General features: G+C 41.5%; 5 protein-coding genes across 13 annotated transcripts; 4 read left to right on the forward strand and 1 right to left on the reverse strand.

The window, feature by feature from the left end:
• Positions 1 to 403: 403 nt before the first annotated feature.
• Positions 404 to 9,900, forward strand: LOC134528814 (parkin coregulated gene protein homolog). Its single transcript, XM_063362482.1, has 4 exons — positions 404 to 679; positions 4,260 to 4,431; positions 5,138 to 5,287; positions 9,255 to 9,900. The coding sequence occupies exons 1-4, from the start codon at positions 404 to 406 to the stop codon at positions 9,413 to 9,415; spliced, it is 759 nt and encodes a 252-aa protein (XP_063218552.1). The 3' UTR covers positions 9,416 to 9,900.
• LOC134528502 (dynein light chain Tctex-type protein 2B-like) lies at positions 9,898 to 22,566 on the reverse strand. The gene is made up of 5 exons (XM_063362168.1): positions 22,460 to 22,566; positions 19,636 to 19,835; positions 16,903 to 17,036; positions 16,025 to 16,158; positions 9,898 to 10,267 (listed from the first exon to the last, which is right to left on the reverse strand). The coding sequence occupies exons 2-5, from the start codon at positions 19,752 to 19,754 to the stop codon at positions 10,220 to 10,222; spliced, it is 435 nt and encodes a 144-aa protein (XP_063218238.1). The 5' UTR covers positions 19,755 to 19,835; positions 22,460 to 22,566; the 3' UTR covers positions 9,898 to 10,219.
• Positions 22,567 to 38,150: 15,584 nt separating this feature from the next.
• LOC134528503 (protein asteroid) lies at positions 38,151 to 43,075 on the forward strand. 2 transcript variants are annotated; one of them, XM_063362169.1, is made up of 2 exons: positions 38,151 to 39,091; positions 40,981 to 43,075. In XM_063362169.1, exons 1-2 carry the CDS (start codon positions 38,267 to 38,269, stop codon positions 42,511 to 42,513), a joined length of 2,358 nt encoding a protein of 785 aa, XP_063218239.1. In that variant the 5' UTR covers positions 38,151 to 38,266; the 3' UTR covers positions 42,514 to 43,075. The 2 variants fall into 2 exon arrangements, with proteins under 2 accessions (XP_063218239.1, XP_063218240.1); XM_063362170.1 differs by lacking the exon at positions 40,981 to 43,075 and having other exon boundaries at positions 38,180 to 39,200.
• Positions 43,076 to 46,158: 3,083 nt separating this feature from the next.
• On the forward strand, positions 46,159 to 89,159 carry LOC134528504 (calcium and integrin-binding protein 1-like). 8 transcript variants are annotated; one of them, XM_063362177.1, is made up of 6 exons: positions 46,159 to 46,260; positions 59,536 to 59,624; positions 61,155 to 61,257; positions 63,784 to 63,931; positions 80,214 to 80,368; positions 86,324 to 89,159. In XM_063362177.1, exons 2-6 carry the CDS (start codon positions 59,539 to 59,541, stop codon positions 86,432 to 86,434), a joined length of 603 nt encoding a protein of 200 aa, XP_063218247.1. In that variant the 5' UTR covers positions 46,159 to 46,260; positions 59,536 to 59,538; the 3' UTR covers positions 86,435 to 89,159. The 8 variants fall into 8 exon arrangements, with proteins under 8 accessions (XP_063218247.1, XP_063218244.1, XP_063218242.1 ...); XM_063362172.1 differs by lacking the exon at positions 46,159 to 46,260 and adding an exon at positions 46,834 to 47,315 and having other exon boundaries at positions 59,536 to 59,699; positions 61,100 to 61,257; XM_063362173.1 differs by lacking the exon at positions 46,159 to 46,260 and adding an exon at positions 46,835 to 47,315 and having other exon boundaries at positions 59,536 to 59,699; positions 61,103 to 61,257.
• Positions 89,160 to 91,335: 2,176 nt separating this feature from the next.
• On the forward strand, positions 91,336 to 99,235 carry LOC134528505 (uncharacterized). The gene is made up of 3 exons (XM_063362180.1): positions 91,336 to 91,452; positions 95,979 to 96,159; positions 97,612 to 99,235. Exons 1-3 carry the CDS (start codon positions 91,401 to 91,403, stop codon positions 97,754 to 97,756), a joined length of 378 nt encoding a protein of 125 aa, XP_063218250.1. The 5' UTR covers positions 91,336 to 91,400; the 3' UTR covers positions 97,757 to 99,235.
• The last annotated feature ends 8,696 nt before the right edge of the window (positions 99,236 to 107,931 follow it).

Here is a 107,931-nt window from a genome sequence, read left to right on the forward strand (position 1 = left end):
TTTATAATGTAGCTAACCTAACCTAATTGACCATTAGTTATAACGAGTTGTATATTTATTCATTTACAATGAACAAAAAAAAAAAAAAAACGAAGATGCACGATCGGACGTTTGGCTCTCTCATCTGTTGAAAGAAGGCTTGCCAACGTGAGTATTCAGGTCTGTTCAATACAGAATGTACATCGTAGGCTTCCCTCAACCAAAACTTCAGAACAAACACTCGCACCATAGACTAATAGTTCCATGCGTGCAAAAATAATGCCTATACTCACCGCTCGGGAACTTGCTTGCTGGGAGCAGCGCCTACCTCCATGGCGGCGAGGCGACAGCTGAAGCTCGCGCGCGGCCGCCATGTTGTTGAGCGCCGCGCCGGTCGCCACGGGAGACGCGCAGCTCTGGCAACATGGTGGCGGAGTACGTGACCGGGCGGCAGTTCCGGGAGGGCCTGCGCCGGCCCATGCCGGGGGCGGCGGCCCGGGGGCTGGGGCAGCGGCCGCGGGTGGTGCCCGCCTTCACGCCGCAGTCCCGCCAGCGCGGCACCGTGGTGGCTCCGCCCAAGGCCAGCGCCCCCCAGCGGCGCGCCCCCGACAGGCCCACGGCCTTCCGCAGGTTCTACGCGCGCGGGGACTACCCGCTCGCCCTGGAGTTCGACACGTCCGGCTTCAAGATCGCCTGGAAGGTTAGGTTCGCCCAGGTTCTCGTTCAACAATGGCACGAAACAGGAGACGGCTCTCACGGAATGGCACAGACCCGTCCGGATTAGCTTGGCAGATGCTGAGCTCTTCCGTTTACGTTACTCCGTACTGGCCGTGGTGGCAGCCATGTTTGTTTACATTTTAAATACGTACGTTAAAAAAATGTTATCTAATGTTCCATCATTATTTTGTGGTTTATTTTTTTATTACAAATTAAAATCTTGATTATGTTATGTTCTAGAAGCTCTTTTTTTTTAAATTGATATATTTGATGAAAAAGTGAAATTCAGTCTAATTAGTGGCCATTTATTATTATTGTTTCGTTTCCGTCAATCGTGGAAGCGGCAGACGCGATAGTAGAATTTTCCGGGAGATCCGTCTCCATTTCTGTGTCATTGTAGAACAACAGGACTAACACGCCAGTCTCGTGTGGCGAGGGTCGTGGCTTTCATACCCATTCCATAAATAGGGACCGAAAAAATTCGCGGTTTCAATAGCCTTCAGGATAGACTGCACATTCCTTTGTACACTCGGGCAAATAACGCCAGTTCATTGGCTGCTGACTTGTGAGTCGTCTCAGCTGGTTTGTCTGTGATTCGATCCTTATTTGGTTGAGGGTTTATAATTGGTTGAGATTCGTACAGATGAACTGTAAGCCAATAGCAAAAGCATCTAAAAGGTATATGTATTTGACTTCTAGCCTATTGCCGAATGGATCCGCGAATTTTTCCGGTCTCTATTCCATAAATCATTATTCCTCCCGGGTCTAGTTAGCTTACTTCAACTTACTAAACAAAAACAAAAACTCATAGAATAACATTGATAATTAATTTTTGACCCGATAAGTACTAATAGTTTTGAAATACCTATAGCCTATTCAGCTTTCCTAATGGGAACGTCACTAATATGTAAATAGTAAATTATTAAAAAAAACACAAATAATTAATTTTATAAAATTACCATTCTTGAAAAATCATTGCGTAAATATGTAATAATATATATAATAATAAAAAAGAGATTTTGTATGTGTTTATGTATATATATTTTTAACTTTGATGTTATTTATTTTATTTTGTTTTGCGATTTTAACTTCTCACTATCACTTGCGAAATTTGAGCCAAGGTCCGAGCCTATCCCCCCCCCCCCCCCTTCACTCACTCTTAACCGTTTAGCTCCAGGCTCACCTATTGCGATCATTAGCAATTGATTTTAGCAAGCTCAATGGCAGACGAGTTCAGAGACTGTCTCTCACGTAAATGGATCAAAACTTATTCTGGATTATTACTGACTCATTTGTCAAGAGAGGAGATGTTACACAATCATGAAAATATATACTATGGATACGTTCTTTGAAGACTAGATTCCCCCGGAATGAATCTAGTGACTCTACCCATGGTTTTCCGAAAGCACTTTTGGCAAAGGCTGGAATGGTTCCTTCCCCAATCTTCCGTTAATCGTGTCAGTTGTGTGTTTAAGGCCGTCTTGCACAGTTGTGACTTGAAGAAAAGTAAAGTATTTAATCATTTGATTAACCTGCAAAGTTTTTACTTGTGTTTTACCTACCTGACTCGGCAAGCGACTTTAGGTCTCTGGTGACTTCCGCACATCGTGTCAGTTGTATGTCTTAGTCTCTGGTGACTTTGGTGTTGACGATGATGACAACCTCGTTGCACAAATACTTGGGGAGATGATGAGAGTGAAAAGGGGGGGGGGGGGCATTAGAGGGCTACAGCCAGGCTAGCAACACTTGGAGCTTTCAAAAGGTGATCAATGTTTCTAACATTAAAAAGGACTGAGCGTTAAGTTCCAATAATAAACAAAAAAAATCGATTGTTACAACACTCTCGCTGGTAGGTACTTCCTTGTTTCGTTACACATGTAGCAAAGGGGTGCCGGTATTGAGGAACCAGTCTGTTTCAAATAGTTTGGAGCCATCTATAATTATATTCGAGATCCCTTCAACTTAGGTTACTATGCTTACGGTACGACTTCACAACCAATACGTAGAGAACGGAAAAATTCGCGGATTCATTCGGCGATAGGCTAGAAGTCAAATACATATACCTTTTAGATGATTTTGCTGTTGGCTTACTGTTCAAGTTCATCTGTACGAATCTCAAACCAATTTTAAACCCTCAACCAAAGAAAGATCGAATCAAAGACAAACCAGCTGAGACGACTCACAAGTCAGCAGCCAATGAACTGGCGTTATTTGCCCAAGTGTACAGGGGAATGTGCAGTCTATCCTGAAGGCTAATGAAATCGCGAATTTTTCCGGTCCCTACCAATACGTCTACATACATTTACCTGGTTGCTCCATGAGGTTAGGCAACATGTAGTACAAGCTTGCGTTGCGGCCTGCCTATCTGTCAGGCGCTACCGAGTTCGCCACAGGGAAGACAACGTTTAGTTCCACGACCCGAGGGGGTTATGGTGTTCTAGTTATACGCACGGACGTCTCTGACGGGGGGAGGGGGTCCCCCCAATATTTTGAAGTACATCCGGTAGTCTTATTTATATTATTTTCATGTTTATAAAATACATGTATTTACAGTGATGACTAGAGACCGGAAAAATTCGCGTATTCATTGCACGATATGCTAGACTCCAAACAACTGTACCTTTATATTGCTTCAGCGATTGGCTTACAGTTTATCTGAAGGACTTTGAGCCAATGAAAAACATTCAACCAAAGATAGTATCGAATCGCAAGCGTCCCAGTTGACACGTGTCACGAGTCAGTAGCCAATGAGCAGGTGGCATTTGCCTGAGTGTGTAGGGGATTGTGGAGTCTATCCTATAGGCCATAAAAACCGCGAATTTTTGATAGTGATGACACATAGTAGTAGATCAGGTGTCAAATAAAAAAATTACATGCAAAACGTACTTTGAAAATGAACAGACATTTTGTACTTAACTCCGCGGAGGTACTAGCATTTAAATAAATAAATTTCTTTTTGTGTCCCCCCCCCCCCAAACTTGACGTGCCAGAGACGCCCAAGTGGTTATACGTCCTGGTCGCTCTACCAAGCGGCAGAGCACGATCTCCAGTGTTGGGATAGGCTCTATAGAAGGTGGTTGTCAGTTAGCGGTGCTCATCGGTGCTGGTTCGAGTACACGTCGTTTTGCCTAAAGTCATTTAGCCTAAAATGTTCTTTAGGCAAAATGACTTTAGGCGAAATGACTTTTAGGCAAAATTACTTTAGGCAAAACGACTTTAGGCAAAACGAATTTTAGGCATTACGATTTTAGGCAAAACGACTTTATAATTTTAGGCAAAATGACTTTTAGGCACAACGATTTTAGGCAAAATGGTTTAAGGCAATACGACTTTAGGCAAACTAACTTTAGGCAAAACGACTTCAGGAAAAAGGGCCTTAGACAAAATGACTTTAGGCAAAATGACTTTGAGACAAAACGATTTTAGGCAAAATGGTTTAAGGCAATACGACTTTAGGCAAACTAACTTTAGGCAAAACGACTTTAGGCAAATAGACATTAGGCCGAACGAAGGTGGGTAAACACGGTGAGGCAAGAGGACGCGCTGATGGGCGCTGGTTGCAGGTGGAGCTGGAGAAGCTGGACTACGAGCACTACCTGCCGCTGTTCTTCGACGGCCTGCGGGAGACGGAGCACCCCTTCAAGTTCCTGGCGCAGCGCGGCATCGAGGACATGCTGGCGCACGGCGGCGCGCGCATCCTGCCCGTCATCCCGCAGCTCATCATCCCCGTCAAGAGTGAGTGCCGCCCTCCACAGCTCTTTACTGGCGCACAACTGCACGCACGCTCATTGTACGCTTGCGCCGCATCTATCTCTCTTCCACTCGATTGGAACAACCGTCGAATTGACCTTTTTCGAGGCACGTCAAACTTGAAACACTCCCATTCGTTTCCTACTTTTTCCTATCATCGTCCTATCCTTAACAGAATAACACAGATTGGAAGAAGTTAAATAGCAAACATGTATGAAAGTTATAGTTAAAATAATCTCTTCGTTAAAGTAATAAACATATTTGAATTAATGAGTGCAAATAAAAGTAAAATTTATCAATTAAATTGTAGATTTAATTTCACTTCTTCTTCGTATCCATACAAAATAGTCAATAAAAAAGATTGAATTTTATTCATAAAAGTATGCAATCATTTCATCAATGTTTTGTTTCGACGTTGTCACGTTAAACTATCGTCCGTAAACCGACTTTACAGACAACCAAATTTTTTTTCCACAGGCGTAAAGACCAAGGATGGGAGATTTTTTACACTTATGTGTGGGATACAATTTGTGATAATCAATGGAAAGTAATGATAAATAAAAAAAAAGTGATTCACAGTCACGGCACCTTCGTGACTTTTAGCCCAGCCTGCACGTGCGTCAGTGCTGAGCATGAGCTCGCGAGTGAAGGAAAGTGCGCGCCGCGACAGAGGGAGGGATGGTGCTTGCAGACGCGCTCAACACGCGCAGCCCCGAGGTGATCTGCACCACGCTGAAGGTGCTGCAGAGCCTGGTGCTGAGCCACGAGGTGGTGGGCGAGCTGCTGGTGCCCTACTACCGCCAGATCCTGCCCGTGCTCAACGTCTTCAAGGACAGGAACGGTGAGGCTGTCGTGCCCGCCACGCGCCTTGTAGGTAGAGACATTCGCGGATTCATTCGGCGACAGGCTGGAAGTCAAATACATATACCTTTTAGATGATTTTGCTATTGGTAGGGACACCTGTATTTCGCGAATACATTTCGTGTCAAGGTATTTCACAAAATACTGTAGCTTTTCTCCTGTGGTTATTGGCTGAGGTCGGTGAGAGGTGTCGTCCCGCTCTTGACGGGGCCAATGAGAATGTGGTCACCGTACTGCTGCGCCCTCACAATTTGCCACGACTCTTAGACAAAGCTACAGTGTTTTGTGAAATACCTTGACGTGAAATGAAATCGCGAAATACAGGTGTCCCTACGCTATTACCTTACATTCTACTCTGAAGCCAGACGAATCTGCGAATTTTCCGGGTCTCTAGCTATTGGCTTACTGTTCATCTGTACGAATCTCAACCAATTATAAACCCTCAACCAAAGAAGGATCGAATTGCAGACTAAACCAGCTGAGACGACTCACAAGTCAGCAGCCAATGAACAGGCGTTATTTGCCCGAGTGTACAGGGGAATGTGCAGTCTATCCTGAAGGCTATTGAAACCGCCAATTTTTCCGGTCCCTACTTGTAGGACAGACAAGTACTGGAAACACGCAAGTGTGCGAGTATGAGTGAGTAACTATGCGAGTATGCACTCTGCAGGGCCCTGGACTATTTACTTCTTATGGAAACCCTCCCCTGGGAAATTAATTATTCCAAACAAAATTTTTAAGTCAACCTGGAACTTCAAATTTCTATGGTGGTTTTGCTAATTTAAAGAAATTTTATAAATTACTTCCCCGATGAATCTTCTTCGGATCAATTTTATAAATTCTTATAAAATTTTCGGTGGTATCACGTAATTATATGGCAATACAATATTTGAAATTTATTTCTAATACGACATGAATTCAAATCGGTTTTGACCAGCAATTTAATTTACATATGTACTATAAAATTTTAATTTTCTTTTTCAATTGATTTCAATATTTTTAACAGAAAACTAAACAAACAAGTATAATAGAAATGGAAATGGAAAACACCGGCATGTGGCCCTGGAGCCACCACTTTATGCACGTACGCTCCGAAAGTCTAAGTCCGCCGATTAATCTAAAAATGCTCCGGGGAGCTTTAATTAATTAAGTTAAACATGTCTGCCGCCCGGGGTAGGCCTCGAAGGTTGATAAAAAAAAAGGTTTAAAAAATAGCTACGATGGCGGATGTTAACGGATCGGTTACGAGCAAAAGTTGAAGTCGGCGAGGTGCTGAGGTGCGTCCTACCCCGCGCGGCGAACGGAAGAGACTGCCCCTGGCCCCGGGTGTCATGGCCGCAGGAAGTGCTCAACTTCCCGTTAGTGCATTAAGGGTTCCGCCTACTCGGGCACACACACACACACACACACACACACACACACGGTGCGCAGAGCTTCAGGAAAAAAAAACGCGATATGATAACTACTCAAGATATCCGAGTGGGGTCTGTTGACGAAAAGCATTTAAGAGTTCGCTGAGGGCCGAAAAGTACTTTGGATTTCGGATTAAGTTTTTAAACTGTATTTTTAGAAGAGTGAAAATGGCTAAAATGCTTGTTTTCAGAGTAATGTTTGGACGAAAAACAACCGGTACAGATTCTTGAAAGCACTTAAGGGACTTGCATTAAATCTTTATCTTCATTTCTCAGCCATATAATGTTACGGTCACCGCTCATGTGCACGACGAGAAGACTGCGCGCCAGTCCAGAGGAGACACCGCGCTAGAAGCACCAGCGAGCGTCGCGCTTATCATCCCGCCTCACTAACACACACACACCCCTGACGAGGTGGCGGGCCCCTCAATATTAAAAACAGTTAAACATAACTATTAAAACCTTTTAAAAATTGCAAGTTAATTAAGATTTAAGGATTACACATTACAGATATTTAAGAATTACATTATTTAAAAAAAAATGCAGTCTCCACTCCTCCAGTTAGGGTGGGCGCCGAAAGGGTTCGCGCAGTGCGACCGAACACACACACACGCACACACGCACTTGTTGGCGGGAGGTTTGAAACAGAGGGGTCGGCAGTGGCGTGAGGCACATCGGACTTAGGGAGGGCGTAGCCCTGGTCGACGTCAACGTGACGTGTTAACGATAACACTATACTATCTGTTCCTATTAGTGTTCAAATTGTGTTTTTGTTCAATTTTTAATTTTAAATCTTAAGTATACGATTACTTTGCAGTAAAAAAAGAGTATAAAGTATATTAATATTCTCATATAGTTATATAGTTTGAATAACGAAGAAAAGGGAGTCTTTGTAGCAATATAACCTAAAAATTAAGAACATAATTATTTATTCTTTTAATACCTACAATTACTATGCAATGTGTATTTTATAGTAATTTAGTAGTTATTTTACTAACGTGATAAAACAAATTTCTTGTGAGATAATATATTTTTTCTTAAAAATTGCAAAAAGGTCTCTGATTTTTATCAAAAAAATATTTTCTTATGCTGCACAATTATATTTTACAAAGTTATCATTTCTTACTTCAAATTATATTTATTTTTTCTTAATTCTATTATTAATATTAATAATAGTTACTTTGACTTCAAGTTTTAATTTAAGATCAAAAAATTATTTTGGATATCCGAAAATAACAACCGTTTGTTTATAGTTTTAACTTTTCACTTCTGACGGCAGTCCTCACGACTGCTTTGAAATTTTTTTTTTCCCCTCTTGAATCTTGCCTTTTATAAAATGAGCGTAACATGGCTTCAACTGAGAACAACATTCGCAGTTCAGTTCTACTTGGGGGAATGTTTCAAACAGGGCCGGATTTAGAGGTCTGATGGCCCCGGGGCAACAGAGGAGCGGAGGCCCCCTGCCCCAAATTATTTTCCAAATAAAGTGAACAATTTTTTTTCAGTCGAGTTTTCCAATAAATAATTTATTGTGAAATCAAGTAGATTCTCTTAGTATTTAAAAAACATACATAAATATAATCGGAGACAAGAATTATATGAAATTAAATTTTAGTGTTAATGAATATTTCTGTTAATATTTAACAATAATATAATCATGTATGTACAAAGTACTGTAGGTAAAGGTAAAACCGCGAAAAAATAATATCAAAGGATTTGTGGGGGCCCTCCGTTTGTGGAGGCCCCAGGGCTTTCGCCCCTATTTTCCTATTTTGCAGTACAGTTCCTGTCAGATAAATACCCTTTTTCAAAAGCTCATTTGCAAGGTCAACACCTGTATAAAATCTATCTGTATAGAGGAAGTACCCCACTTTCTGTGTAATGTTTTGAACCATTGCTATCAATTCCAAAATTATACGAGAAGTGAAAGTAAGATCGGGTCGTAATAAGGCATTGGTAGTTACAGAACCATAATATGGTATCAGGCCTAAAATGTAACCATTCAGTGAATCTGCTATTACATAAATCCGGATGCCCTCCCCTAAATCCGGCCCTGGTTTCGAACATTGGCGTGGCACGAGGGAGCCAGCAGTGTCGGCTCGCGGGGCACTGGGAGGTGCAGTCGGGACGTCAGACTGTCGGGCGCCGTGTCCTCGCTCACCTCTTCGTCTCCTGAGGCACTGGCAGTCCGTCAGCACCCTTCCTTGAACAATCGTGGACAGGGGCGCAACAACAAAGGGGGGGGGGGGGGGGGGGGGGGGGCAAGGGTATTTTGCCCCCCCCCTCCCCTCTGAAACCCTGAAGTGGGGGCAAACGGGGGCAAAGAAAGTGCTGTGGAATCAATTTTTAGATGATAAAACTGCTTAAATAGCACCATTTTCCACCTTGAAATACAAATTTTCCTGGGGGAGGACCCCCGGACCCCCCGCTTCAATAGTGGGGGATCGATGATTCTTCATGAAAAGGTATATTGCCCCCCCCTTTGGAAATGTAGTTGTTGCGCCCCTGATTGCGGGTGTCTGCTGATGGTCGCAGTGAACCTGGGCGACGGCATCGACTACAGCCAGCTGAAGCGGGAGAACGTGGGCGACCTCGTGCAGGAGACCTTGGAGCTGCTGGAGCAGCACGGCGGGCCCGAGGCCTTCATCAACATCAAGTACATGGTGCCCACGTACGAGTCCTGCGTCCGCAACTAGTCGCGATCCACTTCTCTGCACGCATTTCCAAAGTATACGCGTACTGTTACCTCTCACCGTGTCGCAACTATTATTAAACACACCAACTGTTCACCTTGTTACGTGTCTTTAGAGAATGTAATGTTTGTTGACAAATTTTTGGTTACTGTTGATATTTTGAACTGTGTGTTATGTTTGATGATACATTTTATAAGTTATTAAAAAGATTTATTATTTTGTCAATGAAGGGTGTGTTTAGTGCAACTTAATTACTAAAATAAGTTTAGTCGAGAAAATGGTGGGTCAAAGGTTATTTTTGCTATACTTACCACAAAAAAATATAAATTCACCCCTTCTTGACAATGGAAAATGAAGTATTCAGGTGAAATTAATATGTATTGTTATGCTTGTTATAGATTTGGTGCAAAAATAGGGTGCATTAATATTTGCACATAAACATATGTATTTGAAATTACATGTTACTTAAATAAATGGAACACAAGTTACTGATGACAAGTTATTTATTAAAATGCACGACAATAAAACATGAAAAAGAAATGCATATGGTAATTTTAACTCTTACTTTATCGGATGATGCATGAATTAAAATTATCTTGACAAAGCCATAATTTCTATACAAAAAAAGTGCACAAAAAATCTTTAATTACTCACAAATTAATGTTTACATGTGTCTGATGTTCACACAACAGAAAATTCCCAGCATGATTAATAATCACTACCAAGGACACATTCAGGTACACATTGTGCGTCCAATGCAGTCTGGACGGACTAGAAGTTTTGCACCGTGAAGCTGTCGTCGCCACGTCAGTAGAAGTATACCGCAAACACCACAGCCATGCAAAACATTGTATCCTGAAAAATAAATTACCAAGCTATTAAACCTACATCTGTAGAGCATATAAAATAAATTACCAATTTTTTAATTCTTTCAACATGATGCAAATACAAAATTCACACAATGCCGCGGTGAAAATCTATTCTATTAGTAATGTGTTAATAGTAGCCCTGTGCGAAAATTACATTATTGGTCTGAATGGAATTCAAATAAAAAGTATACTCGAAAACAAATATTAAATCCAAATAACAGGAGTGGGAATATTTTATGTACATTTTTATTATAGTTTTAGTCATATACCAACAAATACCACTTGTACATGGTTTGGTAAATGGCAATAGATAGTGTACATCATGATTATAAACATTATAATGCAACAGAAAAATAAGTTTGATCTCCAATTTTTAGAATTTTGTTTGCAGTGGCTAGCAAACTGCTTATTGTTTACCCTGTTACCAAATTATCAAAACATTCCAGACTGCAGACTGTCCCTCATCTTAACTTTAGCCATTTTGTGGTTCACAGCGCACATGTGGAAAAGTTAAGTATGACAAGTTGCAACAGGCTCGGTAAATGGAGTAAATGGAGTACGAACATATTTATTTACTGATACACTCTATGTTGATATGTAGTTACATGAGATTATGTGCAACTACACTTAGAATACTAGTGAATGTTCTGTATTTCTAAATGTAAGTTTTTGAATTTGAAACAAACATGAATTATAAATTATTTATTTTGAATATTTTGAATAATCACACAGGCCTATTTGATAAAATGATAGGTCTTAATACAGCACGTTTGTTTGATCAAACGTAAATATGGTTTTAGCGGGAATGCCAAAGAAGACCTTATACATAGTACAAAGGCATTTTTAAAAAAAAATTGCAATTAGCTGGTCTACTGATAGAAAAAAAATACAGTTGATGTTGGTCTTCTTAAAAATAATCATTATTTATTTATTTATATTTTTAACATGCCAATCGACAGCTTGATAATTTGTTTCGTCAGCAATAAATAAAAACACAGAAACAACAAATATACAGCAAGTACAAAGCAACACATATTTTAACAAAGGCATTGACACATACAAGACACGACATACAAAACAAAGAGGAATAGGAAATATGCAATATAATAATATTTGAACAACTAGAGACTTATGCAGAAATTAAAAAAAAAGGATGGGTAGTAAAATAATTAAAATATAAAATTTTTATCTGTTTAATTAAAATTGAAATTAATCTATTAATGAGATCATTATTGTAAAGTAATGAACAAAACATGTACTATTTTAGGCTAGTACTAAACTGGGGAACTCATACCAGTATTATCAAGTAAATATTTACAATTCAGTTTTGAACTTTAACAGTTATATAATACAAAAATAGAATCTTAGTATTCTCTACAATCAAAAAGAGTATCTAATCATGTAAATTAACCCATAGAAACCCCGCTAGAAAAAAAAAAAAAAAAAAAAGGAAACACTGTACTGATGCGGCAACAGACAGTAACATTAAACTTTGAGCACACGTAAAAGACCGACCGCGCAGTAAAGCTACATGGCTGCCAGGGTCGACGGCTGGAATCCACCCGAGAACGTCTGAACGCGAGCAATTCGACTGGTGACGGACTGCAGGGTGAGCCGAGCCAAGGAACGCCAGATTAAACACCTTTCACTCTACTGACCATGGGGGATAAAATCTAATTGCCGAGACAGAGACTTAGTTTGGGCCCACCCACTAGATGGCAGCTTTCATAACATATTACTAACACAGCTACATTGATTTTTTGAGATGTACGCAAACAAACCAGTGAAAATTAATTCACTTTATTTTGGCAGCCACATATTTTGTGGTGTGGCATACCAGAAATACTGCATCTCTTACTCATTTATACAGAGCATGCTATTTTTTCTTACAAAAAAGCATTAAGTGTTTATTTCTGTACAGCTTAAATCTCTTTTACTACGCAATTAGTCGTCGAATAGTTAAATTAACATTATAAACTTAAAACTTTGGATTTGAACTTCCTGCTCTTGCTCTTGGGATAATGTATCGCGCTGTCTTTGCAAGCGCACGCAGTTCTCCTCGCACAAACCCCCCCCCCCCCCCTTTTCAGTTTCATACTGAGTCTACAGGAACCATTGGCTCCGCCGAAGAACCTCTGAACATCCTTCCTTCCCCTCTGTAGTCTAGGCCTTTAACTGAAGCTATGCGCCATCTCTTGGCAACGTTTAGAACTATCATAGGTAACTCCTGGGTTTCCTCACCAGGCGGCGACACCTCCTGGAGTCCTGAATGCTGTGCTACTAGCTTAGAGCACCTGCCTAGTGGCGCGAGCCAGCGGCAGCTTCGCGAAGCAAGTCGCGCAGCCGCGTTTTGTTTTATTTTCTTGCAGGAACTACCCAGGCTGTACAACTGACTAATCATAAACCGTTTCTCTCTCCCGCAAGTCCTACTAGCTCCGCCTATTTTGGTTCCCTCCCCTCCCTTCTGGTCACGACACCCTGAGGGGGCATATCTTTTGGGTACTTGTGACAATTGCTATCGACGAGCCTCGGCTAAACGACTACTGATCGTCTTCTACCGCGACGAAGTTCTGCGACCCATCGACTCGGAAATATGTAGTTACCTAAAGTAAGGGTGTTATCCCAACTTACTTTCCAATCTTTAGTAGTACTGAAAGTCGTCACCATGTCGCGTGTGGTAGTGTGTTTCGGATCGGCTCCCGCGGTGCTCCGATCCCCATCCATGGAGTAAATCTTCTGGATCATACCCACTTTTGTGGTAAGTGTTCTCTCCCTCTCTATCACTAAGATTTCACTAGCCCCACTTTTGGCCTTATAATTAACCTCTGATCCTTCCAGTTTAATTATTTTTCCTTTTTCTACCACTGTGTGACCTTCTGTTTCGCAGTGGGTTCCATGTCACGAGCGGGAATCATTGTACTCCAGCCCGAGGACCAGTTTTCGGACCTACCCCTACTCTCCACCTGTGCCATCCCCGGTGCTTCCGTCGTGTACTGGCTGGCAGGATGAGTAGACAATAAATTTGAAATGTAAAATTTATTATCTCTAGACTCTTAAAAAAAAAAGCAAATAATCAACATATTGCCACAGTGCGAAGACCTTTCATAATGGACCTTTTAGGATCTTGAGAAATTATAAAAATAGACATATATATTTTTGTAATATTATACAGTAATAGGCTTTACTTAATTTAGTATCATGTAAAATTGCTTAATGTATTTTCACAACTAACGGGCCGGCCTGAGAAAAATTATTATGTAAAATTGATAAAATTATAATTCTGTTCTGTAAAAATGAATTTATTGTCGACTGTTACAAATTTAGCATCCATAAATGGTGATTGCCTAATTCTAACCATAACTAAAAGTAACCTGTTTATTTTATTTATCTGATATATCTTTGTACGCTTGATTATGGTGACAATGAAACTAGCCAGTAAATTAGAACCAGATATCCAGTGTTTTATTGACTTTGCCTTTGCCGATCCACACTTACACTCAACTTGAGCGGTGTGTATACTAAATTTATGTGCTCCTTCAGATCTCCTCCTCTGGATAAGTAACTGTTCTGCTGAGCACGTTTCCAAGCCTCTTCGATTTCGTTGCATATACGATGACTTTGTTTATATTTATAAAAGGAGATCGAAGGTATGTTACAACATGAAGAAGTACACTTTACTCACGGATCATGCTCACATCAATGTTTTCAGTTTGACAGATCAATAAACTGACCATTGTGTTAAAATTCATTAAAAAGTTTATACTATAAATAGGGACCGGAAAAATTCGCGAATTCAATGACCTACAGGATAGACTCCAAGATCCTCTATGCACTCGGACAAATTACATCTGCTCATTGGCTACTGACTCGTGACAACTATTAACTAGAATGCTTCTTTCGTTCAGGATTATTCATTGGCTCTGATTCCTTCAGACAACATGTGGTCCAATCACTGAAGCAGCAAAAGGTTAAACACATTTGGATTCTAGCCTATCGCGAAATGAAACCGCAAATTTTTCCGGTCTCTAACTATAAAGTTTCCCTTTGGCTTTGTGAACTTTGGTTTGTGCCATTTGCCCCAGATGGCTGCACCGTGGATACACATTTCCGTTCCACGTGACTTCCGTTCCATTCACGACATTACTCCAACCAAATGTCATATACTGAGAGCTAAGATGTTACGCATCAAAAATAACTACTTAAAATGTGGGAATTGGCTGATTAATTTAGTTCATAATAATGTATACAGCATAGCACTGGTTTGGTCATTCATGGCTTGGATGTAAATGGGGCTTCACCACACTTCATCATTCCTAGCATCATTGAAAACATATTATTCATAGTTTATCCATAGATAAATTATTTACATCCTGATATCTTAAGATATGAATGTTTACATAAAGTATGTTACTGGAAACAGTGTTGCATGTATGTATGTGTGTATGTGTATCTCTCTGTATGTGTGTGTGTATGTATGTGTGTGTGTGTGTATATATATATATATATATATATATATATATATATATATATATATATATATATATATATATATATATATATATATATATATATAGAGAGAGAGAGAGAGAGAGAGAGAGAGAGAGAGAGAGTTATCTCTTTGCAAGAATAAAGAGTGCTGAAAACAACTGGCAGATGTCAGCACTAGTACCAAGAACACTACCGTGTTTTCTCGCATAATCGTCACACTTTATATTCTAAAATCAAGTTTTAAAAGTAGGGGTGGGACGATTATGCGGGAAAAAATTTTTTTTAGGTAAAGTTATTCATGAAAACAAAACCCATTCATGGAAAAAACGTTTATTTAGAAAGTGAAGTTTAAAAGAGCATGCCAAACAATTTAAATTAATAATTCATATAACAAAAACCTTTTTTCAACTTTAAATACAAAAACAAAATCTGTGACGCGAACGCAAGCCACTTGAATGTGTGACATGAACCAAAGAGTATTGCCGTAGTACACAGTTACCACGAAAGAATGTGGGCTATCAAATGTAGTTAACTCGGCACTCGACAGAGAGCGCGCGTTGCATGCAATCTGCGAGATATCGATATTTAACTACGTGCGCGCGCTCTATACGGACAGCAACATAACCAAACACGAATGATGCCAACTAGCGCTGGCTACATGTTTATAAACACTTCACCGCGGCGATGCAGACGATCAGATAAAGGAAATAACGTTTAAAAACGTGTTTGTAAGAAAATTTACATCAGACAACTTCGTATTTTCATTAATTAAATAAGTAAGTGGTAATGTCAGAATAAATATTAGATTTATACTTTAAAATACATCGTTTTATACAGAAAAGATACCTACACAAAGCGCTCAGCATCTAATAGCAGGACCAAAATCATCATGCGACATTTACGCGATAAGTTTTTTTATCCAAATTTTGTCGGCCTAAAATATGGGTGCGACGATTATGCGAGTGCGACGATTATGCGATTATAGAGGGTATTTGTTTTAAAGACAACCTTGAGACAATTTATAATTTTCTTTAAATAAGCTCAGAATAAATTCTGGATAGAAATTTAGCAATTTGGTTAAAATGTTCTGTCTTGTTAAGTTTGGTGCAATACTTAATTCTAAATGAATATTTGTTTTTATTTTGATCTATATATTAGTGGTAAGAGAGTGATTCGAGGGCGCTGCTTCTTGGCGAAAAGGTAGTGACATAGTGAGGTGTTCCTCGCTCCTCGGGAGCAGGTAGCCAGCACTCACACTGAGGAAGACGTCATTGGCATAGTTGTCAGTGTCGGCGTCCCAGAGACATCGCATGCCCGTCTTCACACCGGCCCCGCGCTGCTCTCCCAGGAGCACCTGGACCATGTACTTGTACTGCCGCAGCGACAGTTCTGCCAACACCACGCACCCGTGCTTCCTTTCACATCATTGCAATCGTTAAACTGGGCACCTACATATCACCTTATTTATCACAAATTCAATGGTGTCTCCATTTATATATATATATATATATATATATATATATATATATATATATATATATATGCGCTTTCCGGGAGAGAGAGAGAGAGAAGCTTACTGCTTGCCCCCTTACACTCCTTATACTCTTGGTGCGCCGTGAGAGACAGTCAGCAGTAGTACCTCGCGCTTCTCTCTCTCTCTCTTTCTTTCCCCCGGTAAGCACAGTCCCCCCACTCTTCTTTTTTCTCTTAAGAGCGCGCTCATCATTGGTTAACTATTTTAATTAATTTCAGATCAAAAATCGGCAAATACTTCCTGTCTCAAAAATTTATTCTCTATCTGATCAAAAAAAAAAAGTGCAGTTTTTAACAGACACCTTAATTAATAAGCGTTCCATGCAGCTGAAAACAATTAATTACATTATTATTTAAGTTAATTAAAATTTTGAATTAAAAAGCATGTAATTAACATAATTAATTTAATGGAAATAATCTTAAAAAAACTCCTTAAACCCACGGGACATCATTTTAATATAACAATGTGTGGAATGACAGCTTTTGCAAATTACGAATCTGTCAAAAAAGAAAAAAAGCTCAATCATTAATGGAACAGGCTCACAAAGTGATATCCCACTGCAACCGGGCTGGTCGTAGAGGAACGCTGTCGTCGCTTGCCTTTCATCTTGTTCCTGAGGGTCTTGGCGATGTGGTCGGCCCACTTGGGCGCCTCGTCAGCGCTGTACGTCTTCCCCCTCAGCTCGTCGTTCAGCACGGTGTGGATCAGCTCCTTCACCGTCTGCGGCTTGAACCTGCCCAGCAAACACCGTCCGTGCGTCTCCCCTCGACGTTACACACTGGCAGCGACTGATCGAGAGTTCTGACCGCCCGAGGCTAATCATGAGGACACGCCCCCCGCCAGGTGTGTGTGTGTTACGGTCGGCCTAAAAAGTAATATTGTATATTAGTTTTGACTTCGTTTACTAGTGTGAACATTTTAACATGGTTTATACTACATACGACATACCTATAAAAGTTAAAATCAGGGATTCCCAAGCTTTTACAGTTCACAGCGCATTTAGTTTTTAGTGTTTTGTCTCGGTCTAGTTGAAATATGTAGGGTGGATGCAATGATGCTAGATTAATAGTGCATGCGAAGACACAATTTCAGCACGTCCCCCCCCCCCATCCTCACGCTCTAGGCTGCAGCCTAATTAGCCTAAGGGTTAATCAGGCCCTGCAGACTGGTGTTCCAAACAATATTACAACACACACAGTTACCTGTACATCATCATTACAAGTTAGTTCCAACTGAACGCTCTGCTACAGAGGCGAGCTGGCGTAGCGACGAGACGCTCAACATTAAATTTTAATTAAAATTCTTACTATTCTGTCATTCTCTCTCTCACACACACACACACACACATCCATTCTGCATTCCCTTGGTTACGTGTCTGTGAATTTAGAGGGCCAAGGTTTTTTTTAAATTACAGTTTTTTTAAATATTTATTTATTTAAAAAAATTACGGGAGAGTCTAAAGTAAGGCAAAGAGGATGTTTACATTCAAAATAAAACTGTGCAAAGTGACAAAAATGTCTACAAACACCTAATGAACAAATTTCAGTATAATTTCTGAACCTTTGAATAAAATTTTCCAACAACATATTTTAACACAGTGTCATTTTTATATGTATAAAAAAAGTAAATTAAATTAAATAATAAAACAGATGTACTATCTTTTTGGAGATAATTTCCACATGATTTAGGTGGAATTTACACATGTAAGACTATAACCTCAAGTTGTGGCTTCCAGCTCTGTCACTATTTAGTTAATGACTTTTCCATGCCTTGCATGACCAGTCATCAAGTCTCATTAATCTTGTGACTCCAGGGGCATATGCAAAGGGGAAAGATTGCTAGATATATAATCCTCTCCCCCTCAAACCATAATCGTGACAATTCTTTAAAAAAAATTGATCATTTCCACCAACAAAAGGAAAGAATTTGAAAGGAAACAGAGGGCAAAGTGGTTCTGTCATCCCCCCTTCCCTTCTCCAATCGCTGAAATGGAAACAAGCATGTGCTCATGCATGACCTGTAGACATTCTGGACAGCAAAGTAAGAACCATATGGAAAATAATCAACTATGAATTAAAATTAAATTTAAAAAAACTGGAAATAAATGCTTACATCACTCAAATCAGTGACTCAAATCTCCAGAAAATTTTGAATTTCAGAACATAGCACCAGGCAATTTGAGAAAGGTCTAAATCACAACTGGCTAGGGAGAAGGATAGAGGAAGGAGAGAAGAGAAAGAAAAGAAAGAAGATGTAGAAGAGAGAGAGGACAGAGGCATGAGAGGAGAGACACACACACACTTGCACTAGAACGCACGCGCACACGCACGTACATGGCCAATATTTAAAAACAAGTTTTATTAAAACATTCTTTCCACTCTCTGAGATAAATATTTAAACTAATAAAATATACTGATTTTAGAATGATTAAACTGACCTGATTTTTAACCTATAGTAATTATTATAGCCATTTTATAGTGTACTTAATTAACTTATTAAAAAGGTGGATAATCTTTGGTTATTCCAAGTTCATGTACTCACTGTACAGGTATACTTTAATAAATGTACTTTGCATTCTATATTTTAAGAACGCAGACATGTTTTCCTAAACTTGAATTTATATAAATATTAATGCATGAACTTGTGTATGCATTATATTATGTGATTAGCGATGTGCTCTATATCATAGTGTGTTTGACTTTGAGTGGGATCTAGAAGGAAAAAAAAATCTATGCATGTATCACAATGATAATTTGATTTTATGATGAACTAAAAAGAAGTCTTCTCACAGGTCAGCAATTTTAGATGGGTTTGTTTTAAGACTCTAAATGGAAATTGTAATCCTGCGGAATATGAAATACATGACAATATAGGATTCTATAATTTATGAAAAATTGTAAGAAGAAGGAATACTTCCATCCAGTGGCGTAGCCAGGATTTGTGTATGGGGGGTGTTAAGAAGCATGGCCCCCCCCGTATTATAGCGGGAGGTTTGGGGGGGGGGGGGGGGTCCTCCCTCGGGAAAATTTTGATTTTAAGGTGTAAAATAGTGCTATTTTAGCAGTTTTCGGTACTTAAATTTAAATATTGTAATGGTAGAATTTTTATTAATTTTAATATGAAATTTGTTTGAGTGATGAATAAGAAATTAATTAAAGATTTGGTGCTACGGGGGGGGGGGGGGGGGGTTTAACACATACACCCCCCCCCCCCCCCCGGCTACACCCCTGCTTCCATCTTAAGTGGTTTGAGTGCTAAGAGCGAAACGGCACAGAACCTAGCGTGTTTCCGTACGCAGTTCCCCAAGGTCAGCAAATGCGGTGACTGCGCACCTGTCCTTCAGCTCGGGCTTCATCAGGTACATGCTGGGCGAAGAGGGCGACTTCTGGGGGTCTCCGCCCCGGGCCGCGGCCGGCGCCGCTCCGTCCTCGCGCGCTGCTCCCTCGTCCATGGCTGGGCCGGCCGGCGGGCCGAGGCAGCTCCGAGAGGGTCGTGAACCGAGAGTCAGGCCGGGCTCCACCAGTGCCGCCTCCTGGCCACGCTCACACATCATCACCCCTCATTCTGCACCTCTGTGCACACTCACACAAGCTACGCTTCTGCAAACACGTCTTTTTTCTTCTTCTCTCATTCCAATTGAACATCACAATTATTCAAGGATATCGAACATTTTTCAAATCAAATTTCAAACAATTTTTTTTTCCCCTTCACATTTCACAGGAGTCCAAGTAAATAAACCCAAAAATACAGTAAAATAAAAACCGGAGTAATAGACATGGAAACATAACAAAGAGATGTAAAATAAAAATTTAAAAAAAGCAATGCATTTTTATTAACACCAGTAAATTTTTAAGTTCAAAAAATTTTTTGTTGATCTGCTTATGTACATAAAATAGAATATTATTAATAATTTGAAATCATTTTTATTGATCATTCATTGAATACAAGAACAATGTGTGAATAATGTTTCAGGGGAGAAATCTAATTTTCTCAATATATCATTTTAGTCAAGTGCAGGCTGCAATATGTTAAGCTAAACAAAAGAAAATTATACAATCACGTTGCTCTAATTCAGGTGGCCAGTAAGACATTTTAGTTCATGTTACATCATTGGCACAATCAATGTCAAATCAAAAATATATCACAGCTTATTTCGTCTACAGAAACTAAAAGCATAATTTACAAATTTTAAACAATGTGTTATCGTGTTTTATTTGAACAGATTCCACCGAGGAGTAGTGGGGAACGGAAACGCACAGACTGGGAGGGGGCATGCTACAGGGTCGGAGGCAGGCAGGAGGTCTGGCGAGGCTACTGGGGGCTTGTGAGAGAGGAGGGGGACTAACAGAGAGACGAGACACCAGGGGCGCACGCTCCTACGAGCCTGGACGGGCAAAGAAGCGGAACCAGTGTGAAGGAGACTTGTTAGGGGCGAAATGGGTGCGCGAGATATGTCACGTTTACATCTCGATACTGGGTGTCTCCCATGTTTATTATGTGGTGAACAAAAAAAGCACGGAAAAGGAAATGTGTCGCATCATGGAAGTTGACCAATGGAAAGCAAAATGGGGGAAGCAAACATAAAGTTTGTTACATTGGTATCAATGGAGGGCAAAATAATGATGTATGTTTGTTTTAATAATGAAATAAGTATGTTTGTCTTCTGATATTGGTAAAATAAAAAGTGTTTGCTTAAGTTGCAGTTTTCATGTAACATGTCTCGTGGGTGAATGATTTAAGTAGTTGTAACCCTGTGTTAACATTGGTGGTTAATTGAGAGATGATAATCTTGATTTTTTAAAGTGAATGATTCGAGAACAGTATGGAGAACCGACAATGTTACAAAGGTATGACATACAGAACATAAATATGTAATAATAAATATAGTATTGACAAGACAAATTAAAGTTTATATTTCATTATGTTGGAATAATTTTATGGTACGATGTAGAGATAGAATGTGTAGTTGTGACAACTGTAGTAGTAAAGAGAGAAGTAAAAGTTCAATTTTTTGCAATATTGAATGAATTTATACAACATATATCTGATATATTCATAGCATATGATTATTGCCATTAAGCCAAAAAGGCTTTCTTTTTTTAAATTTTATTTTAAAGTTTTAGTCATTGTAGTAGGGTTTTATGTGAATTTTGTTTGCTGTGTTAGTTGAGGGTGTGTTGTGTGTGTTTAATTCAAGATGTTATGGTAAATATTTGTTTTCTTACGTTAGGTGAAAAGAAAAATGAGGTAAGGTAAAAATGTAATTTTTTTCATGTTGAGGTTTGCAATTGGAAAAATGGAAACAATGCAAAAGGTTTGGAGAGGTTAGTTCAGCTACATTAAAAAATGTTTTATAAGTTGCATTACGATATGGTAACGATATTGATAAAGCTGAAAAGAAGGCGGTGCTGAAGTAATGATGACCAGCATGTTTACTGTACAAGGCATTTTGAAGAAGGAAGATTAATATGCTTGTTTAGCACAAAATACATTTCTCGAAGATATTTCATTAGGGTACCTACATATATTTTCAGTATCAATTTTTATACCAAAATAGGTTGGGCTGTAATATATAATACAAGTTAGTTTCATAAAGAAACATTTTAGTGGAAAATAAGCATGAGAAAACCCCCATATTGCCATGCTTGTAAGAATGTACGGGTGATGAAATGTCAGCTCCGCCATGGTGGTGACATCATCGATATTATTATAGTATCCCGTTGTAGAATTATCGCCGGGAGTTTATATTGAAAGATTTTTGAGGTTAAACATTATCATCCAAGGTTGGTGCCCAATGGCGAGAATACCAACATTTGTCAGGTATCTACGGCTGGCCGAAAATAGACCCCCGGGCTACAGGTTGGGCGCCACTGATATAGTAGTTGGATAACTTCACTGACTGGGTTCTGTATAGCAATACCAAATAACATTTTTATTTTTCTTAACTTTCTTTAGTTATTTTCATTTGTTTCTTTTTTAAGTTATAATCAACTATGAAAAATCACATAGCCAAGTTGGGTAGGTATAAAATATGCATAATAGAACAATAGTATATAATGCTAGGCGTACAGAAAGACGTTCAGAAAGAAGCTGTTTATATTTTTTCCTGGATAATGCAGGTAAACACTCTCTCACTTATAAAATACAGAAAATTACCTAATAAACGAGTATAAACAAACGTCTCCGATGTAATTACAATACATACGATTATTTGTTTTATTTGTTTAACAATTGCCAACATCTACGGTCGAAAGCAAGGTCAACAGTGTGTGGTCCTTGTAAGTTCATGGTAAGACATCACGAACGCGAACAAGTTAGTGGCCATCTTAGAATTGATGTACGTTGCATTTTCTGTAAAGTGTACCGAGAAGTTTTGCTCCTGTTGTTTATTAAAAATTTATGTTGCCAAGAAAATATTACATCGTGCTTTAATGATATTGACGATTCGTATCAGCCACACATAATGGTTGTCCGTTGGGCAACATGTGGCTGTTCAACTAGGTTTTAAAAAGGACACTTAAATCTAAATTTTCACAAGAATTTTTAAATAAAATTTCTTAGTATTTTTAAGTATCATCTTTGTATATATATATATATATATATATATATATATATATATATATGTATATATATATATATATATAGACGCCGTCCCCGCTACCTCCTATGATTTTTACGTGATTTTTGCTTGGGTTCGAGATCTCAGGGAGGGTTCGGCCTTGTGACTAGAGGAAGGGGTTAACGCAGTAGCCCCCCCCCCCCCACCTTAGGCTGTTATGGCCACTCGGGACGCCTGAAGAAGAACACAAAGTTTCTGGAGGATATTTGATGATTTTATTACGGCCCTATACATAGTGCTGCCCGTTCTGGCCGTAACGGTTTTCCCGACGCGACTAGTCACACGCGCAGCTCACTTCCTCAGTGGCGGCTCCTGATTTTAATGTGCGTGAGGGGCGGACTTGTACACGTGATGCGGCGGTTACAAAAACACTCTAACATGACGAATTAAAGCTTGACGAACAACCCACTTCACTATTACCTAACACTTAATATACTGGGCTAGTGGCACATAGGCCCGTGTCTCCGGCGACTCTACGTGATACCTAGATGTGTCCCAGGGACTGATTCGTTAGTACATTTGGTGGCACGATACCGTGCAGCGGTGATACCTAAACTCTAACATGACAAATTATACTTTGACGAGCAAACATTTCACTATTACATAACACTTCTTATACTGGGCTAGTGGCACGTAGGCCCGTGTCTCCGGCGACTCTACGTGATACCTAGATGTGTCCCAGGGACTGATTCGTTAGTACATTCGGTGGCACGTGTCGCCTTCTGGCTGCCCTGTGCGGGCCAAAACTGAGTAGCCGGTAAGCTAAGTTGGGGCGTGAAGCGCCGACGTAAAGTCTCGTAGACTCCCCACAATACTCACGTATTATGTAGAACACTCATCTTGGAGCACTGATTTAATTAAGTGAAATAACTCATGGTAGATTGAGGCCGACCACGGAACTGTACGTAAAAGATTAAGAAGATATTATACTATTGAAACTACATGTCGGTGAAAACAAAGGTTGATGGTCCCGCGTTGCGCGCAGGCTGCCGGCCTCTCGGAGCTCCTGAAGGACACTGCCTGTGTCGCTGCGCGCGACCCCCCTCCCCCGCCAGCCCTCCCCGGAAACGTGTGATTTCGCGGGAAACTGAACCGGCCAGGTTCGGGACAAAACGCACAGTGAAACATGATTTTGAAAGGACTGAAATATTAATTTGACATCGTACGGCCGAAGGCCACCCCAAAGCCCGACCTGCACCCGCCAGTACTCGGCTCCGCTAACGGAAAGCACCCCTAGCCATGGCCCAACTGAGTCAAGTGAGCAGACCGCAGCTCAAGGTAGAGAATAGCGAACCATTTTAATTACACATGCAATGCACTCCCCGTGCCTACAAAATTCCCCACACAATAATAAAGTAATCAAAAACAAACAAAAGCCCCTAATTAATAGAGTGCGACGTAGAAGTGCCCGGGTCACTCACGTGTAGTTTTCTACTAAAACAGCTGTGAGTGCAACCCTTGCAGCCTTCAGCCTAAATTCAGTAGTGAAACGTGTGACGTAACGCAAACCGCCCCAAATTAGCATTATCATTCGCCACTGGAGTAGTTATCAAGAAACAGACAGTCTCCAGCTTGACTCTAATATTCAAACTTATTTTAGACAAACTTATTAAATGTCAATTCTAAAACATATATAAATATTAAGTTAATCGTTAAGTTTTATTATGTGAATTTAGAGCCACTTAAATTTAGTTAATTATATAGATTTTTACGAATAACGGAACTTTAGAAACTCTGGCGCGACAGGGAGCTCACCCCTCCCCTCGCGACAGGGCTAGACGCGAGTACAGCGCGACTCGCGGACCGGGACGGACGCACGACCCACGGGGAGCCAGCATTTCTTTGTTTCACCGAACGTCCATCTGGTAATTATAGTCACAACCAAAACCTTTTTTTAAATACTCCCCGTGTGCGCCCGGTCCTTTTTCCGGTGTAGGGCCTAACCCAGCCGCGTCAATTTAACACGCCCCACACAAAGCATTACGTGGGGCCGTGCAGTATACAGTACGGGCCGTCTCCCGCCACCCCAGAACTTTAGTTAATCGCCCAGTGCACAGGCACAGGCTACATCCAAGCTTAAAACGTGTTTTTAATTTAGTAGCGAGCCGCGGTCCACACAGGTGGGCCCGCGCGTCGCAAGTTACTGATTACGAGATTAGCCGATGCTAATCGAACGCTCTCCCTCAACTGCGACTGGCGTGAGGACTTAATAAGTAATCACACGTAGAAGCACGCAGGTGTCCCTCTCAGATAACGTGTGCAGTGTAATTGTGTACGTAAAAGCACCACAGAGTGCCGTTTTGTCAAGTGTAATTGTAATAATAGTGTAATCAAAACTTCTACGTGTTCCGACGCCTCATTGGCATTCATGTACCGCCGAGTAGACCTCGCGCCCAATGTAATGAACCAGTGTAAATCGTGAACAATAAAACGTCCACCCCGCACCCCCCATGCGCGACGTGCGACCCGTAGAACAACCAGAACAGTGTATGTAAATTAACCTAAACAACCCAACCTAGTCAGGAAACAAATTCCATCACCGCCGACGGTTCTAGCGGACCACGCTGGGGCAACGAACCCACGACCATCACACGGTTAGACACCGAGCTAGCCTGGCGCCCTCCCGGAACAGAAATCTCTAAGAAAGCCAGCCACCCCGCTAGGACCTGCGCCCGACCTCGAACACGAGACCGCGGCGGATGGCAAATTGATGAAAAAAAATGTTTAATAAAAACCTGTGGAAAAATATACATAAATTAATTTGTTGTAGTGCGGCGGAGGGATATACCACACCCGGCTGGATCCTTCCGCCGGCGTAGCACTCGTTGCCTCGCGTTCGCCTCGTCGCACGAACTACACTTTGCTGCGCGCACGAGCGCGTTCGGTGCACACGCCTCTGCGAGACGTTGATGAGGCATATCTGTCTATTCGACATAGAGGAGCATTGGCGGTCGGTGTCTATATATATATATATATAGACGACGTTAGGGCCATTCCCGTGGTTCGGAGTCGCTGCCCAGCTGCTCCGGTAGAGAGGGTACGTGCCACATGGCAAGGGAACTACCCTAACTTAGGTGAAATAAAAGAGTTTTTGACATTAAGGTGTGTTTAATGCACACGTCACACACTGTACATGGGCTGTCACAGCTCCCCTCTGTGACAGTCAATCAGGGCGAGGCCCGGCTCCACGCACCTTGAGCGCGACACGACACTACCAGTGACCTGACTGGCGGTGACACAACAGTGACGCGACTGACAGTGGCGTGGATGACGGTGACGTGACTGGCAGTGACGCGAATGATGACACGAAATACTATGACGTAACTGCCGACGCGAACGACGGTGACGTGACCTTCGCGACCGTGCTCTCTCATGCCACTTAGGCGACTGACTCGACCCACGCTCCGCGACGTCTCAGCGGCCTCCCCCCTTGCCGCGCGCACATGAATCTCCCCTCTTCCCTTCGTGTGCGAGTGCGTGGAGCCACATGGTCACAGGCGGGGAGACGCGACTCAGTCGCCCGGGAAACACATCTACAGGACACAACAAGACAAATAGATATTCACACCCTCACATTATTACATAAACAAAACCTTTGTTACACTTTTGCGCACGGGCGCCGGCGCACACGCAAGCCTGAAGCAGCAACGGGCAATAATGGCCTCAGCGAGCCGGAGGAGCACTTGGGACGACGTCAAATGCTCCCCCCTCCCCGATGTCATTTTGCCCGCTGATGCTATGATCACACGCACTTCACCATTAACACTCGGGCACTCGGGCGTTCATATTGGCATCCCATGGGCGAAAGTAGGAGTAACCTGCTGGGTGAGTACCCATGGCCAATAGTCTAGCAGGTAGGAGGGAGGCCTGCGCTGACGAGTGGAATGGCGGGCTATTTCCGGAACCTGGGAATTCGGTGCAGTGTCTGGGTGCATAGGTGGGGATCTGTCCCCTTCCTTCACCTCATCAAGGAGTTCAATGATGACCCCTTCCTCGGGACCACAGGGCCCTTCAGGTGGATAACCTTTGTGGTGGTGGTACTTATCCCCGTTTAACCCTTCCATTACTTCCTCGGGGAATACTATTTTAGGGATGGTGTCAATGGTTGGTAACTCAGGGTCCTCTTCATCAGGGATTGGGGTAACGGATGTGTTAACGACGGAGTTTTGGGCATCCCTGGAGTCCAGCCTGTCAGCAAGCTCATCCAGGTGGTCCATGGTGAAACCGTTGGGCTCATACCCATATGCTTGTTGGGTGGGCGTAGCTTCTCAGGAAAATACTGGAGCTTTGGGATTTAAAGAAACCTCGCAACCTGCTGGGTTGGTATTGCCAGTGACCATTTCGTCACCGAAGTTCGTCGGCACCTGAGGTGAGTCCGATCTCCTTCCTTCCCTACTGCAGTGGTTTCTTCCAGGGTCGGTGTCTAGGGGCATCGGGTCGGAATTGGCACAACGACCTCCTCGTGGTGTCTCTGGTTGGTCCCTGGGGCTGTCCTGGTCTGTAAAACTATCCGCGGCCCCTACGGTTGACAGCTGCTGCGGCATCGGGACCGTGGCTAGCCGCAAGGCATCACAGTGTATTTTGGCCATTCGGCCATTCGGCTGCCGCACCAGGTAAGTGGTCATCCCCAAGCGAGCCACCACCTCCCTGGGCTCGGACCACTTGGGCGCGAGGCCCGCGCAAAACCCACGGCCCTTGGCTGACAGATGCTGGAGCCTTACATGCACAAACTGGCCTGGAATGATCTGCGGGGGTGGATTTAGGGACTGGGGTGTTCGATGATCCAAAAACTGGGCCTGATGCCTGCGTGCCCCAGCCCGTAGGTCCTCTACCGGGAAAGGTTCTTCTGTGTGAATGACGCCCAGTTCGTCTGGCAATGCTAAGTTGTGACCATGGAGCAGCTCAGCTGGAGAATATCCCGTGACCTCGTTCGTGCGCCGGCGGAGGCAGTACAAGAGGGTGGGGAGGTGAATGTCCCACTTAGTGTGGTCCTCATCAAGGCGGATACGGAGCTCGGTCTTAATGTCTTGGTTGCGGCGTTCAGTGGGATTTGATCTGGGATGATAGGTAGGGGTGGTGTGATGATGGACCCCCCACCGCCCACATGCCTTCCGCCAGCTGTGACCCGTAAATTGGACTCCATTATCCGTGAGCAGCACTCTCGGATACCCATACCGTGGGAACACCTCTCGGTCCAGTAGGGCGATGATTGTTCCCGCCTTGACATTGGCGACAGCAAACGCCTCGGTCCGTCGCGTAAACACATCAGTGACTACAATGATGAACCGCTTTCCCCGGGAGGTGCGTGGGTAGGGGCCCATAATGCCAAGAGCCACCTCGTGGAATGGGTGGTCAGGGCGTCGGGGAACCTGTTGCTCCACGCCATCAGGTCGACGCGCCTTACACTGTTGGCAGCGTTGGCACTCACGCACAAACTGCTTAATGTCGGCCGTGACCTCCGGCCAGTGGAACGTCCTGCGGATTTCTCGCAGGGTCTGTTCAGCCCCAGGGTGCCCCGCCAGCTCATGACTGTGGAAGAACAGTAGGATGGCTGGCCGTGCAGCAGGGGGTTCATGAATACTCCAGCGGCTTCCTCTGCGAACACCACGGGTCTGAAGCATGCCATCGAGACTACGCTGATAGGGAAATGCTTGGTCGCCACACTCGGCAAGTCGGGCTCGTGTTTGTGGGTCGTCCTGCTGGGCGTCACGCACGTGAGTCACCAGCTCTGCCATGGTGGCGAATTGGGTGGCCGGCTCTGGTGTGCTGGGCCCAGGCAGCATGTACAGTAGGGCATCGTCGGGGGCCGGGTCCGAATAGTTGGTAATCGGAACCGGGGGTAGAAGGTTGTCCCACCCCTGGTCATCGTAGACTATGGTTCTGGGGTCCGGGTGTCGGGAAAGCTCGTCAGCGAGCTCATTTTCCCGGCCGGGTACATGTTCCACCGTGAAGTGGAAGCTCTGGAGGAGAAGGGCCCACCGGGTAAACTTTGACTTGCCCTCCTGCACGGAATCCAGCCATTTGAGGCACTGGCTGTCCGTGCGGAGAATGAAGGGGCGCCCCTCGAGGTAGTGTCGGTATCTTTTTAGTGCCCACACCACAGCGAGGCATTCTTGCTCATTGACATGGTATCGTCTTTCCGCTGGGCCAAACTTGACACTCGCGTACTCGACGATACGTCTCTGGCCTTGGCCGTCCAGCTGGTACAGCACCACCCCCATGCCTTCCTGGCTGGCATCGGTCTGCACGAATAGTGGTTCGTCCGGCACCAGCCGCGACAGGGTGTGGTAGTTGCGGAGCTGTTGTTTCACCTCGCCCAGGGCCTGGTCGGCGGCCTGGGTCCACCGGAATTTGTGCTTTGGTGAAAGCAGGTCGGTCATGGGCGCTGTAATCGAGGCGAAGTGGGGAACAAATGACCTCAACCAATTCAAAAGCCCCATGAGTTTCTGGAGCTGCTTCCGTGTCTTGGGTGCCTGCTTGCCCTCAATAATGGACAGTTGTTTGGGCAGCGGGCGGCAACCCTCTGCATCCACAATATGGCCCAGAAAATCGATCTCCTCCGCCCCAATGTGGCACTTCCTCGGGGCGCACGTCAGCCCGTGCCTGGCGAGCCGCTCAAACACCAAGGCCAGATGGTGTGCGTGTTCCTCCCACGAATATGACCAGATGATCACATCGTCCAGGTAGGCTTGGGCAAACTTGCCGATGTAGCCATCCAGGACACGGACCATCATGGTCTGGAAGGTCGCAGGAGCATCCATCAGGCCAAACGGCATCGCACAGAACTGGAAGCGCCTGCCATCTGGGGCGGTAAAGGCTGTTTTGGGGTGGTCGGCGGGGCATACTGGCACTTGCCAGTACCCCGACTTGAGGTCAAGCTTTGAAAATATGGTGGCTTTCCCCAAGCCAGCGAGGGCATCCGTGATGTTGATTAATGGTGGTGGTGCCGGAATGGTGAGGTGATTTATTGCTTTGAAATTTACGCAAAATCTCAGCGTTTCATCTTTCTTGGTGGCCATTACGATACGACTATTATAAGGTGAATTACTAGGTTCTATGACACCACTCGCCAGCATCTCCTCGATTTGCGCCTGTATGGCATCCTGTTCACGGGGTCCGAACCCGAACACTTTCTGGAACGGAGGGGTATGGGGCACCAGGGGTATGCAATGCTCTGTAATTGTAGTCCTCTGTAACTGGTCCGCAGCTGCAAACACTTGCGAATGAGCCCTTCTCACCTCGTCGATGTCGACGTGGTGCTCGGCTGGAACTCCGTGGGTCAGCTCATCCAAACCTACAACTGTGCTAGGTGGGGATGGAATAGGCCGGTGGATACCGTAGACAGTCCAGCGGCCGCGGGTACCAAGGTGCAAGCGCCCGGCACGGATTTCGATTGTAGCATCGACCTGTGCCAGCCAGGGGGCTCCCAGGATGAGCTCCTCTCGTAGCTCATGCAGCACTATGGCGTCCATTTGGCTAACATGGTCCCTTATGTGGATTTTTACCTGGGCACGCCCAGACGTGGGCGCGCAAGCTCCCCTGGTGGCCAGCAGGACTGTCCCAGCCTCAGCTGTCACGTCAGCACCAGCGACGAGGTGGGCGGCAATATAGCTGTGGCTGGCGGCAGTGTCCACCAGCGCCTCCAGTTCTCGGCCGTCCACCCGGACAGGTATGCGCAGTAGACTGCTTTCCTCGGGACCCATGCGCCCGAGCCGGGACAGCGTGTCCTCTAGCCCTGCATCTACTGTCGAGGCCCCCAGCGATGAAGGGCGAGCAGCAGAGCTCACCGAAGACTCGGGGCACGGCCCATCGGGCCGGCGCGTACCGCCCCCGCCGACGTCAGGTGGTCGGGGCGGTAGCTCACTGGCGCCCGCAGCTGCTGGCGGAGACGCCGATGACGTGGGGCGAGCGGGGGAGCTCGCCGAAGACTCGGGGCACGGCCTGTCAGGCCGGCTTTGACCACCCCCGCCGACGTCAGGTGGGCGGGGCGGTAGATCACTGGCGCCCGCAGCTGCTGGCGGGGACGCCGATGACGTGGGGAGAGCGGTAGAGCTCGCCGAAGACTCGGGGCACGGCCTGTCGGGCCGGCTCGGACCGCCCCCGCCGACGTTAGGTAGGTGGGGCGGCGTGGCTGGTTGGAGTTTCGGAGAGCGGGGCCCAGCTGTCTCATCGCCCTCACCTAGGCGTTTCCCGATGGTGTTGTGTCACCTCCGTTTCCCCCTTCTCCGGTGGCCTTGACGGGGCATTCACGGTGCCAGTGGTACATTTCTGTTGGACAGTACCTGCAGCGGGGAGGCCGCTCTTCGCGGGCTGTCGGGCCTCCGCGTCGCTCCCCTCGGTCGGCCTGCCGCCAATTCAGCCGCGACTGGCCCTGTGGCTCAAGGTTGCGTCCCTGCGACCCCGGCGACTGGGCGGATCTGTCCGGCGGTGCTGGCGGGCCAGTGTACCGCACCACCGCTCCAGCATCTTCTGGTGACAGCACCGCCGGGGTGGGGTTGGGCCTCCACTGTATCGTGGTCTCTGTTGCACTCTGTATGGCCTGGATGTCTCTCTCTGTTTCTCTCGCCATGGCTAGGAAATCGTCCACGCTTCTTCCCGCGGCGTTACGCATGAAAGGTCGTAATTCCAGAGACAGTAACTCCACAATCACTGGCAGTATCTCGGCGACTGAGCCGCTTGTTGTCAGACGTCGGTGGAGGCGTAGCTTTTGATAAATAAAGCCTTCCACGCTTTCCCCAGCCCGCTGTGTTTGACAGTACAGCTGGTACTGACAGCTGACATGGGAACGCGCGTCATCAAAACGGGATTCGAACCGGGTAACGAATTCGGTCCAAGACGTCCGGTATTCGCCTGCCATCGCCCACCAGGCTTGGGCTCTGTCCCGGAGCTGTTCACTAACTCTGTCCGTGAACTCGTCCTCGGGCACCGCGTGTCTTGATAGTCTGTCCCAGCATGCTTGCAGAAATGCATGCGGATCTTCATGTGCTCACCCCGTGAATACAGGCAGTGACACCGCCACACTTGCATTTCGCGGTACAGGTTCCGGTTGTGCCTCCCCATGGCGCCGCACACCGTCAATACAGGCTGCGCATAGAAATATTCCGTCCCTGAAATTAGAGAATTCGCGTGCAGTCGTGCAAATCCGGTGTCTGACAGTGCCGCACACATAGCACCGCGCCGTTTCGCCTGGTTGCCCGGGACAGCCTACCATCGCGCACGTCACGCGCTCCCTTATCACGGCCCGCTCTGTGCCATGGTCATATATTTCCTTTTCTACAGTCTTTTCCTTAGGGGTACACGAGCACCATAGTGTAGTGCCCTCCCTTCGCAAGCTGCCCTCTCCATGTGGCTTATGACACACCTGGTAGACCCCGTCCATATTCACACGCACAGGTGTGTAGCATTCCGCAACCTGCGCGGCTGACCGGCCCGAGCGGCGGACCGGGTCGTCAGGTGACGGGGAACAGACAGGCATGGCCCGCCTCCCCCCCTCCACTGTCGGAGGTCCCGTTTCCGCATGCTCTACGTCCCGCGGAAGTTGACCTGGCGGCGCGGTGATCTTGAATGGTACGACTCGGCTGTACTCGTCGTCGCTCGGCTGGACTCGGCTCCCGCTCGACCCGAAGGGCGCAATTCACCTGCGCTCATCCAGCGCGATCCCTTTAAGGGAAAAAGGGGGAAGAGCGAACTCACTCGCGCGGCCGAATGAAACCCGATACCTGTGTGACGCGCTCTTATCTCTTGATGGCGCAATCTCACACCATTTTGGCGCGTTGGCTTCCGCTCCCGCGCCGCTCTTGTCCACGCTCGACTCCCTGCAGCATTCTCGCGGCCCCCGAAAGTTTTGAAAATCCACACTTTTCATGTCCGTTTCTATGTAATAGCTCATGGTCAGCCACACTAGTTGGGCACCATTTTGACGACGTTAGGGCCGTTCCCATGGTTCGGAGTCGCTGCCCAGCTGCTCCGGTAGAGAGGGTACGTGCCACGTGTCAAGGGAACTACCCTAACTTAGGTGAAATAAAAGAGTTTTTGATGTTAAGGTGTGTTTAATGCACACGTCACACACTGTACATGGGCTGTCACAGCTCCCCACTGTGACAGTCCATCAGGGCGAGGCCCGGCTCCACGCACCTTGAGCGCGACACGACACTACCAGTGACCTGACTGGTGGTGACACGACAGTGACGCGACTGAAAGTGGCGTGGATGATGGTGACGTGACTGGCAGTGACGCGAATGATGACACGAAATACTATGACGTAACTGCCGACGAGAACGACGGTGACGTGACCTTCGCGACCGCGCTCTCTCATGCCACTTAGGCGACTGACTCGACCCACGCTCCGCGACGTCTCAGCGGCCTCCCCCCTTTCCGCGCGCACATGAATCTCCCCTCTTCCCTTCGTGTGCGAGTGCGTGGAGCCACATGGTCACAGGCGGGGAGACGCGACTCAGTCGCCCGGGAAACACATCTACAGGAACACAACAAGACAAATAGATATTCACACCCTCACATAATTACATAAACAAAACCTTTGTTACACTTTTGCGCACGGGCGCCGGCGCACACGCAAGCCTGAAGCAGCAACGGGCAATAATGGCCTAAGCGAGCCGGAGGAGCACTTGGGACGACGTCTATATATATATATATATATATATATATATATATATATATATATATATATATATATATATATATATATATATATATATTGACGCCGTCGCCGGTGCTCCCTCTGAGAGCACAGGCCGTTATGTGTCCTCAACACCTGATCAGTGCCACGCCTCGAACGCGCCCTTGCGGGCAACGTAGTGCAGTGCCCCGAATGGCGTGACGTCAGTCACGGCCTCCTACGTGTGCAAAGCGCCCGGCCGGGTGTGGCACTGCGCAACTAAATAATTTGTTTATGCATTCGATAAAACAAACAAAAACTAATACTTGTAAAATAACTAATAATTAATGTTAATTTAATAATCATTTTGTAAACTGGGATCATTCACAAAACTGGCCGAAATCATCTTCCCGCGCTCCACAGTTTCCCGCGGAATTTTCCCCCTCCCTGGCCCCGGCGGCCAGGGAGGTTAGTCAGTCGCCATCCCGCACTCGCCCGGGCCGGCAGCCCCCGCACGGGGAGCCCTCAATTTTCGCGCCAACATCACCAGTCACTGCAATAGGTAATTATAGCCAAATCATTTTAATTCAGCTCCCCGGTCGGCCCGAATCGGCCGTTCGAGACTTCGCGCGGTCCTTTAATAAAATGTGCAGTCCGACACCGGACTTTCGTGTACTACGTAAATGATTAGATGACCCATCGTGGCACCCGCGCCTCACGCTAGTGAAATCACACATCGGGAATTAGTTCATCGCTCCCGCAGGGCGGCACTGCACCAAATGCGAATCTAAACTTTCAGACGAGTCATTAACTGGGACGTGCCACGGTCACGTGTGTGATATTAAAATTCATCGAACATATCAAATTCACGTAAAATTCAGATCAGGCAACGGGGACGGTGTCAATATATATATATATATATTGACGCCGTCCCCGTTGCCTGATCTGACTTTTACGTGAATCTAAACTGTTTAATTAATTTTGGGTCTCAAGGGCGGGGTTCCTGGCCTCGTGGCTGCAGGCAGGGACGCGGCGACAAAGGGCCCCCCGGGCTGTTATGGCCTCCCAGGACGCCTTATTAATAAAACACACACGTACTGTTTAGCTGTTTGGTTGGAGCTTCCCTCTATTGGCGGACTTGTTACGGCCACACGGTAACCCTGTGGCAAGTACGTTGAAGGGGGTTGTTCCCGGCGACTTGCGAGTGGGGTGCTCAGGTGCACGATGGACCTGTTCCGGCCTATGTGAAAGTCCGTGGACGCAACGTGAATTGCGTGGGCGATAGGTCCCACAAAATTACTTAAGGTAACACACTACACTATAATCACTGTGGTTAGTCCCGCACAGATGGGTATACAAAGGTGGCTACTCCGCGTGGTGGCTGGGGCCACATTACGCTGGGTACGGGCGCGGTGGGATCCGGCAGGATATCACACGCACGACCGTGGCACGTCCCAGTTAATGACTCGTCCTTTCACTTAGGTACGCGTTTGGCGCAGTGCCGCCCCGTGTGGGCGAAGAACTATTCCCCGAGAGGGAATTTCACTGGCGTGAGGCGCAGGTGCCACGAGGGGTCACCTAATTGATTACGTATCACACGAAAAAGCCCGATGGCGAGCTACACATTATATTAAAGGACCGTGCGAAATCGCGAACGGCCTATTCGGGCCAACCGGGGAGCTGAGTTAAACGGTTTGACTATAATTACCTATTGCAGTGACTGGTGATGTTGGCGCGAAAGTTGAGAGCTCCGTGCGTGGGCTGCCGGCCCTTGCGAGTGCTGGATGGCGACTGACTAACCTCCCTGGCCGCCGGGGCCAGGGAGGGGGGAAATTCCGCGGGAAAACTGCGGAGCGCGGGAAGATGACTTCGGCCAGTTTTGTGAATGATAACCCTTTATAAAATGATTAATAAATTAACATTAATTATTAATGGTTTTAGACTTATTAGTTTCTGTTTATCTTATGAAATTCATGAATAAATAATACCCTTGCGCAGTGCCACACCCGGCCGGGTGCTTTGCACACGTAGGGGGCCGTGACTGATGTCACGCCGTTCGGGGCACTGCACTATGTTGCGCGCGCGGGCGCGTTCGAGGCGCGGCACTGATCGGGTGTTGAGGACACATAACGGCCTGTGCTCTCAGAGGGAGCACTGACGGCGGCGTCAATATATATATACACACACACACACAGTATCTCCCACCGTATTTTTAATGCAGCTAACTTAGTTACCCGTATTAGGCTTTATTAATATTCATTAAGATAAGAAGAAATGATATTATAGCTAAAATAAACTGTCAAACTGTAAAAACCTTTGGTTTGACTGTCGGAGATGAGCTTAGGAGTGGTGTTAGTTCTGGATCGCTGAGTTTGTCTGGGAGGCTAGCTTTGACTCTAACCGATTTGTTGTCGCATGAGTCGACGATCCCAGCATGACCAAGACTCGGTGGCTAAGAACCAGACTAGCACAGAGAAATATCTGTATTCTGGTAAATGATAGCAAAAAATCTTAAAGGAAACACTGCCGTCACCCGGCCTCTGTAGCAGGCCCGGGAAGTACCTGACAAGCGCTACGGGCATCATGGTGCTGCTGTTGTCCAGGGAGCGCCAGGCTAGTGGAACACTAGGCCATTGGTGATGGGTCGTAGGTACTCTGCCCCCACGTGCCCCACCAGGTACGCACCTTGAAATCTAACCTGAACTTCCCTACTTGGTTGTGAGGCCGCTCGGCCGTGTGGAGGATGGGGTGGTGCGAAATAATCGTAAGCGACACCGGTTATGTTGATTTGCGTTTAGTTAACGGACTTCTCAGGTGGTACGCACGGGTACTCGATATTCCCTATGCATACTCTACGCGGTGGCAGAACCGCTACAAACACTATGCGAATGCACTATGCGGCATCTGAGCTGTTGTACAGTTACATTAACACACGCTGATTACAGAACAAACACGACACAAATATAACACAATGAATTTGCCGCGGCAGTCTCGCGAGGCGTGGTTACGAGTGCTCTGGAGACGGCCAGTACCGAAAGTTAACTGTCTTAGGGTGGCTCAGTGAGCGTGGCCGTAAATTACACCTTACACTTACTTGTGGTTGCAGCTGGCAGGCGTATGCGCGGCGGTCTAGCGAAAGCGCGTTGGTTGGAGTTTGCCAGTGCCGTAAATGGCGTGGTCCGTGACGCGGTGCTGAACCACTAAAGAAAACGGTCGAGATAAGCCTGGGTCCGCAAAATACACGCCGAGTCGACGTGAGCAGTGATGAAGTAAAAAAGGTTTGGATATTAAAGCGAATATGGAATGAACGATCGGTGAAACAAAATTGAAGGCTGCTCACGGACAACGTCTTGACCCGGCGTGGAGTGGTTGAAGACTGCCGAACATGGCCGCCTCGCAAGGGAGGGAAACTTTCACCTCCTTTGTGAGTCGGCGCCAAAAACTTACATTAACTTAATTTGCTCTATTATAGGCTAAAAACACATTCCAGGTGCCCAATTAAAACGTAGCACCTGGTAATGGGGTGCTTAAGGCTTAAAAATTGTTTTAGTGTATTTAATTATTGAATTGTGGCATTCAGTTGGTGACTGTAAATTTACTAACATATTATCTCCCTGTGAACTGTATTAGTGGGATTTCTCCTAATTCGACTTGATCATTGTCACGGGCACTTTAATTAAGGCCAGTGACCGTGGGAACTGTTAATGAGGTTCGTTGCTCGCTCCGTGCGTGCGGTGCTCGTGGCTACGACGTACTTGTTTAATGCCTGAGAAATTAATAATTGTGTCCTAGTGTCTTGTCCCTTAATTGTTTTATAGTTTCGAGCCCCCGGGGTTCCGTGCCCTTAAGTTTCCTCGAGTCTATTGGGGTCACGCCCGAGGTGCTCGCCTGACTCATTCCCGCTGGGCGGGGGGTGCGCTCCGAAAATGGGCGCGGGTACTAGCGGCGCGGAGCACGGGCTTAGAGGACATTGTCGGGACGACGTCAAATGAACGAGGGACGATGTCAACATGGGCACTTAATATCTACGCGGGGGCTCTCGAAACATTGACCCCAAGGTCATTTTCCTCAATGTATTATGTTACACCAGACTTCCCTGGGGCGCGTTTGTGGCACACACATGCTACAGGGCAGGTGTCAATGTGGCATAACAGACTGTGACAGAGGAGCACCGATGGTTGGCGTCAACATTACTAGTTAACACTTTACATTAACGACTTGTTGTTTTATGTATATAAGCCTTAGGGAAAGTCTTGCTGATAATAGGATGCGATTGGTGGTGGCCAATCCCTTAAGCTGCTTTTGTAACCGTAACTCGGTTGGGCTACTGGAGCCATACATCTAAGATATGTTTATTGTTTTTTTCTGAGGCTGTCAGGCATATGCGCAGATTTTAAATAAATGATGTTGCCCTGAAGTCAGCCATTCCCGTAAATTATTAGCCGCCACTAGGTCATGTAGTAAGGTGACGTTGCGGTGGTCAGGATAGGCCTTGCTCCGCAAAATCACCTAGAAGCCAATAAAAAAAAGTTTATGTTTATAATGAAATGACAGAGAAAATATAAAAAGAACACAAGCGAGTATTTTTCCTCACCCTCTTTTGTCTAATGTTGGTACTCACTCTGTGCGTTATCTGTGGACGTTTAAAAAAATATATATTTATTATTTTGTTTTTTTAGGAAATTTACATGCTTATGTAATATTAAGCCAATATCTTTTTGCAGAAGTTATGGGGATTAGAGGGCTTACAACGTATGTAGAACAACGTTCTGATCAGTTATTTGAGACATTTCAGCTGAAAGACTGTTCTCTTGTAATTGACGGGAATAGCTTAGTTGCACAACTTTATCAACGTGTTTATAAAGCGCATAGTGCTTTCGGAGGAGATTACGACGCGTACGCCGACAGCGTGAGGCATTTCTTCAACGTCCTCCGCAAATGTAACGTCATTCCGTTTATTCTACTTGATGGTGGCTACGAGGTTAAGAAGCTCAAGACCGTAAAATCTAGGTTCCAGACTAGGATATGTGATGCTAGGAAAGTCAGTCCACTCGTGCAGATGAAGCGCAGTGTCTTCCCACTGATGTTAATAGCAGTGTTTAAAGAGGTTGTGTTTGAAATGGGAATCAAGTTAGTGCAGTGTGGCTTTGAAGCAGATCATGAGATAGCTGCAGTAGCTCGTGCTATGAAGTGCCCTGTTATAAGCTATGACTCTGATTTCTACATTTATGACGTCCTCTATATTCCTTTCGACACGTTTTCCTTAGAAGCAGTCGAAATAGGAGTATCGCCTGAAGGAACCAAGTTATATGCGATAGACTGCAAAGTGTACAAAGTTGAGAATTTTCTGATGTCTTTCGGTGGTTTGGATAAAACTGTCTTACCCTTGATGGCAACAGTACTTGGAAACGACTACATTCAGAAGAATGTTTTCCAAAACTTTTTCTCCAAAATTAAGCACCCTAAGAGCCATACATCTAGTGACACACAGCGCCACATTGTAGGGTTGTTGACGTGGCTGAGAGGCAAAACTCCGGATGAAGCTGTAGCTATGGTTAGTTTGTAATAATGAAAGTTAACTATCTAGAATAGAATCTGAAAATTCAAAATATATACTTTAATTATCTAGGAGAGGGATTATCGTAAAAAAAAAAAAAAACAAATTCATGGCTTTACTTCCTGACATTGTTTTGGTAATATGCTTACAGTATGGCTTTTTCGTGAAGTAATAATACAATTCAGGGAATATATTTCCAAACACTAGAGATTCCTGTATTTATCCTAAAAACAGCATTTCTGAATTCCTACTGGTTTATGAGAAATCACTGTTCATAACTTAAATTACAATTCGTGTGCATTGATGCGACTGTTGCCATTTTTCACTTTCCTTTGTGAGTCTAAGTATGTGTGTATATGATTTTGAGATTATGAGTGAATGGTTAATTACGTTAGGTTAGCTACATTAGAAATACTTCAAAACATTTTGGACATTTGTTGGGTTAGTATTGTTACATTAAAAATACTATGAAAGAATGAATTGCGGTGGCTATGTGGAAACACAGGTATTGTAATGTAAGCTTTAAACTGTTATTTTTTTTTTACGAACCAGTAGGGAGCAATAAACCATCCCTTCAGGGTAAATTTAGGGACCTGTGTAGTGTGTGATAACCATGTTTCCAATTTTCTTTTTTCCATTCTAAGAAGCCGCGATGTCAGAGCATTACCAAGCCGCACTGTAAGAATATTGCCCACAGGGGTACATCTTATGGTAAAAGTTCCATATCATGTTTCCAAGTTTAAAACTATATCCCGTATACATTGATCGTGTGGTACATGGTGCTTGCTGTTTTAATTTAGTACATCTAAAGATCCTGGACATACAACAAATTATGATATAATAATTAATTATGATCGTAAATTGAGTTTTACGATAAAAAATTTCACAAGACCTGACATAATATGTTTGTATTGTGATACTCCAGTTTTTGTTTGGCCAAGATATTTCGATGTACTAACTTAAAACAGCAAACATCATGTACCACAAGATCAATGTTTAAAGTATCATGTCATCATGATCAAGGAATAAGCTTGGATGTACATGATAAGGAACAATTAATTACCCATCCTATAAAAGGCAAATATAAATCTGAAAATACATTTTTGTATATCTCGATATATTTTCTAATCATTCTGTAAAAGGCATTGCCATATTGTATGTGGTGTACCGGTAATTTAGAGTTTTAATGGTTGGTTAGCTTATATTAGGCCTAAAAGCTATTAAAATATGCTGGATGGTTAGTTAGTTGATTTAGCTATATTTAAATGCAAAAACAATCTCTGAATTGTTGTTTAGATTAGATTAGCTAAATTTATTGCTTATTTAATTCAATACATTATATTAGTGTAGTGGATCTAACTCAACAACTCCATATTTTTGTGGGAAAATCAGCAACACGTGCAAAAATCTAATCTCAGAAATATATGTCAATGAAATCAATCCCGGACACTACAAAATACGAAGAAACATTAAATAACTCATCTTAGTACCAATTTAAACTTCTCACGATATGCAAATATCTTGTTTCAATATTGAACATGGTGGAATACATATTCTTCTATATACATTCTAGGTTACTGGAAAATAATTCAGTCTCACGTAATGAAATTATAGAATAATAACTTTGCTGGTGTATAAAATTATTAGAAAAAACATGTTAAAGAGTAAAAAATGCTTTTTTTAAAAAATGTTTTGTTGCTTTTTTGAATGCACCCCTTTTCTAGATAGTTACCTTTATTTTTTTTCTAAATTTGATCAATTTCGTAGCAAGGAAGATCTTGAAAGTCTTAATTCGTTTTCATTTGTTATTGTGTCATCTCTGCTGGTTGAAAATATTCAGGCTATCATGATGACAATGTGTTTAAAAGTTGTTTACCTTTTTCCAGATCTTGGCATGCATCAAACAGTGCGACCGACATAGGGTGCTGGAGCAACTGAACAAGAGCATTGGGGGCTATAACCGCACCTCTGATGTCCTGCCGCTACTGTGCCCAGATCTCGCCGGTGATAAACCACCCACAAGGGGCTTGAGCCCCATCATCGGCGATGCAGCTGCAGTTCTGGCCAGTGAAGAATGTTCACGAGATGGCTCAGAAGAGTGCATGGCCAACGTGCCTTACAAACCCACTGCCCAGGAGGAAGTTTTCCAAGCCCTCCCTCATTGGTTCAAACAGAATTTTTACAAGGGGCTGCTGCCTTCCAGCGTATTGGACATGATCTCGCTCCGCATGTATTTTTGTCAGCCGCAGGTGGAAGACTATTCCCTCCCTCACTCGCACGAACTAAGTCTGGCCATTATCCCCGTGATTTTTGGCCTGCTGACATCCCACGAAACCAAGACCTCGGGCCTGACGTTCACTTTCCGCAGTAAAAACGCGGAGATGCGTAGAGTGTTTTTGGATCCCGTTAAATCAATGACCTGCCTCACCCCGTTCCCTAGTCTCCAGGACGTACCTGATGTACCTGGCGTCATCCGTGCATCCGTGATCCTCGAGTTGGTGGGCTTGGAGGCACAAAAAACTTTGCTCGAGACCGTGCCTGATGCGTGGAAGCTGTTTGTAGTTGCGATTGTGTTCTGGGCTCGACGCACCTCGCACCTTCGTTCCTCGTTGTCATCCATGATCAGTGCCCTTCTCCTCACTGCGATTTCGTTGAAAGTTGTTGATGGTGTCGTTGGATACTTCAGGACTCGCAAACATTTTCTGAGGTCTCACGGTTCCAAAGTCAAGAAAATTGAAAGGTGTGAAAAGAGTAAGCATACTTCAGATGACCAGTGCAATACTACTTCTAACAGTTCCATAAATGATCCCAAGTGTCAAGACGGCGTCTGTGATGAAAACATTCAACAGTCGTATTGTGATGAAAACTTTGCAATACCAGATGCTTTGAAAAATGTTTTAGATTCAGACTGTTTTCTATTTGTCGAGACATTCATACTGTTTCGTTATTTTGATGAAAGCCTCAAGCGTAACCCGAAACTGTACGATGTAACAGTGGTTCATGCTCTTGCACAGTTTCAGAGTTGTCTCTTACATCTCACGTGTTTGAATGCAGTTCTGGATTTTCCATTTGAACAAACTAAAGTGTCTTCTTTTTTTTCTGGGACTGCAGTGTACAATCTGTTCGCAAATTTCAGAAAACGAACCAATTTAAGTTTGTATATAACGCAACTGTTTGGACGGTCTCCTTCCATTCTCAGACTTTTCTTTAGTCTTCAGAAAATTGTTACAGCTTTCCTTCCTGATGTAGTTGCACACAGTGGAAGTAGTAGAAACAGGAAGAGGAAGAATGCTAGGAGAAAAAATTTGGAAGATGTATTAAAGTGTGCTGAAGACGAATTGACGAACGAAAATTTAGTGCTTGAAGAGGATGTGTTTGTTGATAAAAACAACAAATTTTCAGTTTTATGTAGTATGTAATGTGGGTTAAACATAGCATTATATTCAGTTTCCAACTGATTAAACGTAATTATGTTCTAGAGTCTACTCTAAAAGTAATAGCCTTGATAAAATTACATTGGGTCAGATATAAGCCATAGAAGTTTGCTCTAGAACATAAAGATGAGTATCTTTTGAAGAATAGATATTATAGTGGTCAATGCAGATTTATTATGTGCTTGATGTGGGACCTGGTAGGAGCATGTCATACACTTTTATGAAAACTGGAAGCAAAGAAATGTTAAAAACCATTCTGTCTACCTAAGAATGCATTTGTGTGATATGTTTGTATGTATAAGACATGTATGCTACGGTGTCTTTATTTACTGGCAAAAATTTTAATAGTAAGCCCAAAACTCTTTTAACCCAAAACTCTTTAAGGAACCTTTTTGTAATTCCTCAAATTTACAACCATAAAAGGATGTGCTTAAACTAAAATTTTCAACTTTATATTAGTTGTGTTCTGTGGAATGTTGTAAGTTGTGACAGAATATATATTTTTGCAACAGTAGATGTTACTACTGTGAACACTCGTATAACTCAACTTAGTCTCATTGAGTTATTACAAAAGCTTTGGTTATATTCCTCTTCACTAATCATTTTTCTCTAACTTTTTTTACTCTTGTATACAAATACTTATTGCACAGCACTTGCTTTACAATGATACATTGTATTTTTACAAAATGTGTAAAGTTGAATCTCACTTATCCAACATAAACAGGCACTAATAATTTCATATGGCCATGTGAGGTATATGGACGAGTGGGAGGGCGATGCTGAAGTATTTGGATCAGCGTGATGGCCATCGGAGGATACTGGACCAGAAAAAGGGAATTGCTGAGATCCCTGGACCAGCGAAAGAACTGTGCTGAGGTCCTTAAAACCTGCTAAAAGGTCTTTCGAGTTCACTGGAACAGTTAGATGACTATGAGGTACCCGGAACAGCGAGACGGCCATATGTTATTTGTAGAAAAGCGAGAGGATCGTCCGAGTTTCTTGGATCAGCGAAAATCTCTGAGGTTCATAAAATGCAAAACGGCCGTCTGAAATTCCTGAACCACGAAGATGTCCATCTGAAGTCCCTGGATTGGCGAGCCTTCTGTCTGTGGTCTCTTGGCCAGCGAGAGGGCTGTATTGAGGTACTTGGACCATAGACATAGTAGTGCTTGGTCCCCGTTACAGGGCGACAGCTGTCTGAGGGTCCTAGACCAGTGACTCAGCCATCTGAGGTCTCTGGACCTATGAGAGGGCCATGTGATATCCTTGACCATCAAGACGACCGAATTCCCTAAACAAGCGAAACAGCAGTCTGAAGTACCTGAACCAGTGAGAAGGCCATGCTTACGTCCAAGACAAGTAGTCGGCTGAATTTCCTGTATCAGTGAGAGAGGCATGCTGATGTCCATGGGACAGCGAGAGGGCAGTCTGTGGTCGCTGGATCAGTGAAAGTGCCTTGCTAATGTCCTTGGATCAGCGAGATTTCCATCGGAGGATACTGGACGAGTATGGTTGTACTAAGATGCTCGCACTTGCGAGAGTGTTGTGCAGAGATCCCTGGACCATGAAGAAGCCTGTCTGAGGTCCCTGAACCAGTTAGACGGTCACGTGAGATCCCTGGACCAGCGAGATAGCCATCTGAATTACCTGGACCAGAAAAACTACCGAGCTGAGGTCTGTTGGACCATCTAGGAGGCCGAGTTGAGGTCTCTAGACCATCTAGGGGGCCATGCTGTGGTCTTTAAACCAATTAGACGGCCGTGTGAGGTCCCTAGACCACTTGAGACGGCCGTGCAATGTCCCTGGACCAGCGACAACCATCTGAATTACCCGGACCAACTAAACGGCCGAGCTGAGGTCTCTGGGTCATGTAGGGATCCATGCTGTAGCCTCTAGACAAGTGAGATGGTTGTCTAAGGTCCCTGTTCCAACGAGAGGGTCGTCTGTAGTCCCTGGGCTGTAAGAGGCTTAGGCTGTTGTAACTTTCAGAGAAGCTCTTAGGGTCCTAGAGGTTAACTCTCTTAGAGGTGCTATAGATGGCTCTAGGAGGCTCTAAAGTGTCAGTGACTCAAGACAGCGCTTTAATAGGCCCTTTGAGGCACTTAAGGTGATCTTAGACTAAAGATTCTCTTAGAGACAATAAGAGGTTCTAGAGTGGCTCTTGGAGATTCTTATTTGCTCCATTTGCTCTAAGAGACTATAGAGTGGCTCTTGGAGGCTTTAGATTTTCTAATGTGGTTTTAAAGTGCATGAAAAGGATCTTGATGGAATTAGAGTGGCTCTTAGAGGTCCTGGACTAGTTATTTATTACAGTCTCTTTGTGGCTCTACAGTTACACTTGGAGGCTCATAGAGCCTCTAAAGTGGTTCTTATAGACTAGAAAGGTTTTTAGAAGCTCTGTATTGGCCCTAAAGTAGCTCTTAGGGGCTCTTAAATTGCTTAAAGTTTCTAGTGTGGCTCGTAGAGACCTAACAGTGACACTTAGATGCTCTAGAGTGTATATTAGAGGCTCTAAGAGGTTATGGAGTGGCTCTAGAAAGAAAACAGAAACGTAGGGGCTCTAGTTTGGCTTTTGGAGGCTCTAGTGTGGCTCTTTGAGGCTTTATTGGTATAGTTAGAGGATCATTAGTTGCTCTAGAGTGGATCTTAGATGCTTTAAAATGGCTGTTTGAGGCTCTAGAATGGTTCTTAGAACTAGAGTAGCTAGAGGCTCGTAGAGCCTAGGTACTTAAAAAAAAAAAAAAAAAAAAACAGGAGCCACTCAGGGTAGGTCTTGCTAGGCATCTGCCAAGGGCCCAGTGCTGACTTTTTTATTACAGACGCACTTTTAATGCACAATTTTGTCATTTAATTTGATATACTTATTTATCATATAGCAAAAAAGTAATTCAAATTTTACTAAAAAAAAATTATGATAAATAAGCCAATACCATTGTCAAAATTTAAGTTCCAGTTTGGCTTAAAACCAGGGAAGGCACGTCCATATAGGCGAACTAGGCAACCGCCTAGGGCGCCAAGTAGCTGGGGGCGGCGCAGCACGACACATAACAGCTGATATAATATGTTTAACGATTATTGAAACTAGATGAAAATTGATTTTTGTAACAGTTTGGAAAGTTTATATTGATATAAGTAATTATTTAAAGTCCACGGTGACCTGTTTATGATTTGTATTAAGTAAAAAAGTAAAAAAAAAAAAAAAACACCAGTCTGCTTGCATTTGATTGTTGACAAAATCTTAGGCTTACGTGATGTATTTTGAGGCAAGGAAAATTTTTTTTTGGGGCGTGTCCGGCGGAAGAGGGGTGGGAGGGGGCATTAAGGCCTAGGGCGCCAATTTACCTTGCACCGGCCCTGCTTAAAACGTTTGTATTAAGAGGCGATAATTTTGATTTTCTGGGGGATGGCACCCTAATCTCCTTTTTCTCGGGAATTTCCATACAACCAGCCCCTCCCCACTCCGCCCGCGGTAAGTCCCTTCTACACACCATCAGGCCCACAGCCCGGCTGGGAAGCCATTCCGCCATGATGTTTGACAGAACTGCAGGTGTGTTGGAGCTCGGAACAATGCAACGTCACAAGATAAGCTTGGCTTGGATTGCTGATAAGGTTAATCTCCCCGTGCTCTGTCGCGCGGAGATATACCGCGCGGACATTGCTTTGCTACACCGCGGCAAGAAGGACGTCTGTTGTCCAACAGAGGTGTCGGCTAGCAGTGCCGGTTAGGCGAAGGTAAGGCTTGAGTAAGGTGAGAAGGTCCGTGTCTGCGTGCAAGTACACTTACCCTTGTAGTGTGGCCTACTAGATCTTTCCGAACGGATAAAGTCCTTGGCCTAAATCAATGTTACTAGCCAGATGAACATGTAACTACTATTTAATTTTTTCAATCAATTATTTTTTTCCAAAAAAAATATGATTAAAAATAGTAAAATTTTACATTCAGTTGCTCACCAATGCAACAAATGCCAATTATGTAAGGAAAAGTGTAATTGATAGCTCAAGGTTACGATACTTTTAATAGTATATGATAAAGTTTCTTACGAAACTACTCATCAGTACAGTATCGATACTTTTCATTCGTGGTTTAGAGTCGATCTCGTGAATGGGGGTAGAGGAAAGGTTGGTTCCAGCGCCTCTCACCCTCTCCCCGCACCCACAATTTTCACAGGAAACGTAACATGAATAAACGCAAGAATAATTATCCGCTTCGCCATATAAGATCGATTTTTATTCGATTCATAACTTCCTGCGAGCTTGCCTCTCTTACAAGGGCGTTATCAAACCGGATGAGATAACAGTCTTTGTAGTTTGAATCATTCGTGTACGTTGTTGCAGACATGGCCGAGAAAAGATTGCGAAGAAGTTGGTAGAACTGAGATATGAAATAGCACGAGACTGAAGGAAGCCTATTATGTTTTTCAAGTGTTTCTAATGCAAAATCGTTACGCTTATGGTTCCGTCGCATAAACCAGTCACAATTATTGTTAAGTTTGGACAGTAATATAAAGTTGCCGCTTCCAAGACATGTTTGTCCGTTAGCGAACAGTAAACGCTGCGGTGTTGTGTGTTGACACTGCTGCCAAACGACCTCGTGAACAGTTTTAACGGACGCGGGCTATCCTGCAGTAGAACTAACGGCGCCGTGTGTTAACACGTACAGGCTGGACAACTTCACGCATCGGTCTGACGGCGAATAAATTATCTCCGATCACTTGCGTTCTCCGCAGTTGGCACACCTGCGCCTCACTACATTGTCCCGAGAAGGCTTACAAGTAGTGGATGTTGAGGTACTTGACCTGGATTTTGCTTCTTTATATTTCAAGCTTTGATGGAGTTACAAGTTTTATAAGTCTATTCAGCTAGATTTTTATATATTTTTAGGTATGTAAATTGTTTCACTGTGATACATCACTAGTGGCAGAAATGTTTACATATGCTACAAATGTATGCTAAATGCACATGTGCCCTTGCTCGTCTGAAGGCTGGACTACACTCGCAACAACACGCGCACAGCACATACGCACGGAATTCGAATGCTAACAAACAGACAGCAGCTGCCACATTGGAAAATAGCACATGCATATCAAAACAGCACTCGCACGGAAAGTTGTCGAACTAATAATGTTTCTCTGCGCAGTGCGGCGATTTCTGTTTGCGTACGCTACGTAAGCAGCATAGAATAAATTACGGTTGTTTTGATGCTTGCATTTCAAAGATAGAGTTTGGAACTAATTCGAATATGTATTGATTTGCAAGGAAATTCTTCGCAGCTTATTATTCCTAACAATAAGACCAAAACGGTGAAATTTAATGCTTGTATCTAGGTAAACAACTGCTTCTGTAAATAACAGCTGACAAAATTAAAACATTTGAAACGGGTAATTTCGACAGAAGTAGAAATCTGTTGGAATGACTCGAACCGCTGTGTTGTGTGCGAATGTAGCTTCGTCTTCTGAGCTGTGCACGCGCGACTATGCTATTTGCGTGCTGTTAGCGTACATACACTTGCGGGTAAATATGTAGTTGGGCGATATGTGTTAAAAAAAAAATTAATCCGAAAATACTTTTATTCTATGCTCTTTAACTTCCTCTTTTCATTAAACCCGGCGGAGATAAGAAATTCTAATTAATTTAGGAGATATAGAATTTTTTAATTTTTATCACAATACCTGTTCATTCATGAGGCGTTCACTTTGTTTCTTGTTTACGAGAATAAAATAATATTTTTTTTCTTGCGGCTTTCACCATTGTTTCTTGTTTTTAACATTTCAAATTTTAATGTTTTATTTTTTATTTGGATATTGTTGCGCAAATAATAAGTACAAAAAATTACGTGAGTTCATACTGTTCATCCTTTGTCCCGGTTTTTTAGGTCAGGTCAGTTACATTATAAATACTTTAAAACTAAACGACCATTAAAATTATTTCATATTATTTTTAATGTCCGCTTAGTTTGAAAGTATTTATAATGTAACTGACCTTACCTAATCGACCATTTTAATTAATTAGGCATTCACAAACACACGGCAAAATAAAAAATGCCCGTGGTCGAATGATTGCACAACTCTTGTATTGCAAAATAAGAACGGCGATATCTCTTAAAGTATTCGTAATTTCTTATCTCCGCCAGGTTTTATGAAAAGAGGAAGTTAAAAAGCTTAGAATAAAAGTATTTTCGGAATTTTTAAATTTTTTTGACGTGACAACGTCTAATAAATCGATGAAAGCCGGCTGCACGCACGAAAAAGTGTCCCGTTACGTTGTGTCCCGTTACGCTGTGTCCCGTTACGCTGTGTACCGTTACGCTGTGTCCCGGTACGCTCATTGTACGCTTGCGCCGCATCTATCTCCCTTCAACTCGATTGGAACAACCATCGATTTGACTTTTTCGAGGCACATTAAACTTGAAACACCCCCATTCGTTTCCTACTTTTCTTAACATCTTCCTATCAGGGGATTGGTGCAGGACAAAAAACAGACATTCGTCAGAATTTGTTGGAAATGAGCTTAAGTGTTTTATAAATGCTTGTTTATTACTACTGTACGGCCAGCCAGCACGTATATAAGCTAGCGGGTGAGATTTGGCAAGTTAGTGGCGAGAGAGCTCCCGTGAGGGGAGGTTGTCGAATATTGCAGCTCTGAGGCCTGCCATCTAGCGGGAATCTTTCGAAGGTCTTCCACAATATCGCCTTTCTCTCTCTCGCTCTCTCTCCAACACGGACACCCAACCAGCTCTTATCTTCGCTTCCCATCTCACCCTATCCTTCATTCTCGGATCAGGTAGCCGCCCTTCCCCGCGTAGACTTTCGTGTTACCATTGAATATATATAATGTATAGAAGTCGCGAGCCCAGGTTAAATTTTCTGTCCGGTTTCTTAGAAGAATTGTTGTAGTTCCAAGCTCCGCCGCTGCGATCGCTTTCATCGCTGGGTATCGGCTGTATACGCCCCTGGCGGTATTTGGCAGAACTAGGTTAACCAGCCCAGTCGTGACATCATCCTTCACCCCCCCCCCCCCCCCTTTTCGAAAATCCCAGACCAACGATTCAAATTACCCGGCAGGTCTTATCAACATCGTTAGGCGACCTTGAAGAGGAGCTTCCCTTACCGTCGTTTGAGAATGATGAAATCCCAAAAGAAGCTAGCCACGGAAATCACTGAATGATGGGATTCTGTACCCGAGTGAAGTGAAAATTAGCTATTAAAACTTTGTATTGGGCCAATAGTCAGTGTTACATTCAAAATATGGTTTTATTTTAAAAGTATAATACTTATTTAAACTATATTTCGCGTTTGTACAAATTTACTTTCAGATATTGGCAAGGAAAATCAACATACCTTAAACAACCTTCTCTTATTCAACGTTATCTATTAAGTAGTAAAAGGGGTAGATATTATTTAAAAAAAAAAAAAATGTAACCCACTAAATCAGTATTGGCAAGATATATATAAATTCAATATTAAAATACGCACATTAAAATTTTTTGTAATTAACTTTTTTCGGTAATAAAAATTCAGGATGATTTTGGTTTAATTGGTTTACGTATATTGCTATATTTTCTAAATCACATAGAAAAGGGAAAACAGTGCATCAGTGAAAATTCAAAAATTTAATTTAAGTAATACTAGCCATACCAAAAGATCAATATGCGAGATAAGAAATTTGGTAACTGCTCTACATTTCAAATAAAAATGCACTGGTTTCATGAATACTGAAATGTATGCGTAATAAGGCATATTATGTTATTATACTAAGCATGACTATAACTAAAAAAATTACAGTAATTTAAAACGATGGCAGTCTTAACATACAATAAGTGCGCGAGTCTTAGTTTATTTTTTAATTGGCTTCTTCGTCAGATGGAAAAGAGTTAAGATTTCATCAAGGAAAAATATATTCTCAAAGTCACTAAACCGGGAGATAGAAAATAAGGTAGGTACTTAATTTTAAATAAAAGTTAAAATAGACTTACGCTAAACCAATTAAAAATAAGTCGTAAAAATATTTTTATTTATTAAATATGTTCTATACTTGACAGTTCTTTATGTATAATTCTTCAAAAATCTTTGAAATTTAATACATATTTTCTTAAAATGGTAGAATATCAGCAATACCCGGAAATTACGTGAGCAAAGCCACGGGTTATTAGATACACTTTTATTATAAAATAAAAACAATTATGCATTTGTAGTTCACGAATGTGATATTTGGTTTATTGCTTCACAACATTCATTTGCCAGTCTCAAATTTCATTGTACCACTTGTCAGAAATGTCACCAAAAATGAGAGATAGTTTTTTTTGACGAATTTCAATTACGAGGAAACCTTTCGCAAGACTTTTTTCTTCGCAGTAGTCACTGGGACACCATTAATTTAAATCCACTAAGATAATAAAATTGTGTGTATAATGATTTGTTTTTGTATATTTATATAACTTCCCAACCAATTTTTAATGATTTTCATGTGAATAAAAACTTGTAAAGCAATTTAATTAACTGTGTCATAATACTTCTGATTAGATGGAAATACTAACTTTTCATCAGTAATATACGACGATAAAAATATTTATTATTGCAAAATAATATTCACTGTTCAAATGCAAATTTAAATAGATTATTCATACATGTTTCCTGCTAATTAATGGTTTAAAATAATAATTTTTTAATATAAAATCATTTTTCTCTTGTGTTAAAATGGGTTGCTAAAATGAGGAATTATAAATATGTCACTTACTAAGTCCGTGCACAGATTTACACAAAACAGCAATGTAAATTATCTTTTTTGGTAGTTTCTAATTTTGTGCCCTGGATAACATGAATTTGGTTTAATTCATACCAAAGTGAATTTTTTGAACAACTTAAATTGATGTCATAAATAAATATTTATTTTATATTAAAAATCCACAAACAGTTTTTAAAATATAATATTTATCACGCCAGATGGAATAATAAACAAAAAATAGCTCTTATATGTTGTCTGTGTTTAAAGAATTGTATTATATTTCATGGAAATAATATTTACCTTTCGGTTATTAAAAGAAAATATATTTGTATTCAAAATACTTGCGCATCGTTTTTACGAGCATTCGCAATAGCACGCAAACAGCACACAGATAGCACACACGCACAGAGATAGCACAGAGCTTGATGCTACATTCACGCACAACACAACACAAAATAATCCCGGAAGCATTCAAAAAAGTTTTTTAAATGTAAAACTCCCGTTCACAATTTTGGTCACTGAAGTTGGCATACGTGACGTTTGTTTAGATTCGTGTGTTGTTATTGTGGTACGGTTTTCGTTAAACCCAGAAATATTTTAAATATTTCAAAGTTTACGTACAAAACACAATGAGCATTCAAAAATATATATCACTGTTTATTTCAAATCCGGCTTCTTTAACACATTCAGACCCAGACTTCCAAGCATTTAATTTAGCTTCTTCATTTTTGTATCCTGCGGATCCCCTGTCATACAAAATATTTTTACTTTCTATTACAGCTATCAAAAAGCTATCAAATGTGCCTTCCATTTTTATGTTATCGCGTGTTTGAAAACAATAACAAACTACTCAAGTCAAGAGCACCAATACTTTCGTGACAATTTTTCTTTTATAAGCCCACTCGAGTAGTACTTAAACTGTTTGCTGATTGGCTACCACCATGGTCGCGCACAGAAAATAACCTAAAAGTTAAAAGTTAATGAACTTTCTGTGCGCCGATCCTGTGCTATTTTTCTGTGCGCGTGCTATTTGCCAATGTGGCAGCTCATATCTAATAGTGTATGTTGAACTTCTGTGCGTCTGTGCTGTTTGCTTGCTATTGCGAATGTAGCCCGGGCTTAACTTGTGGATCTAACCTCAAAGCAAGGAATATAAAGAGTGGGAACTCAATGCTATAACAAACACTCTTATTTTCTTTGGAGATCCGGGAAATGTGCGTTATTTATAAGCAACTTAACATAGTAAATCGTTAACTTTTCAGATCTATGTTGGCAAAATTGATTTTTTTTGTGGTCATTCGCTACTGGGAATATTCACCATATAACGTTTAAGATTATTTATTTTGAATAACGAAACAACCAAAACATTATGTAAAAATGCTTCATCTTATGTTAAAAAAATTATAAACTGCATAGCCACAAAGTATGACATCATACCATTAGTTTCTGTTACTAATAACAACACGTGCACGCGTTTGAACAGTCATCGCAGCCATAGTTGTTTCATAGCTACCAAAATCATTCAACGTTGTCAAGAATTATTCCAAATTATGTTTAGCCATTTTACTCAATGCGCCACTCCGTTAACACAACATTTTATAAATTCTGAACTACGAATGTCAGTGGGAATGTACACTATACTGTACATTCCAATCTGATACGCTTTAAGAAATTTCTGTAGTTTTCTTATTATTAAAACTTAATTTTTGATGTTGGCATCTTTTAACCGCACTTTTTTTTTTTTTTTTTTTTCCGGTGGCCGTACTCCTCCAATTCAGTTGCGCCCGCCGGTATCTAAGCGCTCGGATTTCAACAAAAGGCACCGCCTCTCGATAGAGTGAAACAGAGAATTACGCGCACGACCTTGAAGAAAGCGACGCTACAGCGCTCTGGCGTGGAAGCTGGTAACTACGAGTACCCTCTTGTGGAAAGAAGAGCTGTCTAGCGGCGGAGCTAACAACTACCTCAGTTTTGGATCCGAAAATTGGAATAATAAATCCTATCCCCTCGCGACTTCTATAAGTTATATATATTCAATGGTGTTACTGAAAAATTTGTGTTATCTTTAAAAGATTTGTGCAATGGGAGTGCATGACTTGATGTAAGTTTTTGGACATACGCCATTGCTAAGCAATAGCAATGGCGCAATCTTAGCAATGGCGTATGTCCAAAAACTTACATCAAGTGAAAAATTTGTCCAAAGCTGAATTTTTGTACTGTGGTAGAGTTGACTATGCTTAATAACATACCGAAAGTTTACCGCTGTAGACCTTGTGCGTTATCACCGAAAATTTGCATTTAAGTCCTCGGTGACAGCAACTTGCATCAGTCCATTAAAATGCTACCCATTTATACAGTTTTTAATTTTGACTGTCCGTAAACTTAGCAAAATAATCTAGAAACTGTAATACACCCATTAATGTTAGAAAAAATTTAAATTTTTAATATTTAAGATATGATATAAAGTAGAGCTGTAGCAAACCGTATGTATTCGTTACTGAGTAACGGGTGCGGCATCTAGTAACGAGTAACGAAACGTTACACACGAATGCATTTCGTTACTCGCATTTTTCGTATGTTTTACGCATGCGCGCGCTTATTCGTTACAAAGAACGATTTTTGTTTATTAAGAAAAGTATAATTTCGAAATTCGTCGTCCATGTTTTTTCCTGTTTATTAAAGGTATTGTGTGTGTAGACAAAGTTTGAGATTGGAACAGAAACAACGTAAGAAAGTATTTTTTACAAATTATAAATATGTATGTTTTTGTTCTTATCTTAAAAGAGATATTATAATAAAGCTGCTCTAATGAGATTTTATAATTTCTTGGTTAACAAAAGCTGTTAATTATCAAATACTTTTAATTGTTTATATTCGATTTATTATTATTTACGCGACGTCATACTGTACGCGTACGAAATACGACTCAATTCGTTGCTGTTACATAACATAGCATGTTATGCGGTATCAGAAGTAACGAGTAACGATACGAAAGTAACGAGTACTAATTGTTATAGTAACGAATGCATACGGGTACACTTTTTTTAGTTACTTTTACACCTCTAATATAAAGCGATTAATTCACGACATATATATTTTTTTTATCTTTGCCACCCAGATAAAAATACGATTTACACCGATTTGAAGAGCCCAATGCGAAAAAATGTCTAAAAAAATGTTTTTAATTATACTTTTAGCTTTAAGATAGTATATTTATAAAGAGTCTAGCATAATTAGTTGCCTCATTAAAGCTGCCCGAGCGTTGCAGTGTACTGCGGCCGTACTGATCTTTCACGGCCGGCGGGCTTTGAAACTCGCTGCGTACTGCGACACTCAATAAACTTGGTCTTATTTAGGGATTACTTAAAATATATTTAATGCATATGATAGGGTGTATTCATGTTACATCTATTGAGATATACATATTCTTTTTTCTTATATGTATGAATGATTTTTGATACAATAAAATTAACAATAAACAATTTCTGCTGGGAACTTGTAAATCAAAATTCTAGAGGACCTCTGGTTTTATATATGTGTTCGTATTTTGTTACAAAAATTTTATTATTAAAAATTATTTTAATACCAAAAAATATAATTATTTTTTATTTCTAATACATTAAGTATATTATTTTACATCAGAACTGTGCAAAATTTAATGTAGCCTATATTATAAAATATATATTTAATTGTATGAAATTAGTTTACTACATAACAATTGAAGAAAACGATACACCGTAAATGTGCTTATTGAGTTTTGTCACTTTTATAACATAATTCGTATGATAATATTATTTTTTTTCCAGAAAATAAATAAAACATAAGTTGTGTTGTAAAAGTATTGATAGAATTACATATTTAGTATTTTTTTTTCTAAGTTAATTCATTGGAGTGCTGCGCCTAGCTTACTTCGTTGAATTTCTAGTGGCAAAGAGCGGTGGTGGATGTTTTTTCAAGAGTTTGACCGTATTTTATGACCCCAGCTGTGAGAGGGTGTTCGTCCCAGAAATCTTAACGGTCAAGGAAAATAGCCTTTCTCTGTAGTCACGTACGGGTCTGCTACTCGCTTAATATCGTCAGTTTATCACAACTTTCCGGGAAGTTCTATTGTTGTTATTTATTTATAATTTAGAAATTAAAGAGTCGATCATACTAATATTTTTACCTAAGCAAATCGCATCCTGGAAGATTTTTATCTACGTTTGCAGCAAAAATCACTTGCAGTTAGAAAACTTTTATTCTTTCAGAGTAAAATTCAGTCTGGAATTACCATACATTAAAAACCTTAGTTTTCTGGAGCAAAAAACGTCCCAGCACGAGCGACTTTAACACTGCTGCAGACACACTACGCAGCTTGAAATACATCAGTGGTCAGACTATTGTACCAGACACTCAAAATATACACATTTAAACCTTACAAAAAAAATACAGACAATATTTATGAAGTGATTTTTACGCTACGCTCAACATATTTATGTAACATGTAGTCAAATTTCTATAAAAAAAATATATTTCTTACCTTTTGTGATTAAAATTACCAATTTAATAATATGACGTTTAAACTTTGAGGTGTTTATCACAGTTACCATGTAGGACATTCTTTTATATTACTTTGGTGCCATAATGAGAACCGGCTTAAAAAAGTATTAAAGTTATTAAATTTACGAAACATTTTTGTGGATCATTGTAGAAATTATCATTAAGGACTCAACTGCTCATTATTGGTGTGATCACAAGGTTTCATCGGTAAACTTTTGACGTGTTACTAAGAAATGTTCATTCTACTACTGTACAAAATTTTTGCTTTGGGATAATTTTCCATGTATTAAAAATTTTTGTTTCTTAACAGCGAAATTCGTTCCGACCCGAGCCTACTTCGACAACCTCGCAGTAGTATACACTACGCGGCTCGGATCGCTTTAGTGGTCAGACTAATTGTATGAGACACTTAAAAAATATACCAATTTAAAGATGAATAAATATGCAACAACGTTTACTCTAAGCGATTTCCACGTTGGGCTCTTTAATTTTATGTAAGATGTATTTATATTTTCTTAAAATTGAATGATAGTGAATTCGTTAACTTTAATGATTTAAAAGGTCTATTTTATAGAAACATGTTTAAACTTTGTGCTTTTTATCAGTATCCTCAGATGGGGCAATGTTTCTAGATTATTTTGGGTTCCATACTGACGGTCTACTCCATAAACTGCATTTGCAATATCCATTATTGAGGATCGTTGCAAAAAATTGTCATTTTGGACTTAACTGCTCGTTTTTGGTGTGACGCACAAGGTTTGCGGCAGTACTTAAACTTTTGTCGTGTTACTAAGAAATGTTAATTCTACTACTGTACAAATTTTCGGCTTTGGGATAATTTTCCATGTATTAAAAACCTTTGTTTCTTCACAGCGAAATTCGTCCCGACCCGAGCCTACATCGGCAACCTCGCAGTAGTATACACTACGCGGCTCGGATCACTTTAGTGGTCAAACACATTGTACCAGGCTCTCAACAAATAAACTAATTTAAAATTTAAGAACTAAATCGTGATCGTAAAATGTCCGCCATGGTGATTTGCGAATTTATGGAGAAATAAAAGCAGTTAAAATTTTATGTAGTTTCCAAGAGACATTATTACATCACCAATCATCTAAAATAACAGGTTTACAAAATTTCAACATATTCAGTAACTAGTCAGTTTTTTCAAATGTGTTAGTATTAACAATCTGGACCATATCTAGTCGGTGAGGTCTGTATTGTTACAAACTATTCTGGTATTTGGATTTTGAAGCTACTTACTGATTCGCTTTCAATGTGTATTAAAATATACCTAATGCTAATTGCAGGAATATTTCTACTCGATTTCAAAATTATAATTCCTGAAAATTTGTAGCGGACACGTTTCAATGTAACACTTTTTGATTTTCGAGTTATGTTGAAGTTTCACATGTCACTTCGTGTACACGAGATGGCCCCTGCTCTGTTAGCAATGAGTCATCACAACCGGTGCCGTCTGTACGAGCGTCTTCACAAGTTATCCTGAAATATGTTCTTAAATAATAATTCAAGTGAATTCTTAAAATCCTACACACCTTATCTTAAGTGTCGTAAATAAATCGTTATATTTTGTAAATCCATATAATATAGGAGCCAACATGGCGCGAAGCGATGGACGCGATACGAATAATATTTTTTTTTACCAACCACTACATCAGTAAATATTTGTGGTTTCCATTCGCTATGAATTCAAGCATGTAACATGTGTACTGCTTCTTCAATTCGGCCACAGTTAAATGGGAGGCTCTGAATCACTGAAAACTCCTCAACCAAATCAACGACGAATCACAGGCATTACAACAAACAGTTGTCACAAGTCAAGTAGCCAATGAGCAGGTGACATTTTTCGAGTCCGTAGAGGATTGTTGAGACTATCCTACAGGTCAATGGCAACGCGCCCTTACGCGCATGGTTAATACCCCGCATGAGTAGAGTGTAAAGGCGTAAGCCTGGGACACATATAGGTCCTCATCTAACCGCGCACACCTAGATTTAACTCAGGATAGGGTGAAAAATATTTACTAATTTTGCAGTCCTAACAGTCACCAACGAATAGCCAGCAAAATACATAAATAAGCTCGCGAATATTGTTCGTGAATGAAGGCGATTCTGATACTTTGGAAACGTTACTAGCAGATATTAAATAATGTATAACTATTATTTACGTTGCTTACTTCATAAAACTGCATTCATGTAAACTGATTTTGTGTGAGACTATGTTGAGTGTTTTCTGCTACACTTAGTTTTCTGAAAAAAGTATATTGTGGCTTAATAAACTTGTTAACATTGATGCCTGTCATAAAAAAGAATTAAACGTAATTATACGGATACATGCTGAGTATAGTTTATGAATGGTTCACGCATTGCTGGAAAAAAAACATGTTTACAATTTTACACATCTTTTTGTTGTCGCATCGTGTCCATCGCGTTGTACATACGCAACTCTGAAAAATAAATATATGGTAAAAAAAGCTATAATAAAATAATCTCTTTTTTTTATTCTTTTTTCGAAGCGCTCTAATGGCTTTCGATAGTTTTGTTATTTTGTGTACTCTGCTTGGTGGAGGTTTCTTCTGCATTTTATTCCTGAATAAATCTTACGCTTGCAACAAAAAACATCTAGCTAAATCACTGTGCTAAATAATAACAGAGAATAACCATTCAATTATACGCCGAGCTAAACCAAACACGTTCTCTTATCTACTGAAAATGAGTACGTTGACCTTCATATCAGTTTCCCGCGAAATCCCGTCTCCTCTTCGTAAACAGCAGACAGCTGTGGCAGAGTGGGAACGAGCTGCAAAAAGTTTGGAAAACTGTCGCAAGGTGTCACTACTGTCCAGTGCGCTCCATAATTCCTCGTATCCGAGCTTGCACGCGGCTCAAATTTCTACAGCTACGTTTTTACTTTAGGTCCGACTGCAATAAGCTAAAGACTAAAATAAAGTCAATCATTCAGCTGACATATATGTAGGCGTTTGAATTACAAATGAAAACGCGAATGTTATTAAATTCGCAAATGAATATCACGCAATTTCGTAGCAGCTCAGTTATTAAAATTCAAATTGTAATTACGTTAAATTAATAATGATTACAGATAAAATAATGGTCACAGTCATATCTCCCGTGTCTGAAAATTTATCTGCGAAAGTTTTACCACTGAAATCTTTATAGTTTTTTAATAAAGCTTGAATTTAAAAAATTCCCGAAAATCAGCAATAACTTAATTAAAATAAAAAAATAAAAAAATAAATTTTACACCAGAATGGTTCAAATCTTCTCTAGCAGCTGAATCATTAACAAATATATTGTTTTTTTTAATACGATGCTGGTGCACCAATCCCCTTAACAGAATAACACAGATTGGAAGAAGTTAAATAGCAAACATGTATAAAAGTTATAGTTAAAATAATCTGTTCGTTAAAGTAATAAACATATTTGAATTAATGAGTGCAAATAAAAGTAAATTTATCAATAAAATTGTAGATTTCATTTCACTCCATCTTTGTATCCATACAAAATAGTGATAATTCAATAAAAATGATTCAATTTTATTCATAAAAGTATGCAATAATTTCATAAATGTTTTGTTATGACGTTGTCACGTTAAACTATCGTCCGTAAACCGACTTTACAGACAACCAATTTTTTTGTTTGTTTAACAAATATCGCCCAACTACATATAGAACGCGGCGCGGACTTGACGTGGTGTGGTTCGTGTCGCAGGCGATGGGGGCGCACTCCTCGGCTCTCTCGGAGGAACTGCTGGACGAGTACTCTCAGCTCACCTACCTGCACCGGGTCGAGATACTGCTGTGAGTCTGGCGACCCGCCCTACGTCAGTCACGTCCTTTGGAACTGTTCCAGTTCTTTCCCCGGCTGGACTCAGGGTAAACTCTCGATCACACATAAATAAAACAATTTATTAAATAAAATTAAAAAAAAAATGTCCGCATTAAACTTGGCTGCCAGAGGTTCACTTAATGACTAATAAATAGGGACCGGAAAAATTCGCGGTTTCCATAGCCTTCATAATAGACTGCACATTCCCCTGTACACTTGGGCAAATAACGCCAGTTCATTGGCTGCTGACTTGTAAGTCGTCTCAGCTGGTTTGTCTGTGATTCGATCTTTCTTTGGTTGGAGGTTTATAATTGGTTGAGATTCGTACAGAAGAACAGTAAGCCAATAGCAAAATCATCTAAAAGGTGTAGCCTATGTATTTGACTTCTAGCCTATCGCCGAACGAATCCGCGAATTTTTCCGATCTCTACTTATTGAAAATAACAATTGTTAATTTCCTGTTACGATTATGGCGAAAATAACGGACGGAGTTCTGAAACCTTCTCGTACCCTCCACAGGCAGAGAGAGGGACAAGTCACTGGGGTCAGCGGTCTCGCTCTGGCCCAGAACTACACAAGGCCGGACGCGTCAGTTTGCCTTCGAGGCAGTGTTTGTTCAGACTCTTGTTCTACTCCGCGCCTTGCCCCTCGAGGACTCTCCCGCTCCACCAACCAGCACTCGTCAGACAAACCCAAGCCCCGCCCCCCGCAGCCGAATTTCATGTTCGTGGGCAGAGAGTTTTGTTGCGACCAGTTTGAAGTTTTATATCCGTGACATTTGTGCATCGGCACTTGAATTTCTTGAATCGGGATTATCTTTTGTTTGATATCTTTGGATGGCAGTTTTAAAATGAATACACGACTAGCCTGGAAATACAGCTTCCCCATTGGCCGGAAGGGAAGAAAGAGATGGTGTGCGCGCATCGTCAAAATTCACTCTCATCATATTTTCATAACGCACCTAAAGAAGGTTAACCTTCATAAAAAATTAAATTCAAGAGTAATTTATAGGCTTCTAGACTTAATTTTTTTTGTAATTTTTAAATATGCAATATTTTGATTTATTTTACAGCTAACCGCGTAAACTTACTTTAGTAGGCCCACAAAATTAATTCAACAAAAATTAATGAAATGTCACGGGTTTTACTATAAACATAGGAAAACCCTAACAAGGAGGAAAGAGAATGTCTATTTGTGGGAAGCCAGCCCAACTTACGTTTCCGTCCAGATCCACTCGCAGCCGACTGCGCACGAACTCTTCCGACGACGGCCGATCTCCCGCCGCAAGTCAGGGGCACTAACCTTTGCATGTGTACGCAGGTACACAAGTTACAGAAAGATTAAAAGAATTTGACAGTATCAAAGAACTACTTTAAAACATTTACGTAACACGTGATAAGAGAATGTTCGGGGCGCCCCGCTGCTGAAGGTTAGGTGGTGTGTCCAGCAGGCAGCGGTGGGAAACACGCCCTTACTGCTCGCCTCTCGCCAATTGCCGCCAGGATCTACAAGCGGTTCCGCAGCATCGACCCAGATGGCGTGCGGGCCAGCCTGCAGTACAGGATCAACGCTGGCGACATCTTGGCGGAGTTCCGCGAACTGAAGGTAGCCGGACTCCCACCGGCGGCAAGCCTTCTTTTCACAGACGAGAGAGCCAAGCGCCCGATCGTTAGAGACCTGTAAAATTCGCGATTTCAAATCCCTAAAGGATAGACTCCATGATCCTCTACGCACTCGTGCAAATTACATCTGCTGATTGGTTACCGACTCGTAACACCTGTTGACTGGAATGATCGTGATTCGCTTATTCTTCTGTTAAAGATTTTTCATTGGCCCAGAGTCCTTCAGATAAACTGTGGCCCAATAACTGAACCAAAATAATGTCAAAAGTATTTGGACTCTATCCTATCGCGAAATGAATCCGCGAATTTATACAGGTCTCTACCGACCGTGCATCTTCGTTTTTTTTTGTTCATTGTAAATAAATATGGCGGTGTTGATAAAAGGAAAGACCATAAACAAGGCAACGGTATTTATCTGTAATTGTTCTTAGAGGAAAATACCTAATTTAAGAAACGTACTTCGTGGATTTGTATATTTTTCATACCGTATAAAATCTAGGAAGTCTTTGTCTTCCACAAATATTCTCGGGACGCCCCATATTCCGTGAATGTTTATTTTGGACAACTCATGTTAACTAATGTTCAATTAGGTTAGGTTGCTACATTATAAATACTTTAAAACATTGTGGACGGTTGATTTGGTTAAGATAGCTACATTAAAGATACTGTGAAATCATGTAAACGGTTTCCTAGCCCTGGAAAGCTACATATTAAAAAAATTATTTGCTAAGCAACCATAAAATGATTTTACAGTATTTTTAATGTCGCTATATTACCTAATATAACCAACCATCCACAATGTTTTAAAGTATTTATAATGTAGCTAACCTATCCTAATCGACAGCAAAATTTAATGCCACACCGGTTTATACAATGAGATAGAAAAAGCGAGCATGAACTTCGGGGAACTTCGGGTGTGGCTCTCTCGTCTGTGAAATGATGGCTTCCTCCACCAACAGGCCCGGCCATTCTGGGGCGTGTTTGCAGGTGGTGTAGCGTTCAAGCATAATATTTTAAACCATGGAAAAGATAATAGAATTTTCAACAATTTGACTTTATTGTGCTTAATAATGTGAGCAGTCAATAATAAAAAAAATATTCAGGGAATGGTTTACATATATAACTGTTGGAGGTCTTGGGACAACACAAAGCATAAATGCTCTGTTAAGAATCCGAACTCAGTATTACGGCGAACAATTTTTTTTGTAGTTGTTTTAATGTGAGTGTACAAACTTACACATATATTTAAGTTTACATGAATATTTATGTTCCATTTACTAAAAAAAATAACAGTGAGTCATCCAGTACTCGCCAGTGATGTGTGAACATCTCACCTCGGTAACGATGTGTTCTCATGTTGTTCATGTGGCAAATAAACTTATAATTAGAGACCGGAAAAATTCGCGGATTCATAGGGACCGGAAAAATTCGCGGGTTCAATGACCTGCAGGATGAACTACATAGTTCTACGTACACTCGGTCAAATGTCACCCACCCATTGGCTGCTGTCTTGTGAGACGTCCCAACGTAGCAGCCTGTGATTCCGATAAAGCTTCGGTCGGGTGTTTCTCACAGGCCCAGAGTCGTCCAGGTGAGTTGTGAGCCAATAGCAGAGGCAGCACTGAGGTATAACTATTTGAATTTCAGGCTGTCGTGAAATGAATCCGCGAATTTTTACGGTCTCTACCTACTAGGAAGTAAATAAGAATATGTATCGTAATCATTGTAATGCCAGTTTTCTTACGTATTTTAAAAACTTGTGATTACTTTTTACTATGACTGTTTTAGTTTACGGTAGTTTCACCAACAGAAAATCTCATTTGGAACACCAATAAATTTCATTACGAAAGTAATAATTGTGTACGGGTTTGTGTTGCTACATGTGGGTCCGCCATCTTTATGGCACAATTCCGTTCATCGACTACCGTTCCATTATCACGAAATTACTCCCACCAAAAGCGACTTCCGTTCCATTTTCACGGAATAACTCCCACCAATTGCGACTTCCGTTCCAGTTTCACGAAATTACTCCCTCCAATTGCGACTTTCGTTCCATTTTCACGGAATAACTCCCACCAATTGCGACTTCCGTTCCATTTTCACGAAATAACTCCCACCAAATGCGACTTTCGTTCCATTTTCACGAAATAACTCCCACCAATTACGACTTCCGTTCCATTTTCACGAAATAACTCCCACCAAATGCGACTTTCGTTCCATTTTCACGAAATTACTCCCTCCAATTTCGACTTTCGTTCCATTTTCACGGAATAACTCCCACCAATTGCGACTTCCGTTCCATTTTCACGAAATAACTCCCACCAAATGCGACTTTCGTTCCATTTTCACGACATAACTCCCACCGAATGCGACTTCCGTTCCATTTTCACGAAATTTCTCCCGCCGAGTGCCGTATACCGAGATGGCTAAGATGTTCACACGTCAGAGATGTGCAGGGTGGTCCGTGCGAGAAGCAGTGTACGTGTCGTCCCTGAGTGCGCATGCGCAGTGCAACCCGTACGCGGACCGCCTGGTGAGAGTGTTCTCGTCGCTGGGCGATCACCACCTGTCCTTCGAGGACCTGCTGGACCTGTTCTCCGCGCTGTCCGAGCGCTGCCCCGCCGCCGTGAAGGCGCGCTGGCTCTTCAAGGTCCTCGGTGAGTAGTTTTTGACGTGACAACGTCTAATAAATCGATGAACGCCGGCTGCGTGCACGGAAAAGTGTCCCGTTACGCACATTGTCCCGTTACACTGTGTCCCGTTGCGCTCATTGTACGCTTGCGCCGCATCTATCTCTCTTCCACTCGATTGGAACAACCATCGATTTGACTTTTTCGAGGCACATTAAACTTGAAACACTCCCATTCGTTTCCTACGTTTCCCATCATCGTCCTATCCTTAACAGAATAACACAGATTGGAAGAAGTTAAATAGCAAACATGTATAAAAGTTATAGTTAAATAAATCTATTCTTTAAAGTAATAAACATATTTGAATTAATGAGTGCAAATAAAAGTAGATTTATCAATGAAATTGTAGATTTCATTTCACTCCTTCTTTGTATCCATAAAAAATAGTTATAATTCAATAAAAATGATTCAATTTTATTCATAAAAGTATGCAATCATTTCATCAATGTTTTGTTATGACGTTTACACGTTAAACTATCGTCCGTAAACCGACTTTACAGACAACCAATTTTTTACGAAGCAAAGCGCTCCAACTACGCCCGAGGGACAGTCTTGTTGGAGGGCCTGTGGAGGCGATTTCCTTCCTTCCCCCTCCCCCATATCCCCGCTAAAATAATAAAAAAAAAATCGTTCAGTACTCGCCAGATATGTAACATCTAAACTGCGGTAACGAGCAAATTCACGTGCTATCATTATGCAAATAAACTTATTAAACGAAACCTTGGAATCGACGTTTAACGTTGAAAAATAATGCCAAGCGTGATTAATATTTACGCAAGTATTGAGTTTCAACTACATTTCTTGACGCGAATCACTCGTAGTTTCCACACCCGCCGCTAGATTTCGTTGCCGGAGCAGTTACGTCGATTGTTGACTCATTCGATTTGTAGAGCCTAAGGATAAAAAAATAAAAATAAAAAAAACCTTGAAAAAAAAATACTATACCCCGGCTTTGGACTTGAATTTCCACAAGGAATTTTATTAAAATACTACCCGTCTTGTTAAAATTCACAAAAAATTTAAAACTTTATAGTTTCTCTTTGGTTTTGTGAACTTTTAATCGCGCCATTCACCACAGATCTCAGCGCCGTGGCTACTCAATTCTATTCCACGCAACTTTTGTTCCATTCACGAAATTATCCTACCAAATCCGTACACCGAGAGTTAAGATGTTACTCATCAAAAATCTGTAGAGATTGCACTAAATAATCTACACCATAGTTTTGATAAACAATTCTCTAGATATTAGTAGATGTATTTGGTTCGTTCTGGGGCACCGGAGGACGGAGGGGGTTCCGGGGATCCGATCCAGCCACCTTAAGGCTTCGCTTCATCACCCATGTTGGATTACGTCACTTCCGCCGGCCATACACGCACGAAAAAGTGTCCCGTTACATTCATCAGCCATGTACGCACGAAAAATGTCCCGTTACAGTAGTAAAAAATAGCCGGTTCTGGGACAGGCGCAGGTACCAGGATCCAACCTTGACCTTGAACCTAATCCTTGACCTTTGACCTTGACCTTGACCTTTGACCTTGAACCTTGACCTTTAACTTTGACCTTGACCTTAAAATTTGACCTTGACCTTGCAATTTGACCCTGACATTGAAATTCGACCCTGACCTTTAGCCTTGCGACCCTCGATGTTGCCAACCTGATGACGTCATCTAATCCGTATGCTAATCCATATGCTAACCTAACCTAACCTAACCTAACCTAACCTAATCCATATGCTAAACTATGCTAACCTAACCTAACCTAACCTAACCTAACCTAACCTAACATAACCTAACCTAACCTAATCCATATGCTAATCTATGCTAACCTAACCTAACCTAACCTAATCCATATGCTAATCTATGCTAACCTAACCTAACCTAAACTAACCTAACCTAATCCATATGCTAATCTATGCTAACCTAACCTAACCTAATCCATATGCTAATCTATGCTAACCTAACCTAACCTAACCTAATCTAACCTAATCCATATACTAATCTATGCTAACCTAACCTAACCTAACCTAACCTATTCCATATGCTAATCTATGCTAACCTAACCTAACCTAACCTAATCCATATGCTAAACTATGCTAACCTAACCTAACTTAACCTAACCTAACCTAATCCATATGCTAATCTATGCTAACCTAACCTAATCCATATGCTAATCTATGCTAACCTAACCTAACCTAACCTAACCTAACCTAATCCATATGCTAATCTATGCTAACCTAACCTAACCTAATCCATATGCTAATCTATGCTAACCTAACCTAACCTAACCTAACCTAACCTAACCCAATCCATATGCTAATCTATGCTAACCTAACCTAACCTAACCTAACCTAATCCATAAGCTAACCTATGCTAACCTAACCTAACCTAACCTAACCCATGCCAATCTATGCTAATCCATGCCAATCTATGCTAATCAGTATGCCAATCTATGCTAATCTGTATGCCAATCTATGCTAATTCGTATGCCAATCTATACTAATCTGTATGCCAATCTATGCTAATCCATATGCTAATCTATGCTAATCCATATGTTAATCCATGCTAATCCATCCGCCATTTTGTATTTCTAGAAATTTCCACCAACTTTGAATCGTGATGTCACCGTTGCACTTTTCGTCACGGCCGCCATCTTGGATTCGAATTTTTTTTTTCGAAGTTCAACTTTTCGAAATTTGATGTAAACATCAGCCGCCATCTTGTTTCGTCTGCTGGTGGGCACCATCTTGTTTTCGTCTGCTGGAGGCAGCCATCTTGTTTCTCAAGTTGGCTGGTAGATGTCGCTAGTATCGCGCACCAAATTCAAAAAATTGTTGTCAGAGGCGCCGCCATCTTGGTTCTCAAGTTGGCTGGTAGATGGCACCACCGTCGTCATATTTTAGTTCATATAATCGATACCAGATGACGCCACCGTCGCCATCTTTAGTTCCTAGTGTTGCTACCAGAGCGCGCCACCGTCGCCATCTTTAATTCTTAAAGTTACCGCCGGAGTGCACCACCGACACCATCTTTAATTCTTAAAGTTACTGCCGGATGGCGCCAAGTGTTATGTAGTCAGTCGAGACAAGTCGGGAACGAGTCGAGACAAGTCTAGACAGTCGAGACAAGTCGAGATAAGTTTGGAACATGAAGCCATATTCTAAACTACGTTTATTATATATATGTATGCCTTTATATGTTTAGGTTTGATGATAGAGTAATGCAAGGGAATGGCTTTTCATTTATATTTGCGACAAACAAACCATCCATCCGATTACATTATTCCAAGTGACCATATTGGATGATGACATCACCGTTGCAATTTCCGTTACGGCCGCCATCTTTAAATATATTATCCGAGTTTAATGAAAAAAATTTTAAAATTTATAAAAAAACAAACTTTTACGACACGGAGCTCAGAGTCCTCGGTTCGAACCTGGTGAGGGCAAAAAAAATGGCGACCGAAAATTCCCTCGTGGTGGCTGCAGGCAGACTGACTCCCACCACTTTTTTTTTCAAAGTATATATATAACGTTATCTAGTATGACGCCATGTCCGCCATCTTGTCTTCGATGCTGGAAGCCATCATCATTGTATCGTCAGCGAGAGTACGCTGACGCCATGTTAGTTTAGTTCTTATCTGCTAGAGTGCAGTAATCATTTATTACTGTGACACCAGCCATCTTGAAATTTGGCCGCCATCTTGAAAATCCGTAATTATTTAGCTAGGAATTCAGGAAAAAGTTCAAAATTCATTAAATAAATCACTCATGAATTTACATATTGATTCGATCCGCTCCTGTCCTCGGTTCGATACCCGATCGATGTAATAATGTTTAATTTTATGTAAAAAATAATAATTTCAATAAACCATGTTCAACATTCGTAAAGAGACTCTAAATCCTCTACGACCATCATCCTATCAGACATTAAGACCACCAGATTGGAAATGCGTAATTTTAATGCTAGAGATCCGGGAAAAAGTTCAAAATTCATTAAATAATTTTGTAATCTATATACTGATTGATTAGATCGACTTAGGTCCTTGGTTCGATCCCTGGCCGATACAAAACAACTTTAATATTTTAATAAAGTACCACTAAAGTGTCAGGTTTGAGAAAATAAAAAACACCACAAGTTCTTTTAAAAAAACTTTTATTACATAAATTATACACTACCACAAGTACAAAAAACACACAGACAAATTACCAAAGTTTCGTGGATCTCTCGATTCAAACAGTCTTCTTACTATACGGACTATGTCCTTTACATGACTTTAAATGTCTATTCAGTTTATAAGCTCGACATATTGGTACACCACAATTTGCACACAAAGTCGAATTATCGACTTCATTAAAAGGACAGTGATATATTTCGTGTCGTTGTGCACTTCGAATATTTGCCAATGTTTTGTTACAAAATATACAGCTTGATTCCGATGAATGTACAGCCAGTCTATCACAATTCCTGAGGTGCCGTTTTAATCTTCCATATTGTACAAACTTGCTTAAACACCTGTTGCACTGATATTTAATGCGTTCAGAGTTATTACTACAATTATGTATTACATAATCCCATAATTTCAAGTTTTTGATCTTCTCACAGTACGTGCAGTCGGGTGATGGAACACCGCTGGTTGCTCCTTCCTTCATCAATGCCACTGGAACTGTTGACAACCATTGTAACACTGCTGACATGTTAACTTCTGAAGCCGTTGAGGTCTGCTCTGCGGAAGATGTTGCACGCGTCGAAATCTCCTGCTGTGCTGAGAGAGTAGGTGTAGCTGTAGACGTCGTTGTCATCGTGCTCTGCACTGATGATGGTAGACCTTCGATCCAGGTTGGTGTAGATAGTGGTAATGATGCCATCGAGTTCTCAAGAATAGCTAGATACAGGTCTATTATGTTATACAAGTCTAACTATCCGATCCGTTCATCACAGCAGCCAGAGACGGACTGAAGTCCTTATCACCAGGGTCTCACTTATATAGTCTCATCAGCTGGTACAACACACGAGTCAAAACAATAACCAGGTTCATTATACTCGCACTTTACTTTTTCGGAGCATTTTTTATAATGAAGATGTAAGCTATCAAGACGTGAAATTAGTTTTTTGCACTTATTACACTGAAATTGTATTCTTTTAACATTATTAGAACAACTGCTTCTTTCATGTCTGCGAGCATTTGAGGTGATAGTAAATGATGCGTCACAGTATTTGCACTGACGCAATGTACGCTCTTCATTAGTTGAAGAATCCATTGCTGATGATGAAACTTCAGCTGATGGTGGAACAGCACATATCGAAGTCTCCTCCAATGTTGTCAGAGGCGTTGCCAACGGGATCTGCTCCAACATCGTCCGCGCTGAGGTCATGGTTCCCGTAGTCGATGGTACATCCTCCATCGAGTTCGACGTTAAAGTCGGTAAAGATGCCATCGAAATCTCAAGAACAGCTAATTGACACGACTCATGCACCAGAAGAAACAAACTAGGCGATCCTTACACCGCCGACGTCAGTAACAAACTGAGCATCCTGCTGTCTAGGACTCGCTTATATACATGCACCGTATGGAATAATACGCTAGTCAAATCAAGAACCACAACAATAATACTAGAGTCAAAACAACATTAAAAATAGAAGGACCATCAACGAAAAGGCAGCACAATAAAAAAAAGCGGCACATTTGTAAACACCATCAACAAAAAGGAAGCACATTTTGGAAGCACAATAAAAAAGGCAGCACATTTTGGAAGCACAATCAATAAAGAGAGCACATTTGGAAGCACCATAAACAAAAAGGAAGCACATTTTGGAAGCACCATCAACATAAAGGCAGCACATTTTGGAAGCACAATCAATAAAGGAAGCACATTTTGGAAGCACCATCAACATAAAGGCAGCACATTTTGGAAGCACAATCAATAAAGGCAGAACATTTGGAAGCACCATCAACAAAAAGGAAGCACATTTTGGAAACACAATCAAAAAAGGCAGCACATTTTGCAAGCACAATCAATAAAGAGAGCACATTTGGAAGCACCATCAACAAAAAGGAAGCACATTTTGGAAGCACCATCAACATAAAGGCAGCACATTTTGGAAGCAGAATCAATAAAGGCAACACATTTGGAAGCACCATCAACAAAAAGGAAGCACATTTTGGAAGCACCATCAAAAAGGCAGCACATTTTGGAAGCACAATCAATAAAGGCAGCACATTCGGAAGCACCATCAACAAAAAGGAAGCACATTTTGGAAGCACCTTCAAAAAGGCAGCACATTTTGGAAGCACCATCAAAAAGGCAGCACATTTTGGAAGCACAATCAAAAAAGGCAGCACATTTGGAAGCACCATCAACAAAAGAAGGAAGCACATTTTGGAAGCACCATCAAAAAGGCAGCACATTTGGTAACACAAGTTACGAGAACTAAGTCTTAGTTAGAAATCAGAATGCAAGAAATAAAAACATTTAATTTTTACTTTTAATATTTAATTTATTTCTTAAGATTATACAAATAGAAGTAAAATAAGCCATTATTGTATGTAGCCAGCTTTCCTCAGTTCTTCGAGTATGAAGGATATTTCTTTTATGCATGAATAGTTTCCTGCACAAAGTGAGCCATGTAGAAGTCTTAGCCGGTCAACCAATAAGTTTGGATCTTTCCAATCGATTCTACTACCATCTCACTCGCTTGTTTATTATAAATACTTTTAATATCACAATCGTCCCAGTGATCATAATAAGCGTTATCAGATTTATTTATTAAAACACATGTCGTTTCCATCGTTTCGGTCTCAGGACACAGTTACATTCTTCGATCTTGTCAGCTTTAGGTGCTTCATCACAGTCTATGCTTTTGTCAACAGCCTCAGAGTCACTGTAACAATCACTGTAGAAGGCATCCTCTTCACCCAGATTACCATATGAATTCGATATCGATGATGTCGAAGTGCCATTATCGTCTTCATGCTTCCTTTTTAGGAGTCCATCATCATTTTTACAAAGTAAGAAAGATCTACTTGAATTCGGCTGGAATGTATTCTCACTTTTCACGTTAAGGATTCTTCCATTGTCTTCATTCTTCCATAAATCATCATCGACCTTCAATTTAAGTTTTTCGTCGAGATCGGAAGAGCCACGAACATAATCTCTCTCAAGACAAGGAAAATTATTGTCGTAATGCAGATCACTATTCCTTAGTCTAGTAGATCCATCGTTGTACTCTGGCTTGTACGCAGGCTTAACGTTACAAGTTCTGTCATGTCTTTTTAAGCTCTCTCTCCGCGTAAACGACTTGTTACATCGAACGCAACTTATCATATTGCGTAGTGGATTTTTAACACAGCCATTCTTCTGGTGTTGTCTTCCATTCTTTCTCAAGATAAATTCTTTGCTGCAAAACTTACACCTGTGTCCTTTCGATACAGCGACAGACACCGAATCAGGATTCATATTAGTTACTGTGACTAATGTTAGATACAAACAGACAGTTTTCCAATTGGAACCATTACTTAAATATAATTTTTTTAAATATTTCTTAAGCGAGAGTTATCTCATGCAAAGGTACTTGTAAGTAGTTCTGCTTTTCAACAACAGATGACACCACGTATTGCTTGCAGGTAAATAATATTTCTTTCTTTCATGCGGGATGCAGGATTCTCACTAACGATCGCAATAGAGGGATGACATCGCTAGACTCCAAGGAGAAGGTAGTTTGTTCTCCCAGTTAGTGTTTCTCAGATTTCTCAGGGTATGTATTATTATTTGACTGAATAATGATTTTTTTTAAAATTCCACCTAATAAAATAGAAGCACTCAGAGAAAACCATCAGGGATTTTGCCGTTTATAAACATCATAAATTACCAATTTTTTTTAAAAAAAGTCCAAATTTAATCCTGATTAAGCAAAGAGTTCACAAGCCCGCTTGTGAACTCTTTGCTTGAGCAACATGAGAATTCTTGCACAAGCCCGCTTGTGAACTCTTTGCTTAAGCAACATGAGAGTTCTAGCACAAGCGGGCTTGTGAACTATTTGCTTAAGCAACATGAGAGTTCTAGCACAAGCGGGCTTGTGAACTCTTTGCTTAATCAGGATTAAATTTGGACTTTTTTTAAAAAAAATTGGTAATTTATGATGTTTATAAACGGCATCATCCCTGATGGTTTTCTCTGAGTGCTTCTATTTTATTAGGTGGAATTAAAAAAAAAATCATTATTCAGTGTAATAATAATATATACCCTGAGAAATCTGAGAAACACTAACTGGGAGAACAAACTACCTTCTCCTTGGAGTCTAGCGATGTCATCCCTCTATTGCGATCGTTAGTGAGAATCCTGCATCCCGCATGAAAGAAAGAAATATTATTTACCTGCAAGCAATACGTGGTGTCATCTGTTGTTGAAAAGCAGAACTACTTACAAGTACCTTTGCATGTGATAACTCTCGCTTAAGAAATATTTAAAAAAATTATATTTAAGTAATGGTTCCAATTGGAAAACTGTCTGTTTGTATCTAACATTAGTCACAGTAACTAATATGAATCCTGATTCGGTGTCTGTCGCTGTATCGAAAGGACACAGGTGTAAGTTTTGCAGCAAAGAATTTATCTTGAGAAAGAATGGAAGACAACACCAGAAGAATGGCTGTGTTAAAAATCCACTACGCAATATGATAAGTTGCGTTCGATGTAACAAGTCGTTTACGCGGAGAGAGAGCTTAAAAAGACATGACAGAACTTGTAACGTTAAGCCTGCGTACAAGCCAGAGTACAACGATGGATCTACTAGACTAAGGAATAGTGATCTGCATTACGACAATAATTTTCCTTGTCTTGAGAGAGATTATGTTCGTGGCTCTTCCGATCTCGACGAAAAACTTAAATTGAAGGTCGATGATGATTTATGGAAGAATGAAGACAATGGAAGAATCCTTAACGTGAAAAGTGAGAATACATTCCAGCCGAATTCAAGTAGATCTTTCTTACTTTGTAAAAATGATGATGGACTCCTAAAAAGGAAGCATGAAGACGATAATGGCACTTCGACATCATCGATATCGAATTCATATGGTAATCTGGGTGAAGAGGATGCCTTCTACAGTGATTGTTACAGTGACTCTGAGGCTGTTGACAAAAGCATAGACTGTGATGAAGCACCTAAAGCTGACAAGATAGAAGAATGTAACTGTGTCCTGAGACCGAAACGATGGAAACGACGTGTTTTAATAAATAAATCTGATAACGCTTATTATGATCACTGGGACGATTGTGATATTAAAAGTATTTATAATAAACAAGCGAGTGAGATGGTAGTAGAATCGATTGGAAAGATCCAAACTTATTGGTTGACCGGCTAAGACTTCTACATGGCTCACTTTGTGCAGGAAACTATTCATGCATAAAAGAAATATCCTTCATACTCGAAGAACTGAGGAAAGCTGGCTACATACAATAATGGCTTATTTTACTTCTATTTGTATAATCTTAAGAAATAAATTAAATATTAAAAGTAAAAATTAAATGTTTTTATTTCTTGCATTCTGATTTCTAACTAAGACTTAGTTCTCGTAACTTGTGTTACCAAATGTGCTGCCTTTTTGATGGTGCTTCCAAAATGTGCTTCCTTCTTTTGTTGATGGTGCTTCCAAAATGTGCTTCCTTCTTTTGTTGATGGTGCTTCCAAATGTGCTGCCTTTTTTGATTGTGCTTCCAAAATGTGCTGCCTTTTTGATGGTGCTTCCAAAATGTGCTGCCTTTTTGAAGGTGCTTCCAAAATGTGCTTCCTTTTTGTTGATGGTGCTTCCGAATGTGCTGCCTTTATTGATTGTGCTTCCAAAATGTGCTGCCTTTTTGATGGTGCTTCCAAAATGTGCTTCCTTTTTGTTGATGGTGCTTCCAAATGTGTTTCCTTTATTGATTGTGCTTCCAAAATGTGCTGCCTTTATGTTGATGGTGCTTCCAAAATGTGCTTCCTTTTTGTTGATGGTGCTTCCAAATGTGCTCTCTTTATTGATTGTGCTTGCAAAATGTGCTGCCTTTTTTGATTGTGTTTCCAAAATGTGCTTCCTTTTTGTTGATGGTGCTTCCAAATGTTCTGCCTTTATTGATTGTGCTTCCAAAATGTGCTTCCTTTATGTTGATGGTGCTTCCAAAATGTGCTTCCTTTATTGATTGTGCTTCCAAAATGTGCTGCCTTTATGTTGATGGTGCTTCCAAAATGTGCTTCCTTTTTGTTTATGGTGCTTCCAAATGTGCTCTCTTTATTGATTGTGCTTCCAAAATGTGCTGCCTTTATGTTGATGGTGCTTCCAAAATGTGCTTCCTTTTTGTTGATGGTGCTTCCAAATGTGCTCTCTTTATTGATTGTGCTTCCAAAATGTGCTGTCTTTACGTTGATGGTGCTTCCAAAATGTGCTTCCTTTTTGTTGATGGTGTTTCCAAAAGTGCTTCCTTTTTGTTGATGGTGCTTCCAAATGTGCTCTCTTTTTTGATTGTGCTTCCATAATGTGCTGCCTTTTTTGATCGTGCTTCCAAAATGTGCTTCCTTTTTGTTGATGGTGTTTACAAATGTGCCGCTTTTTTTTATTGTGCTGCCTTTTCGTTGATGGTCCTTCTATTTTTAATGTTGTTTTGACTCTAGTATTATTGTTGATGGTTCTTGATTTGACTAGCGTATTATTCCATACGGTGCATGTATATAAGCGAGTCCTAGACAGCAGGATGCTCAGTTTGTTACTGACGTCGGCGGTGTAAGGATCGCATAGTTTGTTTCTTCTGGTGCATGAGTCGTGTCAATTAGCTGTTCTTGAGATTTCGATGGCATCTTTACCGACTTTAACGTCGAACTCGATGGAGGATGTACCATCGACTACGGGAACCATGACCTCAGCGCGGACGATGTTGGAGCAGATCCCGTTGGCAACGCCTCTGACAACATTGGAGGAGACTTCGATATGTGCTGTTCCACCATCAGCTGAAGTTTCATCATCAGCAATGGATTCTTCAACTAATGAAGAGCGTACATTGCGTCAGTGCAAATACTGTGACGCATCATTTACTATCACCTCAAATGCTCGCAGACATGAAAGAAGCAGTTGTTCTAATAATGTTAAAAGAATACAATTTCAGTGTAATAAGTGCAAAAAACTAATTTCACGTCTTGATAGCTTACATCTTCATTATAAAAAATGCTCCGAAAAAGTAAAGTGCGAGTATAATGAACCTGGTTATTATTTTGACTCGTGTGTTGTACCAGCTGATGAGACTATATAAGTGAGACCCTGGTGATAAGGACTTCAGTCCGTCTCTGGCTGCTGTGATGAACGGTTCGGATAGTTAGACTTGTATAACATAATAGACCTGTATCTAGCTATTCTTGAGAACTCGATGGCATCATTACCACTATCTACACCAACCTGGATCGAAGGTCTACCATCATCAGTGCAGAGCACGATGACAACGACGTTACAGCTACACCTGCTCTCTCAGCACAGCAGGAGATTTCGACGCGTGCAACATCTTCCGCAGAGCAGACCTCAACGGCTTCAGAAGTTAACATGTCAGCAGTGTTACAATGGTTGTCAACAGTTCCAGTGGCATTGATGAAGGAAGGAGCAACCAGCGGTGTTCCATCACCCGACTGCACGTACTGTGAGAAGATCAAAAACTTGAAATTATTGGATGATGTAATACAAAATTGTAGTAATAACTCTGAACGCATTAAATATCAGTGCAACAGGTGTTTAAGCAAGTTTGTACAATATGGAAGATTAAAACGGCACCTCAGGAATTGTGATAGACTGGCTGTACATTCATCGGAATCAAGCTGTATATTTTGTAACAAAACATTGGCAAATATTCGAAGTGCACAACGACACGAAATATATCACTGTCCTTTTAATGAAGTCGATAATTCGACTTTGTGTGCAAATTGTGGTGTACCAATATGTCGAGCTGATAAACTGAATAGACATTTAAAGTCATGTAAAGGACATAGTCCGTATAGTAAGAAGACTGTTTGAATCGAGAGATCCACGAAACTTTGGTAATTTGTCTGTGTGTTTTTTGTACTTGTGGTAGTGTATAATTTATGTAATAAAAGTTTTTTTAAAAGAACTTGTGGTGTTTTTTATTTTCTCAAACCTGACACTTTAGTGGTACTTTATTAAAATATTAAAGTTGTTTTGTATCGGCCAGGGATCGAACCAAGGACCTAAGTCGATCTAATCAATCAGTATATAGATTACAAAATTATTTAATGAATTTTGAACTTTTTCCCGGATCTCTAGCATTAAAATTACGCATTTCCAATCTGGTGGTCTTAATGTCTGATAGGATGATGGTCGTAGAGGATTTAGAGTCTCTTTACGAATGTTGAACATGGTTTATTGAAATTATTATTTTTTACATAAAATTAAACATTATTACATCGATCGGGTATCGAACCGAGGACAGGAGCGGATCGAATCAATATGTAAATTAATGAGTGATTTATTTAATGAATTTTGAACTTTTTCCTGAATTCCTAGCTAAATAATTACGGATTTTCAAGATGGCGGCCAAATTTCAAGATGGCTGGTGTCACAGTAATAAATGATTACTGCACTCTAGCAGATAAGAACTAAACTAACATGGCGTCAGCGTACTCTCGCTGACGATACAATGATGATGGCTTCCAGCATCGAAGACAAGATGGCGGACATGGCGTCATACTAGATGACGTTATATATATACTTTGAAAAAAAAAAGTGGTGGGAGTCAGTCTGCCTGCAGCCACCACGAGGGAAGGATCGGTCGCCATTTTTTTTGCCCTCACCAGGTTCGAACCGAGGACTCCGAGCTCCGTGTCGTAAAAGTTTGTTTTTTTATAAATTTTAAAATTTTTTTCATTAAACTCGGATAATATATTTAAAGATGGTGGCCGTAACGGAAATTGCAACGGTGATGTCATCATCCAATATGGTCACTTGGAATAATGTAATCGGATGGATGGTTTGTTTGTCGCAAATATAAATGAAAAGCCATTCCCTTGCTTTACTCGAACATCAAACCTAAACATATAAAGGCATACATATATATAATAAACGTAGTTTAGAATATGGCTTCATGTTCCAAACTTATCTCGACTTGTCTCGACTGTCTAGACTTGTTTTGACTTGTTCCCGACTTGTCTCGACTGACTACATAACACTTGGCGCCATCCGGCAGTAACTTTAAGAATTAAAGATGGTGTCGGTGGTGCACTCCGGCGGTAACTTTAAGAATTAAAGATGGCGACGGTGGCACGCTCTGGTAGCAACACTAGGAACTAAAGATGGCGACGGTGGCGTCATCTGGTATCGATTATATGAACTAAAATATGACGACGGTGATGCCATCTACCAGCCAACTTGAGAACCAAGATGGCGGCGCCAATGACAACAATTTTTTGAATTTGGTGCGCGATACTAGCGACACCTACCAGCCAACTTGAGGACCAAGATGTCTGCCTCCAGCAGACGAAAACAAGATGGCGGCCACCAGCAGACGAAAACAAGATGGCGGCCACCGGCAGACGAAACAAGATGGCGGCTGATGTTTACATCAAATTTCGAAAAGTTGAACTTCGAAAAAAAAAATTCGAATCCAAGATGGCGGCCGTGACGACAAGTGCAACGGTGACATCACGATTCAAAGTTGGTGGAAATTTCTAGAAATACAAAATGGCGGATGGATTAGCATGGATTAACAAATGGATTAGCATAGATTAGCATATGGATTATCATAGATTGGCATACAGATTAGTATAGATTGGCATACGAATTAGCATAGATTGGCATACAGATTAGCATAGATTGGCATACTGATTAGCATAGATTGGCATGGATTAGCATAGATTGGCATGGGTTAGGTTAGGTTAGGTTAGGTTAACATAGGTTAGCATATGGATTAGGTTAGGTTAGGTTAGTTTAGGTTAGGTTAGGTTAGCATAGATTAGCATATGGATTGGGTTAGGTTAGGTTAGGTTAGGTTAGGTTAGGTTAGGTTAGCATAGATTAGCATATGGATTAGGTTAGGTTAGGTTAGGTTTACATAGATTAGCATATGGATTAGGTTAGGTTAAGTTAGGTTAGGTTAGCATAGTTTAGCATATGGATTAGGTTAGGTTAGGTTAGGTTAGGTTAGGTTAGGTTAGCATAGATTAGCATATGGATTAGGTTAGGTTAGGTTAGGTTAGGTTAGGTTAGGTTAGGTTAGGTTAGGTTAGCATAGATTAGCATATGGATTAGGTTAGATTAGGTTAGGTTAGGTTAGGTTAGGTTAGCATAGATTAGCATATGGATTAGGTTAGGTTAGGTTAGGTTAGCATAGATAAGCATATGGATTAGGTTAGGTTAGGTTAGGTTAGGTTAGGTTAGGTTAAGTTAGCATAGATTAGCATATGGATTAGGTTAGGTTAGGTTAGCATAGATTAGCATATGGATTAGGTTAGGTTAGGTTAGCATAGATTAGCATATGGATTAGGTTAGGTTAGGTTAGGTTAGGTTAGGTTAGCATAGATTAGCATATGGATTAGGTTAGGTTAGGTTAGGTTAGCATAGTTTAGCATATGGATTAGGTTAGGTTAGGTTAGGTTAGGTTAGGTTAGGTTAGCATATGGATTAGCATACGGATTAGATGACGTCATAAGGTTGGCAACATCGAGGGTCGCAAGGCTAAAGGTCAGGGTCGAATTTCAATGTCAGGGTCAGATTGCAAGGTCAAGGTCAAATTTTAAGGTCAAGGTCAAAGTTAAAGGTCAAGGTCAAGGTTAAAGGTCAAATGTCAAGGTCTAAGGTCAAGGTCAAAGGTCAAGGACTCGGTTCAAGGTCAAGGTTGGATCCTGGATCCTGCGCCTGTCCCAGAACCGGCTATTTCCTACTACTGTAACGGGACATTTTTCGTGCGTACAGGGCTGATGAACATAACGGGACACTTTTCGGTGCGTGTATGGCCGGCGGAAGTGACGTAATCCAACATGGGTGATGAAGCGAAGCCTTAAGGTGGCTGGATCGGATCCCCGGATCCCCCTCCGTCCTCCGGTGCCCCAGAACGAACCAAATACATCTACTGATATTATCTTTGAAAGATTTGTGCAATGAGAGTGCATGACTTGATGTAAGCTTTTTTTTTTGTGCTGTCATCATTTGTGGTATTTTTTTTCGTTCTCTTAGTCCTTTTTTTCTTTGTTTTTTTTCTTTGTTTGTTGACCATATTCCTGTTATGGAATATTATGTGGTGTTTATATCCTGTTGACAAAAGCCAGTTTTTTTTTTTTTTTAAAGTTTTCTTTACAGACATTCATTTCATAAGCAATGGTGTATGTCCAAAAGCTTACATCAAATCAATTCTCTAGATGTCAGAAATTAAATAAAATAGTCATTTAAGAACAATTTTTTTTCTTAAAAGTGTTTGAATACTCTTTTCCCTAGATTCTCCGGTCATACGCCACTTACCACCCCCATCCCAATCCAGAAAAAATAATTTAAATTGTATATCCACCGCAAATGATGCGCACTGACGTTTCGACATGCCTTATTCCAGCCATCTTCCATGGCGATTGACAGCTGTATTCCTGCTGCTTCTCTGGGACATGGCCGATTCATGGCATACTAAACGTCTGGGCACAACACAATTTTCACAGACATTTGTTTTGATCAAGTGATGTATTCAAAGTGCAAATATTGAACCGCAACCAGTTGTGAAAGAGTCAAAGGCTGAATTTGGCCGTGAATAAAACATTGAACATAGGCTGCCATGCGACTGCCCCCAGGCGAGCTCAGCTGTTCATAGTTCGATCATTGACTGTCGCAACATCGGGTTTAAATTGTAAAATATTTATTTCAATTGGAAGAAATAGGCATGTTAACTAACTGTTCATAAGTTCCATGGATGCTTATTGGAAAATAATAACAGATTTTAAATACGTCGGACGCGACATCTTAATCCAAGATGGCGGAAAGTTCTAGAAAACCAAAATGGTTGTGATGCCATAATCCAAGATGGCGGAAAGTTCTTGAAAACCAAAATGGTTGTGATGCCATAATCCAAAGATGGCGAAAAGTTCTAGAAAAACAAAATGGTTGTGATGCCATAATCCAAAAATGGCGGAAAGTTCTAGAAAAACAAAATGGCTGTGATGCCATAATCCAAGATGGCTGCAGGGGTCAGTTCCACACAAAATGGCAGCCGTGTTCAAGGGGACTCGGCTGTGACGCTGTGTGCCCGCAGACTTCGATGAGGACAACCAGCTGGGGGAGCAGGACGTGATGGCGATGCTGGAGCGGCTGTGCGCGGACAAGGGGCGGAGCACCGGGGCGTGGTCCAGGCACTCGGAGGACCACAGGGGCCTCGCCGAGGACGACAAGAGGCACATAGCCCAGAAGGTGAGCACACAGAGCCCCCGACCACCGTGTTCATGGCGCGATGGGAGTAGTTCCTCCGAGCTCAGGGGGCGTCCGCCATCTTGGCGGCCATCTTGGCGGCCGTCTCGGACGACCGTGACCGTGACCTTCAATCACGACCTTTTAACCCGGCTGCCATTTTGTATGAGATTGACCCCTGCAGCCATCTTGGATTATGGCATCACAGCCATTTAGGTTTTTCCAGAACTTTCCGCCATCTTGGATTATGGCATCACAGCCATTTTGGTTTTCCGGATTTTTTCGAACATCTTGTACTATGATGCCATGTCCGACATATTTAATATCCGTAATTATTTTTCTAAAAAGCGTCCATGGAGCTTATGGACCGTTAACATGTCTAGTTCTTCGAATTAAAATATATATTTTACAATATTTGCAAAATTCAATGATCTAAAAAAAAAAAAATGCTATGCATGTTATTAATATTAGTCCTGCTTTAATTGTTGTGATTTAAAGACTGTAAGGTTTTGAGGATACTATGAACTATAGGATATGATTAAATAGGTATTGTATGATACTCTGTTTGAATGAGATCAGTGGAATACAATGATATAAGGATTGTCGGGATATGCTGCTTGACTGGGTTCAGAAGGATGCATTGCTTGGTTGAGCTCGGTAGAATACATTGAAATATGGAACAGTGGGGTATTCTGCTTGGTCCGTCTCGGTAGGATTCATCGAGATGCTCAGATTGGTTGAGCTCAGTAAGATACAATGATATAAGGATCGATGGGGTCTGAAAGATAGGATACGATTGGTAGGATACGGTAAGATATGATTAATATAATACGGTCGGATACGATCGGTTGGATATGATAGGAGACGATTGGTAAGATACAATTTATAGGATACGGTAAGATATGATTAATATGATACGGTCGGATATGATAGGAGACGATTGGTAGGATACAATTTATAGGATACTGTAAGATATGATTAATATGATACGGTTGGATACGATCGGTTGGATATGATAGGAGACTATTGGTAGGATACAATTTATAGGATACGGTAAGATATGATTAATATGATACGGTCGGATACGATCGGTTGTATATGATAGGTGACGATTGGTAGGGTACAATGATTAAATCAATGGTATGTGGATTTTTAAGTAGTGAACATGTTATTATTAAAGGTTCGGTGGTCTCTTCTTAGGTTTTTAACAGGTGCTATATTAAGCTTAGGCATCATGAGTATGATCATGATCACTATAAGACTCGACTCTTTGGTCGAATATTATATGTGTACAATATATTTTTTCTCTCAAATTTTTAGGTTTATAGTTACAGACATTTTAATATGGTGGCCAAGATGGTCGACAATATGGCGGACGCTACAATAGTTGACATTCTGGTGATTGAAATCTGTGCACTCTAGCTGCTAATTTAATAAACCAATATGCAAACAGTACACTTTAGCAGACGATAAGCAAATACAATATGATGGAATCCAAGATGGCTACCGTAATGTCATAATGGTGAAAAAAATGGTGAAAATAATATATTATTCAAAGTGGTGGGGTGTCTTCTAATTGAAGATATCAATGAGGAAGGGCCGGTCGCCATTTAATTTTTTTAAATCGTCGGTATTCAAACCAAGGACTTCAATGTCCACGATGTAAGTGCGTTTTTATTAAAATAGTAAATAACAATTTCTTAAAAATTTTTAATTTTTTTCCCGATTTTTAGGTATTTTCAATGAAGCAAACATTGTGTCATAATTCAAAATGGTGGAATGTTCTAGAAAACAATACGGCGAAATCCAAAATGGAGGAAAGATCTGGAATATTAAGCTGGCAGAATGTTCTAGAAAACAAGCGGCTGTGACAATCCATGATAGTGGCCGGGTCAAGGTCCTCCAAAATGGCAACCATGCTGAAGGGAATCCAATATGGCCGCCATGACGTCACAAAATCAGGATGGTGGACCCCTCCTCTGCTCCTCAACTTTACTTGTCGTACACATTTATACACTACTAATAGGTAGAGACCGGAAAAATTAGCGAATTCATTTCGCGATAGGCTAAAATACAAATGGTTATACCTCAGTGCTGCCTCTGCTATTGGCTCACAACTCACCTGGATGACTCTGGACCAATGAGAAACACCCGACCAAAGCTTTAACGAATCATAGGCTGCTACGTTGGGACGTCTCACAAGACAGCAGCCAATGAGTGGGTGACATTTGACCGAGTGTACGTAGAACAATGGAGTTCATCCAACAGGCCATTGAACCCGCGAATTTTTCCGGTCCCTACTAATAGGTAGAGACCGGAAAAATTCGCGGATTCATTCGCCGATAGGCTAGATGTCATATACATATATCTTTTAGATGATTTTGCTATTGGCTTACTGTTAATCTGGACGAATCTCAACCAATTATAAACCCTGAACCAAAGAAGGATCGAATCACAGACAAACCAGCTGTGAGACGACTCACAAGTCAGCAGCCAATGAACTGGCGTTATTTGCCCGAGTGTACAGGGGAATGTGCGGTATATCCTGAAGGCTATTGAAACCGCGAACTTTTCCGGTCCCTACTAATAAACGAAGCAGGAAGTGGTTTGTTTCATGGATATCCATCATTGTGAACGAGAATGCTGTATTTGAAAAAAAAAATAAAATAATTTAACTAAATTGGTGTTGCTTTATTTATTTATGGTTTTTTTTTGCGTAAATTCAATGAACATCCTACTTGACGGTGGAGCGGCCACGCCAGAAAAATCGCGACACCGAACCGCGACAAATATCGGCCCATCTTTCACAGCCACTGGCCACTGACTCCACATCAGGAGTCATCAGAGAGCACACACACGTCCATCACCAGACAACCGCCTGCATTCCCCGTCGCTTCTCGCGAGGCGGACAGACGACTCGCTCGAGCGAATATTTCATGCCTCATGTCTCTTTCGGGGCTCATTTCTCTCGGGTGCCTTTTGCCTTATTCGATACCTACGACACTTCTCTGGGTTTTTAATTGCTTCTGCTCGAGCGATTTAGCTTGTTTTCTTTCACTTTCTTCAACAAAACAGTTTTTGCTTAAGCGTTTTGTGATTTATTCCCTTCAAAACCATAGTTAGTAACTTTATAGTTAGCACCACTCAGTGCTCACTCACGAGCAAATTAAAATTTTAACTGCAGTTAAAGCTCTCGTTGACTTAAATACGACGCTCCCCCACAACGCTCATTACATCATCACTGCAAATGTTAATCGGGTGAGTCATATGTAAAGACCAGAAGCGAAAACTGCTCTACTATAAGATATATTTACTTCAACTCTGTAGCTTTCATAGTTATCAGCTGTGTCAAATCCTCAGCCGAAGCGACACCCAACCCGAGATCAAAGACATTCATATTCATGTTCGAAATTTATGTAAATAATAAAAAAAAGTGTTTAGCTTCCAGCCTGTACGGTCTCTATCGAGGGGGTGCTGTCACAACTTGGAAACACACAACTTAGAAACACACAAGACAGAATCTTGTTACAGCATTGTTCATTAATTACTATTTTTGTTACTTTGAGGCAGTGTAGTTAAATCAGATTAAGTATATAACTAATAGTACATATTAACATTATACTCTGCTGTAATGGTAGATCTTTAAGTTTCAGAAGGATATGAGAAATGAACAGAAACAAGGTGTGATTCCCTTCTGAATATATAATTACTCCATATTTATTTAAGGAAACTTATAACAGATATTAAAATGTGTTAAAATACAATTTCAATTACATAATTAAAGAGCTCTCAGATATATTAAAAAAATATGGGCCGGTCCTCAATTAGATTATAAAAGGTTTCATTAAAAATACATTAATAAACAAACTGAATTAAATTAAAGAAAAATAAATACAAAGAGGTATAACAATCCCAATGCATATTCTTAAAGTCCAAAACGGAAGTTTTATATAATTAATTTCTTCTAACGTAGTAATTTAAAGAATGTCCCAAAAAGGGTTCATAAATACTGTAGCATCGGAGGTCGGTGGTTCGCTGACCGGAATTCAGTGGTCAACATGGTGCCAGAGCGCCTGTTTGTTGAAGAGGAAGAGTGTGAAAATGCTAAGTCTGGGTGTGGCTCTTGGACCCTGTCTGTGAACAGTCCGAATCAAACATGATCAGAACTAGTACACAGACAGTTAGCAAAATATAAGGGGAGGTTGGGGAATAACGCTGATAGTAACTCACCAGACAGGGAAGTTGGCTTCTAGGTTCTGAAGCGTAGCAAGTCCGGATCTGGAGCTCGCGAAAACGCGGGAGGTGCGGACGTTTCCATCCTTTCAAAAAATTATTGAAAATAAATAACTATTATGCTGAGTACTGTACAGATGGACTAAACTACTTAAAGAAGAAATAGGGATAGCATCCCTTGTCGAATCGACTACATCGTTGGTTGCGGCCGGACAGAAGTCTTGTAGTGCGTCCCGTCGATCAGCCGATAATCTCAAACAGTCCGTCTGGAATCGCGACGCGAAGTGTCCGTGGAGAAGCCGCGTCTCGTAATTAAAAGGAAATGCTCAATCCAAAGTTGGGGGGGGGGGGGATACTAGGGCGTCCGGACCGAAAGGTTCCGAAGTTCCCCGAGTGGGAATCACAAAAAACTTTGACTTCGATATCTCGAAGTTGGTAGCACTGGCCGATTTTAGCGCTACCTGTTGAGGGGTGTCTGAAACAAATAGGGATCGACTCGCCCGAGATGTTTGCTACAGCCTGGGGCTAATGGCGCAGTCGGTGCTGCTCTCTGACGGCCTACAGGGGAAGGTAGCTGGGAGGTTAGCAAAGTCGCCACCAGATGTCGCGGGCGTCAGCTCCACTCGCTGGCGACAAGAGAATATGTTGCTATTTCTGCCGCTAGATGTCGTGTGTGGTCCATCTTTGCACATATTTTTTCTATGGCAAATCGTCCTTGAAGTCGGCCACTGCCTGGCGGGGTTCAAGTCAGGGCAATGATCCTGGGCTAAATTCTGAGAATCAAGGTGGGTAGCTGTGGGGGTAAGGGTGGACAAAAAAACTCAACGAGGCTAGGAACGAGCATTCTAACGTGACTTTCTAAGGGAGAACCTAAGACGTATGCGTGACGGGAAAAGCTATGGTAAGCTCGTCTCTGAGATATGGTAACAACTCGTCCAGAGCTGTTGTATGCAGATTCAGTCATGCAGGGAAATAATATTACAAACCCCGGATGTGACTGTAAGCGGGAGAAATATCAACCGGGCTGCCAACGACGTCTTAGACTTGCAAAAGATCAGATTGGTCCCTGAGAAATTGTGCCTCGGTCCACTGCCGTAAAGCAAAGTCTAACAAAGTGTAAATCACCCAATTGTAACCAAATTATATAGAAAATAAAATTTCCAAAAATAATTTAATATTATAATAACAATTTTAAAAAAAACGTGCCAATATACCTAATTTCCGGCACAATCTTCTAAGTTATGCCTGTTCTAAGTTGTGTGTTTATAAGTTATGATGGTTCTAGGTTATGTGGTTCGGCGCTATGTGTTTTTAAGATAAATGCTTCTTAGTTATGACAGTTCTAAGTTACGTGGACTTTTTGGAGGTTTCTAAGTTATGACTAGGGACCGGAAAAATTCGCGGGTTCAATGGCCTGCAGAATGAACTCCACAATTATACGTACACTCGGTCAAATGCCACCCACTCATTGGCTGCTGTCTTGTGAGGCCTCCCAATGTAGCAGCCTGTGATTCTTATAAAGCTTTGGTCGGGTGTTTCTCATTGGCCCAGAGTCATCCAGGTGAGTTGTGAGCCAATAGCAGAGGCAGCACTGAGGTATAACTATTTGTATTTCAGCCTATCGCGAAATGAATTTTTCCGGTCCCTAGTTATGACTGTTCTAAGTTGTGTGTTTCCAAGTCATGCTCTGACAAGTGGTGGACCCTGACGGCGTGGTGTGCGCAGGTGATCGCCGAGATGGACCTGGGGCGCACGGGCAGCATCACGGCCCACGAGCTGGTGCACGCAGTGCTCAAGATGCCCGACTTCTCGCGCGCCTTCACCGTCAGGCCCTAGCCTCGCCTCCGGACACACATCACCCCTCGCCTTCACGCGGCGTGTCCACGAGAGAGTGTCCCAGTTTCAATGGCATATTGTAACGTGTATCACTAAAGGAACAGGAAACCCTAACAAGACAGGAAAGAACGGATGCGAGTGTGTCAGAAAATTAGGTGCCCAGTAGTATTCGTAAATACAACAATTTATTAACAGGTATATTATCACAAACGAATGTCTCATCTCATTTTCGAACTGACATTGATCGTTATGAAGCTGTACCATTGCGTGGTGGGGTTGAACACTAGTTACAGGTCAGCTATAACAAAACATACAAAAAATTAACAATCTGATAAGAATATAATTGCATCACCCTTAATCAACTTGTGCTTGCCAAGGTTCAACCACTGAGCATACACTGTCAATCACAAAAGTGGTTTGTCATAGATTTACGAGGTGACATTTACAAAATTATTATAAACATATTGCAGCCCAGTACGTACACAAAATACCTAAAAGAGGATATAAAAATATATTTATACAATCAATAACAAATACTGGCTGTGGTTCAAATTAATTACTACCCTGGTAAGTACACATTAAAATTAACTAATTTGGTATCCATTGAACTTGGCCAAAGTTTTAATTATGTCCACACAATACCTCGCTGTCACCCAAGTCACACGTAATCTATGCGGTTATTCTTATGCCCCTCGTGCCATGTGTTAATACTGCAAACTGTCTTGTGACCACGGTGTTACGTTTGCCAGTGTTTGGTTATGTACAGAGTTGGCAGTCGACGTCAGTATTGGTATTTACGTATAGTGTTCTCTTAATGTTTTCTCCAGCCCAACTCGCTCACCCTCACGGAAGTTGCCTTACACTCGCCTATCATGACTTCATACTTAAGACTTGATTTCAGTTTCCAACTGCTCTCAGAGTTTTATGCTTGCAAAGCGACACTATCTTCTTTAACTTGTCTCTAGCAACGTTTATGACATGAAATAGTCTCACCAACATGAAGTCCGTCGGGGTCTCTATGCGGCGGCGATCCCACGGTGTTTACAGCGTAGGGCGGCGAGCGGTGTCCGGGCAGCGCGGCAGCCTGCCTCGGTGAAGTCCCAGTTGATCTGCTTCTGTTGACTCGAAGCATTGCCCTTTTATACTCGCAGAACTCCTTACCAGGCTAGAACAGAATGGTCTCGTACGTTTGGGGGAGCGATGGTCGACTTCCTTTTCCGGCGAATCGGCGCGGAACCGATGACGCCCGACCGCTTCCGAAAAAGCCCGACCACCAGCCGCAGCGTTCAAAGCCCTCGCGCTCTCTGTGTTGCGCGGGCGGCATCCACAGACTGTTAGGGGCACTGTCGATTCTGAGTGTGTACAGGTTAATTTAGACTATCATACATCAAATTGCAGGTAAACTAACCTAGTTTCTCTTACAAATGTTCAATGAGTGTACCTCAAGTTATACGGCACACATCCAACCTAAAGTCAAATTCTTCTCACACTTTGGTTAACACGTCCGGAGTAATGGAAGCAATAGCCTCTTCAATTATGTGTCTCCAACTCTGGCAGATCATTAGGTAGTGGCGGAACGTGGCCACGATATTTTATAAAGTCTCAAAAGAAGAAACAAATCCCACGGCGTTATGTCAGGTGAACGTGGAGGCCAGCGAAAAAGAGCTCTTGTCGTCTCGACCATTACGACCAATCCAACGGTCAGGGACTTGGATGTTCAACCACTCTTGTACAAAGAGATTGCAATAAGGAGGGGCATTCTGTTGCCAAATAAAGTTTTCAGTTTCACCCTCTACTAATTGGGGAAAGAGATATTCTTCATCGCGCTGCAAGCGAGAAAAACAACAAAACAGTATTCTCGCATGTGCTTATCTAAAACTGTTAGAGCTATTCTTTGTGACCTTGAACCAACACTCTTCAACGTTACAGGTGAAATTATTAGATTTTATAACTGGTACATTCTTTTATGGACGCAATATATATATATATTTTTTGTTATACATTTGTAACCACTATCTAGTGTAATTTTGTATGAATTTGTTTAAGGTTTGAATTTATTCTTGTGCTCAACTGTTTATTGTTGTTGTTTATTGTGTACGAACGCCTGTGTATATTGTTATTTCACGGGTTTCTTCACTGAACTGTAGTTAATTAAAGTTAGGGGCAGGAAATTTTCGCGAAAAAATCAGAACGCCTACTAGACTGCAACGATTTCTTACTTGTGATTGGCGGCCGTCTGCGAGAGAAGTCGTTGCCTTGTTTGCACGAGCCACTGAGGAAGAGTTTGCTTCCGCACTGAATTAGTGTGATTGGTTGTTGTAACAATCGACATGCACCTCAAAGTAACTCACCCAATCACGAAACACAGACGATGCTACAGTGTTTTAACTTCCAGCTACTCTCGGGATATTTTCGCGAAATTTTCATGGCCCTAATTAAAGTTAGTTGTAACGTGTCCTTTAGCACTGGTGTCGCACGAGGTGTTACGCTTTGTACGTACTGTTACGTCCAAGCTCATACTTTGTCCGCACCTGTAACCATGCCTTAAGTGTTTGAATGTGTCGCATTACATCAGTAACGCACGAATTATTGGAAATGTTCACGTGTACAGCTGTGTAAGAAAGATGTCGTTAATTTTTTTTTTTCAATTTCTAGTCATATGTTTATTCTACAATTTTAACGTTTATTGTACGTTCAGCTATACGAATAAAAAAATTGTATCTGCTTGTGGTTTTTGAATGCTTAGTTCCTGATTATTTTTGCCTCACACAGAACACTTCTCACATTTCTCTGCTTCGTGTACCAGAACACGGTTCCCTGCGCTGTTTTGATGTGACAACGTCTAATCAATCGATGAACGCCGGCTGCACGCATGAAAAAGTGTCCCGTAACGCAATTTGTCCCGTTACGCCGTGTCCCGTTACACTCATTATACGCAAGCGCCGCATCTATCTCTCTTCCACTAGATTGGAACAACCATCGATTTGACTTTTTCGAGGCACATTAAACTTGAAACACTCCCATTCGTTTCTTACTTTTCCTATCATCGTCCTATCCTTAACAGAATAACACAGATTGGAAGAAGTTAACTAGCAAACATGTATAAAAGTTATAGTTAAAATAATCTCTTCGTTAAAGTGATAAACATATTTGAATTAATGAGTGCAAATAAAAGTAAATTTATCAATTAAATTGTAGATTTCATTTCACTCCTTCTTTGTATCCATACAAAATAGTGATAATTCAATAAAAATGATTCTATTTTATTCATAAAAGTATGCAATCATTTCATCAATGTTTTGTTATGACGTTGTCACGTTAAAATATCGTCCGTAAACTGACTTTACAGACAACCAATTTTTTTGTTGCTTTTAGTCAATTGTTTTAAGTTCACTCCGCAGGGTTGTAACTTACAGTGTTCTGTGGCGATCCAGTTTTGGACTCCGTTGAAGATATTGTCGCAGAACAACAGATATCGAGTTACATTTTTAGATATGGACCTTAAAATTATAATTATGCGGGCGAGTCTTCCAGTACCCGCCAGAGATGTGTAACATCTAACCTCGAAAACGAGCAAATTTATGTGTTCTCATGTTGCAAAAAACACTTATAATTAGAGACCGGAAAAATTCGCGGATTCATTCGGCGATAGGTTAGAAGTCTACATATACCTTTTAAATGATTTTGCTATTGGCTTACTGTTCATCTGTACTAATCTCAGCCAATTATAAACCTTCAACCAAAGAAGAATCGAATCACAGACAAACCAGCTGAGAGGACTCACAAGTCAGCAGCCAATGAACTGGCGTTATTTGCCCGAGTGCACAGGGGAATGTGCAGTCTATCCTGAAGGGTATTGACACCTCGAATTTTTCCGGTCCCTACGAAGAATAAGCTTCCGGAGCAGCTACGTCGACTATTGAACCATTTTATTAGGAGAACTAAATTTTAAACTATATAATGGAACAGCTCCGATAAAAGCGAAAAAAAAAAAACCTAGAAAAAAAAGGGTACTAAACCCGTTTTGAACCTGATTTTCGTAAAGGTATTTTATAAAATAAATACTGCCCGCAATGTTAAAAATTCATTAAACAGTCAATACTATAGAGTTATTCTTTTGGTTTTGTGAACTTTGGTTCGCGCCATCCGCTACGGATGGCAGCAGCGTCGTGTGTTACAGATTTTCGTCCCCGTGCGACTTCCGTTCCATCCGCGAAATTGCCCCCACCAAATGCCGCACACCAGGAGCTACGATGCAGTACACGAAGAACACTACCTCGTTGTGTCCAAAGGGAAGCCTTCTTTTCACAGACGAGGGAGCCAAACGCCCGATCGTGCATCTTCGGGTTTTTTATTTTTTATTTTAGACAACTAATGATAACTAATGGTCAACTAGGTTAGGTTAGCTACATTATAAATACTTTGAAACATTGTGGACGGTTGATTTGGTTAGGATAACTACATTAAAGATACTTTGAAATCATGTTAACGGTTTTTTAGCCCTGGATAGCTACGTATTGAAATATTATTTGCTAAGCAACCATAAAATGATTTTACAATATTTTTAACGTAGCTATACTTACCTAATTATAACCAACCATCCACAATGTTTTAAAGCTAACCTATCCTAATCGACCGCAAAATTCAATGCCACACCGGTTCATACAATGAGATAGAACCGGGGGGGGGGGGGGGGTAAATAAAGCGAGCGTGAACTTGGGGGTGTGGCTCTCTCGTCTGTGAGATGAGGGCTTCCCGTGTACCGAACGCGCGGCCCGGCGGAACGGGAAAAGGAACCTCGCGATTGCTCGACCGCTTCCTGCGACACGCCGCTAACGACCTCTCGATACCGGACATCGGCGCGGGGCTGGGCGGGAGAGGCCGGGGGGTTAGGGGGGCAGAACCAGGACGGGGGGGGCGCGCACCCGGGGCGCTGTGTCTGCGAGTCGCTGCAGCAGGAGGGGCCATGGCCGTGTCTCTGGTCGGCGCCGTGGTGGCCGTGTGCGCCGCGCTGGCAGGTGAGGCAGGCACCAGGGACCCGGACAACACCATACAATTATATATATTTGCAAACTATTCTCATAAATATTTTATTTCAAATCTGAGAAATATGATTGTTCTTAGCCGCACTTGGTGCTTCTTCCCCGGACTACTAGAGGGCACGAGTAGGTACCAGGAAAATTCGCGGGTTCAATGGCCTGTAGGATGAACTCCACAGTTCTACGTACACTCGGTCAAATGCCACCCACTCATTGGCCGCTGTCTTGTGAGGCGTCCCAACGTTGCAGCCTGCGATTCTTATAAAGTTTTGGTCGGGTGTTTCTCATCCAGGTGAGTTGCGAGCCAATAGCAGAGGCAGCACTGAGGTGTAACTATTTGTATTTTAGCCTGTCGCTAAATGAATTCGCGAATTTTTCCGGTCCCTAGCGCATGAGTCCTTGGTGAAGTCATTTTCATCGGATGTAAAAGCTATAATTCCCGCCCCATAACCTCTAGATCCCCCTAAAACGTGTTGAAGTGGGGTGACAGAGTCTATGTTGGCTTACCAGAAAAGTAACGTGTTGCTGGGCCGGGGGGGGGGGAAGGAGGGAGAAGCCTGCCTCTGTCTCTACTGGCTTGTAGAATAGTAGGCGTTTCTTCGAAACACACTGGTGAACAGTTCAACAGTCTGACAGTTGATACCGGCCCGAGAAAAAAATAAACCTATAAAAATAAATTTTAACTGCTTCCCCCCCCCCCCCCCCCCCCCCCCCGGAGCAATGACATACAAGAGATCCCACAAGGAATGACCGTAGTGTTGTTTTTTAACATCAGCCGTCGTGTACATTTTATGCATGGATGCAAAATGGACAAAGTATAAATCTCATAAATTGACAAACCTTTATTCTGGCTGCAGGCACGGCGGCTAAAACATAATGGATTAAAGTTGTTTCTGGTTGAGGCAAAAGAATGGTACACAGACACCATTCTAAAATTTTGGCAAATGGTACAACTTAGGTCAATCGTCCAGATGCCAGCAAAACACCGGTTGACATCTGGACGGACAGACAAAGTAGTGCTCCTGGTACACCCTGACGGGTTCAGACCCAGGAGGAGGAGGGGGTGAGGCTCGGCCGGGCTTCGGCCCGAAACAACTTGCTTCCCCCCCCCCCTTTTTTCAAGTTATGATAAATACGGAATTATAGCATTCATGATTAGAGACCCGGAAATTTCGCGCTTTCATTTAGTCGCAAGCTAGAATGCAAACCTTCACACTCTCGCGCTGTGTTCATGATTGGACCGCAGTTATCTGGACACGCCCCTCTACGACCGTGAGCCAACGATGCCCAGCTAGGAGAGAAGTAAGCGAATCAGGTAGTGCCAAATAACAAGGATAAAAATTTTCTCGCTAAGAAATCAAGCAATGGGAAAGTAAACTTGGGTCGAGCACACCTATAACTTTAATTTTATCCTGAGGCCAGAAGAATCCACGAAATTTCCGGGTCTCTATTCATGATGTGTTGGAAAATGTACCAACATTTTTTTACTAACGCATTACAAAAACGTACGACAAATAGTTTACAAAGAATTTCCCTGTAAAACATATATTTGTTAGTAATTGTTGAGTACTTTCCCATCCTGTTTTAATATGAGCTGTCATACAAGAGGAAGTTCTTTTTTCTTCTGACTGGCCGATAAGAGATTTCACTCAAACAGTTCTTGAGGGATTAGTAGACTAATAATAATTATGTAAAATTTTTAACATTGAAAGTATTTTAAATTAAAAAAATATATATTAAGATTTTTTTATTTTATGAAAAGGAAACTGTGATATATATTTTTTTTAGTAATTCTGTAATGTATTTAATAGTGAAAACATTAAGAATACAGGCTGATGAATCTCCCCGACACTTAAGCAAAATTAAAAAAAAAGAAAAATAATCATTTTATCGTTCCCACTCAGCACGCTACTTCTGTGGAGAATGGGCCAGAGATAATACCTCTGTTTGGGCTCACAGTTAAAAAAAAATTAACGTTTATGTTACCATGAGCGTAACTGCAAATGTGAGAATTGCACGTATTGCATAGCTTGCCTAAGCAATAATCTTGTAATTTCGTACTACATACATTCATTAAAGAAATATCTAGGGCCGGAAAAATTCGCGGGTTCAATGACCTGTAGGATGAACTCCATAGTTATACGTACACTCAGTCAAATGCCACCCACTCATTGGCTGCTGTCTTGTGAGACGTCCCAACGTAGCAGCCTGTGATTATTATAATGCTTTGGTCGGGTGTTTCTCACTGGCCCAGAGTCATCCAGGTGATTTGTGAGCCAATAGCAGAGGCATCACTGAGGTATAACTATTTGTATTTTAGCCTGTCGCGAGATGAACCCGCGAATTTTTCCGGTCTCTAGAAAGATCTCGAAACACAACCTGACTCCCCCTCCTTCACACGACGGCCAGAGTCAGCGGTGATTGTGTAGAAGCGGGGTGGTGGGGGAACACGCCTGTCATCAACTCCTCGTAGAACGATCTGACAGACTCACACCTCCCCCCTTCCTTCTTTCATCCTGCATCTCTGACGTTCCACCACAAGGCGCTCCGACACGTCTGCTGTGGCATGTCCACAAGCTGATGGCCGGCGCAGGCATGCCGTCTGTCATGCGACTTGGAGTGCTTCAGCAGATGTCCCTACGAGCTGTCAACCCGGAGGAGTCACGTCGCGATACCCAGAATGCTAACAGAAAACCAGCCAACGCAGTTGCTGACCAATGCGAGCATATCGAGATAGGATAAAACATAGGTAGATACCCGTGAATTTCGCGGATTCATTTCGTGTTATGCTAAAATTCAAATAATTATACCTTAGTGCTGCTTCTGTCATTGGTTCTCTGTTAATCTGGAGGACTGAGGGCCAATTAGAGACCCTCACTCATAGAAATGTCGTATCACAGGCCACCCAGTCGAGACGACTCACAAGTCAACAGCCAATGAACAGTTGGCATTTGCCCGAGTTTGTAGAGGATATTGGAGTCTATCCTGGATGTCATTGAATCCGCGAAATTCACGGGTCTCTAAACGTAGGATAAACATGTTGCTGTTCATTTAACTAAGCACCGTAAAAGTATGAAAATTGCAGCTGTTTAATTATAAAAATTATGTATCATGGATACAGACAGGAAAAAATTCGCGAATTCATATCTCGCGATATAGGCTAAAATACAAACAGTTATACCTCAGTGCTGCCTCTGCTATTGGCTCACAACTCACCTGGATGACTCTGGGCCAATGAGAAACACCCGACCGAAGCTTTATACGAATCACAGGCTGCTACGTTGGGACGTCTCACAAGACAGCAGCCAATGAGTGGGTGGCATTTGACCGAGTGTACGTAGAACTATGGAGTTCATCCTAGAGGTCATTGAAGCCGCGAATTTTTCCGGACCCTACTCATAATAAACTTAAATTTAAAGTGAAGAAAAACCATCTCGCATTTTTATTTAGGTAAACAGGTGTGGTGTTTTTATGAGTTGTTAGTTTATTTATGTTAATAATTTATGGACATTCATTCACTAATAAACTCAGGTGTTTTAGTTATAGAATTCATTTTTTTGTTTTAATTAAATGTATTTTAAGTAAAAATAAAGGATGTAGGCCAAACTAGTATAAAATAATCAAACCAATGGTCTTAGCTATGTATTTAATAATATTATAGCTATTAGATAAACAAATAAAATGAATTAATACATATTTCCTTAAAGCACAATCCGTATAATTAAGTAAACTGTTATTTTAAAAAAAATTAGAAATTTTTCCAGTGACGAGCTCCGTACAACGTCGAATGAACCATTCTTAGTTAATCAGCCAAGATTCTGCCAACTACGCTACCAAGACTATTACTGCTAGAGACCGGAAAAATTCGCGAATTTTTCCGGTCTCTACTTATCGGTAGGGACACCTGTATTTCGCGAATACATTCCGGGTCAAAGTATTTCACAAAATATACTGTAGCTTTTCCTCCTGTGGTTATTGGCTGAGGTCGGTGAGAGGTGTCGTCCCGCTCTTGACGGGGCCAATGAGAATGTGGTCACCGTACTGCTGCACCCTCACAATTTGCCATGACTAGAGACCCGTGAATTTCGCGGATTCAATGACCTCCAGGATAGACTCCAATATCCTCTACACACTCGGGCAAATGCCAACTGTTCATTGGCTGTTGACTTGTGAGTCGTCTCGACTGGGTGGTCTGTGATTCAACACTTCTATGAGTGAGGGTCTCTAATTGGCCCTCAGTCCTCTAGATTAACAGAGAACCAATGACAGAAGCAGCACTAAGGTATAATTATTTGAATTTTAGCATAACACGAAATGAATCCGCGAAAATTCACGGGTCTCTAGCCATGACTCTTAGAAAAAAGCTACAGTGTTTTGTGAAATACCTTGACACGAAATGAAATCGCGAAATACAGGTGTCCCTGGTCATCGGCGACACAGCCGGGACACACACTGGGAGCTGTCCCTCCGGGGAAGTGAGCAGGGGTTGGCACGCCTGTCCGCAGTGGCCTGCGCGGGCTCGCCGCTGGTCCCGGACGTGTGGGACGCGGGGGACACCAGGGGCTCCCAGGAGGACCCCGGGGTCGGCGAGTACCCGGAGGACCCGGAGGACAACATCGTGGAGCTGGAGGAGTACCTGCGGGGCGCCCTCGGCCGGCGAGGGGACTCCGCCGCAGTCGCGCCCAGGTCAGCTGGCGTCGCACCTCGGGGCGCACCTGTGTCGGCGACAACCGCGACCCGACCCTTATCCGGCGGGAAAAGGAATACGTAGGGACCGGAAAAATTCGCGGGTCCAATGACCTCCAGGATGAACTCCACAGTTCTTCGTACACTCGGTCAAATGTCACCCACTCATTGGCTGCTGTATTGCGAGGCGTCCCAACGTAGCAGCCTGTGATTCGAATAAATAGAGACAGGAAAAATTCGCGAATTCATTTCGCGATAGACTAAAATACAAATAGTTATACCTCAGTGCTGCCTCTGCCATTGGCTCACAACTCACCTGGATGACTCTGGGCCAATGAGAAACACCCGACCAAAGCTTTATAAGAATCACAGGTTGCTACGTTGGGACGTCTCGCAAGACAGCAGTCAATGAGTGGTTGACATTTGACCGAGTGTACGTAGAACTATGGAGTTCATCCTAGAGGTAATTGAACCCGCGAATTTTTCCTGTCCCTACTAAAGGTTGCCGGCAATACCTCGCTAACATTTTTGGAGGTTATGATTTCATTCGTTCGTCCGACGATAGTTAAAGCTTGTCAAAGCTTTCCACGGACGGACGGATATAATTTTTCGGGCCTCCTGATAGGCTGCAGGTCACGTGATTGGCGGAGAGGTGGGAAACAGACGGACGCGATGGATTATTGTGGGCCCAGCTTAAGCCTTTGTGCATGGCCGAGCGACCCGAAACTGTATTGCTGGGGACGGGAACTACTCACTCACCGGTTCTTTTACCTTCGGCGTGCGTGTGCGATTGGCGCGACATAAGTGCATAGTGTTGCTGCAGTTAGCTTGGCTTCTGGGTTGCAGCCGACGTCCTCGGCGAATAATCCACCGACGGTTTCCGGTCGACAATTATTGCAGTCGCCATCATCAGGGAGCAGTTACCCTACACGAGGACGCGGCCACAACCAAAGGAAGCCAAGCTGCTACTTCGGACAATGGCCGTGAAAGCCCTGCGAACATTACTAAGTGCTGCTGTGTGAGGGGGTCGTTACCACAACGCCGAAATACCAACTTGACCACAACGCCGACAGCTAGAAAACTGCTGTGTACCACAACGCCAAATTACCACAACGCCGAAATACACTAACGCCGAAAAATGTCAATGCAGGGCTGCCACAAAGGTTAGGTTGGACTAGGTTAGGTTAGGTTAGGTTAGGCTAGGCTAGGTAAGGTTAAGTTAGGTTGGGTTATATTACGCTAGGTTAGGTTAGGTTAGGTAAGGTCTGATTGTGGTATTTCGGCGTTGTACATTTAAGAAACACACACAAATTCATTCAGTTGTTATTTCGGCGTTGTGGTACACATCAGTTTTCTAGCTGTGGGCTTTGTGGTCAATTTTGACATTCGGCGTTATGGTATTTCGGCGTTGTGGTAACGACCCAGCTTGCCACGCGCCCGACTGCTGTGCAGGTACCTCCACGACCCGACCCGGGATGAGGAGGAAGAGGAGGAGGATGAGGAGGATGAGGATGAGGACATCCTCGGAGGACCCGAGGCGCGCGCCCAGGACAAGCGGGCAAGCGGGGACGTGGTCAGAGCCATCGCCCGGGGCTGAGCAGACCTCAGTCGCGGCGGCTGGGACCTAGCGGGCGTGCAGACACCAGCGCTCCGCCCAACCGCCTCCCGTCCCTGCCTCGCAGTCAACACCCTGTCTCACACCCCGCACCCATTCATTAGCTACACACCTGCACAATTCGCGGTCTCGACGGCCTTCAGGATAGACTGCACATACCCCCCTGTACACTCGGGGCAAATATACGCCAGTTCGTTGGCTGCTGACTTGTGAGTCGTCTCAGATGGTTTGCTCTGTGATTCGATCCTTCTTTGGTTGAGGGTTTATAACTGGTTGAGATTCGTCCAGATGAACAGTAAGCCAATAGCAAAATTATGAAAGAGGTATATGTATTTGAATTCTAGCCTATAACCGAATGAATCCGCAAATTTTGCAGGTCTCTATTCATTACTAGAGACAAAAAAAATTCGAGGATTCATTTCGGCTAAAATTCAAACTTGTGAACAATTCTGCTGGTTCTGCTATTGGCCCGCAGTTTAACTGGAGCTCTCTGGGCCAATGGCAGACTATTTACCAAAGAAGCGTCGAATCACAAGCCACCCAGTGGAGACGCCTCACAAGTTAGCACCCAATGAACACGCGTGTTTGCTTGAGCAGTGCAGAGGATATTGTAAACTGTACTAGAGGTAATTGAATCAGCGAATTTTTCAGGTCTCTATTCATTACTTTCTTCAAATGCTGTTTCTACAATTTTAACTCGATGCCCCTCTTGCATTTTTTTTTTTAAATTTTATATTCAAACAGATACCAGCTTAGGGAAATGTCGTAGGTGTAAAAACAAAAAGGCGGTTGTCTGTAAAGTCGGTTTACGGACGATAATTTTACGTGATAACGTCATACGAAAACATTAATGAAAAATTGCATACTTTTTTAATTTTGAAGTATTATTTACTGTTTTTTCAAATTATAATTTAAATAATTTGTTTAAATATAATCACGAACAATTAGTTAAAAAGCCCCGCCTTAACCTGTTTGATATTACAGAAGATTTTCTCGCACGGTGGTTGGCCGGTTCTTGCACGCTAGGCTCAGCCGGAACGTGACAATGAGTCATGCTTTTTTCGTGCGTGCAGCCGGCGTTCATCGACTTATAAGATGTTATCACGTCAAAAATGACGCGCAGGTCTTCGTGTTTATCAACAATTGCACGACATCTTACTTACACGCAAGATATCACACTTTGTGAATATCCGTCGGCAGAACTTACAAATGCAACGGAGGTGTCGAGTAAAAAAAAGTTAGAAATTGTCGTTTTTTAAAAAATTAATTACGAAAAAAACTTGGCGTGTGAAACAGTGGTTTTAGGTATCCCGTAGTTAAGATTCACATTATTATCTGGAGGACATCGCATCATCTTTGGATTATGAGTGATTATTATACTCGCCATTAATGCTCTGTCCCTTACAAAGCTTGGTAACTTTATTTTATTGTCATTACTGTTAATAAAAATCTTTTCCTTAACCTGTTGTTGGGTGACAGATTTTTCTCACCAGATGTTTACCTAACTTTATATTTTGGAGCACTTGCCTGCCTTATTATCGTTATTAGATAGTATTTAATAAACATATGCTGAGAAAATTTATGACGGAACAATAAAAAAAAGTACAAGAGAGTTAGTGTAGTAATTTACAGGAAAATACCTCAAATACAAGGGCATACGCAGGAAATGGAGGGTGTCCATGGGAGATATATCCTCCCCTCCTAAAATCCTAAGTTATCCTAAAAAAAATCGTTCCCACCAACAAAACGAAAGAGTTTGAAAGCAAACAGCAGACAAACAGGTCCTACATACACACACACACCTACACACACCTACGTACACCCCTGATCAAATCATATTAATGACAAGGAAATGAAATATCAAACTTGGTTTTGTGAAAAAGAGTCTTATGGACAAGAAACAATAAAAAAATTACAAATCGCATATATGAACTCAATCATGTGTATTCCAGGAAGAATATATACTATGGTAGCAGCCAACTTTATTGTGCACGGTTTCGTGGAGTACATCCTGGAAACAAAAATAATGAAGCGAATTTTGCAAGTCTCTAGACGAAGCTGACAGTTGCAGTTGCCGAGCCAATTAAAAATAAATTAGCAAAGCATCCAAAAGCAGAGTAAAACGTGAACGAACTACGTTCACCACATCTTGAAGTATGGCAGTGCTTAAAAAGCTAAAAAAACTACAGAATAACTCAAACACAATGTATATGCCTTTAAAGTTGCTGCACACATTTTTTTATGACTTGATCAGCTTCCTGGATATAACAAAAGACTTCTTATGCAACCTTATAATACTTGTTTAAAAATATGGTATATAAAAATAAATATTAAATCAAGAAAATATGTACGTAAAATACCATTAAAATACTTTTATAAAAAATAATTGACTATTATAAACCTTATCACTGAGGATTGGATACCAGAACAGAATCATTATAAAAAATTATATAATGTTTATACTGTTCATAAAAATTGGTGGCGAATGATTTATAGAGCCCTGTAAAATTTGCGGATTCATTTCGCGATAGGATAGAGACCAAATACTTTTGACATTATTTTGCTTCAATGATTGGGCCACAGTATATATGAAGGACTCTGGGCCAATGAAAAATCTTTAACAGAAGAATTAGCGAATCACGATCATTCCAGTCAACAGGTGTTACGAGTCGGTAACCAATCAGCAGATGTAATTTGCTCGAGTGCATAGAAGATCATGGAGTCTATCCTTTAGGGATTTGAAATCGCGAATTTTACAGGTCTCTAGTGATTTATTATAAAAGCTGGAGTTCCTAACAGCCGTCACCCAACGCTTGATAAGCAGGAACCACCATAATGTTCGTATAGACTGTCTGCAACACACTAGTGACACGTCATGAAGGAATTAAATGATGCAGCAGAGCGCATAACAGTGTGCAGCAATTTTCTGAAACGCTTTTCACTAAAAACGTTCTTAACAAACCACGTCCAAAAAAATTTCAAGCAGTGAGGCTTACCCAAAATACGCCTTCAAAAAAACATGTGATTTTACATTTCTACTGGGTTTAACATAATTCGTTCATACTATTATTGAATTTTTGTTATTCCATCGGGATCGCCACGTCATGAGAAAAAATAGCTCTTACGTCCAGCACGAAAACAATGCAAGTAGAACCTTCTTACTTCGCGAGAATTGAATTAGCAAACTAATTCAATAGTTAATAATGAGAGGTTGAAAGTATCATAGAAATCACAACAGGTTCTTTCTTCATAAAGTGATCATATTCAATGTTTACACATAGTTTTGTCGCTGACTTGAAAGCGCTTTTGGTCATTTGTAGATACATAGGAAAAATAATTTTGGTAAGAATTTGATTAATACTATGCTAATAATAGTTTTTTAATTAATAGTACAAAATGTTTTTGTTTCATGAATTTTCCAGCATGGCAACAAATAAAAATTGCGTGCATGTTAACGTGAAGAACGTGCATATGTACCTACAGACACTGGGTTTTGAATTTCAGAAGTGTAAATTAGTTGGAAATAAATTAATCCTCCATTTAATCAAAAAAAAAACTTCCAACAAATAAATAACCTATTCCAACCAATACCGTTAGCAATTAATACGTCAACTAAGGCAGTTGAATAATTCAATGCTGATAAACACGCAGCTATTTTTAGAATGACGCAAATATACACTTACTGAAAAAAGGGGCGAGCCAACACGCAATTAAAAAAAAGAAGATAACTAATAAATCCAAGTTATTTATGGTCAGAAGGTTTGTGAATCTGAATATTCTTCAACCTACTGCTCTCCAATGCCACCCATATTCATTCATATTTGGATATTTTTTTCCTTGGCAGTCTTTTCCTGCACACAGTTATCACTTTCTCTTGAACATAGACTTCGGCTTCGTTTGCAAATTACATTGTTAGTAGAGACCGGAAAAATTCGCGGGTTCATTTCGCGATAGGCTAAAGTACAAATAGTTATACTTCAGTGTTGCCTCTGCTATTGGCTCACAACTCACCTGGATGACTTTGGGCCAATGAGAAACACCCGACCAAAGCTTTATCGAATCTCAGGCTGCTACGTTGGGACGTCTCAGCCAATGAGTGGGTGACATTTGACCGAGTGTACGTAGATTTATGGAGTTCATCCTAGAGGTCATTGAACCCGCGAATTTTTCCGGTCCCTAATTGTTAGTGATCGGTAGGGGCAGGCATATTTCGCGACAAGATCTGAACGCCTATTAGACTGAAACAAGGTTAACCGCACCTGTGGTTTCTTCCTTGTGATTGGCGGCCGTCTGCGAGAGAAGTCGTTGCCTTATTCGACCGAGCCACTCAGGACGCGTTTGCTTCCACATTTAACTACTGTGATTGATGTAGTTACAATCGATATGTAGAGACCGGAAATATTCGGGAATCATTCGGCGATAAGCTAGAAGTCAAATACATATACATTTTAGATGATTTTAATTTTGGCTTACTGTTCATCTGGACGAATCTCAACCAATTATAAACCTCCAACCAAAGAAGGATCGAATCACAGGCAAACCAGCTGAGACGACTCATAAGTCAGTAGCCAATGAACTGGCGTTATTTGCCCGAGTGTACAGGGGAATGTGCAGTCTATCCTGAAGGCTATTGAAACCGCGAATTTTTCCGGTCCCTACAGTCATCATTAGAGACCCGTGAATTTCGCGGATTCATTTCGTGTTACGCTAAAATTCAAATAATTATACCTTAGTGCTGCTTCTGTCATTGGTTCTCTGTTAATCTAGAGGACTGAGGGCCAATTAGAGACCCTCACTCATAGAAATGTCGAATCACAGGCCACCCAGTCGAGACGACTCACAAGTCAACAGCCAATGAACAGTTGGCATTTGCCCGAGTGTGTAGAGGATATTGGAGACTATCCTGGAGGTCATTGAATCCGCGAAATTCACGGGTCTCTAGTCATCATGTGGGTATTAAATCTGGCGCAGTGCCAAAACCAAAAACACCCGCATGGTAAGTAAATCAGTTAATTAAGTTTTGCAGGACAATCTTACCGCAGCGCATCTGTCCGCCTGGGCGCGTCCGCAACCCGACAGACAGCGCGGTGCTGCTGGTTTCGACAGCTGAAGGGAGCCGAGCACCACTCAGCAGCAACTAACATGTGGTGGTTCATAATGGACCTCTTGAGTGAATTAAGAGATTTTACAGCAACATAATTGAAATAAATATTATTGACCTGGAGCAGTTACTTCAGATCGTACACGGACCTTCCACAACGAGTTTTTTTTTTCCCTTGCGGATGAGAGTTTGTGAGGTAAACGCATTCTGAGAAACAAAAGATTTGTATTGCTAAGAATTTTGCAAAGATAATGAATTATGGATAGATAAGGGGACATGTATTTCGCGATTTCATTTCATGTCAAGGTGTTTCACAAAACACTGTAGCTTTTTCTAAGAGTCGTGGCAAATTGTGAGGGTGCAGCAGTACGGTGACCACATTCTCATTGGCCCCGTCAAGAGTGGGACGACACCTCTCACTGACCTCAGCCAATAATCACAGGAGAAAAGCTACAGTGTTTTGTGAAATACCTTGACACGAAATGTATTCGCGAAATACAGGTGTCTCTATGGATAGGGACTGGAAAAATTCGTGGTTTCATTGGCCTTCAGTATTGACTGCACATTCCCCTGTACACTCGTGTAAATAACGCCAGTTCATTGGCTGCTGACTTGTGAGTCGTCTCAGATGGTTTGTGATTCGATCCTTCTTTGGTTGAGGGTTTATAAACGGTTGAGATTCGTACAGATGAACAGTAAGCCAATAGCAAAATCACATAAAAGTATATGTATTTGACTTCTTGCCTATCGCCGAATGAACCCGCGAATTTTTCCGGTCTCTAATTATGGATAGAAGCAGGAAAAAATTGCAGATCCAATGTCCTCTTTAATATCCTCTTATATCCTCTGCTTTTCTCAAGCAAACCCACACGTTCATTGGATGCTGACTTGTGAGACGTCTCCATTGGGTAGCTTATGATTTGATGCTCCTTTGGTTGATAGTCTCTCATTGGCCCAGAGAGGTACAGTTTAACTGCGAACCAATAGCAGAATCAGCAGAATGGTACACGTATTCGAGTTTCAGCCTATCACGAAATGAATCCGCGAATTTTTCCTGTCCCTACTAATCACATGCGACCCGGTGAAATGTAAACCGTGGAAGCCCTCAGGAACTATAATTGTTAGAGACCGGAAAAATTCGCGGATTCCTTTCGAGACAGGCTGACATCCAAACTAGGTTAGCTTAATGCTAGGTCAGTGATTGGACCGCAATTTACCTGAAGGACTCTGAGCCAATTGCAAACACTCAACAAAAGAAGTATCGAATCATAAGAATCGCAGTAAACAGGTGTCCCGAGTCGGAAGCAAATGACCAGGTGATAGTTGCCCGAGTACATAGAGAATCGTGGAGTCTATCCTAGTGGTAATTGGAACCGCGAATTTTTACAGTCCCTAATAATTGCCAACGGAATTGTGTTCGACTGTGGAGTTCTTCTGCCGCCAAAATATAACCAGGGTTTCAGATCTCTACCTGTATGTAACTATGGTGGTATAGAATTCTAATTTCCTTATTCAACATCTACTTGGAAAATGCTCTTTAAGGGAATATGTTCCCAAATTATTAAATGATTTAGATTGTTTTAAAATTACGAGTCCTCTCGTGGTTTAAATTAACTTATAGCATAAAAATGTTTCAAGGTTTAAGTGTTTTGAAAAGCTATATTTCCATTTCTTTACGAATGATATCCTATAACTAACAAATTATACAACAAAAAAAGCTAAATACACAAAATAAAAATCAATATTAGGCTACGTAAAAAACCAAGTTTCATGATTCAATATCAAGTCATGTTTCAAATATGAATTTATTTCCCTAAGTTTCCCAAAACTAATAAACCATTACTAAGTTAATATAATTATTTATAATTACAGTTGTAATAATAATTCAAATTGAATAACTGTTAAAAAAATAAAGATAAAACAATATATTCCAATCTCAACAATGTAATTAACAAATGATCATAACTAAAGGAGAAAACAAGTAATCCACAGAAAAACATAAACAAAGGAAAAACAAAATATATTAACACAAGTTTTAATAATTTATATAAAATATTGATCTTGTAAATCAAAAAAGAATTAAATATTCTTAAAACTTCAAAGGAAGAAAAATCTATCAATAATCCCCAAAACTATTATTTTTAATAAACTACCCTTGGTATAAAATTGATATTTACAATAAATATAACAATTTTAATAATAAAACATCCAATATCAATAGGAATAATTATCATTTTACAAACAACAATAATGTCAATATTATAAATATTATAAACATTTACAATACTGTAAAGAATATCCAAATCAAAAATAAGTTAATATTTAATATTAAACCCTGCATAAAAATTATATAAAATAATAAAGCAAAAACTTACAATAATTTTGGAAAAACTACCCACTTACAACTTGACACAAAAAACATTGTGAGCGGGTCCTTCAGCATCGCCAGAGATGTGTGACATCTATCATCGGTAACGAGCAAATGCACGTGTTCTCATGTTGCAAAAAAACACTTATAATACGAAAATATGACACGAATTTAAACATTAAATACTTTAAAATAATGCCGAGGGTGATAAATATATACGCAAATGTGTTTTCAACTACATTTCTTGACGCGAATATCACACGTGGTTTCCGCACCCGCCGCTAGAATTCGTTGCCGGAGCAGATACGTCGACTATTGAATCATTTGACTAGCAGACCTAAATTTTAAACGGCTCCGATAAAAGCAAAAAATTAAAAATAACTTAACAACGAATTTTACTACAATACTGTCAATCTTGTGAAAATTCATTAAATAGATAATAAAATAAAGTTTACCTTTGGCATTGTGAACTTTAGTTCGCGCCATCCGTCACAGAAGGCATCAGCACCGTGGTTACACATTTCCATCCCACGCGACTTTCGTTCCATTCACGCATGCCGTATTCCGAGAGCTAAGAAGACACACTTCAAAAAATAACTTTTGCGAACAGTAAACAAACTGATACACGCGTACTTCATAATCTTTCAGACCGTGTAAAGGTCACGAGACTAACTAGTCATCTCAAATATAACTATTTTGTACTGGAAGTTATTTATGAGTAGGGGCAGGCATTTTTCGCGAAAAAAATGTGAACGCCTATTAGACTGCAACAAATTATACCCGCAGCAACGGTTTCTTCCTTGTGATTGGCGGCCGTCTGCGAGAGAAGTCGGTGCCTCGTTTTCTTCCGCACTGAATCACTGTGATTGGTGTTGTAACATTTAACATGCACTTGAAAGAAACTCACCCAATCACAAAACACAGACGATGCTACAGTGTTTTAACTTTCAGCTACTCTTAGAATCTTTTCGCGAAATGTGCATGCCCCTATTTATGAGTAGAGATCGGAAAAATTCGCGTATTAATTTCGCGATAGGCTAAAATACAAATAGTTACACATCAGTGCTGCCTCTGCTATTGGCTCGCAACTCACCCAAATGACTCTGGGCCAATGAGAAACACCCAACCAAAGCTTTATCGAATCACAGGCTGCCACGTTTGGACGCCTCACAAGACAGCAGCCAATGAGTGGGTGGCATTTGACCGAGTGTACGTATAACTATGGAGTTCATCCTAGCGGTCATTGAACCCGCGAATTTTTCCGGTCCCTATTTATGAGTAGGTACACCTGTATTTCGTGAATACATTTCGTGTCAAGGTATTTCACAAAATACTGTAGCTTTTCTCCTGTGGTTATTGGCTGAGGTCGGTGAGAGGTGTCGTCCCGCTCTTGACGGGGCCAATGAGAATGTGGTCACCGTACTGCTGCACACTCACAATTTGCCATGACTAGGGATCGGAAAAATTCGCGGTTTCAATGGCCGTTAGGATAGACTACACATTGCCCTGTACACTCGGGAAAATAACGCCAGTTCATTGGCTGCTGACTTGTAAGTCGTCTCAGCTGGTTTGCCTGTGGTTCGACACTCCTTTGGTTGGAGGTTTATAATTGGTTGAGATTCGTCCAGATGAACAGTAAGCCAATAGCAAAATCATCTAAAAGATATATGCATATTACTTCTAGCCTATCGCCGAATGAATCCGCGAATTTTGAAATACCTTGACATGAAATGATATCGCGAAATACAGGTGTCCCTATTTATGAGATATGTTAAAGACTAACAATAAACGTTGAAACAAGTTTTATGTGTTTTGGTCAATGTTCCGTCACCTTACATTTTCAGCATAAGTTTTTGTCCCTCTTGTATTTGGTTTTGAATTTAATATGCAGGTTAGGCCCCATCTGGGCATGTGTTTACCTTATTGTGGAAGGTAGCAAGAGTTGATGCTTGCAGTGGGAGTTGGGACTCTGATGGGGTCCGGCCTCACTTTCATGGATTTTTCAACGAAATCCAGAGCCATAATCCACAGTGGAAGGTATATCTAAAGGACAGAATTGCAAAGCAGCGCTACATGCAGGTAGGTGCAGTGCGAGTCGCTATCCCTAAAGGTAGGGACCGGAAAAATTCGCGGGTTCAATGACCTGTAGGATTAACTCCATAGTTCTACGTACACTCGGTCAAATTCCACCTACTCATTGGCTGCTGTCTTGTGAGGCGTCCCAACTGTACCGTTACGGTGCATAGTTATCTTACAAATTGTGCATGTAATTCATTTAATTATTTTTGTTACTCCATGGCTGCGGTCAAAGACAACCATGTCTATGTGTACATTATTCTTTGGAAATGCTTGTTTATGAAAAATAAGGTGGTTGCTAAGGACGCTAAAAAGGAAAATGTATGTAATTAATGCCGAGAAGATTGAAAATAATATTACTAATCCTATCTGTTCATTCAAGAAACAATGTTCGTATTGTAAGTTCATCCTGCTGATGTGGTATGTGTACTTTATTACATGTCTTTTCGGGTTCTACAAGATTCAATAATTATATACATATAAGTAACAGTCTAAAGTGAAATCGGTGATATTTTTAACAAGAAAAGCTGACAATTAAATATAATTTAAAATGAATCAAATATTTTCCGGATAATATGTTTTTCTGTTGAAAGAAATCAAGTCATTTTCGGC

This window comes from Bacillus rossius, chromosome 1 (genome assembly GCF_032445375.1).
Source record: "Bacillus rossius redtenbacheri isolate Brsri chromosome 1, Brsri_v3, whole genome shotgun sequence".
Taxonomy (NCBI): Eukaryota; Metazoa; Arthropoda; class Insecta; order Phasmatodea; family Bacillidae; genus Bacillus; species Bacillus rossius.

Bases quoted from the DNA above. Each gene is read 5' to 3' on its own strand.
- LOC134528504 (XM_063362172.1), top strand. The intron at 61,258-63,783 runs GTAGCCGGACTC...GCGCATGCGCAG, and splicing joins CGGAGTTCCGCGAACTGAAG to TGCAACCCGTACGCGGACCG. The intron at 80,369-86,323 runs GTGAGCACACAG...TGGTGTGCGCAG, and splicing joins AGAGGCACATAGCCCAGAAG to GTGATCGCCGAGATGGACCT.
- LOC134528502 (XM_063362168.1), bottom strand. From the start codon at position 19,754: ATGGACGAGGGAGCAGCGCGCGAGGACGGAGCGGCGCCGGCCGCGGCC. The intron at 17,037-19,635 runs GTGCGCAGTCAC...TTTGCTGGGCAG, and splicing joins AAGCCCGAGCTGAAGGACAG to GTTCAAGCCGCAGACGGTGA. The intron at 10,268-16,024 runs GTGAGTGCTGGC...TTTATTTTTCAG, and splicing joins CCAATGACGTCTTCCTCAGT to GATACAATGTTTTGCATGGC.
- LOC134528503 (XM_063362169.1), top strand. From the start codon at position 38,267: ATGGGGATTAGAGGGCTTACAACGTATGTAGAACAACGTTCTGATCAG. The intron at 39,092-40,980 runs GTTAGTTTGTAA...ACCTTTTTCCAG, and splicing joins CGGATGAAGCTGTAGCTATG to ATCTTGGCATGCATCAAACA.
- LOC134528505 (XM_063362180.1), top strand. From the start codon at position 91,401: ATGGCCGTGTCTCTGGTCGGCGCCGTGGTGGCCGTGTGCGCCGCGCTG. The intron at 91,453-95,978 runs GTGAGGCAGGCA...GCCTGTCCGCAG, and splicing joins CGTGTGCGCCGCGCTGGCAG to TGGCCTGCGCGGGCTCGCCG. The intron at 96,160-97,611 runs GTCAGCTGGCGT...ACTGCTGTGCAG, and splicing joins TCCGCCGCAGTCGCGCCCAG to GTACCTCCACGACCCGACCC.
- LOC134528814 (XM_063362482.1), top strand. From the start codon at position 404: ATGGTGGCGGAGTACGTGACCGGGCGGCAGTTCCGGGAGGGCCTGCGC. The intron at 680-4,259 runs GTTAGGTTCGCC...CGCTGGTTGCAG, and splicing joins GCTTCAAGATCGCCTGGAAG to GTGGAGCTGGAGAAGCTGGA. The intron at 4,432-5,137 runs GTGAGTGCCGCC...TGGTGCTTGCAG, and splicing joins GCTCATCATCCCCGTCAAGA to ACGCGCTCAACACGCGCAGC.